A 119,712-nucleotide genomic window follows, 5' to 3' on the forward strand; every position below is an offset into this window, starting at 1 on the left:
TTATTATACCAGCCGTACAATACCCACCATTATCATTTTGATTATACGCTCCTCTCATTTGCACTATTGGAACATTATCTGTGGTACATTCATTATTACTTTATAAGAAACTGAAACTACATCCTTAAGATGAATTGTAAGGAAGGATTTCTATTTCCTCAGATATATACTTCGGCTGAGAACATTAAGTGGCAAACATTATTTGTAAAAGTTTATTTTATTTTATTTACGTAAACTCTAAAAGAAAGAAATAACACAGATATTTCTAACAGACAGCAAAGCCCGCGGCTAGTTGCAACAAATGACTGCAATTTAGAATTCATGTACTATTAAGAAGTTCTGATTAAATTGTACGTTCCTGAGCAGGGAGGAAGTGGGATAAATGAGAGCTCGGCACCAGCCCCGGATGGGCTGCGGGGCGAGGGATCGGTGCCCCAGCTCCTCAGTGCCCTCAGCCCCAGGTCTCTGCAGATCAGCTCCATCAGGAGCACCACGGGAGAGGGCAGGAGGTCAGAAAGATGTTTGTGCTTAAGAGTCTCTGGGCAGCGAACTTTTTGCCTGTGATGAGCTGTGCAGCTGGTGAGGGTCCGTCGCGGTGCGCAGGACGTGCCCGTGGCCCATTGCTGCTACCAAACGAAAGCACCCTGCTTGTGCCCACACACAAATCCTGACCTTATTCAAGGCCTAAACCTTCTGTGGCCGCATGACCAGCAGGCTTTCCAAAGTCCATTGGTTGAGCAGTGCTGAGATCACACAACTGTTGGCCCTGCATGGCCAGCAGGACTCAGCACGTGGGCTCACAGAGCATCCACACAGCTCCAAAGCCCAAGTGTGCTCCATCCGAGGAGCCCGCCTCAGCATGAGACCACTGCTGATTTAAAAGAGATCCTTGATGATATCACTGGAAGAAAACACACTTTGCTGTGCAGCTGAAGGAACATTTTCAGGTTGATTGCAAATCATAAATATTTTATGTACTGTAATTTACTGTTTCTTAGGTATCATTTCCTAAATTATTATTATTATTATTAAATGCATAGAAAGTCGGAATGGAAGGGTGAGTTACTGCAGGAACACTTTGTCATTGAAGATTTGGGCTTGTGGAAGGTCAGGAGTGGAATTGCCTTTTATTTCTTCATACTCCTTGTATCACAGACAAAGCAAAAAAGGGCTCCAGTGCTCAGATGATCCCAAACTTAGCAACTGACAGACATCACGGGCTCTGTGCTATGATATGGGCAGTTCCTGGCTCATATTTTCAGAAAACAAAACTTGCCTGGGCACAAGGGTTTTTTACAATAGCATTAGTCATCAGCTAATAGAAACTAAACTCAAAAGTTCCATAGGCCCATGAGAGAAGGCTGGAAGCCCTGCTGGGATTTTACACTCCCAGCTGTGTCATCATTGAATCTTTGGGCAAAAGGTGCAACCTTTCTCCTTCGCCAGCATCATCAGTTAAATGCACACAGTAGTTCCTATTTTGTAGGGCTGTGATAAGACATAATGCTTGCAAGCCACATTGAGGTCTCTGTCAGAAGGCCTGTGAACCCTATTCATTTCCAAGCTGTAAAAAGAGCAGGACAGGTGCAGTCCAGTGGAGAGAGACAAGATCATAGAGTGATAGAATCACAGCATCACTGAGATTGGGAAAGACCTTTAAGATCACCGAGTCCAGCTGTAAACCCACCCCCACCATATAGTGCCCACTAACAACGTCCCTCAGTGCCACATCAGCCCTTTTTTTGAACACCTCCAGGGATGGTGACTCCACCACTTCCCCCAGCAGCCTGTACCAGTGCACTACCACCCTTCCTGAGAAGAAATTTTTCCTAATATCCAACCTGAAAAATGTCCTGTACCATCTAAAGGTTTCACCAAGTCCTGTGCTCCAGCAAATCCAACGCTGACCCTCTGTAGAACTGCCACAGGACTTTTCCCACGTTATCCCATCCTCACACCAAGCTCTCCCACTCTGCCATGTGGGTCGAGCTGCCTCTGGCGATCCAAGGGTGCATTGGCAGCAGCCTGGCAGAGGAACCCAGCTCCAAGCATTGAGTGGCATTGCTGCAGCAGCCAGGCAGCACCTGGGCATGGCAGAGGTTTTGGTGGCGAGGTGAGCAGATGCAGCCCCACTGTGTGGGCTCCCAGTGCCTTGCTGGTTTCCTCCTGACCCCTAGTGCTATCCACGAGCACCTATCCCACGCCTCAATTATTACTTACAAGTAGGTAAACAGAAGGAAAATATTCCAGCTAATCTGGAATAAGTCAGATATACTTTTTTTTTTCACCTCTGGGGAGATTTTCAACTGTAACAATATAGCTTTGAGCTTCTGACAGATGCTAATGAATTGTTGTTTACATGTTTGATTTACTGCCTAAACAAAGATAAGACATGCTCTTGAAAACACATTGAATGCACAATCCAAACACATCCATTAAATCTGTCACAATAAACATGACAGCTTTCTTCTAACCTAACAACTGGCATGCCTCATTTACATATTAATGAGAAAACTGGGATCAGTCTGCACAAATTGCTTCTATCTTGCAAAGGGGAAGCACTGACTGACAGTGCAGCTCTCCGTGGTGTAAATACAACAAGTAAATACCTCTGCCATCTTAATGGATTTTAGTTTTATTTGCCTATTTGGTTCCGCTGTTATTGATTAGTTGTCTCCCATGAACAGACTTTGCAACTGCGAGGACAGGCATGGAAAGTGTTCCCAGAGCTTCCTGGGCGCCTGAGGATGGGCTGGAGGAAGGCTGGGGCTACCTCAAGCACCTCTGGAGCACCTCTCTGTTCATTATTCTCCTTAAAATACACTGTATTGTCCTTAAGGTGTTTAATAGAATCACGGCGTGGTTTGGGTTGGAAGGAATGTCAAAGATCACCAACATCTAGTCTGTGTTGCTGGAAAATGAGCCGTTCTGCAGCTGGGAAATCCAAATCCACCACTTCTGTCCCAGCCTCTTGGGTTCCTAATTCTGCCATTAGCAGAACAATGACATCTCAGTGGCACTGCAAGCTGAGCTTTGGGCAGAACTAAACAAACGAGGTTTTTTTTTTGCAAACCCTGGAAGCTCTGATGAGAGAGGAGTGAGGAGCTGTGTACCACCCAACATTTATTTTCTACTAACCGCAGAATACTAAAAACTCCCTTCACCCATCTCTGAGGACCCACGAGTACCTGCCCCTAGCTGGCAGCCTGGGCCCCCTCCGCACGGTGCAGGAAGCCCACGCCCTCCAAGAGCACACGGTGCACAGCAGGCTCAGGAACACAGCTCTGCGCCCAGGGAGGAATCCCACGAAGCCTCCTGCCGCTTTTGGACAGCTAAGGGAGATAAGATGAATTGCACCTTAAATGTCACTGACTTTCAATCAGGTTTACACTCTGAAGTGCTTAAATTACCTGCTAGAGTGACACTTAGTTTTCTAAATCACCGAGCTACTTTGGGAAAATCGATGTTGAGGATGTATCAACTCAGCTCTGCTTAGCTGCAGCACGCAGAGCCTTGTGCTGTGCGGATGTGCTCGAGAAGAGACCCGCGTGCAGGTTCTGCAGGGGATGCTCAAAGTAGCACGGGGACCCTAGGGACCACATCATTATTTATTTCCATATTAAGGGATCATACCACTGTCCTATGCTGCAGGGAGCTGAGTTTTCTGCAGAGCCGGAGGCCGTGGAGGCAGGGATGGGGAAGTTGCATGCTCCAGGTCCCAGGGAGCATGTTTGAGATGAAGCAGATGCAGCCCTCAAATCCAGCCAAATCCTCACCAGATCAGAAAGAATGAAACAGATTTAGAATCCATATTTTTTTTTCAATGGAATAAGCTTTCAGGCATCCAAATGCAGCACTTCTGACCATGATGGGTCCATTACGAAGGCACTGGAGAGCCATTTGCAAAATTTTGATCTGCCTCTAGTTGTACATTTAAGACACAGCTTGGGCTTTGGATTCAGGCAAGTTTCCTGTTGTAATAGTTCGCTCTAACAGGCTGTATGAATAACACTAGAAACTACCCAAACCATTCCAGAAGACTCGGGGGAAATTAATGCACTCCTATGCTTTTGTTTTTCTTTATTTTTTTTTTCTGTCTCACAGAACTATTTCTTCCCCACAAAATGATGCACTCTGCTTTATTCTTCCGAGGCCCACACAACCAAAAATTTCAGGAGGCTAATTTTATCCCGAAACGCATGGTCCTATTTCTAGATTGAAAGGGGTGTACTCAGTTACCCTCAGACAGATTTCTCCTCCTCCTCTCCCAGGCTCCTCTCCCTGACTCACATCTCCAGACGTCAGTGCTTTGCCCCTGAAGAAGCCTTTCATCTGCTCGTGGCTGAGCAGTGCACGCTGCTGGGGCATTCGTATTAAATAATTAACATCAAATGAAACAAATTTTGCCATAAATATTATTCCGACCCAGCATTAAAGAACTACGCTCAAATGAATGAGCGCACCCCAAGAAACCCAGGAGATCTCCCCTAAAATGTAAGACCCCCCCCCCCATCCCCTTGACTTCCCTAATGCAGCAATGGCCACCCCAGTGGTGGCAGATCCCCTGCTGATGTGTGCTCTGGGGGAGCTGCTCGGGTGTGTGGTACAATGAGCTCAGCCACGCTCAGCAGAATGAGTTGCGTGCAGCATGCAAGCAATGAACTGATTTAATTTTGCTGTCAATCAACAAGGAAAAAGGGCCAGCATCGTGCAGATAGTAGCTTCCTTCAATCTGAGAAGAGCTTTCGGGGAAATATTGTAAATGTCATAATACAATATGTGAAATATAGTAGTTAAAATACTGTTCTGCAGCCAAATTCACTTCTGAGTCGCACACAGAACTCCCACTGGCAGGAATGGAGATAGTGCAGGGCAGCCCCAAGCATTTTCAGGGGAGGAAAGATGGGTTGGTCAGTGCACCCTCTGCACTGAGTGGCAGGAAGGACTTCAGGACCTCTGCTGCAGAGGCAGTTCCTAAGTGCACACAAATATGGTTTTGTTGGTCGTGGTGGTTCCAGGTGGTGGCTGACTCTCAGTAAATAGGCTTTCTGTGAGGAAGATGAGGATGGTGAGGAAGCACATATCTGATGGTCCTGTGGCACTGGGATAGCCTGGCAGGAGGAGAAGGCTGAAATAAAATGTGACATCAGATGTGTCACCTCCTACACTTGCCATTCATTTCGCCTTCTCTCTGCAAGAAGTTAGACACATCCTACGGACATACTGCAATACATTCTTCATATTTAATCATATTCTTGTAGTGACCAGCAGAAGTTGTATAAAATAGATGAGCAGAACAATTAAAGAACACCAAGTAATCAGCACACGTGTTACCTGCAGCTCAGTGCAGTGTGACCAGATGGAGAAGAACACAACTGGGTTAAGAACCACCAAAAAATTGAGCAAAAAGATGAAGAAAGAGGCAGAATCCATCCTTTGGACCTTTCCTACATAAATTTATGTACTACCTTTCAAATCCATTAATTTCTTTCTAACGTCAGCTCACCTGAGGCAAGTGAGCTCCACAATGCACGTAGGCATTATGCAAACAGAGTGCTTGAAGGTTGGTCCACTTGGCGTTCTCTTAAACTGAGCAACACACAATCATTCCCATTAAACCTCCTCCACACCTCTCTGGTTATGACCCATCTTTATCACGTCCCCCCTCAGCCACGTTGTTTCCTGAGCCTTGGGGGGCAGCAGAGGTTCAAGAGGTGAGCACGCAAGAAGCTATATAGCAGCGTAGTGATGTCGTCTGGTTTAGTAGTATTTTGTGACACGCTAAGGACACCGATGGAACAAAGTTCACAGGCAGACATAATGGCCTTTATTACCAACTGACAGAGCTGGAAGAATTAAATGAGCTTTCAGGAACACATGCCTGTAATATTCCGGTTGCTTTTTTGGCTGCCTATGAGCGTTGACTGATGTTCCTTCAAACTATCAGCAGTGGCTCTCAGATCTCCTTTCTAAGTGGCAACAGGAGAAGAGCTCATCAGCGATACACAGAGTGAAGGCTGCGTTTTTTTTTCCCTGCGAGCACATCAGAACTGGATTTGATCTGAGGTTTCACCACAGAGCTGCTTGGGACCCTCCGCTGAGGGCTTTGCATTTCCCTCCCTTGCATCACTTTGTATCGCCTTTTCATTTTCAATCTGTTTTCATTTGTAAGAAAGAGGTATCGATGGGTTCTGCAGCTCCTCTGAGTGAGCAGAAGGGTTCTTGGGGAGCCATGAGCAGCTCTTTCAGATCACGGCTCCTCCGACCCTCTCTCACGCCGAGCCCCAGTCCTTACAGTTTCCAGCTGAGCTGCCGATGTGAGCTCACCTCGCCTGGAGGATCCCAGCTGGGAAAGCCACATCAAACTCTCCCGATGCAAAGCAATCAAACGCCTTTATTTGTTTGTTTGTCCGCGATGATTTATGCACTTGATATTACATGGGTTAGGGGAAGATGCAAGCCACCTCTTGAAACAATGCCAGCACTAAGTCAATATTTCATTACAACTCATTTACGAGAGCAGCTGAAGTACTCCAGTCACGCTCTGATGGCACGGAGCTGTGTCAAGGGAGGGTCAGGTGGGAATTGGGAAAAGGTTCTTCACCAGAGGGTGGTGGGCATGAAACAGGCTCCCCAGGGCAGCGGGCACAGCACCAGGCCTGCCAGAGTTCAGCAAGCATTCGGACATTGCTCTCAGACGTAGGGTTTGGGTTTTGGGTGGTCCTGTGTGGAGCCAGGGGTTGGACACCGTGACCCTCGTGAGTCCTTTCCAACTTGGGATATTCTGCGGTTCTGTTTGGTTGAGTCACCTTGTTTTTTTAAAAATGCATCTAAAATATATTTGGATATAGGTGTAGCTTTAACTGTTACAATCCCTAGCAAAGGAGGAGTTATAATAATAAATAGATTACGTATCTGGACAGCATTTATCTTACTTCCCTCTAAAAGCACGCATGTGAACATGTGAACACAAAGACATTGCTGTTAGTGTATCTGCATGGATGTACAGACAACACAGGAAAGTTTGGGAAAAAAGCCTGAGCACGACCAGACCAAGGGAGTGCTGTCTGCAGGTTTATTGGCAGTACTTTGGATGTGGATGGATGTCACCTGTCTGTTTCTCCCTATGCTGCACTCATTCAGCCTGTGGCAGGACGAAGAAACAGCAGCTTTCAAAGCAATGGCAGCTGCCAAAAAGGAGATGCAGAAGCAATGGAGAACCAAATGAGAGAGAAGAGCAGGAACATGGGCTCGTTGCAGGAGCAGCATCACAAGTGGGATCTTCTGCAGGAACCCTGATGGGTTTGAGCCTCCACAGGACCCTCCCAGCCTCAACCATGCTGTGATTCTGTGACGTGGTTTATGTTGGAGGGAGCACACTGTCCTGGAGACCCAATGGACAACATGATGATGGCCTGGTGTGGCCACAGAAGTTTGCTGCCAGCCTCGGCACCATGTCCTCTGCTCTGAGGGCTAACTGCAGGGACCAAGAGGTAGGAAATGTCACCCTGACTTAAAACGTCACTACAGAAGTGGTCTGTGGTGATGTGGAGGTCACCAGGCACGTCTGGCATGGTGCTTGTGCATCTGCACATGACTAACCATGGCCATGGTTTGCTATTTCCTGTGCCGGGGGATTACAAAGTCAGGTCAACACACCCGACGAGATGCTGCCAAAATATGTATTTCCTTTCTGAAAACCTTTTTTGAAGAAAAGCCTTATGCTGGAGACTATAATTAATAAAGGAAATATTTATACAGTGTCACAAAATTTACCAGTCCCTTTATAAACACAGATGATCCATGTTCTCTGTCCCAAAGCACTTAGAGTCTAAAAAAGGCAAGAGGCAGAGAGCAGTTTAGATGAGGGAGGGCACAGGGATTATTAATGAGGAGGAAGAGGACGAGGACAGGCTGTAGGGGAGGTGTGGGAAGCATCACAGGGGAAGCCCAGGTTGCTCCAAGGCAAGGATGGAAAATGCTGAAGTTGTTTGAATGATATGAAGTGACCACTGTGGAGGATGGAGAAGGGCTGGAGGAGGGAGAGGGGAGGACCAGGAGTCAGTGAGGAAGGGAAGGCAAGGAGTCCCTGCAGCAGAGGCTGGAGGAGTGTGCAGCTAAGGGGAGTGAGAAGGCAAGGCGTCAGAAGCCAGAGGAAGCTAGATAAGGGAAAGGAAGTTCAGGCAGCAAGAGTTAAGAACTTTGCCATTGATTTGGGAGACAAAGGAGGAAAATAAGTATGATAGAGTGGGATGAAGGGCAAGTGCGTGAAGATAAGCAAGGCAAGAAGGTAGAAAGCAAAGGCAAAGGAGAGTGAGCAACTGGAGACTGGGCAAGAGGAGGGGCTGGTGAAGCAACCAAGGAGCCCCACCTGCTAAATGTAGAGTTCAGGCAATTCAAATATACAGTGCTTTCCAATATTCCCTCAGAAAGATAAGGTCTATGTATGTCTGAGTTTTGAAGTAGTAAAATGACACAGTGTTTTTAGTCTTCTCTTGATCAAAGAAATATGAACCAGATAGAAAAGTAAAAAATTGCCCAGGAGCTGAAATCACTGGTGATGTCTTTCATTGTGCTACCATACAAATAGGAAGGATGTTCTTTTCATCTGATATGATGAAAAATGCATGCCCTTTTCAAACCCACTGGTATTAATTCTGAAGTTAGCCCTCCAGAAAAACCCAAAACATTACCTAGAACTTGATGACTTCTGATTAATTTAATAGGAAAACATCTCTTGGTAGTGAAAACCAGTACTGCAAAGCTGATGGCAAAAGTCCTGCAGAACTGAACAGCTAACGCCAAGCCCTGGGGTGCTTTCATGCTAGTGATGTCTTTCATTTCATTGTGCATGATGCCATTGAGCGTGCATTCCTAGCACTCAGCCTATGCATCTAGCAACAGCCACATCCCTCCTTGCTTTAGTACCTTCCCGGTGCACCTTTACTCTTCAGTACTGAGAAGCACGTGCTTCCACCTGTAGATTTGTAGGGTGAGTTGCTCCTTCCTTTGAGCTCCCGTTTATCATAAGACACAGCAGAAGTCAGGGAACTTTGAGCTGAATCAAGAAGTCAAAAAACAAAACAAAACAACCAAACACCTCAGCTCAAATACACTTCAGAGATATTACTGCATCCACAGGGAATGCTTGAATAAATGAGAACCACGGTTCCTGGGCACTGGGTGGTCTGTGATGGAGGTGCTGCCAGGGGTCCTGGGGAGTTTCCCACTCTTGTTGCTCCTACAGCAGAGAAGTTTGTGCTCGCTGCATTACAGCTCAAGAGATAATGCACTCACAGTGTGCATTTCATAATCGGTTTGGTGGTACACCACACCTTCTTACTTTGGAATGCAGTCATCGTTGGTCAGATATACATGAACCAGGAGCTGAATGCTTTTGCTGCAGTCTATAGGTAATCACATTCATAATTTCATACCCAAGAGAACCATAGTGTAAAAAAACCCCACCAGCTACAGCCTGACCTCTCATGGTTCTGAGATGCATGGGAACAGAGGGAAAGATCATTTGAGGTCTTGTTTTCATCTCAGGTTTGCATCAGGAATCACAATTTGTTTTAGAAGTAGCTTTGGAAGACTTGATATGACACTTCCCATGGTGTGAGGAAATGGCAGGGAGTGTGTAATGGGGAGCCAGTGGCCATTTCACCATGGGTCAGACACACTCAGACACTACAGCAGGGACTTCTGAAAGGGGCTGACCACACAGGAACAGTTAATAGGACTTTTTTTGGTTTGTTCTACAAGTCTAGTTTAAGGAAAGGACATAAAGTAGAATGAACAGTGAGAAGAAAAGAGTTTTGAAAATGTTTTGAAAAGAGTTAGTTAACATGCTGAGCGATAGTTTGTAAACAGGAGGATCTCGCTTGCATGAACTGTGGAAGCACTCAGCTGGCTGCTCCTTTAGAGCAATGCCAGACCAAGAAAGGTGACTGGTTTGAAAGTGGTTTTGTAATCATGAGCCAAAGTGGGCTCTGCTTTGGGCACAGGGAAGGAGGAATTTGTACAGCGGAGACCAATCACAGCATCACACAACTGTAGGGGTTGGAAGGGACCTCCAGAGATCATTGAGTCCAACCCCCTGTCAAAGCAGCTCCCAGCCCAGGTTGCACAGGTAGGAGTCCAGGTGGGTCTGGGACGTCTCCAGAAAAGGAGATCCACCACCTCTGTGTGCAGCCTGTGCCAGTGCTCCACCAAGATGTGCTGGATGAAAGGACACGCTCATTTCTTGCACAAGGGCCTCACAAGCAGAAGGGGTGCTTTTGTTTCAGGCACTTACGTGGTAGGAACCCTATCTTTCAATCAGGAAGATGAAACAAATGATGTCCTCATGTTTGCATTAGGTTTGTCAGATGGGGTACTTACAGCATTTTTCTTCTCTGTGCTCAGCATTGCTAAGAGGCAAAAAGAAGCAGCTAAGAGATGCTCCCAAATCTGGACTTCGAGGTTTTGGAAGTTTTTTTTTGCCTAGTCTTTGAAGTACTGGCCATGTTTTCCTGGCTCTCCTATGGTTGCACTCTCTTCCTGCAGAAGATTAAAATGAAGCTCTCCTTGGTGACGCCCTCTTATCTCCCGACATAGGAAGCAAACAAGGAAGGAGATCTTTCTGTAGGAATTACACTGCATGGACATGCTGACAACCAGCTTTACCAGCACACCATGACTCCCACCAGTCCCTGGGACAGATGTGGGCTATGCCCCCATTCCTACATCCCTGCCCACCACCAAGCTCTGGGCACAATGTCTTCATGCTTCAAAATTTTTCTTTTCCAGCAGTTTGTTGCATAATAACATCCCCCACCACTTCACGTGATACTTGTTGTAAAAGACGTCTGGGATGGATTAAACTCCTTGGCACCTCCTCAGCGATTAATCAATCTCAATAGGCATTTATTGCTTTGTTCACCACAGTGCAGGAGAGATTATCCCTTAAATATACTTGACTCTTTTGGTACCGTTCAATTACACCAAAAAGAGCCCCAACACATACACAGTTATTTTGAACTACTTCTCCAGCGAGGAGCAATTGATCTCTAAGAGTCTCTTCCTCTTCTTGTTATGCTGATTAATAGCCTTGGAGTTAGTCCCTGAGAGGAAAACATTTCCAAAAATAGATGACAGTCTCCGTGTTCATGTTTTAATCCCTCGAGGGCCCTTTACATCCATAACGAAGCCTAGAGGAACATCCTCATTCCTCCCATCGCGTTTAACCTCACCAGAGGTTGGCACAGAGATGGGGATGGGTGCTGCTGCTTGGAGGGAGCTCTCCTCCCCAGAGGGCGGGAGGGTGCCGGCTCCAGCTGGGGCCTGGGGGTCCCTCCCAGACAACTGAAGGAGTTTGTCCCTGCAGGCTTGATTTTTAATGCCACCGAATGGCATTATTTATGTCATTAGGAAAGAAAGGAACGGAGCGGTGTGCAGCAGCTTGCACGGACACGAGCCGTGCAGGTGCTTCAGGGCCCCCTCAGAGCATTGGGTTGGGAAAAACTTGGGTGATTTTGCAAGGCAGGGGGGGACGAGCCTCAGCGCGTGCCAAGGGCTCCGCTTCCTGCTGCACACAGCCCCTTGCAATTTCCTACTTTTAACCACGAGTCTTGTGTCTAATTGTGCATTTTATAGCTGCTCTCCTGGCAAGCAGATGAGTCTGTTATTCATTTTGGAACCACGTCTCGTCGTTACTCTTATCCTACGATATATATATTTTTTTAACGATATCCCATAACATGAAAATGTGCAGCCAGCTGGGTCCCGAGGTGCCCTCTGTCACCACGGGGCCGTGACTGCCACCAGGAACCAGCTCCGAGGATTTGGGTGGTGCCCACGGAGCCCTTTGCTCAAAGCCTGGTGCTGTGCAAGCACGGCACACGTGTTTTGCCTTTAAAGGAAGAGCAGGGTATCAGTTTGCAAACAATAATGATCTTTTGGTACTTTTCAGGAAATGATTTTTAATATTCTTTATTGAAGCGAGGGAAAAACAATTTAATTGTGAGAGCTGCTATGAACCATATTTAACCTCCGAAGTACTAAAAGGAGTGCTTTCGGATAAGTTATGGTTTTTAATCTAAGTTAAGCCATTATGTACATAAACAGTATGTTTTTGCTATTCTAATAACTGCCAGCTTGGACTTATCAATTCTTTTTTTTATCATCTTTTTTTTTTTTTTTGTCTCCCAAGACAGACTGCTCCATTTGAACTTTAAGCAATATTTTATGTTTTATTCTTCTTCATTTCTTTCCTGTAATATGCAGTGCAATACTGAGCATGATTTCCCTCATCTGTAACTTACTGGCTTTTGTAGGAGTTCTGAAATGTCTGGATGAAATCTCTGCTTTAGAGGAGTGCATGCAAAGTGTTTGCAGTTCATCTCTCCTGGATGGCATCCAGTGGGCTGTTACTAGTTCAACACTCTGATTAATATTTTACACATACTTTCCTAGCACTTGAAATGAAGTTTCTTTCCTGCAAAGATTAATTACTGAATGAATGGCATCAAAACCATATTCTTCACACAATTCATTTGTGGAGATAATCATGGTAAAACGTAGCATGCACATGGAGTTAATTAAGTGACAGCAATGGAGATGGTTTGAGATTTACACTCATTTCCCTGCCCCTTAAATAACTGTCCTTAGGCTGCGACAAAACACCACACATTAACAACTTCATGTGCAAGAGAAGCAATGAATATCTACGAGAAGGAAATGTTGACTTTTTACCTTAACCATACATAAGCATTGCATTATTTTGGCTCAAGAGTATTGAGTGGGGTTACTTTCCCCAGAGGTTTTCAAGAAACAGAGATGTGGCACTGAGGGCCATAGTTCAGCAGTCATGGTGGAGATGCGTTGGGGTTGAATTTGATGATTCTGGTGTTATTTTACAGCCTTTATGATTCTCTGATGCTATGACAAGACTAGAGTTGAGCTCGCCCTACAGAGCGGACTGCAAGCAGCTAACCAGAGCAAGAACCATGTTGGAGGGCAGTGCCCATTACACAGCCCTTGTGATGTGGTTCTTCTCTCCTGCCCTGTGTTCCTCTGCTGGCTGTGTGGGGCTGGTACGTGGGGCTCCCATCTCTCATGGCATTCTCAGTCACATACCATTCCCCCCAGGGCATGGCTCTTGGCTTGCATCTCTTCCAGCATTGCCCATCTTTGGATGGAGCAACCTCGCTCCCATCCCTTTGAGTTCCTTCATTCAGTGACAGAGGGACAACCTGCTTCCTTGGGATGATTTCCTTTAGCGCTTTCACCTGTCTCAGTTCTCTCCCAAACACATACAAAGTATTCTTCATCCTCAAGAGCTCAGATTTGGGGTTGAGATCTAACTGGAGAAAAGTTGGCACGGGAAGTCACACGAGCGACTCTGCAAGGTCATCAGCGATGCAGGGCTGGGTCCAGCTTCACACTGAGCACTCTTAGCCCGAGTCGGCCGCGTCCTTAAGCACGTGAGCAGCCCTAATGAAATCAGCAGGATTACTCCTGTGCTTAAAGTTAAATGCACACATAAGTGCTTCGCTGGACCGCAGCCAGGTGCCCTGGCATCTGGGACGAGGTGCTACGCCACTCGCCAGCACCCAATGGGGCTGCTGCCCCCAGCAGCATGGGCACCTCACAGAGGTTGGGGGACCCGTGCCCTGGTTGGAGCCTCCTCCACCACACGGTGCCCCAAGTAGCTGAGTGCTACCCCCAGACCTCAGCGAAGCAAACTCTTTGTGCACGGCCTGTCACTCCCGCTGTCAGACAGGCTCACAGTGCAGTGTGTTCACATTTTTCCCTGCCTGACCCTCAACATCTCAATTTTCTGTCTGCCTTTGAAATCTTGGCTAATTAGGAGGCTACATGTTCCCTGTGAGACTGGCCTTTTGTGCAGAGTTTGTAATTAGAGTGACTGTGCGGTGCTCTATTAATTGCAAGAATTGTGATTTTTAGATTAATGAGTTAATTGCTAATATCTGCATACGACATTCCCTCAAGATGTATTACATTACAGTAAATAAACCTTGTGTCTGGAATGGCAGACATTAAAGGAAACTGCCGTGATTAGTTCGAATACTTTAGATGGCTAAAATAATATTTACTCAAAACACAGTGTGTGTCAAACCGGATTTTAAAGCTGCTTCTTCCCCTCCAGCCCCCCACACTAGATAACACGTGCATTTCTTCCAACGCCATCCGAATCTCATGGAAAGGAGCAGTCACAGAGGGCCTTCCTCCACTGAGGCTGCCTCTCCACTTCCACTTTGTACCCCATTTTCTCTCTATCCCACTCACAGCATCTTCTCTTCTATCCCCATAAGTGATGCCCCGGCCGCCGTCCCCATGGCCATGGCTGTGGGGCTCTGACCCACCGTGCAGCTCCCAGGAGGCTCCTGCTCAGCTGCTGCGGAAAAAAAACATTGGAAGTGGAACAGCCAGAGCTGGCCAAGGCCTTGGTAACAGCTGAGTGATTTTCATCAGACAAGGAGCTGTGCGCTGAAAAGTGTAATTTGGGGACAGCTGAAACTATTTGCAAATTCATCATGATTTCAGGAAGCGGTGTCATTGTAGGAAAAAAAAGATATAAAAGCTCAGAATGAATAAGTTTCACAGGTTTCCACCTTGATATTTTCTAGCTGAAAGGCCTCTTTTTGTTTTGAAAATGAAATTTGATTTAGAGATTTATCTAAATTAAACAAAAACCCACTGAGAATGAACTCGAACGCTGCTTTACACGACTCTAAGCCTTCTGGGCTGGCTCAGAACTGCTCTTTCCTTTTTGTACTTTCTGGGGTTTTATTTAAACAAAACCTAAGCCCTATCTGAAACAATTTCCCTGTATTTTAGTTTAGGCTGTCGCTTGACTTATTCACATCCTCCTAGTCCATAATGCATAGAAATAAAGGGAGGGTGGATTAATTCTGGTAAGAAGTGACTTTCTTTCTGCTCATCCTGCTGTCAATATCCAATATGTGGACACGTAGAGAAAATGTCACTTGGGAGTACGTCCTCATTGCCTTCATGCTTTTTAGAGCTCTTCTTCTAAGGGAAACTCTCACTGAGCTAACACAGCACACAATATGGGCAATCCCTGCTCATTGCAACGTCCTCATGAAACTTCCTAGAGCTTGCAGCAGCAAGCATGAATGGCAGAAAGAAGGAACTGTCCCAGTCATGGAAGGGTCCCAAACCAGTCTATATACATATTCAATATCTATCTCAGCACTACAAACTAAAAAGTCCACTTGGGGTGTCCAGAGTCCCACCCTGCTCTCTATCCCTCACCCACATGGAAGCTGGACTCGGGGTGCTTTGGACTCATCCTTACATTGCAGATGTGGTAGACGATGTGTGAGTCACTCTGATGCTCAGCACATCCTGGATCACATGAAAACATGAAAACCTTGTCGGACAAAGGGACGGAGGATGCATGAATGAGCAGCCAAAGTTTTCTTCTCTTCCCACCTCCTCCAGGTGTCAGAGATGTACATCAGAAGCCATCTTTGGCTCTGGTTCTGCCCACCTGGGATGGGATGCTGGACAGGAGCAGGGGGAGAAGCTTTCTCTGTCTGCATCCCCTCACAACATGTGCTCGCTGAAATCCAGAAGTTCTCCACGCTGAAGTTCCTGGCATTGCTGATAACCTTCTGAAGATACACAAACAGCACCACATGAAAGAACAAAATGGAGAGGAGCGGTGTGAGCTGGGACGGCTGCCCAGGCAGATGTGAGGGCTGTGCTGGCTCCGTGTCCTATCACCGCCGAGAGCACAGTCCTTGTCAAAACAAAGCAGTGAAAAGGGTTGGAAACATTTTGTACTGAGCTTCCCCAAAGCTGGGAGAACAGCAGAGTACTGAAACGCAGGGACCAGCAGGTCGGCTGCACCCCGTACCCTGCAGAGATGCTCAGACAAGCAGGAACGTCCATCCTGCTCCTGCCATCTGAGCACGGGGCATTCTCCCTGACCAGGACGTGTCATGATTTCCTGGGGAAGGCATTCTCTGACTGCCCCTGAGGTCTGACCAGTAGCAGGAGCAGAAGACAGCAAACTTCTCTGCCCCGCATCTTTCTGTCCGATGGACCAGATTCCGACTGCTTATTTGTTGCAGAGTGAAGAGTAAAAGTGCTTACTTGAAAACGAAGGACTGGTCGTCACTAGTGTGCAAAGCACTCCTCTGAGAAGCAGAAATTCTTGAGGGTGCAGTTCAGTTGCTGAAAGAAATGCATGCACTGGTGCAGGCTGTTCCGATTCGGCAAGTAAAATAAGCGAGCTGGTACAGGGCGTGTTTACACCGGTATAATTATATCACAGAGGGACTTCTGTGTGTGACTGTTTCAGTTTAAAAAGAAATCCTATCTGTCACAGCTCTACCAGAAAAAGTAGCTCAGGCAGACTTCAGTGCGTGCAGTCTGGCAGCGAGCAGCGTCAGGAGGGGTTGGCTGAGATGGGGCTGAGGGCTTTGGCTCTCCCCTAGCAGTGACTCCTTGAAAATTAGGAAGAGGGAGGGTGGGTGCAGGTAATGGGGCTGCTGGTGTGTGGTGGGGCCGACGATAGGGCGGCATTTATGGGAGGGGAACTTGGAGGAAGAACAGCAGATAAAGGGGAGGGAGCAGAAGGGCTCTGCGTGTCTTTATCTAACAACCATGTGTCTAGAAACACCCGGCACAGACGTCGCATCAGGGCGTCCAGGTGCCCTTCAAACTTTAAAGCAGATGGATTGATCTGAGAACCTTTCATTAAACATTTCCAGGCAAGATGAAACATCAGCCCCGTGTTCTGACCGTGCACACTGCGATGCCGTCCACATGTGTCACAGGAGGGGCACACAGCCGTGCTGGTGCCCACGATGCTTTTCTCCAGGCCCATCATTCCTTGCTTAAGAACAAAAATGAAATGGAGCAAAGTACCTAACGATTTCACACGTATGCAGGGGAGAAAAGAAAAGAAAAAAAAGCAGATTATCAAAAGAGAAATTGATTGTATGTTTGCAGGGTTTCGCTCATGTTTGCAGAGGGAAATGGATTTGTGAATTTCCCACCAATGCTGAATTCAGCATGGTAGCAGAGCCCCAGCAATGCCATCGCCTCCGTCCAATCACTGATTCAATTCAAGGGTTCTCAGCATGCCACTTCTTTTCTTTCTCAATGGGAATAAATTCACCGAGAAGGGATAACACCAACATGTCATGAAAAGCATCAGCCACCCCCTGCATCTGTGCAACTTGGTAAGAATCAGTCGAAATCTCTATTTAATTTAATATCAGACAAATACAACGCCGAGGCTGTGGTTACTCTAGAAAACAGTGGTTACAGTTGTGACCAACGCACAACCAAGCACTGTACTGTGTCATCTCCTCCTATGTGTTGTGTGGCTCTCTTTTTCCTGCAGCTGATGGCACTGGAGTGCTCCAAGCCCACTTAGTGCACAGCAAGGAAACAACACCCACCCCTGCAGACCCAGCAAGGCACAGGTCATGGCTCTGGTGGAGAAACACATCACTGTGACCCCTTGGCACGCTGCAGCAGCATGGGGAACTGCCAGAACACAGCTGACCTCATGGCTCCTTCCCACCGTGAGCACGTGGCATCGCATAGCCAGACACAGAGCCAGGCTGGGGAACTGATCCAGCTGAAAATCACTTTTTTTTTTTCCTTTTCTTTTTTCTTTTTTTTTTTTCTTCCCTATTTTCTCTTCCTGGGCTCCATGCTCAGCACTTCACCGATGCACTTCACCTTCCAGCTGCACAAGTGCTGCTGCTGGCCCACAGCGGCACTGCTTCCCACGGCTCGTGGGCGCAGGGCTGCACAGCTGCTGTGTGTTAATAGGTTTGGGTTCTGTTTGAAAGAAAGGAAAGGAAAGGAAAAAGGAAAGGAAAAAGGAAAGGAAAGAAAAAGAAATAAAAAAGAAGAGAAAAGAAGAGAAAAAAAAAGAGGAAAAAAAAGAAAACAAGAGAAAAAAGAGAAAAAAAAGAGAAAAAAAGAGAAGATGCTGGTGCCATCTTTTGTACCAGGTGACATCCTCACGGTAAATCACAGATGAAAGGATCCCAATCCATTTCCAAGCTAAACTCGGGTACAAATATGCAAAGGGGAATAAGAAGTAAAATGAGCCAACTCATTTTTGTCAAGGCTCCACATGTACCCACACCATGTTCTTTAAGGTAAATTCCATAGTCCTGCTTATTGTACAGTTACTAAACTATAGGTTTGAGTTTCAAATGAAGAGAACTGGTAGGAAAGCAGTGTTTGCAGCCATGGATCTGCACAAGAAGTGGGCACCTCTTAGGCAGAGCTGATTAGTGCAATGATGACCTGCTGTACACAACCCAGCAAGCAGCTAAATGCCAGCACTGGACCTGATGTGAGCAGTGGTGTTTTGGACAGCAAAGTGAGCCTGGGATAGGCACCCCAGGTAAAGCATAGTCCCACACCACCACCCATGACCCTGACAGTGTATAACCAGCAGAGCCAGGCTGGGTAAAGCTGTGAGAGCAGCAGGCTCGAAACAAATTGAAGGTGCTGAGCACAGCCCCAGCTCCACCTGCAATATCTGACAGCCAGCAATGGTGCTAAGGATGGAAACCTAAGAAATGCTGAGATATCTTAGATAACACAGAGTGGGCAGCTTCATGGAGCTGCTCAGCAGCAGGTGCAAGTGATGGACGTGGTGCAAACACCCAGTGAGGACCTAACACGTGCTTATGAAAACAGAGATCTTTAGGCTCCTCACCATGTAATTTCGCAGACAAAACAGCGAAGCTCGCTTATTAATTTTGATGGACAATTGATCTGGTTCAAGGGGTTTATTTGACTAGAGAAGGAGCGTGCTCTCTCGCAGGCTGATTGAGAAGCACGAACACATCTAAGGCAGAAGGCTCCATGATTAGACAACAAAAAGATCGGATCACCACCTGCCCGCATTCGCGTGATAAGCAGATGAACAATGTCTGTCAAAACATTAATTCCCCAATCTACAGTGGGGGGGGGGGGGGGGGGGGGGATGCGCAGCGCAAACACAGCCCATCGCTGGGGGCACGTGGCCTTTATTCCCCTTCTTTCCCTCCCTCCCTCCCTCCTTCCTTCCCAAACCGCTGGCGCCGCACATGGGGTGACTCCGAAGGCGGCGGGCTCACCCCGCACACGCGGGCAGCATACAAAGAGCGCTGGGGCCGCGTTGGGTGCCCCCCACCCCGGGGCAGCCCCGGGACGGGAGGGGGGGGTGCGCGGAGCTCCCGCGGGCGGCGGAACAAAGGCGGCCGGCACCGGGCGCAACAGGCGCGGAGCTCCGGGGGCGGTGCGGGTCCCCCCCGCTTCCCCAGCCGCTCCCACCCCCCTCTCTCGCTGCGTCTGTTTGTACTTTAGCTGATCCACTAATCCCCCGAGAGAGCCTATTTGTAGTGAAGAGTATCTATAGGGGGCGAGGCCGGTCCATGTGGGTTTGTGTCATTGGTTTGCGAGGAGAGACCCCGCCTATTGCCAAAAAAAAAAAAAAAAAAAAAAAAGGGGAAAAAAAAAGGAATAAATAATAATAATAATAATAAAAAAAAAAAGCAGCGAGAGCCGCTACCTCTGTGTGCCCGCGCGCAGCGCTCCGCCCAGAGCTGCCCGGGCACTTTTTCGCTTAAAAAAAAAAAAATAATAATAATACAGCAAGATAAAAAAAAAAAGGGAAGGAAAAAAGCCGGCGACCCTCCCCCGAGTTGCAATTAGCATCCTCCCGCTGCCGCTGGGCGCCGGGCTCCGCTGCCCCCGTCCGCTCCCGGCGGGCGGAGCGGAGCGGAGCGGCGCGGGGGGGAGGCTTAAGTTTTTGTGCGGGGCTCGCGGGTGGCATTTGAAGGTGGATCTCCGGCGGCGATGCGGCGCTGAGGCGGTGCGGTGCGGTGCGGGGCGGCCGGGCCGAGCCGGGCGGCAGGTAAGGGCTGCGGGCTCCGGCCGCGTCACCCCCCCCTTACCCCCACGCCTCACCCCGCCGCGCCGGGCCGAGCTCGGGGGGTGGGGGCCCGTCCCCGCGGGGCCCGTCCGGCCCGGCCACGGCCCTCGGTTCGTCGGCCCCCGCGGCGGCTCGGGGCGGCCCCGCGAGTTGTGCGGCGGGCGGGCGCGGCGGGGGGAAGCCCGCGTCTTTTGTTGTGCCGGGCCCGCATTGTTTACCGGGGGCCGAGCGGCGCGGAGCGCATCTGCGGCGGCGGACGGAAAGTTTGGGCGCGGGGAGCGGGCGGGGACCCCGCTGCGTGCGGGCCGGCTGCGGGCACGGCTCCGCGCTCCGCTTCGCCCCTTTCGTTGCCGGTGATGACGACGACGATGATGATTATGGAAAGATTCGTTTTCGTTTATTCTCTTTTATTTTTAATTACGTTCCGAGCGACGATTTTTAAATCTCGTGGCTTTTCATCCCTCGCCCTTTCAGTACGCTTGCCGTTTTATTCCTTCAGTCGCTTCATTCTTTTTTATTATTTCATTATTTCCCTTTACCTCTCGGTGCGGGCTTTCCCCCATCGCTCCCATTTTATTTTTTTCCATCTCCCCCCCCACCCCCCCCCGTTTCCCCTCTACCCCCTTCCCCCCCCCCCCCCCCGTATTTCCCGTTGGCAGCGCCGGGCACTGCGGGGCCGCGCCTCTCCGCGCTCCCGTCTCCCATCCCCGGGTGGGAGCGGCACCCCCAGCCGCTGCCCCCCCCCTCCCCCCCTCCAGCGCTGCCGCCCGGGATTAACGCTCCGTGCCGCCGGCTCCGAGCCGCGGCTTGGCACAAAAAACTTCCTGCCGTGGGTGGGGGGGGGGGGGGGGCTCAGCCTTTGTGCGGCCCCGGGGCGAAGCTGTGCTGCGGGGAGCGGGTCCGGAATGCGAGATGGAGAGCTCCGAGTGCGAGTGAGTGATTGCTGCCCTCCCGTCGCTCCCCGTGCTGCTCCGGAGCTCTGCTTGTAGCACCGGAACCGTTTCCACTCGGTACCGTGGGCAGAGGGCGGAAACCCCCACGGCTGCGGTGCGGGGGATGCGTGGCGTGACGCTTTAATCCCGTGCCTTAAAAGCCATGGGAGAAGCAGGAGGAACGCGAGCCGGCGGCGGCCGGGCATAAAGAACTGTTGTTCTGTACAGATGGTGGCTCAGCGCTGCGAGCGGGACCGCGCTGACTGCGGGGATCTCCGCGAGAAGAAAAAGCCGCGTACTTCTGAGTTTGTTTGAGCGGAGCGAGGGGAACGATGACGGACGTGATGCCGGGTGACAAAATGCTTTTGTTCCCTTTTTATTTTCCGGCGGTGCAGCCCTCGGAGGTCCCTCCGGCACGGGAAATTGAAGACGGGCTCGCGATGGGAGCGTGCGTGCGGAACGCTGCGGGGTCGTTGCGGGCTCGGAGGCGTCGCAGGCGTTTCAATTACGCGTCCGGTAGTAAAAATAAATAAATAACGACAATTATGTGCGGCGATGCGCTCCGTGCTTCCCACCAGGAGCGGTTTGTTGTCCTCCTGGAGGGGAGGACGTTGGCCTCGGAGCGCGGTGTCCCAGGGATGGGTTTGGGAGCAGCGGATCCCAAACCCAGCGGATGCTGGCTGCTATCAGACCGAGCTGCTGGAGCTCTGCTGCCTCTGGGATGTGTACACTGAGCAGAAGTTGGGGCTGCGTGTGCCCTGAGTTTTGTGCAGAGTGGGTTGTAATCCCCACTGGAAATGCACAGGTTGTTCACCGAGCGCTGCTGGTGGCCGGGAGGATGGGAGGTGGCTTCGTGTTTGAGCGGAAGGAATGGAAAAGCTCCTCGAAAAACAGCTGTGCTGATGGTCTGCGAGCATTCAGTGAAAATCTGGTGCGTGGTGCTGTTGTACCAAGTCTGATAGGTGTCACACTTACGAGGATTCCCTGGCTCTGTGTTCTGCCTGTGGTTACAGAGGGGGGAGCGGAGCAGAGCTGCAGTGAGGAGCTCCTCAGATCACAGTGGTTGCACCTGCAGTACAGGTTTGGGGGTTTCAGCATACAGAGCCCTCGCCCCAGAGCTGTTGAACCCCCCCCATACTGAACTCCCCTGCAGTGATGCAGTGCTGGGCTGAGGGCTTGCCCCTATGCCCCCTCCTCATGCCCCTCATGCCTTCCCACCATGACATGAAAGACCAGTTGTAGGTGAAAGGATGAAAGACAACGCGTGCATCCTTGGCCTGCTGGGGGTGGGGATGTCAAACTTGGCAGTGCCCCTCTGCTTTTGCTCACCCACCCCAGCGAGCAGCTCCTGCACTTGGACCTCACAGCTCCCACCAGGAAGGCCCCGCTGACATCTGCTCTGACATCAGCAGAACTTTTCGGTGCTGCTGTTAATTCCCGAGCGTGCCCCAGTTTGGACCCTGCACACTGACAGTGTGGAGCTGGGAGTTTCCACAGGATTAACGGTCTGCTCTTTAATTATTTTGGGTTGTTTTTTGGGGTTTTTTTTTTCCTCTCTGGGCTGTTAATCCCGGTGGGATGTCGTGTCTGGGCAGCGGGGTGTTGAGATGGCAAAGGGAGAGCACAGAGCCTTCCCCGGAGCAGTGTATGGACAGTGAGAGGGGATGCAGGGGGAGCTGTGGGAACAGTCACCTCCCCCAGAGGAAGGAGGTTTCCTTTCTGTCCCAGTAAAATATCTCTGGCAGCACGTGGTGATGGCAGAGCCTACGGTTTGGTTGGAGAGGGGCTTTGGGGAGCTCTTCTCGTGCTTTTGTCGTCGTCTGGATGGGTGAGAGCAAGCCCTGCTGTGGGACCTCCCAGCAAACTGCCAGTAAGAGCCCAGCGAACTCAAAGAGATCAGTAGCAGGTTTTAATTATTAATGACTTCTGCTCCTCCAGCTCTATCAGGCAGTAATTTCGCGCGTGCTTTAAGCCACCAGAAGCCAGCAGTCCTACTGCAGGCAGCCGTCCTGCTCGCTGCTGCCGCTTATTCAGCCCACCTTCTTGCAGCACGGATGGGTTCCTGCGCCGCATCCAGAGCAGAGAGAGGTGGGCACGCAAAAACGGGACGCACCCCCACGAGGTTATTGCTCTGACATCAAACAGTGCCCTCTGCAGCGAGCAGGCCCAGCGTGGCAGGTGGCAGTGCTGCCTGCAGAGCTGGGGCTGTGTCTGTTCCTGACCGCCTTCCTGCTGGGAGCCGGGTTCTGCGAGGGAGGAATCAGCGAAGGATGGGAGTGCTGGGAGTTGCACTTCAGAGTTGCAAGGCTCGATGAGCTCTGGGTGAAACTAATCTCAGTGCAAAGTGCGGGGAAGAATTGTTGCCAGCTTTCCTGCTCCGAGGTGGCCTGCAGTCCCGTGGTCCTGCAGCACAAGTGTGCACTGGTTTTCTTCGCCGCGTGTCACGGTTAGCTGTGCTTCTGGTGCAGTGAGAGGCTCAGTGCGGGCTTCAGGCTGACAGGTAAGGGCTCCACGAGGTCTGTAGTGAAGTACCAACGCTGATTTCAGCTCCTCCCCTTGGCAGCAGTGATAACTGGTTTTCTCAGGTGAAATAGGGTTGCGCTGCACGGTGCTCCGCCGTGGTACGGGATGCAGTGATGCAGAGCAGCCTTCTCGGGGCAGTGGGTGGTGGTCTAGGGTTGTGTTCAATGCATTTCTTGGCTTTGTGCTGTCTCAGTATCACTGTCTGTGGGTTCCTGCCCCACTTGGGGGTTGCTGTGGTTGTTCCTGAAGGATTTCAGCGGAAGGGATGGGTGGAGATGGGCAGGAGTCAAAGTGTGGCGAGGGAGGCAAAGGCACGCAGGGGGAAACCGTTGCCAGGAGTGATGAGAACAACAAACAGCTTCTCTAACACACTGGCTGTGAAACTAGGTTAGGGGATGAAGTTAATGGAAAAGACCCAAATATTACCTTTTGTTGGTGGGTGATCTGATATGTGTAACCCTGTTACGCCCCTGATACAAGTGAATGCTGAGCAGCACTGCAGCAGCCACAGCTTATTACGTGGGCTCTGGAAGCTGAGCACAGTGAGGCTGAGTGCCCGCGTTCATCCGAACCAGAGCTCCCAGCAGGATGCAGCAGCACTCAGTGTGAGCAGGGTGTAAGAGGAGTAAGCAGGACAGACTGAGCCATCCCGACCTGTCAGCCCAGATCCTGGCTCAAAGGTCCCATGCGCTCCTAGCTCAGGCTGATGAGTGACTGTGGGATGCAGGAGATGTGGTATCCCAGTCCCCATCCCTGTCCCCATCCTCGGTGTGCTGGGACGTGGTGGCCTTGAAGGCCATCAGAGTGCTGCCAGGTGAGCAGCGAGGAGTCCGGGAGCTCAATCCACTTTGCGTACCCAGAGTGTTGGAAGGTAAATTGATTAAGGCAATTAGCGTTGTCATGGGGAAAATAAATTGAATAAAAAAGACCTCTTGGGTCTAGCAGGTGGAGTTTTAACTAGATCTGATAGCTGGAAGATGGAGAGTGGGGCTGGAATTAAGGTCCACAGCTTGCTCTGAGGGTGACGGATGCTGGAAGAGCCCACTGAAGGTGCTGGTCGTTCCTCTGCCTTTGTAAATGCTGAATTCAGGAGTGCTCGTTTATTGAAGGGAAGGAAGCTCAAGCAGGGATTAATTAGCAAGTTACCATGCAGTGTGTCGAGCAGGGATTAATTTAGGTAAGCTGCCACGCCGTGTGTTGGGCTCGAAAATCTCAGTAGGTTCCTTCGGCCTCAAAATCTGTGCAATCTGTAGAAACCCACCATTTAAATAAGAGTGCCCAGAGGTCTGCAGATCCCAGGGACCAGCGCTGAAGTTTTGCTCTAGGAGTACAGGCTGCAGAGAGGAGACCTCTACCTGAAGGTTCGTTCAGATAGAATTCATTCAACCTCTCCATCTCCTCTGGGCGTCTGCGGCACTTCAGAAGTAAGCCCAGCCCTGGTGGAGCCTTCTGAGTGGGGCAAACAACTGATGGGAGCAGGCCAAAGCCGGGTTTGGCATGCACTGCTCGTGTTGTGTTGGAACGCTCGCCCTTTTGGAGCTGAGCTTTCAGATGTGCCCATCCAGTTCGTGGTGTGTGGTGCTGTGCCTGCGTCCTGCCCGCGCCCGCTGCTCTTCGGCTTTGGATGATGTCGTGTAAGCAAACCAACGGGGCGTTAATCTCATTACTCAAACAAATGAAGTAAACCTTTAAGGCACTTAAAACACGCCCGTGTGTGTCGGCCAGTGAGAGCCGTGGGGCAGTGGCACGGAGGTGGAGGCACTGGAGCAGCCAGAGAGCTTTCTGTTGGCTTCCCGTCTTGTTCGAGCCCTCATTTGGGAGCAGAAAAGACCAAACAATGTCTGTAACAGCGAGAGCACCTGGCTATTTTCACACAGATCTCTTAATAGAGATTAAACACAAAATAAAGCAGGATGCATCAACAGCGATATTCCCATAAGCAATATTGTAACTTGCAGGCAGTGTAATTATATTTTGTACACTTGCCAATTAAGAGGCAGTGCTTTAGAGAAAAATTACTTTCAAGAGATGGAAGGAAAGGATCGCAGTAAATCAAATAAAATATACATGTATTAGAGTGCTTTGGGTATGCAGCTGAAATCCTCACGTTTCCTGCTGTGCTCGAGGAACGCCTCGTTGGCGTGCTGCTGCTGCAGGCCTTGCTGCTTTCTGGGCCTGGAAAGGGGCAGACAGGTGGGAGGGCATCGTGGATAAGCTGCTTGCTGGGATAGCCACGTGGAAGTGAACGCAGAAACAAGGCTGTGCTCAGGTAATTTGGGATCCTTCTGCCCTTTCACCCGGAGGAGCCACGTGCACGTTCCTCTCAGTGCTCAGCACACATCTCAGGGTGAGATACTCGTTGGCCTCACGTGTTCTGCGTGGCACAAAGAGCTTTTAGCCTTTACCAGACGTTATTTGCAGCTGCATTGTTGCTGGCACGTTCTAGGGGATTGCCCCAGGATGATAACCAGGTTTTATTTTTCAGCTCGTGCACTTTGTTGCCTTGAAAACTGTGTCATGAGTTCCACCAACACAGAGCGCATCAGAGCAGGGCATGGGATGGTTTCTTTTCCACTGCCCTGATGTTGGTGTGAGTGCCATCCGTGAGCCCATGGCACACCTCGTGCTCTCAGCCCCTCTCCCTCCCACCAGCCCACGCCTCGGTGGTGCTTTTAATTGGAGAAGAAATAAACCAAGGTATGTTCTGAGTATAAGGAGATGATTATCACAATGGGGTGATTACATTTTGGTACTTGATTTGATTTGTTAGCTGGGAGATTAGTCTAAAAGCAGAAAAGGAAATGAATGCATTGTTGACTGCAGGAAGTTACTTATGAGATTTTTCCTTATGTTTAAAGGAATTCCCCCTGTGACTTAAGTAGCTGTGTGATTTGTGGCCTTTCACGTTGGATGGCTAAATAAACAGAATAAAGACAGAAAGAATGAAAAGAAATGGTGTCAGGTTTGTGGGTGTTAAGTTTCTGTTGTGGAGTGCAGGAAGCAGTGGCTTTCCAAGGCTGGAGCAAACAGATCAACAACAATAAGGCATGCTTTGCACGGGGCAGGGAGCACGGTCCCAGTGTGTTTCACATTAATTACGTTATGGCAGAAGAAGTACAGGCACAGTGCATATGTTTGTGTTGTTTCTGTGCCACCCTCTTCCAAGCATCTTCATGGACAGTTCCTCCCATGGCATCTTCTGCTCGGCCCAAAGTGCCATCTGTTAGCAGCTCCTGTTCAGCTGCCCTCAGCCACGCTCTGTTTTCACCTCGTCCCCATATGGAGGTGTGCAAATGCAGAAGGACAGGCCGCCTGTTCCCGTGGACAGAACATGTGAGAGGTTTGGAAAATAGCAGGGCCTGGCTGAAGTTTCCTTAAGCAAGCACTAATTAAGCTCAGCTCTAGAGCCAGTCGCCTCTGTAGACTGAAGCTGAGATGGTCCCGTCTGTATTTCAGGCACATGGAATGGGAGCGGAGCTGCCCTGCCGCTGCTGGCAGAAAGATGCGTTTGCTTGTGGGACTTGGAAAAACGATTTGGACCCTGAAAGAGATGGAAAAGGAGCTGTGCTGTTGTCAGGTGCTGAGTGCAGTCGCCTTGGAGGACGGTGCTCACCTGCTCTTTCACTCACATTCTGATGCAGTGTCCCAGAGCGCGGCACCGCTGAGTGAGGGATTGGGTTTCCGTGCTCAGCGCCGAATTTATGGAGGGGTGGGTGATGTGGTGGATGTCAGCATCTGCAGCCCCACCCAGTGATGTGAACTGTAGGGGAGAGAGTGATTCTGGGGGAGCGATGGGAGTTCTGATGGGTGCAGGAGTGACTTATTTTGCATCCTTGAGAAACCCATGAAAAGTGATGCGCTCGACTGCGGCTGCATCGAACTTCCTGTGGTTTTATTTAAAGTGCATTCATTACGCCGATCATCAGTGTTGTGTCAGCACAGCGTGCTGGAAGAGCTCGACCCACAGTAGATCCATAAAATGAAGAGTGGCTGTTCACTGAGAGATTACACGTTGATATTTATAGATCCTTCAGACTGAGAGATGATTCTGCCTCCACTCCAGTGCACGCAGAGGTGCTTTGTAAAGCAGCACCGTTCCCAGCGCTCCGCGGTGTCGGAGCCCTGGAATAGTGCTGACTGAGGGGAGCTGCTGCTGCGCCGAGCTGCAGCCATCATTCAGCATCAGGATGGCTGTGTTAAGGCACTGGGGTGGCAGAGCTGTGCTTCAGCAGGGAGGTGTTGGCAGGGGGAAGCTTCCAGAAGTCTCGTGCCCATTGTGGTAGGTGAGGGCTGCCTGGGGAGAGCATCGTTTGGCACCTGCAGTGCTGGGGCGCTGGGATGGCAAGATGCTTGCCGTGCTGCGTCCTTCATTGCGTTGCATTCATTTATGGCCTCATAATCAATGTGTTATATGAGTCCTCCAAAAAATGCTGATGGGCACCCTGGCTATTTTTGGGCAAGCTTCATTTGGACGCCGTTTGCAGCGTGCTCAGCACGGGCCGCTGCCAGCAAGCGGGTTTGTGTCCCCATTGCCTGGCACTGGCGTGCCTTCTGCAGCACTAATGCTCCTGTCTGTAATTTCCTGCTTTTAAATACAGAGCGTGAGCTGTAAGTAAGCTGGTACTGGTAGTGATCGTGATTGATGCTGCGATGGCCATGCTATAATTTGCTGTGTTATGCACCAGAAAGTTGAGAGCATTAGGATAAAGTCTTTCAATAACGTGCTACAAATTCTCATCATCAAGGAGCAGCCGTTGTATACATTCTGTTGAGTAATTATAGAGTACAAAGAAGATTTGATATAGGAGCTGTGGCTTAATCTCCTGCACTTCATTACATTTTCCCGGTGGTGGTAGCGAGGAATGGGAGGTATATTTTATTTTCCAATTTGAGTATGCTTTCTCGGGATGGCCTTGCTCTTAATGTTGCTTCACAGGGGAGAATTTACAGTGGGGGTTTCCATTAACGCTAATGAGAGTTATGCCCATGCAATTCAGTGGCCTGGTGACAGGGGAGGAGGAAGAATAAATAAATTCTCTGCCTCCTGAAGAAATAAGATAACCCTAAAACATCCAGTATGTCAGTGGGAAGTGGCCGACAACACAAGCTGCCATGGCTGCTGCTCTTCAACAGCCACCAGCAGCTGAGAGGGTTTTCCACTGTTCCTCTTCTCTGCTCTTAAAAAGAAGAAGAAAAGGGAAATTATATATATAAATGTATTGTGTGGGAACTGTTGAATCACAGCCTGACGGATCACCTGTGGTGAGTACTGAATCAGCTGTGGGAGCACAGGTGAAGGCAATGCACCTGTGTGACCAGGAGGGGTGGAGTCTGGCTCCACCTCTCCCAGACCCCATTTAAGGGCTGACCACCACTTGTTGAAGATCTCTTCTTTGTGGCTTTTACCCCTGTGGACTTTGATCCTCAGAGATGGGTGAGCATTTCCCTTTATATCGATTGTCTCTTTGCCATCTTGATAATCTTTCTAAGTTACACCATCTATAAAATATCTCGGTTAACAATACCATTTGACGTTATTCATTTTGTTACCTTCACCTCTTACAGTATTTTAATTGGGAAGAATAAGTAACCTCAGGGTAGATGTTTTGATTATAGAACAAAGTGTGCAAGTTGCTAGCATGAAGTTGTCCGAAATGGTTTGCTGTAGGGTTTCCTTTAGGCTTATGATTAACGCACTCTTCCATTTAAAGCCATTAGGTGCAGGGCAGAGCTTGATTTAAAGTAAGTGCAGTTAATATTTTGGGTTATAAATTTCAGGCGTGCTGGTAAGGCATCATCAGAAAGTGCAGTTGGTCGTGCAGGACAAGCATGGGTTCGTGCAGGTTCTTGCCTGCAGCCGTGCTCTGCTGGTTGTGTGTGGTGGAATTGGGGCAAGCGCGGCGTTAACGCGAGCTGCTGTGACACATCTTCTGTACAGGAGCTGCTCGGGAGGGAGCGCGGAGAGGGCTATACTTAATCAGTATAAATGTCAGTAGCATATTTTAATAAATTCTTGATTTTGCTTGGACTGTTTGCAGTTGCATATTTAAAAGGAATCTGCCATCCCCTTTCGAAGGTATGTGACATTTAAAAGATCTGTAAAGAAGATTGGTTTGACAGCTTCAAATTACATTTGAAAGAGTTTTTTCCTTTCAAAACAGAAAATGAATACTTCCTATTCTAAATGTCACTGCGAAGGCATAAACATGTTTAATCAAATTATATATTTAATTTATGTAAAATGTAATTTTTTATTCATGCGAGAGGCTCACTTGTTACGTTTTCGCCGTCTCCAAAGCTTAGCAAAGTTGGTGAACTGCTGAATCTCTTGAATAAATCATTGCATTGGATTCTTTCAGCATTAGCCCTTGGCTCTCCTTGCTGCCCGATCGGGGCGTTTGGGGGCGAGCTGTGGTGGTGCTGAATGGATGCTGGGGAGTTGGGCTGGTGGTGGAGGACCACTGGAGGTTACCACCTGCAGCACTGCTGTGGGGTGGGGAGGCTGCTGACCGTGGCCAGTGTCCTCTCAGGCAGTCACATCACGAGCTCACTGGAGCTGCTGGGCCAAACCCACAAAGCTGTGCTGGTGAGGAGGAAAGCTTCTTGGCTTTGGTTTGTTGCCCTCTGGCTTTCACAGCGTTGCATCAAGAGGAGATGTCTGAAACGCTCCAAAGGGCCGGGAGCTCCCAGCAGGGCTGCCACCATTTCAGTGCTCCACGTGAGAGCTCTGTGGAGTTCCTTCTGCTGCTCATCTCTGCCTCCACATCCAGCCCAGCAGTCACAGTGCAGCTGCCTTCAAGGGCAGGCTGCTTTTCGAGGAAGGACGTTGAGTAGTAGCACTGGGTGAGCCCTGAGAGCAAAAGCCTTCTTGTTGCAGGCATGTGGCATCAGGCAGTGTCACTCGCCTGGGATGGATGGGTGTCTTGGGGCTTGGGCTTTCTTGCTAAGAGAGGAAGCAACAGGAAAGGAATTGATGTCAATAAAGCAAAACCAGGGAATTCAGCTGTTTCACCTTATTTCTGTTTTTATGCCTGTGAGCTTTATGTATTTGCTAAGTAAATACAGATGCAGAACTTGTGCTCGTCCCCAGCAAGACCAGAAGCGTTAGGTCGTATCTGCCCGGGTGTGAACATGGAAGGGCTTGGCAAACCTCTGAGCATGCCCTTTCCTTGGGCATCTGCTTCAGGCTGATTGGGCAGCCTGTGGAACAGCTCTGGCAGATTGCAGGATGTTGTCAAGGCTCTGAGAGCCAAGGAGCAGCAAAGAGCACGGCCGTGTTCCTGCAGGTTCCTGTGACAGAGGGAGGGTAGAGCTGCTCCTGCAGGTCACAGCCTCCTTGGCTCAGACCCAGGCTGACAGTGGGGCATCTCGTGCTGATGCTGATGGAAGAGAACTGCCTTGTTTTCCACAGTGCCTTAACACAGTCCTCTCCTTTTCATGTTTTAACCTCATCAGTGACAGTGATTTGTAATTTTGATTTAAGTGCTCACTTAGCAGGAAGAAGTCGTGGCACCAGGAGTTAAGTGCAGTTTAGGGTGCTCTCGTATGTGCTGACTGGTTAGAGCAGACCCGTGCTGCTGCCCTTACAGAAATCCATCGTCCAAGTGTCAGAAGGCCTTCAGGTGAGGTAGGTCAAGTTCTTTGAGTCTCCCGAAACTTCTTCCTCTCCATGTTCCTGTGAAGTGGGTACGTTTATATCCATGTATTCATGCAGGGGATGGCCAAAGCAATTTGCAAAGACCCTGATGCTGGGGCTGTGCAGAGGCTGCTCCATGTAGGTGTGCTGAACGTGGCACTCTGGCCATCAGGCTCCCTTCAAGAAGAGCTCTCCTTGGGTTTTTCTGGAAGAGTTTGGGTCATTCAGCTGTATGGCAGTGTTCCTGCCTACAGGGAGGTTGAACTGATACTGACAGAGCTGTAATTTAGGCAATTATCCATCCGATGTGTGTACTGAAAAGGACAGAGAATATTTCCTTCCTGGTGTGCAGTTTCCTTAGGGTGGAGAACAAAGACCTGTGGAACTTGGGGTTTGCAGCTAGCTGGAAACATTGTACTGGGTGAACTCATTGCAAGTGTGCACCTTCACAGACTGCAGAAGGTGTCTTTTCAAGCCCTCCTTACTCAGTGTACACCCAGAGTTGGCCTGATGTTGAAATAGTGCAAGAGAAAGGAGAGATGTATTTTCTTACACCCTCTGGTCTTATGTAAGGTCTCCCTTCCTTACCTCGACTTACTCCTGCCCCAGAAAGCACGTCCTGCAGGTTGATGTACCCGTGTGGTGAGGTCCAAAAGTGATGAGAAGAGTTTGTGCTCTTTGTGCCGGGCTCTGGCTGTAGCTGGAACTGGGCAGGTAAGTCTGAGTCAGGGGCACAGCTCAGATTTATGTTTTATTTTTTTCTTAAAAAGGATGGGAAGCCTTGAAAATATTCCCTGCCGTATTTAAGTTCAAGCACAGTAGACTGTGCTTGACTTACACTGAGTTCTGCTGTAGCAGATTGATGTAGAGATTGTGAAAGACAGAAAGTAGTAAACAGTGCAGATTTGCAGTGCATTCCTCCTTTATGGTTTAGGGGATCTGTAGGTTTTTTTTATTACGTATTTCAGTATGAAATACACCACAACATTGTGTATTTCCATTGAAATGCATGGCAGGAATTAAGCTCCAGACAAAAGCTAACTTATTTGATGTCGTGCTGTTAAAATAACACAGTGACTGCCAGGTTGATCAGAGGCCACAAGAGGAAGTGGTGTCAGTGGGCTTTTCCGAGGAACTGTGCTCTACTGAGGGCCAGACAGCACCCATCACCCCAACCTGCAAGAGCAGGGCTGTCCTCAGTTGGTACCATCCTGGGAGCTTTGCTTTCTAGGTAAGGGAACCACCCTGCTCCTCCCGACGGAGAATCTCCCCGCAGTACGTTTTGGTGAAGCATAATGTTGAAGATTTGTTTCCCCCCTGCGTGTGCTCTGCTGCGGAGGGTTTAAATCTAAAATTAGAAGTAAGTGCAGGCAAAGTGCACTTAGTTAGATGAGCTAACGAGATTTCAGGAGATTGCTGCTCCGCGCTGGGCAAGCCCTTCATGTCGGGAGGTGTGGGATGGTCTCAATTGAGTCAGCCAGAATTATTTCAACTGTAATTTAGCCCTATTTGCTGTCTGTTTTTTAAGCTTCTACTGACCCAGTGTCGACTATTGGTGGTCTGTTTCTCTATCAAGATAACCTCCTTCAGTTGCCATACTCAGAACAGCCAGAACACATCTCTCATACTGTAGAGTACAGACTAGCTGAAGGCAATGGAGTCTAACATGAGCAAAAGCAGCACAAGTTTCTCTCAGCAGTTTGATGCATTTCAGTGCTCCGTGGTTCCTGCATGACCTGTACAGAGGCAGAACTTGTTCTGTGAGTCAGCTGGAAGCTGCTGTCACCACCGCTCATGTTGGGTTGGTGGGTGCCCACAAACTGCTGCAGGGGAAGAGGTGCCATCCTGGGAGGATCCTGAGGAGGGGAAGGTGCCCACATGGTGTACTGCTGGAATACTTGGGTTGTATTTGAGCTCCAGCTTGCATGTCACAGCAGGGTCCCAGTGACCCACCCCTGCTCCTGGGCACATCACTGGGAGGCTCATCCCTAACACCCATCGTGCAGAGCACCGTGCTGGAGCTACGAGCTGTTACTGAAAGATGCTGGAGATAGCAGTTGTAGTGATCTGACAGAATGGAATGAGTTGACAGCAAATTACATTTTTAGTCAAACAGAAAAATGGTTCATTTTTCCATCGTAGCTGACAAATGTGGCTGTTGTTTTTTCTTTTGGTGCGGTGTTATTTCCTCCGTTTTCACGCTCATATTTTACTTGCTATTTATAGCTTCACGTGTGTGCAACTTGAAACCAGCCAGTCCAAAATGTTTTAATCTCAGATTTTCCATAAACATTCCTTCCCGTAGCGAGACCCCTGCACACCGAGTTTATGAAAACAGTCCCCTCTGGGCAAAGATATTTTTAATTCCCCGAATATGAGGGGGAGAAGTTTATAATGAAGTGCTGGGAGGACCTTCAGCGTTAGTGTTGGGAGTTTGGCTATCTGCAGACATGGCAGGAATTAGTTCTTGAGCATTTTGCACAGAATTGGGAGTAGCTTTACGTTTGTATTTACTGTTTCTGTAGCTTATTTTCGAAGAAAACCTGCTTTTGAATATTCAGATAGCTCTGCTGTGATAACGTACGCTTTCCTGTTTTAAAACGCCTCTTCCAGTGTGAGGAATTACTGCAAAATAATCGATTCTGCTCGGATGTCTTCTATTAACCAGCTTTAATGTTTGCTGTAAGAGGCCTTACGGAGTGATATTTCAGATGCACACGCAATAATGTGAAGCTATTAGGCATTTCCCCCATATGTTAATACTTAAAGGGTAGCCTGACAGGCATTAATGTTATTAAGGGGTTTGCAGGGGTGAGCACTGCATTAGTGCTGGATGTTGCTGCAATTGCAGCACTAGTTGAGTCTGGGGGCTGAGCAGCATGCTGTCCATGCACTGCTGCAGGGCTGATGTGGGTTTGTGCTGCCTGTTGGGTGGGTGCAGTTTGGGAAACTCTGCACCCAGCGGTGCTCCTGGTACTTCCCTCCTCATCCTGGTGGGATGCAGAGGGCTGGGAAGTGCCAGCCACCTGTCTCTGAGCACACTTTGGGTCAGCTGTGATAGCTGTGGGGAAGGCCATGTAGGCAGACATCCCAAACCCACCTGAAGCATGGTCTTGATGCCTGATCCCTCAAGTTAACTTCTGAGGGCTCTGGTGCAGCTGTTGGGACAGGAGCACGGCTCACTCAGCCCAGTCCCACATCTCTTCAGCCTGCTTTCAGCAGCATTTTAGAAACGTTAATTGAAAACAGTGTAAGTGTGCATCTCATCCCAGGCTCTGCTTCTGTTCTCCCCGTGTCCTCTGAATTACCACTCCTGGTGGGATGGGGATGCTGGACGAGGGAGTTCCCAGGGGGCTTTCCTGTACTACACCTTCATAGCACTGCACGTGGGGTGTGCTGGGACCTCTGGCTGAGTTGCACAGCATCGTGCTCCCGGCCTTGCTTTCACTGTTACCTTTTAGCTGCTACTTTCAGGGTCACCCATCGCTCTGGGTGATATTCTGATGCTTTTGTCTCTAAACTGATCTTCAGCTGAAAATTACTTTCATGGCTTTACCTGTTTAGAAAGCATCTCCTTTGTCTAAGACAGCTTTTAAAAGGTATTTCTCTCACAACTACGTGGCTGGCCAAGGGGCTGCACTCTCCAGGGTTCTGGCAGCGAGCATTCATCATTCATCTCTTCCATGCTGCTGCATCCTCCTGGCCTCACTGCCTGGCACAAAGCGAGCTGCAGGCTGGAGGTGCAGCCCACCACCTCATGGTCGGATGCAGAACACGAGCTTCCAGTATGGGAAGTATCCGTGGTAAAGGACCCCCCTGGATGGAAGGGTTTGCAGCAGGAGCTCGGGGAGATCTGTAGCTACGGTGCTGCTGTAATGCTGTGTGAAGTACTGTACCCTCCGATTATGTTTTGAGGAACAAAGCGTTGCAGCAAGCTGACACTTCCCCCTTGGTGTTTGCTCGTCCCTCCTGCACAGGGTGGACCATGGTTAGTGATGCGGTGGAAAGAGGGGTAGGGAAATTATAGGAGTGGACGTTTAGGGATTGGGAGAGGGAGAGAAGTGCAGGCTGGCACTGAGGGGATGGATGAGCTGTTTGTAGGGTGGCATCAGTGGAAAGGAGAATGTGGTGCCCACGTGCTGCCCAGTGTGGGCCCATCCCATGCCTTCCCTGGTGCTCCCCCTCTCCACGTCCTTTCTGGCCACGCTGCTCAGCTGTTAGAATGGGGTCTTGTAGGGCAGCTCAGTGTATTGCACAGGGCTGTGAGGGTCGTGGTCCCATGATTCCAGGATTGCAGAGGAGCTGGGCAGCACATCACACCCCATGTAATGTATGGGAGCACCACTAAACGCGTCACCTCGTTTCATATTGCATTTGCTGAGAAAGTGCAGTTTTATTGAACATTAGGATTGAATTCTTAACTGACAAATCAATTTTAGTAGTAAGTTAAAATGCCTGGTATTAATGAACAAATGCAACCATTAATCAGGGTTACAGTAGATTAACAGTTGTCAGCATTTATGCTAATAGTACTTACATACCCTGGGCTCTCCGACTGCACTTCCCACTGCCATATTTTCCTAAGCACATGCAATACTTGTGCTTTGCACTTGTTTTCTCCATTTCTGAGCTTGTACTTGGAGGCACGGGCCTGGCCAGTGTGTGCAGCAGTGACCTAGTGTTGCATACAGCTTTTTTGCTCACTCGGTTTCATTTCAGAAGAGATGGAATGGGTTCGTTTTTTCTCCTGCTTGGCTGTTTAATTTGAGCTGGTATGCAATGAATCCAGGACAAATGGAGGGCTCTCAGTGAAACTATTGAACAATCTCTGGAAGCTTCAGAAATCGGAAAGCAATAGAGAACTACAAATAAAGGAGTTTGGGAGGATGTCAGTAAGGAACTCCCTTCAGGATTCCCTTATCGAATTCATTTTGCTTTCGGTTTTTTATCCCAATAAGTGGTTTTAAGCTGGTGTAGCAAAACTGCTGTTCAAAACCAGGCAGAATGGAGAAAGTCCTTAAACCTTCACGGGTCTTCGGAACGTTTTCCTTCATCCGTTTTGTTGGGATGTGTTTCAGTTTGAAGCTGGGATTTGCTGAAATCTTTTTAGCACACAGTCTTCAATTAGCTGATTACTGTAGATTAGGGGCGTACTTTGGATACCTCATCAAGCTGTCTAATAGCTGGATCATATTGATTGTCCTTCAATTAATCATGTCTCGTATTTTCATTTATCAAAACCAAAATACATGTAATTAACTCTGAAGTGATGTAGCTCACCATAAAGTGCTTTTGCTGCTGCTACAGAGATAGCTCAGTAAATGATACTGGCTGGATTTACAATTAATGGTATCGTGTCCATTGCAGAATAATAGTTAAAAACCTAAAAGTGAACGATGGTGGAGGGGCATCCTTTGCCAGGGTGGGTGCTGACATTGGTGTGTGGCTTCTTCTTTCCATCCTGGAGACCTCCATTCTCGTTCTGGACAGTCGCCATTCAGTCTCTTTGGGAAGATGCAAGAAGTGCTCCCAGCTTCTTGCGGGTGGGGGAGGAGCATCAGGAGGGCACGAGATGGGGAGCAGGGATTTATTTATTTTTATACCAGTGTGCGAGTTTATCAACAGACTGTGCTGAGTGACATTGTTTTGCTTTTAGAGCAACTTATTAATTCGAATGTAATCTCTCCTTCCCCTGACGTTTGTATTGAAATTGGCTCAATGCACTTAATTCCGTGACAGACTGGATTGGGATAAATAATATACAATATCCCTGAACCAGCTTGCTTCAATTGGCGTGATATTTTTGAGCAGTGAGTTTCTGAATTGCTCATCGTGGCTGAGACTTTAAGCTGCAATTTTGTTCATAAACAGAACTGCATGTAAACAAGGGGAGCAGGGAGTATTTGTGTACGGGACCATTCATCATTCCTGCTAAGATGGGCATATTCTGTAAATGTAGGTTGGTACTTTTTTAGTGCATTGAGTGTTATTAATGAGGAACTCAAAGTGTTTCCCACTGAACCCTATGGTGAGGAATGTGTTTGTTTCTGGAGCAGAGGAGTTACCTGGGTGATCTCAGGACCTGTTACTGATCCTTTCATAACTTTCAGGGCCCAGTGAGGTGCTTGAATTATGTCCTCTTATTTTTTTTGTCAGCCAGGATAAACAGAAATCTGGAGTTTCCAACATGATTCATTCAAATTGCCACCTTCCACTGTAGATCAAAAAAAAAAAAACCCAACTCTTTTCTTCGAGTTGGTTTGTTTGATCCCCTCTGAGTGCAGCTCTGCTTTGTCAGTAGTGCTGTTTCACCACCACTTCAGGTTCCCTGCCTTTGGCACTTTATCAGACATTAATATCTGCAACAGCAACCAATTATCTTCTAATTTTAACAAAGGCATCAGAAAAGAGAAAGTGCTCGTTGGTGAGATGGTCATAAATACACGGATCACAAGGAAGAGCATTTACTTTTATTATGCAAAATAATGACTATGTAACTGTTAATGGAATTTTCTTCATACGATGACAGTTTATACTTGTGCATGTCTATGGGAGAGCTTTCCCACCAGGCTGTTTTGACAGTGCTCTGTAATCATAGAGGAGAATGATGTGTCTAATGAAGTCTCCGAGAAAAATACCTGGTTTGCATTTCAGGACTTGTCACTCAGTGTGCTTTGTGGTAGGAGATAGCATGGGCTGATGCCTTCCTTTCCTCTCGGTCTGCCTTGGCAGCCCCTAAAGAAGGCTCTGTGGGACAGTGGTCCTGCTGGCACAGTGCTCCCAGTGAGCGAGGTCACTGCACTGGTGTGAACATTCGTTTGCCAAGGTCAGTGCTGGGTTGGTCCAGGACCACAGGATATATGGGAGCACATCACTGCATTCCCTGCTTCCAGTAATAAAGTCATTCCTGCAGGCCTGACTGGATCAAATGCCAGCTGTGAGCTCCGTGCTGGCCCTGTGGACTGTGGGGGCTTTGAGCTGTGGTTTCTTTTTCTTTGAGGGGAAGGGAACATCTGCAGAGCCAATTCAGCAGCTGTGCACGGGCAGGAGATGGTGAGATCTCAATTGGTTGTGTATCAGTAAGGTTGATGGTTGGATGATAGAATGTAAAAGAAGTGATCCGTATATATGTAAAATTATGATGCTTGGATAAACCTCAGTATGTGAGATGTAGTTGGTTTGGACTTCTGTGTGAAAGCAACAACAGTCAGAAGCAGAGAAGCATGTTGGGTTCCTGATGGAGGCAGCTGATGATGGTTCACTGGTACCCACAGCCAAGGTCCTCCATCCATCTCGAATGCTGAGGTGGTGCAAGCTGCCAGCTGTGCATGGTGACCTCCTGCAGGCACTGGTGGGGCACACAGCCCTCGTGCAGCTCACCTCAGGATGCTAGAGTACTCTCAGGCATTTGGCTGCATGTTAATTAGTGCCATTAGCTCCCAGGCCTGATTACAGGAGTTGTTTATGGGGAGATGAGTCCTGCAGAGTTAAAGCGTGCTGCTGGCTCCCCTGCCCTGATGGAGCATGTCAGGTGCTGGCTGGCATCTGCTTGGTGGGGGCACCTTCATTTGGGCAGTAATCTATTAGTAATTAATTAATTAACAGCTCTAGATGCTGTGATGGGCACTGGAGCAGGAGCCCTTCTGCACCTTCCTGGCACAAAATTCACCCTGGTACCTATGGGCATCTGACTGCATCTTTGTATTGGGCTCACGGAGCTGTGGAGTTTAAGTGTGAGGTTTCTCCTTGTTGTTGTTGTTTGTCTCCTCCTTTTTCTAAGCAGGCTTTTCTTCTCGGCTAATCCTCAGAAGCAGCCCAAGCAATGACATTTATGCATATTTCATAATGTGATTTCTGTAGGCATACGGAGCAAACAAATCAATTTCTCAGCAGCACGCTGTTTAAAAGAAACAGCAACAACCTGTGGGATAAGTTGCAGAAGCTGTTAAAATTAATTATAAATGGCAGAAGATATAACATTTTGGGGGAAAAGTGCTAATGTGTGAAGAATAATAAACACTCAGTAGATGAAAAGGAACTCTCTGTCATCTGATTATTTAAACTTCATATATTTATAAATATCGTAGCGCGTTAAAACAATGTACTGCTCGCTACCAACAGCACATTACCATTTTATTCTGGAACTGCAAACAGCCTCGTCTGCCTCTCATGTTGGCTTGCTCCTTGCTGTGCTGTAGGTTTGTTATGACTCACTGAGCACTTTCAGGAGCATTCTCTTTTCTGCTCTGGAGTATTCCCGATGCTCAGACCTTAGGAAGCCATGACCTTTCCTTTGTGGCCATTCTAAAGCATCTTAACTTCATCCTTTAGAAGTGGTCAGAAGGAAATCCTGACTCCGTTGTTCCCATTGCATCTCAAGTCCACAGTCGTGTGTGTTACTCTGGATTTCTGACCAGCCAGCGCTGGATCCTGTGGTGGTGGCAATGGTTGTTGCCTCCTGTGTTGCAGGGACTGTTATCCGATGGTGGCTGTTCTGGTGGTTGCTCAACCCATGAAAATGGAAGATCTGCTGAAGCGAGAGTTGAGTAAGCTATGCCAAATCTCTCAGAACTGTTGTAGGTACGTGAGTGTTTGCTGAGGTGCACTTAATTTCCCTTCTACCTTTTTACATCAGCATAAATGCTGCAGTAGATATGGTCAGGCTTAATTTTGTTGGGAAACTGGTAGAGATCTACCCAACAAAATCTTTTTTTAATGCTAGAGAACGAACTTTCCTCAAACTGCCTCTCCAATGGAGATGTCAGATCATCAGCCAAAGAAATATTCTCTAAAGAAAAAAAATAGTTAATTTTCAGCCCGCTTTGCCCAAATGAAGGGCAGACACAGCAGTGAGGCAGCTCCTCCTTGGGATGTCTCATCCTTGTTGGCTTGGAAACCTGGAAGTGCCCTGGGACTGCAGCTTGGTTTGCTCCATGGTTCGATTTGAGTGGGCTTGGGTTGTGCAGTTGGCTGTGATGGCAGCAGGCAGGATCCCCACCATGCCCATCAGCCTCCCTGCAGCTTCACAGCTTCTCCATGCAACCCTTCCACAACCGAGCCTTATTTTCCATTTTTCCCTTCTCCCGAAGGTGCTGACCTGATAACACAGCGTCAAAACCGCTTTGTCCCCATCACCCCACTGCCCATCCAATGCAATGTGACACCATGTCACTAACATATGTCATGCTGCACTGCTGCCTTCTCACTTCCCAAGCTTGCCGGAGGCCGCGTTGCCTCATGGGGAGCGAGGAGCTCCCGTCTGTGGATCTCCACCACGTCACCAGGCCATTCCCAGGGGCCACCGTGAAGCTTAGCGTGTCCCTAGAGGAACATGGGAGTGGAGGCCGGAGCATGCTACGGGCAGCCTGACCCCCGTGGAGTTGGCAGGGCCAGGCATCCTCTGTGACCCAGTCAGGGCAGTGAGGCTTTATCCCGCTCCGAAATGATGCAGGGTAAGGGAGTGGGGCCATTTGGGCTGAAAGGCAGTTAGATCCAGGTCACTGAGTTTGGGCCGGCCGTGTTTTCTGACAAAGTCTAAAAATGCAGATTCGCAGCAAGCTATGTTAATGGATTCCGACTGCTTCAGTTTCACGCTGAATAATGGCCAGAATTATCAGCGATGGTGACTTATGAGATGTGATCGACTATCATCCTTTTCCTCGAAATTAAATTGATAAAATGATGTAATATCACGGTATTTTTATTAGCACGCTTGGGTACAAAATCCTCCGTGGAGCCGAAGGTTTTCTTACAATAAAACAAAAGTACTTCGATGATGAGAACACACTATAAATTTTAAAAATGCGGTATCACATCTTAAATGCAATTTCGTGCATATGGTGAGTGAATGCAATACCTCTTTACCCTCAGGCCGCCCACTTTCATACATTAAAATATTCTATTTAAATGCAGATTTTGATTTGCTGTCTGGCATGGCGTTCAAGTAGAGTAGACAGGAGAAAAGGAAGATTGTCCACGTAACTTAATTCAATTACGTGTTTCTTTTGGCGTGCGGAGGTGCCAGCAGGAGTAGTTAGGTATAAAGGCACGTGTGTTTAATAATAAAAAAAGTGTGAGATCAGTTTTCTAAAAGACATAAAAGTAAATGCTGGAAAGAAAGGCCTTTGTCGTCTTAGAGATGTGAACGCGGTCGGGGTGGTACGGAGGTGGGCTTTCTGCCATAGCCTGCTTGGGCCAAGAAGGTTGTTCTTGGCCAGGGTCTGCCCAGTTCTGTGATCTGTGTGTGGATCTGCCTGCTGTGGTGCTGGGAGGGCTGCAGGGGGCTCACGTTGAGGATGGAGGGGCTCTCTTGGTGCTGTCTGGGTAGATGAGCTATGGATTTTTGACGTGGTAACAAAAATGGTTTGTTTATGCCCGCCTCAGAGATCAACTTCAAGGGGTAGATGTGACAACAGCAAAATGCTTTGAGTGCCACTGGAGTGCTTTTGCTGTTTGATTTTCTAAAAATCAGGGAAGTTGTTTGATTTTGGCACTCCTTATCTTTGTTTGTGTGTCATCCTAGTTAAAGCCTATTTCCAGAACTCAAAGAATATTTGAATTTCAGTGCCCTGGAGCAAATAGGTTGAGTGGTATCAGAGATTATCAGATTTAATTCATTTATTTTAAATGTAAATTGGTTTGAAGCCACTGGGAGCTGTGAAATTGTGCGTCATTTGGCCTCGGTGCTTTGCAGCACGTTATCTCTCCTAGTGTCCACCTCCATTGGCCTCATCCTTGGCCACACTTGCTCCCACCATGGATCTGTGCTCAGGACTCTGCTCGTCTCTGTGCTGTGCCACCCATCACTTTGGTGCAAAATACACATTTTCAGGGGCTGCTTGATTCACCATCAACAATTTACAGCTTCCTGTAAATAGAACTTCAGGACTGTGCCAAATAATGCCAAACGCATATATTTAAGCCTATGTATAAAATTACTTGATCTCTGGGAGCATCGTGTTTGCCAATTTTTCTCTCAGGCAGATAGTTTAAAATCGTATTATGCACAGTATGCAGTAGTAAAATTGAAGTCACAATGGAAAGCAATATTATAATTTTTTTTCTTTAATTTTAGTCTCAAAGAATGCATCCTTCTGAAGAGAAGGTTGTTTGTCTAATATGCCGGAGAACAGTTTGCAGAATTAGATAAGAGTTATCCCCATAAAATGTGGTGAAAGAGAAAGAAAAGCCACAGAAATATTGGGGCTTGGAACTTGTCTTGGTTTCCCACCCAAATTGAAGCTCCTAATTTCTCAGCATGAGGACAGCTGATGGGATGTATTACAAGGCGACTGGGTGTGCAAGTACCGCTCCTGCATTTTGAAGCCCCATGGAGGATGCTTGAGAGATTATCCATCTCTTCCTTATGCTCACCAATGGGAAGCTGCATGGATAAGCAACAGCCCTGGAACCACGGTTAGCCCACATGCAGATGGTGGTGATGGAAGTGGGCTGGGCCACATGGATGCGTGTCATGTGCAGGGTAAAAACATAAAATCTATTTAATAGGGAATTTGGCATTCAAAAATAAAAGCATTTAGAAATGGCCCTACCATTAAAATAAATATTAACAGGTAACTAATAAACAGCTGATATAAAACATCCAGGAGAGTGTTCATGACATCATCTTGAGTGTTTAGCTTGGGACTCCTCAATTTCAGACTGATCTGTTTGGCTCTTTTCTTTTTTTTTCCCCAAAAGATGGAAGGTGGAGGAAGAAAATCAGTGGAATTGGTTTACATATTCCTTTAACTACTCTCACAATAGTGAAAAGCTCTCATCAAGTATGTATCAGATTATTTTATTATGCCAACATTAATATTGGAAGCACACACGTAATCTGGAGTCAGCAGGTTCATACACTACTATCTCATTAAATTTTCAGGCAAAAGCTGCAAAAATTAATTGGAGGCGTGTAATAGTTTAGAATGTGAGCTGGCTTATGGTAATATAAATTACATGAGGAGAAGACAGTTTTATATACTGAGAGAGGGAAAACTGGTTTACTTTAATGAGAAGAGATAGAAATGTGGAGCTATTTTTTCATTACAGATGCACTCTAAACTGTTTGGACTTACTTGATGAATAGAGTTAATTCTCTGCTACAGTTCCAATAATTCATGTTGCACAGTTTAATGACTTCTAGATAAAAACAGGATTGAAATGTTAATTTCTGTGAAGAAATTGGAGCACTCTCATACATCAAGCTTTTTTTCTATTAAACTACTAGTTAATTTCACTAAACAAGTCTCTTAGAGATATTTCATGCTACATAGATTTTGGTGTTTCTCACCTGCCTTATTTTACTTCATTACCCATGAGCATTGGCCACTACCGTGAAGTGCCGCTGAGATGTAGAAAAATTTCTGTTGTACTCAGTCTACCGTTATAATAATTATTTTTTCATGCAATACACACAGTAGTGGTTGGACCTTCTGCAGTATCTGTGAGTTGATACTGGTGAACGTTTCTGTTTTGATTTCATTTTTGCTGTTTGTAGGGACTACAGCACCCTTCCCTGGCCACGTGTTTGTCACCATACCGTTCACTGCTGCTTGGGTTGGCAGTACCAGGGATTGCATGGGTGCCTTGTTTCATAAAACTGCATTTCATATTTGAAGACACGTATATTTGTGGTTTTATATTTGTGATATTCTGCAGCATATTTGTGTGGGGATGGCTGGGTCAGCATTGTACTTGGCATAAACCAGCTTGGTCTTGCCTACTACATCTTGTTTGATAGGACAAGAGGGAACGGCCTCAAGTTGCTCCACGGGAGGCTCAGATTGGGTATTAGGGAAAACTTCTCTGAAAGAGTGATGAGGCACTGGCACGGGCTGCCCAGGGAGGAGTAACTGTCCCTGGAGGTGTTCAAGAACCACAGAGATGTGGCACTGTGGAACATGGTTTAGTGGGAAATGTTGGTGGGTGGTTGGACTTGATGGTCTTAGAACTCTTTCCAACCATAATGATTCTGTGGGATCACAGGGCTAATGTTGTTTGAGGTACCCCAACACCTCCCACGAGATCGGATTGCCCAGAATCCTATCCATGGCCTTGGCCACCTCCAGGGATGGGGCACCTGCAGCTCTCTGGGCAGCAGTGCCAGGGCCTCACCACCCTTAGCACGAGGAGTTTCTCCTGAACATCTGATCTGAATCAATTCTCTTTTGGACTAAATCCATTACTCCTTGTCCTATCACTCCCCATCATTCCTGTAGGCCCATTTAGGTGCTGGAAGGCTGCAACGTGGCTTCTCCAGGCCCTTATCTTCTCCAAGCCCCGTGTGTGTGGCTTTTCTTTTTTCCACAATATCCTCCCATATGGTCGATGATGGGAAATGGGGAGTGCTGGAGCTTTTGACAGTTTTGCCTGAAGGCAGAGTAATTTTCTGCCCAGTGACGTGGGCTCAGCAAACTCAGGGCCTGGAAGCCAAGGCGGCTGCTCTCGGGTGTCTGGGTGGGTGTTGGGGCCAGGCATGCTGGCCTGGCTTTCTCCTACAGTGCCTCGAGTTGTTTGTCCTGTAAGGCACTTTTGTAAATGGACATTGTGCCGTATTGTGTGGCTTTGGTATTTGACATTGGATTAAACAAAGTGTCGCGCGTGCGAGGTGTACGGTACGATTATTTTAACCCATTTTCCTTTCTGGTGTGGAAAATCTGCTTGAAATAGGACTTGCTAAAGTCATTGTACCATATACAAAGGGGTTATTAAAATGCACTCTAGAAATAGAAAATAGGATTAGAAGAGACACTTTGGCTTTGAGGCCTTCTCCAGCCGAAAGAAGGCCTCATGGCCAAAATGTCTCCTTTAATCTCATTTTCTGTTTTCTGGTAGGAATTTTACTAACTCTCCTCCCCCCTCGTGCCCCCTGTCTTGCTGCCTGCTTGCTTCTAGCACACCAGTTGTCTTCCATCTCCCAACTGGAGGTCTGGGAACAGGGAAGAATGTTTTTCCCTCGTGGTAGGGGCAGTGCCTTTTATTTTAGTCCAAAAACCCCCACACTGAGACAGTTTCAAGCAGTGACTTGTGGCTATTTGCAGTATTTTCCATTCTCTCAGGATGTCCCACTTTTTTTTTCCTGGTGAAGAGTCACTGTTCTCACGCTTTCATTTTTATATTAACACCAGGAAATCCTAATTATTTCAAATCCTAATTGTTTCATGTGAGATGCTACGTTCTGTATCTGCAGGTAATTTGCTAGTGGGCACCTGTAATGTGCATGTCTCTGTACATCCATACTGCTGTTTATTAGTCAGAAATGCAAAAACTGTGCGATGTTCTGAAAACTTAATGTGCAGAATGTTTCCTATAACTGATAATTGAAATTTCCTGGTTAATATGCTAATATTAAACGGGTGTCTAATTGCTTTACAGCCACCTTCTGCCTTGTTGGTTCCTCGACAAAGCTTGACATGTTAAAATTTGTGCCCTGGATTAGGAAAAAGGACCTAAATCTTGTTGTAATTCTTAATTACAGTTAATTACTGTATTTCTTGATTAGAGTCTTAATTTTCAGCAGTTTAGCAAAACAAACTAGATAGTCCTGAGACAGCCTATCTACAAGAAGCAGTCGTGCTGCTTTTCATATTTCTGTATTTTGAGGGAATCCTGAACGCGTTCGATTTAATTTCTGCCCTTCCCAATTACGGAAAACTTTGGCCACGATTGCAGTGGGAAAATCCTAGGGAAAAAAATAATCATCTGTTTCACAAGTGGAAAGGATCTGCATGGGGTTTGCAGGCTGGCGGAGGAGGAGAGGCTCCGAGAGCCGACGAGCAGGGGAGCGTTTGCAGATGGTGAACCTGCGACATCTCCTGTAGGTTACTCACCAGGTTGAGTAATGACATTTTGTAACTGGAAAACTTGCCAGCGACCGGATTTTACATGTGAAAACCGTTAGTCTTTACAGTGGGAGCCTCAAAATCGTTTCCATCCAGACCAATCGCCTCACTAGCACCTGAGTGCTGACGTGGGCATCCAGCAGTGGCATTTGGGCTTCCTCGTCAGATGTGTGCTCAGAAATGTCATTCAGATGTCAGTAAGTCACACAGCCCCTCTTCCCCGGGCTGCGGGGACTCAACGCTGACCCCAGTGATTCACTCCAGAAGGTTTTGGTTTTTTTTTCCTAACAATCAGAAGTCAACCTTCAAAAAACATCCCGAGATGCTGGCTCAGAACACCGTGCTCAGAAAGGACGCGAGCAGTCGGCCTGCAGCCCTGCAGCAAAAGGTTAATTTTTCTCCCCTGACGTATTGCTGACTAAGTCAAACCCCGACCGCGAGTCCGTTTGCTGCTCCGTGCGTTTCCAGCGACTGCTTCAGACATCCGTGATATCAGTTTTGTGTCTCTTGGCAACAGATTGGTTCTGGCACCCCGAGGACAGGGTGAGCTGGCATTCTTGAACTGCCAAGAGACACAAAGCAGATACGCGGGCTGCTCGGTGCCCTTCTGAACATGCCTTAAAAAAAAACACATTTTGGTGCGATACCGTGTCTGAAGAACGACCCTGTGTGGATGTGTGCGTGGTTTTGCTGTTGCTGAGGCCATCCCCCCCGTGCCCACTCCTCGCTTTGTTTGCAGCACGGTTGCCCCTGCTGCCCTTTGCGGATGGCCGCGTCCTGCTGGCCTGCTGCTCCCCCAGGGGCTGCGCTTCCTCGCGGAGCCGCGTGCGTTCCCTTTTCCCTCTGTGCAGACAGGGAGAGCTGCTGGCAGCACGAGATGAAAGCGTTTCTTTCTTCTGCATCCACCTGAGAAAGAGGTGGCAGTCCAGTGCTTTGTTGATGTGTTTTCCTCTGAAAAGAAATATATATATATATGTATGAGATGCCTTTTTTTTTAATCCTAGGGCTGATGCCTATTAGATGATCTTGGCCAAGTCCTAAGTGCCTTATGTGCATAGTCAGAACAAGCGATGAAGCTGTTTACAATAATTTATAATGCACAGCCCAGCCAAGAATCTGTTGTCATTCAATCACTGAGTTAGAATAAGTGTCATCCTACCTAGCTCAGAAATCCCCGCTGTTTTCTTATCCAAAGTCATAGAATCATCAAGGCTGGAAAAGATCTCTAAGATCCCCAGCCCACCCCACCATGCCCACTGCCCGTGTCCCTCAGTGCCACATCCGTGTGGGTCCTGAACACTTCCAGGGATGGAGACCCCACCGCCTCCCTAGGCAGCTGTGTCAAAGTGATGATACGGTTCAATTGTCCAGACTTGTAGTGCTGGTGTTTGACAGATAAGTAAGTAGTGGTCCCATCTTCTTTTTCTCCATAACATTGATGCTTTTACTATTGGAACTTTTGCAGAGACAGAAAAAACATAGTGGGAAACTACAGAAAAGAAATCCTGCTTGTCAAGCTCAGATGTACTGAAAGATACACTGCAACCTGCCTGAGATGAAAGGGGCACAGGGGAGAGAGGGCACCTTAAAGGCAAAAAAAAAAGAAAGTGAAACCCTAATCCATGTACTCCTGTAGACTGGGCAGCAGAGTTGAGCTAGCAGCAAGGCAGAGGCTGCGGTGGTATGCTGGTGGGCAGCTCTGCTTGGAGGGCCTTTCTCCAACCCTCTCTAGTCCCAACACATTGGGGCTTTAGCAGTATCTCTATTCCCCTGTGTTAACTTGCAGGTTGAGTACCTTGAATATGGAGTTAGACTGCATTTTGCACTTTTTGTTTCGTTTACAAAACCCGATGCTTGATGGTCATCCTCCAGGTGTGTGTTCCATTGACAGCTTGTGGGAGGAGCTCAGCAAGCAACTTGCTCTCTCTGCATCTTGAGCTGCTGACCACTGGATGCCCTTGTGCTTTATTCCTCTCCATTAAATTACATGCTGAAGACTATTTATTTAAGCGTGTACGTAGCCAGTGGTAATTTCAAGGAGCCAGATTTTTAAAAATACATACACTTAAATGGTGATGGAACCCATAAAAAAAATCTATTTAAAATCAATTGTATGTGCGAAGAAGTCGACAAACAAAAGGGCAGAGACAAGCATATCAGCTTTAATTCAGTACTGGATTTCCTTTGACAGGAGCCATTTAGATAGAGGGCGAAAAATTATCTCACTGAAAAAGGCAATGATTGATCACATGTTGGTAAGTGAATCAAGTCTGCAAAAAAGAGAGGCGATTAAGGGACAAAGAGGAATTATCATATTACAGTGTTGCTGCCTGTCAGGGCTCCGCTGTGTTGTGCATTCATGTGGCACGTTGTGACATTCGATCAGCCCTTAACTCCCCGGGACAAAGGGATGGCAGCTAAAAATCTTGGAGTGCTGCTCGGAATTCTGGAAGTGTAAATCCGTGGTCTGACCGCTGCTGGGGATCTCTGTGCCCACGAGGAGAGGCCGCAGGGCCTGGCGGGCAGCTCGGCGAGCAGACCTCACGGCGGTGTGGTTCTGGCAGCTGCTCGTTGTTGCTTTCCTGGCCAATGCCGGGCTGCTCCGAAGGCAGAAGGCACCCGTAGACCTTCTGCATTGAGCTCGCTGAAAAATGGGCGGTGTTGTTAATGTATAAGCGGTAAGTGGTGACCAGGTGGCCTTTAAAGGGCCCTTCCAACTCAAACTGTTCAGTGTTTCTATGACTCCGTGCTCAGTTTTGGTGTGTTCGGCTGCAGGAGCGGCTGCCTGTGGGCCCATCCGTCCCCAGCACGCGGCCACTGCTCCGTGTGGCACAAATCTGTGCTTTTTTCAGTCATACGTCAGCAGACTAAAGCAACCTGGCTGCGTGGAGGCAGGTGGGGGCTCAGGGAGAGCTGAACTTGAGCAGATGAAGACCACCGGGGCAGATGAAAGTCAGCACTGACAAATGCAAGGTTACGTGCATGGGAAGGAGCGGTCTGGGCTCCCCGTGCGCACTGCTGGCTTTTCAACGGACTGAAACCACTCAGGAGAATGACCCGAGGGTCAGTGTGGACAGCTCAATGAAGACATCTGCTCAGTGTGCAGACACAGTCACAGAAGATCAAACAAGATGTTTGGCCACGTGAAGAATGGGCGAGAAACAGCGTCCTGATGTGGACAGCGCGCCGAGTCGAGCACGGGAATCCCCCTGAGCTTTGAGGGGCAGGAGGCTGAAACCGCAAAGGAATAGAGTATAACTTGTGTGTAAGGAGAATTGAGAAGATTGGGAGCATTTAGAAAGATCATGTGAGTAAGAGGATTCATCCGAGAGGTTTTATAAACTAATGCTTGACGTATTTAACCTTTCCCAAAATGCGAGAGTAAAGGAAAATCCAATAAAAGCAGAAGCGTGCATTTAGCAAGGTCATGTTTTCAGTGCAGCACTTGCAGAAGTGCCTGAGCTGTGCTGGCCCTGCTGTGGTGACCCCACTGATGCCATCAGGTGTGGCTTTTGGATATCCCGCTGCCAACAGTCTGTTTGTCACCTTCTGACAGTGAGTACTGAAAGTGCTTTTTATTTCATTTCAGAAAGACCCTCCATCACGTATTCCCCCTGATGCCGCTGTCTGGCTGAGAAACTGAAGCATCTTTAAGTCAGGTTCAGTTTGTCTCGCTTCTTCTGAAGCACAGGACTTCACTCAGTCATGTTTTCACCACGTCACCTGGAGAAATGCTTGGCACTGCCCAGCCTTGATGCAGGTGGTGGGAATCCTCATGTGGTCAGTGGGTTAGGGTTGGGATTGGTGTTGGGGTTAGCGTTGGGGTTGGGTTAGGGTTAGTGCTGGGTGCTGAGGTTGAAGTTAGGTTTAACATTGGGTTGTTGGGGTTGGAGTTAGCCAATGTGTTGCTGAAGGCAGTACGGGGTGTTTTTTTCCACCCTTAGTGGAGGAAGCACATCATGCACACATCCCTCATCCTCACACTTGTTCCCTTTCACTCACAAGGAGTTCTTGGACCAGGGAGATGATTAATGCATTGAGACTGAAAAGTGTTGTTGGCTTTTTAAAATTTCAGTTCCTCGGAAACATGGGCTGGCTGCCATGAGAGAGGGTACTGTGGGAGTTTATCGGAATACAGAATGCTGGAAAGAGTCAGATTTTACATTTTAATTTGTCCAGTGTTTTTCAAATAAGGGTACTAAATGGATATATTTAAAACAGCGTTACCTCGGGAAAAATATTTATTTGACAAGGTCACTGTGAGTTCACTAGCACAACTCTGGGACAGCATAATATTGTCTAAAGTGACGATGGAGGGAACACCTGCTGGGTTTAAAGCCCTGTAAAGCATTTCCAAATCCAAATGTGGCCGCTGCAGTCCTATGCAGCTGCAGCCTGAGGTGGCTTTCTCTGCAGACACACCTTTGGTAGCTGCTTTTTGCTGATGCATTTTAGGAATATCTTTTTTCTGCAGTGTTTTTCAGTAGTTGTAAAGATGTAACAGGACGTGCAGCAGCGTGCTGCCCCAGCAGAGTGCTCGTGCTGCTCTTCTGATGTGACCCCAGTGTGTCAGCACAGTGAGATGCAGACTGGGAGTCATTGAGGAGTGGGCAGGTGCTGATGCACTGTCTGTATAATCACATCAGAGACTTAATCAGTAGAAGATTAATTAATACCATCTAATACATGCAAAACCTGTAGAAGCAGGGCTCTGTGATACTGGAGAGTTTCATTTGGGGGACTGATGGTGGAGTATGGGCTGGGGCTGGGAGTTATCTTAGGTGGCTCATGCCACGTGGCCCAGGTACTCGTGTTCATGCCTCACCACAGTGTGATCTGATGAGTGTGTGCCTGGCCAGAAGGGTCCCATCCCATTAGGTGCTAATTGCATGCTTGTTAGCTTTTACCACCACCCCATTCTTGGGGCACAGCAGTGAAACCGTGCTGCTTGCACAGCTCCTCCTTGGGCACACTGTAGTTAATATTAACCCCATATTACTGCACAATTCACACTGTATTTTTCAAAGCTTATGCAGTAAGTGTGCTTCTTTGCCAAGGATTGAGAGTGCAGAACGTAATGCTTGGCCAGCAGCGACAGGTTTGCTTGGAGTCAAACAGCCCCCGGTACCCTGCAGCTGATGGCTTTGTGTGCTGCTCCTTCCAGAGTGCTTCTTATCCTTGGGAACAGGCTGGCAGTGCAGGGAGCCAAGGAGCAGAGCCCAGGCTGGATTTCAGTGCCAAGCCTGAGGCTTTGTGCCTGGGAGCTGGATGCTGCCGGCTCGGTAAGCAGGTTAATACTTGCTGGAGTCCTGTGTGTAAACGGCTTGGTCATTCAAAGCAAACAAAATTCCAGCTTGCTGTCCCCAAATGATGTGTCTTCCTGTTTTCCTCCTGGAGCTTTGGGTGCACGTCCTCTGCGTCAGGTGTCACTGCTGGCTGGAGCTGTGTGCTTGCAAAGTGAGAGAGCTCCAGGTGACGAGGCAAATCTGTTGAGGCATTTAGCACGGGGGGGATCACACGTTGGATGTCCTCTGGATAAAGGTTTGTTGGATGCTTCATCTTTGTCCAGGATTTTTCTTACAGAAATCTCTGAAGCTTTCTAACCGCTCTGTCCCTTCGTTCTCAAGTCGCTGTGTTTTATCATGAGAGCTCTGGTGTGTGGATAACTATTGGGGAAGCTCCCCAAGGCTGCTGAGCAGGAATCTGCTTTAATGGCAGAGATGCATCCAATTTTTTAAGCAAAACAGCCTGTAATCCGTGCCATCAGCTAACAAGTATGGGATCCCTGCTGCGTCCTGTGTGGGATTCTGTAGTATTTTTATTTCCAGGGTGATACCCTCCTGGTAGCATGTGGAGCTACAGCTGGGCCGCCAAGGAGCATCCTGCTTTGGGAAGACGAACAGAGAATATGTTCCTCAGGATTGCCGTGCCTAATTAGCCTTGAGTTCTGGTATTAGGAGATGTTAATGAGCTGGAGCATATAAACTAACCACGGGGAAAAAAACAAAAAAAAAAAAAAAAAAAAGAGCCCTTTTAATGGCTGCACGGGGGTGGAGGAGGTATAGCATCTTTTGTTAGAAGCAGGTGAGAAAGTTGCACTTCCATCCTCTGTCCTTTCTGCACACCTCTGTTGTGACACTGCTCTTTCATACCAACTGGTGCATTCATTAGTTCAGCAAAGTGCTTTGTTGGTGGCTATCTGAGGTGCTGCAGTGTAAGATTTTGGTCTTCATCCTGGAAAAAAAGAAAAAAAAAATTGCTTCTTCTTGCCACTTTGAAACTGCTTAAAACAGACGTGGGAAACAAACAAACAGCAACAACAAAACAGCTTGCCAGGCTCTACAGTGAATTGGTTGTACTGAAGAGGGAAGTCGGAGAGGGGCCAGCATGGAACCCCTGGGTATGCAAGGGAAGGGCTAATGTAGAATCACAGAATCATTTCAGTTGGAAGAGACCTTTAAAGGCCATCTGGTCCAGCACAGGGACACCCACAGCTCCATCAGTGCTCAGAGCCCATCCCCTGACCTTGGGAGTCTGCAGTGATGGGGCACCACCACCTCTCTGGGCAGCCTGTGCTGTGCCTCATCACTCTTCTTCCAGTCAGCTTTTTCCTTCTAGTCCAACCTAAATCTCTCTTCTCTTAGTGGCAAGAAACAACTGGGCTGGGAAGAATCATTGAGGTGTGGATGTAAATGGGGGGTGTTTGCTACAAGGCCAGGGAGGGTTGGTGCTGTAGCCACGATGGCACAGGAACTATGAGTTTGCCATCCAAAAGTGAATCTGTGCTGAAGTAGGACAGCTGTCTCGACTAGACACTTATATTGGAAGAGTGGTCACTGTCCCTGGAGATGTTTCGGAGCCATGGGGATGTGGTGGCATGGTGGGTGGGGATGGGTTGGGGCTGGGCTTGGAGATCACTGAGGTCTTTTCCAATCGTAACGATTCTGTGATAATGTTGGTGTATGGAAAAATTGAGACCAATGTAAGTATGGGCTGGAATTTGAAAGAAAGCCTGTATTCAGCAGAGAAGGGATGTTCTGTGAATGAAATGGACAGCACATGGAGCAGCTCAGCGAGGTCCCTCTGGCCTCTGCTCCTGCCCAGTGCTCACCTCGGGGGCTGTGACCTTCATAAGATTTCCACCATGCTCTTGGTGTCCTTTGCTGAAGGTCTGGATTACTCCCTTGGATGCCATGGAGCACACCTGGGCACGTTGTGGGAGCACACCCATAGCCATGCAGCTATTGTCTGTGTCCCTGCCTGCCAGCGAGGGTGAAAACATCATGGTACGTTCATTCTTTTGTCTGGCATCTTTCTGAGATGCTTGGGGATGAAGGACCCACTGCACTGCTCTGATTACAAAGTACTGCAGAGCCCACATGGAGGAGTCAAAAGCACCACTCATTTTCTGACATCCCATTATCTTGAGCTCTGTAAGCATAATATCAGCTGTTCCCCAGCCTATGTATTGCAACCAGCTTTTTAAGTAATGGGCCAAATAATGATTGCAGATGTTATAATCAACATTTTTGTTAATGATTTACAGTTCCATTTGTGAAATAATTAGTTCTGCAGAGCTCTGTGGTACAATGCAACAGGAACTCACTTTGCATAGCCACAAGTGAATGGAAACTTTGGAGCCCAGGGAGTGCAGGGGAAGCCCAGGGGTCTGAGCTGTGGGATTCCTATAACCCGATGGGCATGAGAGGAGCTGAAACGTCAGCATGGGCTCACACTATGACACAGGAGTGCTTGGAGAAGCCTGCTTGGTTCCCTGTGGTGCCTTAGGGTGGTTGGTGTGGTGCAGCATCTCAGTAGGAGCACAGAAGAGCTGCTCCCAGAAATGGCAACAGGAGGACAAGGAAGGAGGGCCTCCCTTTGATGAAGGGGAGTGGGTTTTGTGCTCCTTTCCATGCAGGGATGGGGACCGCAGGGGAAGCCATTCAGGCTTCTTCCAGCAGCAAAGCAGAGCAGGGTCCTCACAATCCCAGACACCTGGTCTGTCCTCACAGAGGGACACGTGTGTCCTGAGAGCTTTTGAAAACCTCTTGGAGCAGTATGCTTCTGCCATGGAGAGAACAGCGGTGCCCACGTGGTCAGAATGGGGCTGGGCGCAAGCAGGCTTATTTCCTTGTTGCTCCTGGCATGCTGGGCTGGGGTAGGTTCCTTGCTCTGCTCTGCCCTTTGTTTCTGTAGGTTTTCAGCTCAGAATTTGGCACAACATGGCTCCGATCTCGGCAGCAGGTGCCAGATGCTGCCAGAACACAAAGAGCTGATGGAAGTAACCTGAAATGTGTGAGTCAGTGATTGGTGTGGTGGGGGTGCCTCCTTCCATTCTGCATCCACTCTGCTTCCAGCTTCTTCTTTCTCCCCCTCTGTTCTTCCTCCAGCTGCAGTCCCTTTGTCTTTTTTTTTTGCCTCCTGCCACCTTCCTGCCAGGAACCGTGCCCACGTGGTGGGAGAACATGGTAGAGGAACCGTACTGCTCTGGTAACCTGTGGTCTCTTTCCGTTCTGCTTCTGCACAGAAGTTCCCTGGTCCCCTTGGCACCATTAGTGCCCTCCTGGCAGCTTACATTTCTTTCAGGGAAATTCGGAGCCATTCTTCTTTCTGTCTCTAAACACAAAGCCGAGCGCCGGTGTCACTGCAGAAGTGCTAACCGCAGTCAGTGCCTCTTTGAGGAATGCTGAATTGCTTCAGTTCGATATTGTGAGGGACTAATTTTATTTCCTCCTACCACTACGTACAGTTTCTATAGTTGTGGAGGTCACTGGAGCTTTGTAAGTGCAGCCAAAAGTGTTTTAAATAGTGGTTCCACAGCGCAGCAACGCCGTCCATCTCCCAGGCCATTATTCTATCTGGAAAGTTGGGTTTGATGCCCCATGATACCCATACTTAAAGCAAAATAATTGGCAGGCCACCACACCCCATAAGGCACAGAGAGAGGCAACTTCCCCAAGGTTATGTGAGTGTAATGGCGTTATTGGTTTGGGATATTTTCTGTGAACCAAGTGCTGCTGGCAGCCAAATCGTTTCTGGAGAGGGTCTTTCATCCTTAACTGGTATTATTTTATTGTTTCATTTCCAAGGCTGCTCTGTCATCGAGCTCTAATAACGATTAGATCTTTTTAATTGGAGTCTCACAAGCTTCAATTACCAGCTTGCCAGAAATACTTGGCTTTTTGGCTTATATATATAAATATATGTATACATGTATATAGGGGAACTAAAAAAACCATGGAAAATAATAGTGGAATGTAAGTCTGCAGCATATTGAATTAATTTCCTGTTCCACTCCTGCATCAGCTAACCAGACAAATAACCAATTTGTTAAGGGCTCTGCTACTTCCTCCCATCACTCGCTCACAATGCACTCCTTACATTTTATTTCCTGGTTTTTCCATTTCAGTTCCTTGAGTCCCCACGGGCCCCTGGTGCGGGTGCCAGCGCTGCGGGGCTGCCATCCCTGCTCACCCCACCACCAGCAAGGATGCTGCTGTGCCTCGTTAGTGCCTGCTCTGTCCTCACTGGTGGCTGCTCCAAGCGGGTTGCCCGTGTATTAAGTTGTTTTGGTCACATCTGGGAGCACAGAGCTGGGAATATTGCTGTGGTGTGGAGGAGGATGGGGCAATCCTAGCAGACAGCTTTTAGTGATTCCCACTCCCGTCGCACGATGAGTTGTTGAGGGCTGGTGCAGCACCACGTAGCTCAGTGCGAGACAGCTTTCTGTGCCATTCAGGGCATTTTGTGGGTTTATGTTTGAGTTTAGGAAATCGATTCTGAAGGAGGAAAGCAGTTTGTTGGATGCTGTGCTGGGGACGTCTTTCTCCCATCTCCTGTTCCTCCAGAAAAAACACCCAACAGCTCTGCATTTGTAGGCACGCTGCCTCAGCTGCCCAACTGTCCCTTGCAAATGCACAGACCTGTAGGAAAATCTGTAAGGAAAATAGAGATGTGTAATTGGAGACTTCTCGAGTTGAAGTTACAGAGGGCTTTCTGAGAGCCCTGATGGGTAGGGAAGGAAGTGCATCAATTCAATTGCAGTATTGTATAGCACGTGATAAATATTTGATGAGTACAGCCCATCATTTAGTTAATACACAGCACGGGGCAGATTCTGCTCTCGGATGCAGTGTGCAGGTTTATGGCTGTGCCTATTGCAGGGGGACAGCATTTGGTCCAAGTGCTGCATGTAAAACATTCAAGCATCACATGAGGAGACTGCCCAGGGAGTGGTGGAGTCAGCCACCCTGGAGATGTTCAGGAAGCATTTGGATGTTGTACTGAGGGGCACGGTGTAGTGTCCCCACTACACCGATGTTTTGGTGGTGTGTGCACAGTTGGACTGGATGATCTTGGAGGTCTTTTCTGTCTGAGATTACTGCATTTGCAGAGCTAAATTTGGGTGACTCTTTGTGTCCCTTCATGCACTTTCCCCTCCGGGATGTTTTTGGGATGATGTCTGACACAGAACTGCTGGGTTTTGTGGCTTGTGGGACAATTGTTCCCTGTCAGGTGCTGTGAGAATGGAGCTTGCTTTACAAGAACTTTGTCTGATGGAAGTAGGGCCCCTAGTTCAAATTCAAACGTGTTTTAAGAGTCACAGACATGCGTACAGTCAAATCCATGGAGAACAATTTGCATGGAAAACCCAGAAAAGAGCTGGGCATGCAGGCAGCTGAGATTTTAGGGGTGGTTTTGGGGGAGAATAGGGGCAGAGGTAAGCAATAGAATTTTAAATGCAGACTTCTGTGGAGGAATCTGTTTAATATTAGGTATGTGGGAATAATTTGTCAAAACACAGCTGTGCGGTCACTCCTGAGACCAGGTAATTTTACCTAACATTAATACTGGAGTGGTTGTTCTTTGTAATTAGCAGCTGACAGTAATGGTGAGAGACACTTACTTGCCTTACAATAAATGGATATATTCATTCTTACTTCAAATTCTTTCCCATACAAAATTCAGCATGGTCAATGCCAATAAAACCATTTTGAAAGCAGATCTGATTAAAAATCGGATCCCTTGTGGAGGTTCCCGTTGGCATGTGAGACCTTCCTTCTCACACAAGATTGCTTGCCCTCTCGCTGGCCACTTTGTCCTTAAACCTTGGACAGATGTGGCTGGCCAAGCCGTGCTCAGGCAGTGCACTGACCTTGTGGAGACTGGTGACTAACACCAGGGATGGAAAAAGGACCTCAGAGGCATTTTTCTGCATGAGCATGATTGTGTTTTTGCTCCACGTGGCATTACTGGCAACTCGGGGCTTTCCTAGAGGGAGGTGAGGACTGCTTGTGAGGGAAGGCTCTGTGAGCATAAGGTGAACCATTCCCAAACCCAACCAGTTGGGTTCTGCACTGGCAGCATCTCCAGATGGGCTTTGTTGGCTTTACATAGAATAAAATCCCTCCCGTGTTCGTGTATGTGCTGCACTTAGTACTGCAGCGTACTGAGCACGTGGATCAGTCCCAGGGCTTCAACCTGCTCAGCTCCGAGGACACCACGATTCCAGATGGTTTTGGGTGCTGATATGGTGGTGAAGGCATATTGGGCTATTTGGCATTTCTTGAATCCCTTTTAGCAAATAATTCAGTGCAGAGTGTCTGGAGAAAATAGGCGAGGCTTCCCTCTGAAAATGTTGCTGTGCCTCCCATTGTTACCCCCTTTGTTGTTTTTATTTAAAAGAAGAATCACTCTTTATAGATTTATTGCCCCAGCCTGGCTTAAAAGAGAAGGGGACAGGACAATCAGCAGTGATTTATTTCTTTAATGCATTTTAAATAAGTAGACCCCCAAGAACGAAGCAGTGGTGCATAATTACACTGCGCCGGTCACAAAACTCAGGCTCTGTTTGCCCTCAGCTCTTTATTTAACACCTGGTGAGCCCAAGTGAGCATGCTGCTGGGACCAGGCGAGCACCTCACTCTGAGTTGTGCAAAGTCTGTTCTCTGGTGGCAATTTCTCTCCCTCTGAGCAGGGTCAGCTCATCTCAGTGTTCCTGCCTTGGCACTGTGCTTCTGGAGCACCCAGAGCTCCCATGTCTGCCCGCTGCCCCCACCCTGTGCTCAGCCCCACATTGCTGTCTCCTCAATTAAAGCAAGCAAAATCAATTTAAATATTGCACTTCCCCTGCACAGACCTCCTGCTAATTTCTGTGTTTTTTTACATATGCATTTTCCTGTTTTTGTTTAGTTTGTTCAGCTTTATCACTTCCCCACTGCTGACTAAAGGAGCTGCACAACAGGGGAAGGTGTGACTAACTCGCTGCCTGCACGGGGGAATGAGTGAGACAGGCCCTGCACATGCTGCTGATAAATGCATGGAGTAAACAGGATGGAAAAGTGGAGAAAAACAGCTTTTTTTTTTTTTCCTATGTTCTTTTATTTTTTTTTAAAGCAACAGTAGTCGCTTCTTCCAGCAAACACAGGTTAACACAGCTTCCATCACAATACGGTTTCTTGCACCTGTAGGTGCAGTGATGCCACTTCCCCCCCATGTCCTGGGGCCACATCATCCCTTCATAGAGTGCCCCTGCAGAGCTGCTCTCGTATTTTTTCCTGCGAGCATCCCAGCGTGGCTCTGGGAGGAAGGGGAGATGTATCTGCGTGTAAACACGGCGCCGCGATGTTTATTGAGTGTCTTTGTTTACTTTGAAAGTTAGTCCCATGCTAATGAATTTATAAAACCTACATTATCCATAAAACTGTCACTGGCACAAAATTTAGTAATAACTCAGGTAATGTATTTAAACCACCAGTGAGTTTGCTCTATCCTTGAGTTGATAAATCGTACGGCTTCATTTGCTAGGAATCAGCAATTTTATGTGGCAATTAATTTTAATGGCAATAGGGAGCCAAAGGACTACGTTTATTTTTCTTTCTTTACCCTTGCTTTTCTGCACGTTGATGGGAATATCCTCGTGGTTAACATTCAGACTGTGGAACCAGGAAGCAATGCGTGCGCAGTGCTTGCTCTGCACGGTGCTGGCTGAGCCCCGCTGCGGGTGCCTGGGCACAGGGCATGTCCGAGCAGCAGCCCTGATGGTTTTGTTCCCTGGATGTGTGTGCAGGAACTTGCTGCTAAAAGCCATGAACTCAGGGCAGGCGCTGGGAGCTGAGCACTGCTGAAGCGCTTTGGGGCCGATTTTGCCCTCCTGGTGCCTCATACCCACCGTGGAACGGTCCCGATGGACGCTGGGCTGCAGGCCTGTGGTTGTGTGGGATCCCACCTGGGGAGCTCCTGCTGCCCTGTCTGCATCTCACCATTCCCATCAGTGGCCCCCATGGGTTCCCAGTAGGGTACAGAGCCCAGCGTAGTTCCCCTAACACTGAGGTATGTCTTGTAGCAATAAAAGCCAACAAAGGTGGTGACGTAAAGGGGATTTATTTACGATGTGGTCAAGTAACTTCCATATCTTGGTTTTTGCCCTTAGTGAAAAGCAAGCAGAGCTGTGGGGAGGATGTAGGCATCGGTGACCTTAGAGCTGCCATCAGTGTGCTTTGGACATCATCTGTGTTAAAACTTTGTCAGTTCCCAGAGAGGATGATGGCCCCAAAATGAGGTTGGTTGAAGTTATGAGCAAGGTCGTGAACCTGGCGGAAATTTCATTTTGTCCGATATTTATTCTGCTGTTTGGGGTTGCACGGAGTTACCGGTCTGTAAAATGAGGTCGCAGCCAGAAAAGAAAGTTTGGGAGCTGCTGTTTCAGAGCCTGGGTTGAAATTAATTATTTGTATACCTTGGAGGGTTGCGCTGGTTTTTAAACAAGACAGCTGGGTTAGAAAAACAGTCTGAATTCACGGTGAAATATGTTGTGTGATGGCCAGCTTTTGAACCTTGCACTCCCTCGGTGCTCTACCAACCAGAAACTCCAAATTGGCTGCTTAAAATTGGCCGTGTAGTCACCCAGATATTTCAGAGTGCTATTGCAGCAATGCCAGCAGCTCCAGATGCCGCGGGGCCGGGGAGCAGCTCGGTGTAGCCACGCTTGGAAAAGCTGCTCTGGTTTTGTACGCAGGCAGAAGAAGTGCTGGTGTAGAAAGGAGGACGGGGCTGGCAGTTTGAGGGCATTTAAGTGAAGGAAATAACGGTATCACCAATGTTGGAAAAGACCTCCAAGATCATCCAGTCCAACTGTCCATCTACCACCAATATTTCCCCACTAAACCGTGTCCCTTAAAAGCCCAGGGAGCATGGATTTGGATGTGAAAATTGCAGTGCAAAGCATCAGCTTTGTGGCTTCGACCGAGAATATTCTCTTAATTTCTCTTAAGGTCAGAATATCACTCTTGAAAACTAAAAAGTATCTTCCTCAAACAGAGGGTTGGGACGTGTGGTCTTCGAGCTCCCTTCCAGCGTAAGCCATTCTGCAATTCCATGAAACACAGATTCAAAACACCCAATTTACAGAACATAAAAAGTCTACAGCAACATAGGTGTTTTCATGGACAGAAACGAGTGACCGGACTTACGGACTGCAGTGTAATTGCTGATGAAGCAGCAGTGCCAGGTGCCAGCTCATGCCTCTCCTGGGCATCTCTGGGCAGGGCCTCCTTACCGGCTGCCTCTTCCCCCTGCTGATAAACCCTGGTCTCCCACCAACCTCTTTGCTGTTCTGGTTTGCTGTCTGTGGAGGATCCCTTCTGAAGGGTATGTTTATGCTCATAAAAACAAATCCTTTATGTATGCTGTTGAGTTGGGAAGTGCTGACTCTGGATGTTAGTTTTTTTTAGCTTGTTTTGTTTCCAAACAGCCCCGGATGAAGGTGCTCTGCTTAGGCTTGAATTGCTCGGCGACTCTGCCTCGCTTTTCCTTCTTTGTTCATGGAGTCATGAAGAAGGAAGCCCCCGGAAAATTTTCCCTTTCTATTGGGAGACACTTAAGTTACTGGGGCCCTGTGGCTGCCTCAGCTGAGGTGTGTGTGAGCATCGGGGCATTCACAGAGGACCTGCTCCTGGTTCTAGTGGCCGCCTGCATTCTGCCTCAGACCACAGCTGTGCCTGCCTCTTGTAACACCACGTTCTGCTTTAGATGTACCCAAAGCCCTACAGCATTGCCTTGCCTGTGTCACATGGCTTCAGTGGTTGCCAACACTGGATGCCGTGGTGTTCAGGTGAGAGTGCTCTCCATCGCACCCAGCCTGCAGCATGTGATGGTGTTCATGAGTGCTGCCTCTTTCCTTGGTTCAGTGCTGAAGCTTCCTCGCTGCTCGCTCCATCTCTCAGTAGTTCCCCCTCTCAGCATATGAGCTTCACATCTTTAGGGAACTGAGGCCATCTCTCATCACCCTGATTCCTCTCAGGAAGCAAAGACCAGGGCTGCACAATGTTATATTCAGAAGGTGCAGAGCTGCATGCTGGCCACAGCTCTGCACTCATAACATTATAAGACCCACAGCCCACGAGACCATTCCTCCCTGCTGGTGCTCGAGATGGTGTCTTGGAGTGTTGGCAGACACGGCACCGGCCCTGCTGCTGCTGCCCCAGAGCACTGATGCTGTTTGCATGCTCCCTAGCAACTTTGTGTGTTGGTTCAATTACAAAGGGCTCAAAAAAAACCAACATGCTCCATCTGGTTTTCCAACCCCAGATGCGACCACCCCAAAGAGTGATCTAATTCTTCTGTATTTAGAGTTGAAAACTTCTCACCAGTTGGTGGTGCGGGAAATCAAATGAGAGTCCTTAGGAGCAATAAGATCCACATGCTGCCCTAATTGCACATGGAGCTACACCGCTGCTCTTGCTCGAGCATATTTGCAGTGCTGCTCTCAAAGGCGTATTGTTAGGCATCCTCCGATGATTGCAAGCCCTGGTTGCGTGCTGCTGGTGGTTTCCAGTGGAGGTTTCCTGTGGGAGCCCTGCACACCTCACAGGAAGCGTGTTGGGGTTGGCGGCCACGGGCCGTCCCCTGCTCTCACCTCCACGGGCGGTGATGTGCAGATGGGGAGGGTGGCTGTCCTCAGCCTGCTCCCAAGGTACGTGTGGCTGTGTGCAGCAGCCCGGCCCCGGGAGACACGGGTTGTGTCAGCGAGCCCAGTAGGCACTATTTTAAGCAGCTATGTACCTAACACTTCCTGTTTTTCGGGAGAAACTTCTTGTTTTCTTGCTTTTATGTTTTTATTTTAACGGCTTGTTCCTGAAGAAGGGCGTGGGGTTTCTTTTCCCCAGCCCTCCTGATGTGTGCAGGCTGGAGCTCGTGGGGCTGCCTGGGCGGTGGGCTGCCCCGCACTCAGCGTGGGCATGGGGCTGGCCGGGGTCCTGGGGCAGTGAGGGGTCCCGGGGTCCCGCTGCAGGTAGGCAGCCACGCCAAAGCACGCTGTGAGGGCTCTGAACTTTGGTTCGTGCTAAGTTAAGCCATGTGTGGTTCTCTTTCGAGGAGTGTTGGCCTAACCAGTAAGGACAAAGTAAATAGCATTCATTTCCTGCCGACCTTTTAACACTGACAGATGTTTTCTCTTACAAGTACCATAGGCCACTTCAGTCACTGACCTCATCAAGTGAGCTGCTGCCATTTTCTTACTCTGCCGTCTCTAACGCTGCTTTTTTAACCCATTTTGCCGAGTCCTGCCTGCAGAAATGGGTCTTCACCTTGGTCATTTAATATTTTTGACGTTTTTTTTTTCTTCTCTGGACGAACCAACCACTTCCTCCTTATTTCTGTCCTCAGTGGAGGATGGCAGATGTTTCCTCCGATGGGCTCCATCAGGCTGCCTGAGGGAAATGAGTTTCCCTTAGTGCTCTTTTCCCTAGCTGTCCTCTCACAGGTTGGACTTGCAGCCCCAGGCCTGGAGCAGTAAGTCCATCACCCTACTGCACGTTTGCGGTTGTTGAGGAGAATGAACGGGGTCCTGGATCACCTTCAGGCTCAAGAAATGAACAGGTTGCCATGCTGGCTTCCACCAGTAACGATCCCATCTGTGCTTACTGCATGGAACCAACCTGGCACCTGCTGTTGCCTGCTCCTGTGGGGCCCCGTGGATCTTTGTCTTGCCCAAGGAGCCAGGAAGATCTTAGTCCCATTCCCAGGCTGCTCTGCTGGGACATCACCTCAGTGTTGCTTTTTTGCCATGCAATCTTCTCTCCTGCATCTCTAGATCTGCTGCTGCAGATGGTGCTGAGTGGGAATTTGTGCAGGAGCTGATGCTGTTGGGGAAGCAAGTGTGGTAGTAGTGAGCGGTAAAGCTTGCTCATTCCTGCTGCCTTTTAATTTGCTTTTGGCCAAGGGATGTTCAAGTCTGAGCATGACTTGTGTGTCTAAGACTGTCAGAGATGCTGAGTTCATCCAGGAGACAGCTGAGGGAAGTTTCTGTGCTGTTGATCCCGGACAGGGCCTGCCACAGTCCTTCGTGGAGAGTGTGGGAAAAAGCTCTGGAGTGAGGTAATGGAGGAGAGAGATGTGGTGGTAGCAAATGCATGGCATGCATTTGTTTGAGACCTTCACGTGTTGGTGAGGAGCATCTTCCCAGAGCTGGCTTTGTCTTGTCTGGTGGGATGGAACAGGGCAGGGTGTCTCCATGCCTGGGATGAAATAAAGCACAGCTCTGATAACTGAACACCAGTTCATTGGCATTGCTGGTTGTTCCTGAGTTAGTGGGGGGCATCCGAGAGGGGAAAATATGGTGTGATGATCAGCTATTGAGTTATCCCATCTGGAAAGGGGTGTATGTTAATTTCAGGTTTATGGAATTATCCTCATACACTTTTCTTAATACCGTGTTGAATTTGGGTTGATGGAGATCCCCAGGTTGCCTCTGGGGTTTTTCTGTCCTTCCCTTGGAGCATTTTGTTTGTTTTGCGTTCTGTCTTCATTTTAGTGGTCTCTATAGATATTTAGCTCAGAAGTTCTACTTTGTGAGTTGTGATTTCTATCCCGAGTGGTGAGTTTTTGCAGGAGAAATAAGGAGGAAAGAAAAACTGTGCCTCAGATTCCACTTTTCCTATTTAATTAAAAAGAGAAGTATGCAAAATCTTAGAAATTCCTGAGTATTACGCAAACATTACCATCATCATAGTTTCAGGTTTCAAGAAAAATGACTCACAGGCATTTTTAATACAGGATTGCTCAAAGCAGAGTCGCGTATGATTCACGTTAGCAAATTAAGACATCAGAGGCAAACAAAAAGCCTTTAACGTGGCATTTGCCCTTCCTGATGGGTATATTATAGGAGGGATGACTGAGCTTCCCCTCCTGCTGATGGTGTCCAGCGGTGCAGGGAGCAGCACACAGGACAGGGAGCACTGTCAGCCCCAGCTCGGTCTGTCTGGCAGGTGGATGAAAGGATGACGTCTCTGAATGGTGGGAATCCTGCCTACCTCGTGTATTGGTTCTTATCGGTCAGTATCACTAGGCTATGCTTAATTGTTGTAGGCAATCGTGAAGATTGGAGAATTTGAATTGAATCGTGAACTTTGAAGTAGAGGAAAGTGAAGTCTGCAGTTGGGTGCCTTTTGCAAAGCCACCAGCCTTTTGTTGACCAGCATTCAGACTTGAGCTTGCTTCCAGCACTGGGCTGGTCTGAATTTTGAGGTCAGTGTCGCAAGAGAGACGTCCCATCTACAGCAGGGTGCTGCCTGGATGGACTCTAATATAAAGAGGGGCCAGCTCCTTTGGCTCTGCCTGAAAGCGAGGAGCGTTCACAAAGCATGCTTGTAATACAACCCCTGTGAGAAGAACTGTTTAACAAACAGCCAGATAATCTAGTTTGCCTTTTCTGCAGTGTTTTAGTTTGCCCTGCGCTGGCAGTCAGCCTTTCCCAGGTTTAACCTTGCACAGAAGATTTTATCTCCTGAGCCGGCGGAGACGGCTGCTGATTGTGGAAAGCATCGCCAACTTAGCAAGTGGATTACTGAGCAAAATCGATTTTATTTGGCACATTTCTAGGCTGAAAGGCAACACAATAGTGTCTGCTTTGCTTCCACACCAGTGAGGAGGGAGCGCCCCAACCCGTGCTGGAGCTGCTGTGTGTGCCTGAGAGGCACCCACACGTTTTGGACCACGTTCATCGCCGACGTAATTGCGATGGCACCGTTCTGGCTGACTGAGCAGGACCTGCTCAAACACCTTAGGTATACGTGCTGGTGTCTGCTTTGTGGCTGTTTTTACTCAGTGTGTTAAAGATCCTGCATGAGCGATGGGAGCGGAGACCTTCCCTGAGCTCCTCGCTGCTCCTTGGATTGATGTATGGTGCTTTCCCTCCTTTTTGTCAAAGTATCCTCTGCTCCAGAGATAACGCAATTGCTATGCAGTGCCGTGCAAATACTCTTCTGTATTTGTATCTCTTTTCTATTTAATTATACTGTATAAATGTCCTCGGTAAATTTGATAAGTTGGGTGAAGGATATTGATTTTTGAGTCTCTCTCGTGCAGGGCTCCGTGCAGCAGCAGCTGTTCCCCAGGCCTATTTCCTGAGTGAAGGTTTAGCATTTAAGTATTTTCAGGATAACAAAGGAATTTTTCTTCCCTCCTGGCTGATAGTGGGAAGTGAAAGCACTTGTGTTGGGTGGTGTTTTTTTTTAAGCCCTAGACTCATGTCTTCTGTAAATGCAGGTGGGAAGGGAGATGGAGGTGCAGAACAGACCTGGTGCCTCTGTTGCTGCAGATGAAGCCTGCTGCTAGCTCTGGGGAGAAATGAGAGAGGGATGCTCCGGGGCTGGGCAAGGCCTGGGGGCAGCAGTGGGGTCCCCACTCCCCCTGCATCACCCCTGGTGCAGTGCAGGGGCGTGGGGAGGCAGAGCAGGCGAGCACAAGGCGGGAGGAAAAGGAAGAGGGCATTTAGAGGGTTAAAGCAGGAGGACCAACAGCCTATTTTTAACGGCAGTTTTGAATGTGAAGTGTCACCGATGTTAAAAAAAGCTCCTGGTGAATAGTGGGGAAGATGCGTGCAGTAGTGGAAAGCCAGCTGCAGCTCTTTGAGCCTGCCGCTGCTGTTCGGGGGAGGCTGCGAACACTTGGGTAGTGTTAGTGTTTGAATTTTTCTTTTCTCAGCCTGGGGTCTCCCTGCGCAAGGGAATTCCTTTAAACCATGCTTAGCTTTCAGCCTCTTAAGATATTTTTGTTCTTCAAGAGGAAAGGAAGGGAGAAACGTAGATATTTGTGCACTTTCCTATCGTGCTCACTCACTTTTCGTTCTCTTGGAACATAAAATGTTTTCCTTTCCCTTTTTTTTTTTCCCCTGAAAATTAGACCCTGTTTTTTGTTGTTGTTGTTGTTGGTTTTTTTGTGGCTAATTTCCATGTATTCCTCATACAGGATTTCAGCCTTGATCTGCAATGCAAGCCTGTGGCTGTTCTTCCTAAAAGTTCAGTCCCACCGGGGCGTTCGTTATAAATCCTTATTTTCAGTAGCAGCTTGTCTTGTGCAGACATCCCCTCTCTGAGCCAGCTGGGTCGGATGCAGCATCACCCCATGTCCCACCCCAGGACAGGGACGTGGGGCTGCCACGTGTTCTCTGCTCGCTGCACGGACGCGGTCAGCAGAGCAGTGTGTCCCCAAGCAGTGGCTGTGTCTGCCCATTGTGTCACCGATCTGCCCATTAAAGGGACCCCGAGTAGGTGTTGCAACAATAAACCATAGCAGCTCTATAGGAGCTGTCACAGTTCATTGCATCAATAATCTGTGCATTAAGGAGTCCCGAGCAGGCCCTGGCACACAATGGGCCGTCACGGCTCCAGATGAGGCTGTGCAGATTTAGGTCAATAACCCAAGTGTTGTTAAGTCCCAAAATAGCTGTGATACAGCAAACTGGCTCCTAAGAAAGATGTGTAGATTATGCAAACCTGTGCTGGTGGCAGAGGATGCTCTGACTTACTGCTAAAGGTTAGCGGCGGGAGAATTATTTCATTTTATTTATGGCTGTTATCTAAACCTCTCTCCGCTCACTTCGCTCCCTCCTTCTCTCTCCTTTCACCCCTCTGGAAATTAAACCTCCGGGAGCAACAGAGGTGAGGGGCGAGGGAGAGAGGGGAGGATGGCTGGGGAGTCTGAGCCCTTCCTTCTCCCAAAGCCATCTGCATCCCCCTCCCCGATGCTGGGCTGTGCTCCGTACCACTGGCAGCTCCCATTGCTGCCCACCACTTCCCCAGCCGAGCCCCTTTTGTGCACAGCAATGGGGAGAGCAGTGCCTCCAGCACAGGAAGCAGGGCCGGCTCGCACTGTGGGAGCATGCCTGAATGGAGACGTGGCCTTGAACTCTTGAACTCTTTTTTTTTCTTTTCTTTTTTTTTCCTGTAGAGTACAACAACTGTGTACCTGGAAACACACACGGGACTTACCCATATGGAAAGGGGTTGTGTAGTGGGAACGGATCTCGCAGCACAAGAAACGAGGTTTTCCATGTTTGCTTTTAAGATTCCTCTAGCAGTCAGGCAGCAAAAGATGAATTAGCCGAGCTGCTGAAGGTATTACACGTGTTTCCCCCTTCAGAGACTTGTTAGAGCACATTTTCTTCACTGATAGTAGTAAGTGTTACAAACAAAACACAGTTTTCCCCTTTGAATATTTCTTTACGCAGAGCATCATCTACATTAAAAAAAAAAAAGAGTATGTTAAGCAACACGAATAGCTTCGGGCTATTTTGTTTCATGTTGCTAAATAAGTCAATGCAGATGAGGGTTTTTTTATGTAAGAGTGACTTGTAAATATAAGCATTCAGATAAGCAAATTACAATTCTGAAAATCTCCAGGAGACAGCAGAGTGTTGCTGCTCCTCCTGCTGCTCCCAGGCCAGGCAGAGCTCCGAGGGCAGGCTGTGTTGGAAAAGAGCTTGGGCTGCACTGAGAAACACAGGGTGTTGGTCCCATGTGGGGCAGCTGGGCACTGCTGGTGCCTGCAGGCCTGTGGGGTGCCTGCGAGGCATCGCCTGCTGAGCCAGGTCCTGTGCGAGCAGCTGGGGCATGGCATCACCATGAGATTGGCCCAGGGAAGGCCTGTGTCACTGCTCGGCTTCACGTAGGCTGTGGATGAACTGATCTGTGGGAGAGCTGGAACGCTGTGAGTAAAGGGCAGTATTGTGGACTTGGAGACACTTTGGTTGTGTGTCGTTACGTCTGGAAGACGGCCGTGCTGCCAGGGGTGCGGGTGCTGTTGTGTTGGTGTCTGCCATCAACCCAGTGCTGTAGCAGCCTTCTTTTCCATGATTGTATGCTGCCAGTATTTAATCAAGTTCTCCACTCCGGGGCACAGTGCTCTGGAACCCCAAAATGCACAGCCACCACCCTCCCAGCCCTGCCTGCTTCTGCCCAGGGAGCACGGAGCACTCTGGGCTATGAGGACCGGCAGCACAGCGTGGTGATGGGGAATCAGGCAGCTCCACGGGGGGTGTGTGTGTGTGCAGGAGAGGCTGGAAGGATGTGGCTCTTGGCCACATGAAGATTTTGGTATGCAGCTCATGCTCAGGAAGTTTGGCCACCCTGATTACAAACATACGTGTGTTTGGAGATGGATGCCGAGATATCTGTCTCTTTCCTAATTCGATTTGTATTTGGATGGAGGGAAGAAAAACACCAGAGTGGGGAAGTGGGTGGCTTCATGTGGTTTCCTAGCCAGCAGAAGCTGAAAACGGCTTAAAGCTCTCATTTAGGAGCACGGTGGGATCCAGAAGGAGGCATCGGAAGGTAAGTGGCCTCTCCCTGCCCCTTGGCAGCGGGGAAGTTGCGTTTGCCTTTGTTCAGCAGTGCAGAGGGAAGAGCTCTCCGCTCCTGCTCCAGAGGTGGATCACGGTGCTGAGACACAGCCTGCAATTTTTACCCGTTAATCATTTAAAAAGCATCAGAAAACATAAACTGCTGCTCCTGAGAGCAAGAAGGGTGAGATCGGCTGTGCAGGAATTAGGGAGGGGAGCGAAGCAAACTGAACAAAACCAAACCTTGGAGGCAGCAATAGCTGCGCACCAAAGTGTTTATATAGCCAGGACTTCTTATCGTAGCTATTTCTTATTTTGCTCTTGTCCTTGCTCTTGCTTGCTCATCTACATACAGCATATGGGGAGGTTGAAAAGTGGCAATTACCAAACGAGAACAGACAGAAACGGTTCTCCAGCAGCTCCAGATGGGGGTTAGCAGTGCTGTTCCTAAGCCGTGTGCTTCACTCCGCAGTATGAGATGCCCTCTAACGGCCAAATAAGCACATAACTTATCCGGTATTGGGCAAGCAGGCGTTTGTCTGCGGGCTTCCAGTCTGGCTGTGCTGGTTTTGGTGCGGTACTGCTTGAGTAGAGGAGAGCTTTTGGTTGTCGAGATGTAGAACAGATGAAGGCTTGCCTCTGTCCAGCTTTAGATGTGCAAAGTACGAGCAGTCCGAGAAGGCTGGCAGGATGCAGAGCGAGGTTTTGCTTTTCAGTGTGGCAGGGACCTTTGGAGACAGTTGGAGACGGACACAATTATTTCTATGCCTTTTTCTAACTTAAAAAGTTGAAGGTGGTTTCCCAGGCCATTATTACGTGCTGTAATATCGGAGTGTGCATGCGTTATGCTTAGAAAAACAAGACAGGAGTGGCTGAAGGAGGCCCGTTGTTAATTAGCAGATTGTTGGGGTTCAGCTCCTGGCTGTTGCTTTGCCCAGTGCCAGTGTGGCCGTTGTGGCACTTGGGTGCTGTCCTTTCTTCATGGCATCCTCCTGGCTGCAGGAACCCAATCTGGGTTTGTAACCTGCACTGCAATTCTTAAAGAAATTTGGGGGAAAAAGGAATGAAAACCAGCCCAGATCCAACTGAAAACTGAACTTATGGTTTATGCATCATTAAGGTGGACAGAGAGTGCTACAAACCTCTATGTTTGTTTGTTTTACATTTACATACATATCTGTAATTCTCCTTCTACCTTCAACAGGCAGCTTTGATGGCACAGCACAGGGCTCCTCCCCGTGACTTAAGGGCACAGAGGAATGCGGGGTCAGGCCCCCTGTGTCATCTTTGAGGCCTTATTATTTTAGCCCAGTCTGTATCTTGTTGCATAGTGTTTTAAGATGTGGTCTCCATCTTTACGCGGCGTGTTTAATTTAGCAGCAGATGTGCAGGCTCATATGCTGTTATGGTACATTTTGTTCACTCATATAATAGTGAGTTTCTTAAAATTGTTACCAGCTCCTCAGCACTCCTACGGCGTGATATTCTGCTCTCTGTATGGTGAAGAGCAGAAGAGCTCTTTATTTCTCCATCTGCAGGTGCTGACGTGGGAGTGCGGGCTCGTTGCGGAGCACACCTGACCTGCTGCATTGCTTTTTTGGGGGGAAGAGGCAGCAAGCAGTCAGAGGAGGACAAGACTTGGCTCCTTAGGTTTCTGGGCTCTAAACAAGCCAGACACCTAGGCAGAAATTGCTTCTCACCACCCACGGAGCCATGCAGGCATTCCCACGGAGAGGCCTTAATGCAAACCATCGCTGAACGCTTTGCGGCAGCAGAATCATACTAATAACTAATAAAGGCACTCAAGCTAATTAGCAATGTTTTTGCAGCAAGAGGCCTGCCCTGGCTGTTCTGAGGGTGCTGAGGGCTCATGGGGGGGGGTACTGCCTTGTACCGTGGGTTGCTTCACAGCTGAGATTGTTTTCCCACAAACTGGGAAGAATCCTTTTTCGTGGTGTCCTGGTTCCCACATGTTGGCTGAGGGCATCGAATGGGGCGGGAGAAGCCCAGCCACGCAGGAACTGTGTGATTCCTCTTCCCACGTGCATAGGGTGACATCCCTCAGGCATTAAGTAGTAATAATTATTATAACCTGGTTTTTTTTATCCTTCCTAATGAAAATCTATGTTCTCGTCACCCGTATAAATGTTTAATCTGCTTTTTGTTCCCACTGAGCTGTTGTGCTTAACGGAATCTTGACGCTGTGAGCTCCAAGCATTGTTTTGCCATCGCTTTTCCAAAGGAGGCATCTGAAAGGAGGATCTGGGCAGGGATCGAGTGGTTGCTGTCTGTCTTTCCTGGTGCCCCGCTCCTCCCTGCAGCACCCCCCTCAAGGATGTGCTGCTGGAGGAAGGATGACTCAAAGTGTCCCTGCTGCACTGTGCCGCCTGCTTTGTCTGCTCCCCACCCCTGCCATTATCTCTGTGTGTCTCCTTTCTTTTCTTCGCATTTTGAGCCAGGCTGCCCTGCTGACATCTGAAGCCTCGGGCATGACCTCACTGCAGTCACAGCCACAGATGGAAGCCTAGGCACTTCACAGCCCCGAGTGCTGCTCCTGTGCTCAAACCATAGCACGAATGACATCCAGCTTTGGGAAATTGGATCTTAATATAAAGGTGACAGGGAGAGCTCACTGTGGCTCATTTCAGTGTTACAGAACGTTTGGTAATCACAGAACCCATCACATAGGTTGGAAGGGACCTTCAAGCCCCTCCAGTTCCAGTGCATCACCTCACACTGTGCCCTGTTGAACCTCATTAGATTCACGTGGGCCCTCTTTTCGAGCCTGTCAGTGCCCTTTGGATGCCATCCCTTCCTTCTGCTGTGTCAGCTGCACCACTCAGCTTGGTGTCACCAGCAAACTTGTGGAGAGTGCACTTGATCCCACTCTCTGTGTCGGTGTTGAAGGAGCACCAAGGCGGATCCCTTGGAGGAGGTGCTTCCAGCTCCAGGAATTTCTCCTTTCCCAAGAGCACAGGAAAGGGTCTGTGGTATCATCAGATTGTTTGGGATGGGATTTCTGTTTCTGTTTACCCAGGGTAGACACGTGGAAGGATGTTTTGCTGTTAGCACATGGGAGATTTTGTAGGTTACGGGGCCATGAGTTTTTTCCGGGGGGGGGGGGAATCTCCATTTTGTTGATGCTATAATTTGCAGAGGATAAAAAGCATGGATGGAAATGGTGAGCAGCAGGTTTCTGGCTCCAGCAAGGGCCTGGGAGCGTGTGCATGCAGTTACAAATACACTCGTATTTGAAGTTAAAGAGGAGTCCCACACCAGAGCAGATGCTGCCCGTGTCTGTGCTGTGTACCCCTGACGTTAAAGCGGGGCTCAGAGAGAGGGCCTTGGGAGAGGAAAGTTGCCTCTCTTAATCCTTCTGTCCAACAGAGCGTTTTATTTTGGAAAATCACCTTTTCTTTCTTTTCATTTCCCATTGAAAGCAGAAAAAATAAGCCCTGGTACAGCTCTTCTCTCATTTTCTGGCTCATGGACTGTGGTATTGGACAGGTGGTATTAAGAAGCTATCTCAGTGTGTTACTTCGGGATGACTTTTTTTCTCCTGAAACATTGCATTTAAGTGCAGTCCTTCTTTAAATAACTAACTAACTGCTGGCTATCATCATGTCCAAGGGTTTTCGGGAAAATTTCCATTTTGAAAGACACCGTTGGAGGCTAACACGGACATGCAATTATTGTATGTAAATCACTTCACTTGTTTCCTAATCTCGCTGAAGATGAAGTACAGTTTTTTTGTGCCTGCCTCCCTCTCTCGCATTCCCTCGTACAATGAGGTTTTCTTGTCTTTTAATTGCTGGCCGTGATTTCTGCCCTGCCTTGCCTGATTGTGTTTATTTGATTTTGGAGGACGTTGAGCCCAGCAGCGGGTCCCGAGTTGGGTTGGATGGAGGAATCGCCCGGGGGAGATGGAAGTTGGGAGCACAGCTGGTTCCATCCTTCCTGCTGCAAAATGCAAGAGCTCTTCTTCCTCAGCTCCATACAGAGGCTGGGGAGCACCACGCTCTGTTTCACCCAGCCCTGCCAAGGCCTGCTCACAAGCTCCTGCTGCAGGTTTAATGAGGCTTCGGAGCTATGCTTTTCATGCTGGTCTGTGTCATCGTAGGCACCCATCGCATGACGATGGAGTGGTTGGAGTCATTAGGAAGGAGCCCATTCATGGCCACTGTCACACAGTCACAGAACTGCAGGGGTTGGAAGGGACCTCCAGAGATCATCGAGTCCAAACCCATCCATGCCAAAGCAGCCTGGGTTGCACAGGGTGTGTTAAGCTGTGTGGGATTCTGCTGATAGGAGCAGCAGGAAGTTTTCCCTCAGGGAGAAATGGAGATGGCAGGAAGAAAACTTCAGTGGAAGCGTTTGTCCATCAGGAGATGCACTCTGTCAAAACTAAAGATGCTTTGCGTATCCATTTTGTTTGGGGGGGGGAAAAAAGAGTGGCAGATACAGCATAGTGAACCTTCTGAGCGTTTTCAGAACGGAACGGTAACTTCTTTCTTCCAAAGGGACTGTTTTATAACCCACTGGTAGGGGTGGGATTTCCATCCCACCAAAGTTGTACTGGGGTTTAATAGACTAGAGGAGCCACGTGTCTCCATCTGTTCATGGACATGCTGCCCTTGCGTTAGCTGCGCTGGCAGTGTAATTCCTGTTGGACAAAATGCTTTGACTGTTGCAAGCTTCTGCCTCTGGAATGGAAGTTTTCTGCTTCTTTTAAAGGGTGGCATTAATAATTAATGGAAGTGGGAATCATGCTCTTTAGCATCCCTATGTTTAAAAAAAAAATCAATTAATTATTGCTATAAATCTCAGAGATTACGCTGCAGTTGTGCTGCTGGGAAATTGGCCATTAACTACCAGGAAATCGCCCATCTTCCCTGAGTCAGAATTCAGTTGTACCAACACAACCGTTTTCCTTTTATAAATTAACTATCAACGTGATGCATAATTGATAACCATTTATAATAATAACAGTAATCTCCATGAAATTGTCGTCTCGCTCTGCAGCGGCTTTGTTAGAGCCCTCACCCCGGCGTGCACAGCCCAGCCCGTGGGTTTGTTAACCCAGAGGGATAAAGCCACCGAGGGGACTGCGTGGCTGTGCTGTCAGGATGAGTGAAGTGCTCCTGGTTGTGCTGCGTGGAGTGGGGAGCTGAGGTTTCCAATGAGGACATCACTTGTCTTAGCTGCAGGCAGAGCGGCCGAGGCTTGCAGCTGGGTGCAGATGGCCACTTGGGAGAGGATTTCTCGCTCCTCGTGCCCGTCTTCCCCTTCTGTCTGGGTAAGGCCTTTGTTTCCACTAGTTCTGCTCTTTTGGCAACGTGAAATGGACTTAAAAGGGTGGTGCTGGGGGCAGGATGAATCCCTGGAGGGCTTGGAGCTCGTATCTGTGCGCATGTCTTCTTAAAGCATCCAAGAGGATCGCTTAATATTGAGTTGCTGGCTGTATAATGCAAGTAGGTTAAAAATCGGTGTGTGTGCCACGTTGGGCTGTTAGAATTCAGCTGTCAGTCTGAACTATCTCCTCGTGTCTTCATTCATTGACACGACTGTAGAAGCTGTGTGAAAGGCTCAGCCCTGAGCCCTGCAATGCCACTGCTGGGGCACACGCTGTGCTGACCTGAGCCCGGCTCAGAACCTTCTGTAGAGATCGGAGCGACCCATCTGAGAGAGGAGGTTCAGGTTCTTCGTCCGTGTCACCACAAAGCAGAAGACCCTGCAGCTGCTGTCCCTTTGCAAATGTCAGGATGTATGGATTGCATTATTTCATGGCGTTTTAAATGCGTGTACAGTAGGAAGCATGGAGGGTCGGGGCCACGGTGGCAGCTGGAACATGCATCAAGGTCTGGTTGTAAAGTCAGGGGCCATTGATGCCTTTTGCTGGGCCAGGCTTAAAGAAGATGTGAAAAGTGGCTGTGTGTATGTCTGTGTGTGTGAAAGTACCAGCAAAGCAAAAGCTGCTTTCCCTTTTTTACGTACTCTCTAATAATCTTTCAGTATCTGTGAGCCTACAAAATAGCTTAATGGATTTTGTCTGCTAGGAATAGATGTTTAAGACAGAAATAAAACTCGGAAGGCCAGGCAGCGCTTTGGCGGTTCTCGTTGTACGATGCTGGGTTTTCTGATCCCAGGGAAGATAAAGGGGCTGCACGCTTGGTTGGCAGTGTAGGATCTGGAGGGATGCAGGGCTGGAAGTGCTAAACCCACAGCCTTGGCTGCAGAAAGCCTGCTGAGCTGGGTGGGTCGGAAATCCTATTGACCAGCTCCTCTCCTCTCGACAGGATCGATACTGGCGGTATGCATGCCGACTCCTGTGAGTTTTCCTGAGTTCCTGGGGGACTGCTTTGCTTTTTGAATCAGAAAGTTGGAAACTACCATCAAGAATGGCACTTGTAGATAAACACAAAGTCAAGCGGCAGCGACTGGACAGAATTTGTGAAGGTAAGAGGATATTCCAGCGTTTCTATGAAAGCTGACAGACCGTTAAGGTACAATGACCTCACTTGTCCTTGTTTTTTACAGCACTCAGTAACAGTGAGATCCAGGTCCATGGCTGGATCTCCCATCTTCTGGGTTGACACAAACTGCAGTCGTATTGGTGTTGAAATACTGGCAAGGGACACCTGGTTCCACTCATTCCTCCCCACAGTCGTGTTCACACACTGGGTGTTGTGTCCCACACTGCTGGCACGAGCCCTGCCCTGCTACCTTGGGGAGTTCGAGTAAAGCTCAGAGTCCTCCACTCTCTCACAGCCATCGCTTTCCTTCATTAATAGTCGTTGAAGTATATTGGAGTTGGAGCTTGATGGCCCTCGAGGTCCCTTCCAACCCAAGCCATCCTGTGATATTTCCTATGCTTTGGAGCAGATGGTTAAAATGGCTTTTGTTTTGTTGGTGTGTGATGATAAGACAGATTTGCTGTAAATTGTTCTTTATTAATTGTATGTTACAGTGGCACAGCTGACTCTTTCCTTCTATTTATTCCATTTTCCAGCAGAAGTCTGTAGCTAACCTTTTCCTATTGTAGCTCACATGAAGTTACTTACAATGGGAGTCAAGTGATGGCAAACAGCCTCTGACTTTCAGGTGTACGCTGTGATACTTCTTTAATGAAAACTGGCGCTCGTGGAAGTTTTACTGTCAATAGCAAAAGCAGAATATTGTTTTAGGAAGCACTGTAAGTCAAGTCTCTTAAGGAGCTCCAGTTTGTATCTGCTCTGAAGTTGAACAGGCCTGCAGGGTAACAATTTGCTGTATTTCTTGAATGCCAACAGAGTGAGATAGATTTTACTCCTGGATGAAAGCGCAGAGCTCACGTGGGAGTTGTACTGCGTCCATTTCAGCGAAGTGTGTGGGGTTTGTGGAGCTGCCAGGGAGCATAAAATGCTGAGCAGTGGAACAGGGTGGGTTTGGGATGGATATTAGTGTTAGCTATTGCATGCTGCAGCATGGCCGAGCTGTTGCTCTTCACTTGTCCTGAGTTGTTGAGCTTTAGATCACGGTGAGCCTCGTGCCCTCCTGCACACGCAGAGCCCCATGAATGCACTGAGCACTGCCCAGAAAGCAGCAGCACTGATGGGGAGCTGAATGCTAGAGCTCAGAGAACAGCTGATGGGACCAGAAAATCAGGTCTTCGTTTAATCGTGTCATACAAAAAGATGGAGAAGCAGCCCTGCCTCTCTGTTTAATTAACCCATCCCCTACAGGATTTGTGTGCACGCAGCACTGTGTCCCTGGGCAGGATATGAAACCCTGCAGACTTTGGAGGGGGGAAGCAAAGCAGAAAAAAGTGAGGAGCCAGGAAGGGGTATCCAGAGTGTGCTGCAGTGAGGAGCTGCATATTTCTCCTTTTGAATGTCATAAACACTCAGGTGTAGTACAGTATCTCATCTTCAAAATTGACTTTGAACTCGACTTAAAAGAGTTGTGTCAGCTGAGCCCGGCTGTTCAAAAGCTGCCTTCCTGGTTTGATGTTTACTATCAGATCGAGTTGCTGAGTGTACAAGAAATTCAAAAGGATTGTATGACAAACCTGCTAACAGAGCCTCAGATGTGATTGAAGTTTAGATTATTTTCCTCTGATATATGAGCTTTTTTCTTCTTTCTTGGTCAGAAGATGTTCTTTCTTAATCTGTAAACGTGCAGAAGACATAACTATTTAAAGTATACTTTGTCATTTGCCAGAAGTGCTGTGATTTGATTTTAGGGGTGGGCTTCATGTTGTAAGACACTTGTATTTATGAGCATCAGATCATGACTGTACGCTGTAAGCAGCATTATAAAAGCTACCTTGAAAAATGCAAAGGGCGTGGGATTTCACAAAGTGCTGAGCCTTACGGACATCTCTGGTGGCTATTTCTTATTACAGACATCTGGGATTATAGTGTAGGAAAGCCCTGAGGGGCAGATGTTCCAGCTGCTTGAAAACACACCTTGAAACCAACGGGCTTTTCTCTTGGTGTTGTCTTGAAAGGCGCACAGAGCACGTGGTGGAGTGCAATGAGAAATTAGGCAGCTACTGCAGCAGGCTGCTGGGAGGAGCATGCTGCTCACTGAGAATTCCCAGCACTCCATCAAGCCAAGGGCAGCATAGTCCAGAAAAGTCACTTGAAAGTTTCCTATTGGGTCGATGGTTGGATTTGATGGTCTTAGAGGTCTTTTCCAACCTCAGTAATTCTGGGAGTCTTTGCTCAGTGGAAGCACTCGTGCAGCTTTTCTCTTTAAACAAACGCATGGAATGCAAAACTGTGTTGAACTGATGGGAAGTACACAGGGGATTTCTGTGCTTGTTACGAGGTCAATGTGCTGTACCATCCCTTTTACGGTACGCACAGGAAAGGATGTCAATCAGAGCACCTCTGATGAGCCGTCCTCGGGCTCCCTGCTGTAAGCTCTGTCTGAAGAGTGCTACTTAGTGCCCCAGGTCTGCGTCGTGCTGCACAAACTGCCACTGAGCAGCAGTTCCTAACAGGGGGCTGCTGGAAACGTAACAGGCACATGTTGAGGGAAGCAGCTTACAGACTGCTGCAGTGCTGAAGGAGCCATTTAAGAAGCTGCAGCGTTTCTGTGTGTCTGTTAAACGTGCATCTGGCATGGAGAAAGTAATTCAAGCTGTCCAAAGGGTGGTGGTATCTTTGAAAATGCCTTTATGTGCGGGTTTATGAGTCCTCCAGGAGGAAAAGGAGTTTGGTCTCATTGTATTACACAGTGCCTCCGTGCTTTTTTTATATATAGTTGTGAGGTCTTTATGTGACAGAGCTCCTTTTTGTGCTAAGCAAGCTATTTCCAGGGGGTGAGCTGTGCGCCAGGTAACAGGCTTGGCTCTGTAGAAAGCTACAAGTGAGATAATGGTGCATACTTAAGGGGATAAATAAATACTAGGGCAACAGCCCACAGTAATGCCATTTGGAGCAGCCTGCTAAGAATTAGTCTGTGGTGCCCATCGGAACGAAACGAAGCCTTAGCTCACCCCCTTCTTTCTTTTCTGGTTGTCCCAGAGAGTTTGGGTGCCGATGGTGTAATTGGATCCATGTGGGAGGAAAGATGGATCCAGTGAAGGGCTGGGGCTTTGGAAAATAATGTGCAGAGTGGTTTGCAGAGTTCCTGTTTGTGGCATTGTGGCTAATTACGTAGCAAGTCCAAATATGCCTTAGAGGTGGAGCTGCTGGTGCTGTGTCTACTTAGAGCTGTCCTGCACCCCTTAGTTCAGTTCTCTTCCCATTCACTTGTAATTTTGCCACTTTTTACATTTGTTTGAGCTGAAATTTTTCCATTTCATGATGAGTTTTTACCTCGGGGTAGATTTAGGGAAAAAAAACCCACAAGTTCCAGCAAAAACTGTTGAGCCGCATCGAAGCGGGAGATGCTGAGGAATGTTGGTTTTGCTGTGTTGGAAACAAAGCAGAGCCCCCAGCGTGCAGCGTGGAAGCCACAGCGTCCTCCTGCTCTGCTTGGGAAAAAAGGGTCTAAATTGTGCAGCATGGTGGCTGTGGTGCCAGGAGCGTGCCTGAATTGTTCCCAAATTTGGGGCCGTTTCTTGGCCTTCAAACACAGTGCAGCTCATGCAGCTCACACGCGTCCCCATTGGACACTGGTGGACATTTGAGCGTGCTGTCACTTTAGGGGACCCCTCTGCATCCCCCTTGAGTTGCAGGGGATACTCAGCAGGGGTGAGGCAGTAGTGGTGGCACAGCCAGGATGCTGGTGGCAGTGTCTTGCCTCCATGTAAAGCTCAGGTTTCCCACCCCCACTGAGTTCCCCTCCAGTGATCCCTGGTGCTTCCTCTGCCCCGTAGCCCTGCTGTCTGCAGCTCCAGTGCCATGAAATTTTAATGCTTGGCTTTATAGGTTAAAGTTTGCACTGACATTTATGAGTCAGATAAGCTTTCAACACACACCCAGAAAGTGGCAGCCTTGAGATGAAGCGAAGAGGAAAAATAATGGCAAGGCCAAGTGAGCCCAGGCATTTCCTGATGGAGTTCTCACTTTGGGATTTGTCATTATCTCATGGGGAAGCGTGTCCTTACACATCACTATGTGCCACCTGGGCTGTCAGTGCCTTGTACTACTGCACAACCACTGGAAGTGCCACACAAGCTCTGCATGTTTGCTTTTAGGGCCTTTGTGGCTGATAAGTGCCTACGCAGAAACGTCGTGCTTCCAGTGCTCAGTGCACAGGGTCTCTTGGCTTTTGGAGCTACAGGCATCTATTCCCCCCAGCTGTTTGCCTTCCAGATGCTATAGTTTCAAGACGGGATGGAGCACTCTCTCCTTTCTCATGTTTCCCCATCAGTTCTGTGCCTGTTCAAAGGAAGAGGAGCAGGAGAGAAGAAGAATCATGCAAAATCAGGACAGATTGTGCAGTGCTTTGTTCCTGGCCAGGCCAACATCACGTTGTTTCTTTGGTTGCAGTGGTGGTGCTGATTGTGGATTTTGACCGTGGCCTCACTAAGGAGGGTTTCTGCAGAGGACACCTGGGAGCAATGGTGGGAGCCCCTCTGTGAAATGCAGGAGGGAATGTGGGGAAGGAAGGGGTGGTTTTGTCATCGGTGAGTTTATCTTGGTTGTGGCCGTGTGGGGATGGTTGAGTCATTTCAAGGTGGGCAGGAGTGCCACGTTTCTGTCTGTGATGGAAGTCAGTGCAAAGCATATACAGTAATACTTGAATAAATGCACGATGTAATGCCAGGTATGCTGGTAAATAAAGCCCTGGAATTTTGTCAGGGTGCCCTTTATTTCAGTTTCTCATCCTTAAAAGTGTTCTTAATATTCCCACAGTCAATTATTGCTCGTGATGCACTTCCTTATGCCCTTGACAGCTGAGCCCCTGAAGAACTGTCGTGGTTCTGGCTTTTCAGCAGTATTTGTACAGTGTGTCCCGGAGATCTGGGCTCGCACACCCATAACAACAAAAACCAGAACAGGTTCTCATTCAGAAGGTGCAATCTATTTGGGCTGAAAAATAGAGGAGCTTCACCTGTGGAAGCACTGTTTGGAAAACCAGGAGGTCAGAATGAAAGTTGTGCCAGGGAACCAAATTCTTAGTCTGTTGTTTCCCACCTTAGTGTTTTGTTGGCATGATACTGTGCAGGAAATAGCCAGTTATTAAGCACTGTGATACATGTAATGCCATAAAATCAAACTGCTTTCAGTGCTTGGCATCCCTGTTCAGGAGTGCTGCCTGTCTGCAGGTCTGGGCAGTGACTGGGCAGCACTGGAAAGCTGCTTGCTCCTTTGGATAACGTAGCTGTGGCCAAAATTAGTATGTTTGATATTTGGGTGGAGGGATTTTCTTCCATTCTTGGAAATTTGAATGTCAAGTAGCATCTGATAGTACTTATTTTTACGGCTTAGAAATAGAATCCTATTATCTCAGGAAATTGTTATCACCACTCGTCATTTGATGAGAAACAATGAGTTAAAGATGATATCAAACGTGGAAGAAACTGCTTGTCCTGAGTAAAACTGACTTATTTAGAACAAATGTAGACCTTTATTTTTGTCTGATGCGTTTGACTTTGTTCCTTGATTATAAAACACAGTACCAGGATTTCCCCCTGATGTAAAACTTCTTATATATTTTTGTTTTTAAGTTTCCACCTCAGCACCTAAAGCATCAGGGTTGTAAGGAAGGGTTGCTTGCCACATTTTGCCTAGAGAGTAGGCAGTTTGTTTGTCAGATGCTCTTCCATTGTGCCCTGTGCTGATTTGGTCTCCGAAGTTCTGCTTGGCTGCTCTCAGCTCCCCACCAAGGCTTCAGATGAAGTCCATCAGCCTCTATGGAGGTTTCAGAGATCACTTTAAGTTCAGACAAAAGCTAGGCTACGGCTCGTACCAATTTAGGCACTGGGAAGTGTGCCATTCAACATTGTTCTTAGCTACCCATTTGTTAATAGTACTTGTAACAGTGTTAAGATTTTTTTTTTCTGGCTAATCAGACAGAATCCTGTGGATGAAGAGAATTCTGGCAACCTCAGTGGATTCACAGATGTTGTCCAAACTTAGTGACTTTCTTCCATTCTTTGCTGAGCTGCATCGACACTTTGTGCTGCGTGCGAGTGGACGTTTTCTGCCTTGTGGCAGTGCTGCTGTGTACCTCCTGTTTCCCAGCAGGCTGTTGTCCTTACAGCAGTGAGGTGTGGGCTCCTCGAGTAGTTTTCCAGCTTTGCATAGACCTTTTCTATAAGCATTCACTCCTGTGCAGTCTACCTCCAGTGACATGCCACAGGGGGATATGCACAACAAAGATGTAGGACTTGAGCCAGATAGGAAGCCAGCCTGACAAAGTCCCCGGGCAACCGGTAAAGGGTACGACACATTTAGATAAGGTTACAGGAAGAAAAAAATCACGAGTTTGGTATGCACCCTCTTTGTAATAGATATGTGACTCAAGCTATTGCAAGATGTGGAGCTCCTCTCTCCTGTGGCTTGAGTGGTGTGTGCACATAGGTAGGAAAAGATGCTTCCGTTGTGTTGTCCTTGCATTTAAGCCCACGTTGATGACAACTTAATATGCATACAACATCTTAAGTCCACCTTGTATTTTTCCATTTTCTCCAGCCTTAAGACATATTTCCAGATATGTGATGGAAAAGGATCGGTCCTCAAGGGCAGATGAGAATGGGATGGATTTTCCTCCCAAACACTAGGAAAAACTCATGTCTGTCTCCTAAGGATTGACGATGTCTGGATCCAGACCAAATGTTTAGGTTTGATACTGACTCAGCTGACTATTTACCAGTAAATATTTTGACAGGAGTGGGACATCTGGCTCTATAGTAAAATAAAGCTACAGAGAAATGCATTACCCAACTTTTCTTTTATATTTTTTGGTATCCACGAGCAGATGTAGTGGATCTCTGCCAAAACAGTGAAGGTTTTCATTATGTGTGTTATATCTGAGGGCTTTCTTGAGAGGGCAAGTGTTCTAGAGTTGGTTGTTCATTTTTGTTGCCTGAAGCTTAAATGGCGTTGATAATTTCTCACCGACACTTTCACGTAGCCCACTGGCTTAACTCTATTAACTTCTGTTGTCTTTTTACGCTCTCTACTGCCACCTAGCACCTCAAAACTCACTAGTAAATAGTTGTGCTGAACAAAATAGCTGATAGTTATCAGTTTTAGGAGAAAGTAGTGTCACTGCCAGATGGTGTTAACAGCTTTTTGACTGAATCAGCCAATCAGACAAAATAAGGGGCACGGGGCTGCCAGCTTCAGCCTTGGGGTCATCCCTGCCATGCAGGAGCTGTCCCCATGGAGTCTTGGGGGGTGTGGTAAGATGTGCCTGCAAGGATGATCACTCCACAGTGGGAATCTTTCATTATTGCAGTGTGATCATAAAATATGTCAATCTTAAAAATATATACATATTTTTTAGCCAAAATAATGTATATATGTCACAGAACTGTAGGGGTTGGAAGGGATCTCCAGAGATCATCGAGTCCAGTCCCCTGCCAAGCAGCTCCCAGCCCACGTTGCACAGGTTGGTGTCCAGGTGGGTCTGGGATGTCTCCAGAGGAGATCCACCACCTCTCTAAGCAGCCTTTTCCAGAGCCATATATTTGTGTGGAGTCTGAAAGAAAAGTGCATGTTTCAAGCACTGGGCATCATCAGGGAAAGTAAAGCAAGGAGACAGCCTGCACTTCAGCCTGTTTATCTCCTCAGGACCGTGTTACAACCTAATAATTAATTATTTTTTTGCAAAGCCCAGACATGCATGGCAGAGTTCAGAATTACAATATATGTTCATTTAACAATGGATTTCTGTGCTGCTATCTGGGACAGATATAATTCCCATGCTTTTCATTACACGTGCTATTTAAATCTTGATTCCGAACTCTTATTAAAAATGATGAATTTTGACCTAGAGGTCTAATACCTAGTTTTGGAGACAAGGTGCTTGACGTGATTTCCAGAGGATTATTTTTAAGAGCATCCCTAGATGAGATCTTGGCAAATTGTTGAGTGATGCGCCCAATGAACCTTGTCTGCTGGATTTCAACTGCTGTTCAGCATCCAGAATGATTTTAGTCTTGCAGTCCTTGGCAGGGTGCAGTTGCATGGTATTAGGGATACAGCTGATATATTTATTATCCCTCTGTTGAACCAGGGATGTCGCAATACTTTTTTACGCTAACTAACTTGTACTGAACTCTCCCAATACTCGAAGGCAAAATTGTTTCCTGTTAAAGATTCAAGAGCCTGTAAGGGTTGATTCTGACAGCTCAAAGCATGCTTTGCAGCTGGACTTCTTGTTTTGAAACACGAATGCCTTTTGGAAGCTCAGGAGCATCTCACATTCTTCTCACCATACTGACTGGTGGCAGCTGCCCATTTTTAAAAGCTGATCCCAGTTCCAGATCCCAGTTGGGCGCAGTATGACCGCATCGCTGGGCTCGTGGTGCATGCCAGCCAGTGGTTCCATCCACCCATCCTTGGTTGGGTTACACGTGGACGTCAGCTTTTGTTTTGTGCTCTCAAGTCATCAAAATGCAGAGTTACAGAGGCAGTGATTGCTTGATGATCAGCTGATCTTCAGACAGTTCTGCTGTAATGCACCGAGTTGGTGTTTGAGGGGGGTTTTGTTGAACTTAAAGAGCATCTCTGCTTCTGGGTTGGAAATAGGTAAAAGCACGTGGCATGGGTTCAAGCACTGAGTGCTTTAGATGCTGTTCTGTTCCTTTGATTATTGAAAATGATTCTTGCACAATCCCGCTAATTTTCTCTTTGTACGTCTCTAATTTCGGGAGACCATTAGGAAGTCCATCTACTCAGAGTGCTTATTGCTGCTGCGAGAGAGATGTCTGCAGAGCCAGATTCTCACAAGCGCGCTCATTTCCGAGGATTTGGAACATTTTCTTCCCGCGTTTCTTCCCCCAGTTTTTTTATTCTTTAAGATTTATGCACGTGTGTACATCTCCTTTTCCTCTCCAAGCCCCCGGGCACTGTCACATGCAGTCCAAGTGCAGGCACTGAGGGCAGAGCCACTTATCCCCCCGTTAGCTCTCTGCTGCTTTGTACCTTGTCACCTGAAACGTATTACAAACACAGATTAATCTTAACACTATCTGAACGTGATAGGGCTGTATTATTATACCCCCCCTGATGGAAGGGGAACCTGTGACTAAGAAATTAAGCAATTTGCTTGCTGACAGTGGCAGAGCGAAGTATAAAGCCTGGGTTTTCAGATAACCTGCTCTGTCCCTTAACACGAGATGTGGTTATTCTCTGGAGGATTCCTCACTACCACAGGTGGGGTTTCTGTGGCTCAGTGGGGGAAACAGTCTTCTCAGTACCGATCTACCTTAGTTTTAGCCACAGACCTGGCAAGCTGACACTTGGTAAATGTTGGTTCAGTTCTACAGTCTGCCATACGAAAATAATTTGGGAGAAAACATCAGGACTTTACCGTGTTTAAAAAAAAGATCACGTTTCCAGCAGAAACAACATTTAAACTTGTACTTGAAGAGTATTTTAACATCATAAAAAGCAAAATGAAGAGAAAGTGTACTATTTTGTTACCCAGGGTAATCTTTCCAGCAGCTTGCTCTCGGAATTCGAAATGAAATGTTTTATATCATTGTGAATTACATTTCACATCCATTCTCCCCCAAGTCAGCGCTGCAGACACCAAAAGATGTTGTTTACAAATCTGTGTTACAGATTTAGCATCCTGATTTCTCATTACAGTTTTTACGTGTGTAACAGGCTTCCTCCTTGCTGGAAGAAAGCTGAGCTCTTTGCCACTGTGGAGGTTGCTTGTTCCAGGCCCACTGGGAGTGATTTCCAGAAGCAGATCTCATTCTGTCCATTCTGACCATGGTGTTTGAGTGGTGGGCCCACCTTCCTTCTCATCCTTTTTTTCTTTCAGAGGAGACTTCTGTAGTTGTTAGCAAAATGTACTATAATACCAATGCCAAACTGAAGCCCAGCATACCGAGTCACAGCTGTGCATTTTTCACGTGGTCTGAAATACCAGAGCATTTAATCTCTTGATCAGCTTTTTTTTTTTTTTCTTTTTCTTTTTTCCTTTTGAAGACGGAGTCTTTCACCTGGAGGGACTGATGCTGTGGGTGTGCGAGCTGCCCCAGGGCTGGGGGGATCCTGGAGATGGATTTTCAGCTCCTGCTGAACCCACACTGGAACAGGGCACAGTGGCCTTCCTTGGTCTGTTGGGTTGGGTGAAGTTTCTTCATGTGCCCATCTTGCGACCCAAGGGCTTATTGAAGCCATTGTTTTTTTCGGAGGCAGTAAATGCTCAGAGCTCCCTTCTGGCTTCCCTTGCAGTTGTTCAAGATCAACACGTAGAGAATTTAATTTCTCTGTGACATGTTTTTTTCCCATTGCCAACAAGGGCTTAGCGTGGTGGCTAAGTTCATTACCAATTTATTTGAAAACAATGATGGAAGATGCCCTTGATCTATAGACGAGTACTTTATGATTCTTACATATACATTTTTAGGACTTTTCTTCTGCTGCTTCAGAGCAAACAAATGGAACAGATCCCTCCATATCCAGTGGGGAATACATTTTATTCTTTGCCAAAATGTTGTTGTAATAAAATGTTTTTGTTTGTTAGAATGTTCTCTGCTTTATTTGTAAGCCACAAATGTGTCTTCCCATTTTGATTCTCACAAAAGAAGAAATTTTCCAATGTGCCTTAAGTTCGTTAGTTAATTCAATATGATGCCAATCAGATACTCTCTGCGAATTGCATAAATAATCTTTTGGGGCCCATGTTTTGCATGTCTGTGTAATATCCAACATAATTTTAAAGGCTGTGGTTCTTGGAGACAGAATTGGAGGAGAGAATGTTTGAAGAGGATTTGTAATATTTACTGCAATAAAGAAATTTAGGGATTACTCAAAGATCCTGTCAGTATTTGGGTCAGAAATATAGCCCAGAGGCATTAGTATGATAGGCAAGTAGAAGCTTTAGACTGTATTAGTGATTTAGCTATCATAATAGCACAATGGTCTATCATGTGATGGCTAGTGCACTAAATATTTATTGAGGATTAGCAGTGAAAACGCACAAGCTGTCTTGCAAGCAGACAAAAGGTGGCTGTTCCCCCTTTGCTGCGTCCGTCCTGGAAGGGGCGTGTTTGAGGTGAAGAAATTGGTGACTGCAGCAGAGAGGGATGGAATTGTTTCCTTCTAAGTGTTTTAATTGGAAAAGGAGAATGTTGCTCCACTCACAGTGATTTGCTGCATGAGTACTGGATGACCCGTTCTTCTAGGAAAAGGAGTATGTGAGCAAAAGCAGCACATGAGAACTTAGATCTGTGTTTTGGAGAACCATTTTAATAGCTCCTCTGAAAATGGTAACTGTATATGGTAATTTTTATTACATTTCCAAATAGTTTTCCTTTGGTGTGATTCCATCTAAATCCTTCTGACTGTAAAAGAAGATCCTTAATCCATATGAATACTGAGATACAAATTGAGTGTTGTCTGATGTCTCTGAGTGTTTTTCCGTCTCATAAACATGTATTTTTGCTTCTGAAGGAAGCGGGAGATAATAGGCAGAAGTCTCTTACTCCTTCTTGCTTGGCAGGGCCGGGGTTTAGATCCTTTGATCCTTCCCTCCTTGTCTTGTGACCTCTGGTAGGGTCTTAAAATCATACATTCCAGATTACACCTCCACAATTTTCTGTCCTGGGATGATGAAAGGATTTGCGTATTATGATAATAATGTAAGGAATCCTTATGGTGCCTAGTTAGTATAGCTAATTGGAAACTACAACAAAAAATGTAATTTCCAAAGCAAATTACAGTATCCATAAAGTGTTAAACAGATACCTAACTAATTTCGAATCGCTCTTGTATTCCTGAGTATCCAGCACTGGTCTTTTTATAGGCCTGCCTGCTTGCTCCCATTTAATTTGTCCTTAGCTGTGTGCAGTGGATTAGCATTTCATCAGAGCGGATTAAGATGGAGCTGACATTGGAGCTTTCCTTTTTATTCTGGTACGTGTGCGTGGGGCCGCGCGGATGCACGCGCGTTGTTGTTCTCTCACCGCCCATTCCCCGCGGGTGCGGACAGGAGCGGTGAATTTACGAGACAAGTGAAACAGGTGACAAACATGTCAAAAGCGACATGCAAAACGACACCAAACAAAATCCCCGTGGGCAGGAATTGCACTGAGATTGCTGGCCGGGTTGGTGCAGGAGATTTCATCGGGCTAAAATGATGTCACATGGAGCAAAGGCTTTAGTGGTTTTATTTATAGCCCCTAATCCCCGCGCTGCTCGGCCAGTTGTCCATGTGAGCGCACTGTCCCGAGCGGCAGAGGATAAAGCATCAGAGCTGAGCACAGCGGCCCTCTTCTGCGGCCGTGCTGCCTGGGAAGGTCCTTCCCCCACTGCTGTGTGGCCAGGCCGGGTTACATGCTTCGCCTCCTAAAGTTTCGAAGGATTAATAATTCAGGCAACACTTGGAAAGATAAAGCCGCCGTTCGGTTTGTGAAGGGAGGGCTCGGGCCGGGCACGGTCTGTCGTTGATGCTGGCCGGGGAAGCGGTGAGAAGGAAGGAAGGTGCCTCCATTTCTCCGTCCCAGCAGGAGCAAGAGGTGCGGCGGTGATGCCCATCCCCAGCAAGCACCCCAACATCGGCCGCTCGCAGAGCTGGGATGCCGCCGGCTGGTACGAGGGCGCCTGGGAGGGCGAGAATGCTTTCGAGTACCAGAGGCCGCCGGGCCGGAGGAGCTCCCTGACCTACGGCGGCGAGGGCGGCTGGTATGAGCCGCCGGGCCTCCGTGCCAACGATATCATCTTGCAGGGCGGTGCGGAGCTGAAGCAAGAGGCGTACCCCTACCAGGATGCTGCCTTCACCTCGGGGCCCCTCAGGAAGGGCTCTGTCCCCGACTTCACCTACTGTGACCGGCAGGCAGTCATGGCGGGACGGGGCACGCAGGATTACTACAGCGACCCGTCCTTGGCCGCTAGGTCACCCAAGGACCCTCGTTGCTACCAGGCAGTGAGCCGGCCGCCAGCAGGCTACGGGGTGCCAGGCAGCCGGCTGTCCTGGGACCAGGCCCCAGGTCGCCCACCTGCACCCCCAGAGGCTGCCCGCCTCTACAGGGACCCCAAAATGGCCATGGATGGACAACGGCTGCGCAACAGGGACGTCTCGCCAGTGCGGTACAGCACGGAGCCCCCTGGCCTGCGGTATGGAGCGGAGCCACCAAACTTCCCCGGCCGTCCAGCCTACGGTGATGGGGCTGAGCGGCCTCCCGAGGCAGCGGGCAGCAGGCAGGCTGTCCCCACATGCCTAGTGGTGGATCCCACTGGTGGCTACGGGCCAGGCCGGGAGGGCACCAACACCAAGGGCCCCTACGACAACTATGAGGCGATGGCAGTGGCGCCGACCCACCCGCCAGTGCCCACAGCCTTCCCCGGGCAGGAGGGGAAGAGGAGCTTCGACCCCGAGTTCGTGGCATTGCTGCGTGCCGAGGGCGTCTCGGAGAGCACCTTCGCCGCGCTGCTGCAGCAGGGCTTCGACTCGCCCAACCTGCTGGCCATGATGGAGGAGAACGACATCAAGTCGGTGGCTCCCAACTTGGGACAGGCGCGCGTGCTGTCACGCATCGCCCACAACTACAAGACCGAAATGCAGCTGCAGCGGCAGGAGCGGAGGAGCGCATCGCTGCGCCCCAGGACCCGCTCCAACAGCTTCAGCCACCGCAGCGAGCTGCCGGGCGACTACGGGGTGAGCGTGGGCTCGGGACCGGCCGCCGATGGCCTCACTGCCCCACAGCCTCCGTTGCAGCCGCCCTCCCCGAGGGGTGGGGAGATGCACCGGCGGCCATCCAGCGCCCCGACCCAGCACCTCTTGGAGACCACTTACCCCGCCAGCACTCCGCAGGGGCCGCAATTCCTCTCCAATTCTGGATACAACACGCCCCTGCCTTGCAACGTGCACCCACGGCCGGCCTCCACCTATGCCGCTCCTGCTGGCACCCCCATGACCACGGCCAACCCGCATGCCAGCCCCAAAACGGCGTACCCGACCACCTACACCGTGCCCATGGAGCTGATGAAGAGAGAGCGGACGGCGGCATCGCCAGCCCCCAGCCCACATGGCAGCCCACAGCTCCTCCGCCGGCCGGGTGCACCCGGGGACGGCAGCCTGGCCCCCTCCGGCCCCGCGTTCCCCGCACAGCTCTCCCCATACCCGAAGCTCAGCAGGCGGACGGGGCCTCCTGTCATTGTGTCCACGATGGCATCACCCGAACCAAGTAATTTCCTAAGGATCTTTGTCTGTGTGGTAGTTTAGAATCATTTTGTTGTCGCTTATGTGGGCAAGTGTAGTTGGGTTTTGTTCCAAAACATTGGGTGCCTCTCCTATTTGGAAAAGAGCTTCCTCATAAGGCTACGGAGATCTAGAGATGCTGGTTCTCCCTGCGTGGTTAAATTCTAAATATTTTATTTGCTCTGCTAACTTCAGCTGTGGGTAAGCTTTCCATCCTGTTGTTTGTGGAGAATGGGAGATTAGATACTGCGCTCGCTGAGCGATTAGGACCACGGGGTTTGCTGCAGATCGACTTCTTGCCGCTGTCGTCAGGCACAAATGGGTTCCTCAAGGAAACAGTTAGCATGGTTTTGACTGAATTCATCAGGTAGCTAATGGCATTACTCAGGAATCGACTTACCTTTGGCCATTACCTAAGTCTTTTCTTCTTATTATTAATTTGCTGTGTTATCAGGCATATAAAATAACCCCTCTGATTCCCTTCTGGAGATGCCTATATGGGAAGTGATATAGCTGTTAAAGTAATAGGGCTGTGCTTAAAACTAAAAGCCTGTCGTTAAGCTCTAGAACAATAAAAATGAGTGGTGGCTCCTCTTCTCCTTTCCCATTCCGGAAGCTGAGATACACAGCTCAGTGGTTAGGGCAGGCTTGGGCTGATACTAGCCCCCAAAATATGCCACCAAGTAAAGGGAATTTTAGAAAATGTGTTCATCTGTGGCTTGACTTGTTTGAAAAATGCCCAGAAAAACCCTGGAAGTCTTTTTTTCCTGGTAGTTAGTCTGCAGGCAGGGAATTTTCTATCTGAGTAGTTTAGCCGAGCTGCCATACAAACAAGCCTCAAACAATGTACCCTGCAAGCACACGCACACAAAGCCTTAATAAAAGTCTGCCATTTATAGGCGTGGAAACGGTGCCAAAGCGGTGATGGCATTCCCCAGGAATCTAAATAAAGGAGGATTTTGTGAGTGGAAGTGATAAAGTTGTCAAAATGCCGCCGGTTGGCGCACCCCTTCCCGTGGCTTACTGTAATTACACAGCTCGAGAGGGGATGCCCTTTCTTCCATGCTCACACATCCTAGATACAGCTGGTGTAAGGTCCTGATTTATAGCGACACTTAAGCGTTAGGCAGCGCGCTTTGTGTTGACGCGGATCAGAGGCAGGAGCAGTGCACCCAGGCAGTACTTTTAAATCACTGATTTCCCAGAGCCCAAAAGGACAGGCTGGCACAGTGTGCAGAGCACAGGAGCGTATTTGCAGCAACAGTGCGAGGGACCGCAGAGCGCACGCGTTGGAGCAGCCTCCTCTGGATCGAGCAGCCCCCCCTCCTGCCTCTCATCTCATGTATAAACCACAAACCTTATGCTCTGAAAATCTATATATTATCTATTTTCTTTAAAAGAATTACCGGTGTGCAGCAAGAGGAAGCAGGCAGCGCCTCAGAGCTGCTGTGCTCTTTCACTACTCAAACCTCTTTTTTTTTTTCCCCCCTACAACCAACTCATTTGCATGAGGATGACATTTGTTGCTCCAGTAATTTCATCTGATAATGGCCAGCTTGCAAAGCGGATCTGAAAACATATTCCTTAATTATGTGTTGCTAAGCAACCAGAGGGTTTGGACATAATCACAGAAAGATTATCTTCTCATTGAAGTCCCTGAAAGGTTTAGCAGAAGTAGGACCTGTAAAATTGTCTTCATCTTTATTTATTTCCCCTTTTTATTTTCCAAATAGCCGGAGAGGTTTTCTTCCCGTTAAGCTGTATTTTAGAAGTGGAAGCCCAGGTAAGAGCTGCTGCAGAGGGAAGGCCGTGGCACGGCGGTTCGACGTCCTCGAGTGGTGTTGAGGGATTACTGTTTAAGGACCACCACTGCTAAGGAGCATTCACACTCGGTGAGGTGAAAAACGAGCACTGCAGGTCCATTAGTGTTTGTACGCCATCGGGGGGGGGTGACAGAAACTTGACTAAACCCAGGAACATCGTATGCACCGGCAGGAAGAGAAGGGATGCATGTCTGGGAGCCGTGGCTCTCCCTGGCTGTAGCTTTTGCTGTGGTTCGTGAGTCACGAGGTGAAAGCAAGTTCAGTGTTCAGCTCTCCCTGAATGGCTGCAGGTATTTTCTGTCAGTGTAGGTTAATGTCGGCTTGGTCAGCAGAGAGCTGTAAAATGTCTGTGCAGTCCACAGACGTGTTGAAGGTTGGTAAATGATCAGAGGTTTAAAACAGATCGTTTTGCTGTTGTGTTTTTTTTAAAGTCTTGCTGGGCTGTGTCTTTTAAACTGAGTTTGTTTCCACGCGCCCAGTTGGTGTTTTTGTGCCAAGCTTTGATGCTCTGCGTTGCATTCTGTGGTAGGAGCAGAGGGATTTTTTGCCACAGCTTTTGGGGTTTGATTAAGTATTCAGGAAAAGATGGATTGTCCCTCCTGCTCTAAGCAGAGAAAGAGCCTACAACTTGTATGGGAGGTGTTGCACAAAAGGAGAAGTGAGGCCACTTGGCATCCAACCCAAGTAGGAGCTGGTTAAAACTCCGACCTCCTACGCAGGGAAAGCCAGGCTGAGGATGGCTGCCTTCCCTGGGCAAGTAAAGCTGTGCAGTGTGAAAGGGACTCATCTTCTGGTTTATCAGCTTAGAGCCCAGCTCAAAATGCCTTTCGCCACAATTAGCTTAGCTCTGCTGATACCATTTAACACCTGATGGGGATTCTTTTTATTGTCATTTTCCACCCCGTGACAGACAAAACTAGTGATAACCATGCACTGGTTGCAGGCTGAGGGGACATGGTCAGGGGCAGGAGCTTTGACAGTTGTTCAGGGATGGCTGAAAGAGCTAAATTTACCCATTCTTTTAAGAGTGATGCGTTGAAATTGCAGTCGCTTTTTATGGGCAGAGAGAGTGTAGCAGTGATATTTCATGCACAGTATAAATTGCATGAGCATTTGTTGATGTTGGTTTGTTCTCTGCCCAACGTACCGTGTAGCAAACAGTTCAGAAATCAGCTGCAGGTTTTCTTCACTACATTTTCTGTACAGATTGTGCCGTGTAATCACAATGTATACATGTAAAGCAGCTCAATTAACAATCCGGACTGAAGCGGCACCGCAGCAAGCTCCATGCACTGAATAAATCTGATTTAATTTGCACATTGACCTGACAGACCATAGCAAGTCCTTGGAGCCATTCCCAAGGAGCGTGTTCCTCCAGGTGAGGTACGTCTGCACGGCATTCACCAGCAAAACCATGGGCTCATTATTTTCACTGGGATTGTAACTTCCACACAGAAACATCTGATTGAAATCAGCAGATGAATCTTGCTGGTGCCTGCTGTCGTGGTGGCCATGGTTTGTGGTGTGGTATGGGGACAAAGTGGGAATAAAAGTCGCACTGAGTTTGGGCAGCAGGCTCACAAAGACCTGGCTTAGCATCATTTGCACGTGCAAACTCCCACCAACCTGACTGCAGCAGATGAGTGTGCAGATGTGCGTTGCGTGTGGGACTTGAAACTGGTGTTACTCGAGCTGCTGTCATTAACAGAGTGCGTAGCTGGAGCAGAGCATGCAGGAGAGGAGCTGCAGTCTGACTTGACAAAACACTATCTCAGCCAATATGAACACGGGATTCACTGAGGGCAGAGAATGCGCTTCTAAAATACTTAAAAGTTGAAATGTGCTTTTTGTAATGGCTTTATCAAAAGCAGTATAAAGTGTCAGACTCATTCCAGGTGCAATTCATTGACTTCGGTGCCATCGCAAGAAAGATGAGTTTGGCCTGTCAGAGGAGAACATGTTGTCGATGCACAAGTGTTGTCATCTTCAATTTACACTTTCCTCTTATCCTGTAGATCTCTATCATTGTTAGGACTTCCACATAGCCAGAGAGTCCTTTGGCTCTATTTGCTGACAATTTTTTTTTAGCTTCCTCATAAGTCGTTTCCATAGCTACAAACCTAGCGTTCATAGAGGGGAAAAAATGTTAAAGGTTTCTGATGATTATTATATTACACGTTTTTAGATTCCTTCTTGTCTCTCGCATGGCATCGCGCCGCAGACCACGTTCATGAAAATGCTGCACGACTGAATTGTCATTTCAAAAAGTGGAGCGGGTGCTGAGGTGAATCCTTAAAAAGCAGAAGAGCGGAGTTATTAAGCCACTGATTTAGAATAAATGCTGCAGACACGGGATAAATATTAGTAATGTTTAAATATAGCATCTTGCAGATGAGCCTTTGACTTCTGCATACATAAAACCTGACATTAACAGCATTCCGCTGGCTTTTGGTGGAGAAAACCTAATTCACAACCTCTTCTGCCTTCTGTTTCTAGTGCTTTGTTACAGATGAAATGTTGATGTTTTTATTCACGTGCTCTTTTCCAATGCAGTGGTGCTCTCTCCTTCCCAGTGAAGGTCCATGGCAGGACCCTCGCCCCATGCACAGCTTGGTGCAGTACAGCAGCAGGTCTGGGAGCATCCCAGGGCCTTGCCTTCCACACTCACAATCCAATTAGCTGCTGCAGAGCAGATGGAGAGGATTAGTGCCTGGCTTGCCTTCCTCCACCCTCTACCCCAATGCGAAGGGTGTCAAGGCCAGCAATCGGCTTATGTGTGGGTCCCGTGGCACATTGAGATGTGCTTCCTGCCCTGCCTGCTTGCCTGGGGTCACCCTGTGCCCAGTAGGCTGGGTCCAGGTCTCAGGTTGCTGGGGAAGTCTTGACCTAACCTAGGAGATTGAGAGGCCAATAGCAAATAGAGGCAGCCAAGGAGGGGCTGGGAGAATGGGCAGAGAGTGATAGGCCAAGGCTTTGAGGGAGATTTAGGTTGGATGTCAGAAGAGAATAACTTAGTCAGAGGATGATGAGGCCCTGGCACAGGTTGCCCAGAGAAGCTGTGGTGTCACTGGACGTCCCTGGAGGTCTGCAGGGCCAGGCTGGATGGGGCCCTGGGCAGCCTGAGCTGCTGGGTGGCAACCAGCCCACAGCATGAGGTGGAACTGGATGGGCTTTAAGGTCTCTTCCAAAGCAAACCCTTCTGTGAGACCAGTAGGGCTTGAATGGCTGCACCTGATGAGGGCCTGAAGCAGTGATGGAGCACCTGGTGGGAAGGCAGGGCCAACCCAGATGCATACAGTGGACCTGAGTGACCAGAAGGGCTGGAGCCAGGATCCACCCCTTCCCAACCCTCATTTAAGGGTTGGCAGCAGAGGCAAGGGGATCTCACGGGAAATCCCTGCCTATCTGGGGCCTTCTGAAGGTAAGCAGCTTCTTTTCTTTGTTTCTGCATCTGTGGCTGCTGTATTTGGGTTTGTCCTCACTTGCTGCTGCTGCTGCTGCTGAAGGCTTTGCCGCCCTGCTGTTATCACTGTACTTTCCATCACATTATGGTATTACAGGGTCCTTGGTAAGTACTGATTGGTACAGCCAAGATAGGCAGTCTGATGTTTTATTTATAGATGTGGATGTATACGTACATGAAAGTGGGAAGAGCAGCTCTCAAAAATATAATTGGTGCATTAGTCCTTATCCATTTGGATCAGCGCTTCTGCACAGTCAGAAGCGTTTGCCAGGAGTGATTTGGTTTGGTTCTCAAGCAGTTTGTTGCTTCGTGGTTTGTTGTATGGACCTGGTGAGTGAATAAACAGAAGGGGCTCTGCTTAGACAGCAAGCACAACGGTAGGAAGTAATCTAGGATATTCTTTCAACAGGAAAAAAAATAACTCAAAAAAGAATATCAAAAGAGGTCCTGTTGAGGCGTTCAGGATGTGTGCTCTTGGAGGTTAAGGTGGTACTGTGAGCCCCAAGGAGCTGTATGGGATTGCAGGTCCAAGGTGCAACAATCTGGTGATGCAGCCTTGACACCTTTGCTGGTCTTACCCCCCAGCACATGTCCTGACACTTGTTCTAATACTGAAAATCCCTGCCTGATTTCAAGCTGCCTCCTACGCACTCCTCTGCTGACTGTGGGGATTATCATCGGCCTTTTCTTATGGCAGCTCTTGCTGGAGCCTCTCACCCTAGCCACAGAGTGAAAAAAGAGCAGGGATGGAAATGTCACACGCAATCATCTGTAATGTTCCCTGCCTTCCTCTGAATGCTTTATAATAAAGTTTAAAATGAATATTCAGAAAGTACAGTAGTTCATGTGAGCACATGTGTTTTGCTTTGTTGATGAAAGGAGTCTTGATTAGTATGTATTATGAAAGATAAAAGGGGGTATTCAGTGTGGGTAGCAGAGAGCTTATCTGCATCTACGCCGTCCCATTGGGACAAAGAAGTAATTGGGAGAACCTAACCATGGCATTTATTGTCCCACCTATTGACCTCTAACTTGTTCTGTCATTGAATTCTTGGTCACGTTGGGTGGACCTGAGTAAGAGTGGAAGCTGTCAGCTTAAGCACTGAAAGATTTGGTTTAAGGATCTTAAGCTCCATGCCTTACTTGTTTTAGATAGCTGCGGTGCTGTTTCATCAGCAGTCTGGGCTGAGAGGTCCCAGCTGTGCCATTGCTGCAGTAGTACCAGTGGGTCGTGGTGGTGCTGAGCAACCTGTCATGCTTATCCAGCAGGGAGAGCTTTTCTGTACTTGCTCTTCTCCCTTAGATATGCGTGCCTTCTGCATTAGCAGCCCCACGTGCTGCATTTTATCTCCTTTTTTTAATCCAGGTTCCTGGTTTTGAACCTTGTGTGAGAAGAGCCAAAGAAATGAGTATTTCTGATTTTTGAGAATTCCTTTCTGGAAAAGCACTCTCAAAAGAGAGCAGTGAGTGAAGCTGTACTTCCATCTGAATAAATGGTGGCTTTGCCATTTGTTGCAGTAGGAGAGCTTTTTTTTTTTTGCCCTCTCCTGCAGAAGCAATCAGCTCCACATAACTTACTTTTATTGCATTTCTTAAAATGAGATCTACAAAACCAATGGTTTCTTTAAGCAAGAGGAGCTGTAAATTTCATGCATTGAATGCCTGTGCATTATTAAAAATAATAGGTTATATTTGTCAAATGGATAACGAGTAGGTTTCTTTCTCTGTTTTTCAGTATCCTAATGAGTACAGGAAATGCTTGCTATTTATTTGCTTTCAGATTTTTTACCAAGGAGCTCTGGAGATAATTGTCAAATTTCCAAATGCGTATCAATATTTCATGAAGCACTGTTTTTCCTCTGTACATTAAGGAGTTGGCTGTTAGCACTGGAGCTGTTCCTGCCGTGCCTGGGCTGTGCAGGTCGGGGTGTGCCTTACGGACACTGGATCCATCCAGGTCATGCTATGGAAAGAAGAATTCCACCTTTCTTACCAGCAGCCAATTAAATGCTGTTGAATTATTAAAGCTCGGATTGCTATTGAGTTTGGTGGTGTTGTGCATGGGTGTTGGCTGTCCACCTTTTGGTTGGCTCTTTGTGGTCAGCTTGACTGGGATGTGTGGTGCTGGCTGTGTCAGCAGCTATTGTTCTGGTTTGGGTGCTTGCCATTGAAAAGCAGTTTAGTTGTGTACACAGTAGAGTGCTTCCTTCTTTGCTTTGGATATTTCAGTTCTTCATGAGATTCCTGCTCCTGCTGTGAGGCTACGTACTGTGTTTCTGGTTCACACCCCCTAAAACTCAGATGTGTCAGACTCTGCTCCTATCAATGAGTGATAATCCTGCCGTGCTCACTGCAATGCCCTCAAGAAAGGAAACGTAACTCAGAAGGTGAAAATGATTCATAGATACGAGCCCTCTGTGTGCTGCTCTATGGAGTGCTGTACAGAAATAATTGATCAACTGTGGTGTTTTTTTAAGTGTTAGGAATGGCTGGGTCACCATACATGCTTCACTCCTCACAGCGGAGAGGTGGCTGTGCTGAGAGCAGAAGTGCAGACCTGAAGCAGTTGAGCCCGGTGTGGAGCATCAGCACGAAAACCTAAAAGGTACAGAGAGCTGGAAATTGCACCCAGGTCTCCAGGCTGGATATTAGGAGACTTTTTTTTTTCCTCTCAGAAAGAGTGATGATGCATCACTGCCCGGGGAGTGATGGGGTCACCGTCCCTGGAAGTGTTCAGAGCTGTAAGGATGTGGCACTGAGGGATGTGGAGCGGGCTGGACTTGGACTTGGGCTTCTTGGAGGTATTTTCCAGCCTTAATGACTATGATTTTATGACAGTTGGGACATGCTGTGACAGCAGCAGATTTGCAGGACCTGAGGGTCAGGAGACCCAGGAGGACCTTGCTTGGCTGCTCTGTGGAAAGAGCTGTGGCTGTTGCCTGAGGAAGGAGGGGTGAGTCCTGGGGAAGGGCAGAGCTGGCTGTGTGACAGAGGGCTTGGAAGAAGATGCATAGAAGCAGCCAAAGACATCAGAACTGGAGCATCTGCCTGGCTGTGTTCTGGGTTAATTTGAAGATGAATGACAACGTGTCACTGTCCATGGAGGTGTTTAAGAAACGTGTGGATGTGGCACTTAGAGATGTAGTTCAGTGGGCAGTATTGGTGCCAGATGAACAGTTGGACTGGATGGTCTTTTCCAACTTCAGTGGTTCTGTTCTACGTTTCTCTGGGCCGCAGTCAACCAGAGCAGGCTGGCAACACGAACTGTGGCATCAGCTGAGAAGGAGAAAGAGCAAAGGAGAAGGGCAGTGACACCGTATTGGCACGAAGAGTGTGTCCACAATAATTTCTTGTGGCTCAGTATCATCATGTTCCAGAGTGTAATCGGATGTTTGTCAGGAAAGGTGGTGCTCAGGGTCTCAGGCAGGTGCCTTGTGAAGAAAAAGCATCTTCTATAGGATGTGCAGCTATAAAGGAGATGAATCCAGAGCAGATCCATTGGGCTGTTGTGCTTTTTCTCTCTTGGCAGTTGTTCCATGTCAGTAGATGAGCTTTGTCGTGGTGAATGCAAAGGGAAGTCCCCTCCTGTCCTGGTGCAGAGTGAATTGGTGTACTTAGGAGCAGCGGTGCCGGGCAAAGCCAGCCTGACCAGTTGGGTCCACATGTCAGCATGTGGCTGAGCAGGGCAGGATCAGCAGGGAGGGGGCCTGAGCTCTGGCAGCTGCCGGGAAGGCGAGCGGATCAGCGGAGCCATATGGAGGGCAGATCTCCCAGAAGGATCGGAGGGACAGCATGGGCTCCTGCAAGGCTCGATGCTTGGGAGGTTGTGGGGCAGCACAGCTCTGTGTTGTACAACCAGTCCCAGTTCGGGAAGAGCACTTCAGTGAGAGCTGGAGGGATGCTCCACGGCAGTTTCCCTGGGGACAGCAGGCAGCTTTTGCTGCGGGAAGGAAGAGGCATCGGGTGCCAGTAAGGAAGAGCACTGCTGTAACTCCTTCCAAAAAGCCTCTCCTGCTCCTCCCAGAGGCCTCAGGCTCTGGAGCAGCAGCTGGCCTGCAGGAGATAAGCAGTTTGCAATGCAATCTCTGCCTTGCTTGCAGTCATTTGTGGTTCAGCTGTGGGTTGCCTGCACCAGATGCCAGGAGTGCTTAATTCCCCTCTGTGATGCCCCTCTAGTGGGTGGGATTTGGCCGTCCGCTGCACTCCGGGACACTTTCCTGGGGAATCTCCAATTTCCTTTACTCCCACTCTGGGAAAATATTAGGCTCACGGTGTAAATATGCCTCTTGCCTATTTGTTTGTTTAATCTGTTCATACGGCATGTAGCCAAGGCACTGACCAATGAGTACCTGCCAAGTGGTGCTGGGCAGCTGGCTGCGAGCACAGCAAGGCTGGTGGAAGGTAGGAGTGCAGAAGAAAGGGGCAAGTACTGGAATTAGCAGCAGGAGGCCAAGCAAAATACTGCAGCTGGACAGGCAGTACCCTAAAGGTAGACAGTTTCTAAGAAACTATTCCATGCTTGCAAACAGCACTGCTGGTAACATTCACAAAATGTTTGTGATTCAAATGTTTTGCAGGCTCCTCCTCCCAAATTCATGTAGTTACGTGCTTTGTTTGCTTGCTTTCAGCTTCTAGCCTTAATGGTTTCTCAAGTCCATCCAAAGCCTCTGCACAGCAGCGGTGGTGTTTGGTGAGTTGTGCAGCTTCGAGCTCTGAGCGAGGTTCTTCAGGTGGAACTTGGAAAAACTGTAACTAGAAAGTAGATCTCATTGGTCCCTGGCTCTGGGATTTTGATTTTGCATCATAGAGTGTGTAACCTGTGCTTTGCTCCTGCTCCCTTCAACGCAAATGATTCTATCAGGACAAGGGAAAATAGTTTAAAACTTGAGGGAAGATTTAGATGGGGTATAGGGGGAAAGAAGTGTGTACAATAAGGGCAGTGAGGCGCTGGCACAGGCTGCCTGGGGAGGTCTCTGTAGACACCCAAGGTCAGGGGATGGGCTCTGAGCACTGATAGTGCTGTGGGTGTCTGTGTGCATTGCAGGACAGTTGGTCTGGATGGACTTTAGAGATCCCTTCCAACTCAGATGGTTCTGTGAATCTATCCAAGCTAGGTTTTGAGGTCTGTGGGTCTGATGGCCATGCTCCTGTTGCAGAGGTGTTTGGGACCCTGGATCTCCTTGGGTCAGAGACCCTCCATGGGTACTCAGCCCGTTTAGGTGATCCTTTCTTGTCTTGAGAATCCAGGAGGTTGTCCTTCGGAATGGTTTTCTTGGAGCTGCTCTCAGCAAGCCCAGCTTGCCCTGCCACCATCTCCCTGCTCTCACCAGCCTGCAGACAGCAGCTGTGCCCACAGCCACCTGTGTTCCTGTTCCTCCTGGCAGCTGCTGTGGAGCAAAACCCCTTGCTCAGCTGCACAGGGCAGCAGCCCATCCCAGCAAGGAGCCTGCACGGCCCCCAGAGGCTGCAGCCTCATGTTCAATTACTGTAAGAGTGTCTCAATTCCACCCCTGGAAGCGGTCCATGGCCGATGTTTCTCCTTGGCCAGAGCCTTGCACTGAGGGGAGGGATCAATGTGCTGCAGCCAAGGAGCTCTCTGCACAGGTTGCATGTTCCCCCGTTGTTCCCAGAGCTGGTGGCACAGCTCTGCACCTGTGGCAGTGCACCAGCTGTGAACTGTGTTCTTAGAGGGCAGTGGGGCTGTCTGAGCCATTTCTGTTTCCTCCATAGCCTCGTGTGCTGCTGCTTTTACTTGCTCTCTGCCTTGATTTTGGTGGCATTGTTTTCCTCCTCCTTATGAACGCAGCCAACTTTCTAATTAACCAAAGCACTGCACAGCCATTGTGGCTGTTCTGCGGAGCTCTTTGTCCATACCAATGCCTCCCACTCCCTGTAAGATTTTGTTCAAGTCCCTGCAGCTGAGGGAAGGTTGGAAGCTGGGCTCACTTCATAAGAGCTCCAAATCCGATACCTCTGGCTATGACAAATACTGCTGGGGTTGTTTTTCTGTTGCATTCTTACATGAGAAAATTAGTTATGAGAAATAAACATAACTTTGCTGGGCCTTACTGCTTACTGGGCCTCGAGCCTGGAAGGATTTAAAAGTCATCATGCTTTAAGGGAAAGTTGCGTCGAGTGAGAGGAGGAGGAGGGCTGCTGCTGCCAGCTGTTGTGATCTGGGAAACACTTATCCTGATCAATGGAGGGGAGATGGGGAGGCAGCCAGTGCTGAGCAGTGACACTCAGCGTGACAGGGCAGCAGAGAGCCCTGTGTTCATCACTGCCTTGGTATTATGGTGCTGTACATGAAACCTGTTTTTAATCTTATCTTGTGTTGCTGGGCATTGCCTTCAGCTCATAGCAGTGTGAACAGGATGGGAGGTGTCTTCTTGGCATTACTGGCTCCCTGTCCCTGTAAGTCCTCTTTCCATCTCACATCTGTCCCGTATGGAAAGCAGCACTCTGCTGTGAAGACTTGGAGCAATCTGCTGGGGCCAGTACAGGACAGTATCTTGTCCTTTAGAAGCAGAAAGAAGTACCACTGGGGATAGAAGATAGGAAATACGTTTGCAAGGCATCTGAGGCCAACGCAAGACATTCTTTCAGTACTGATGTTGCCAATAGCTTCTCTTGTGCTCAGACCAAAACTATTCTGGGTGGAACATTTGCTCCCTACTTTCTAGCAAGCCTGGTTGCAGGAATGAAGGATGGATTCTTTTCAGTCACCAAAGCTGGTTTGAATGATTTCCACACTGAAGCCATTGACTCCAGGCACTTCTCATGTGAATCACAAAGAAGTCGTGGCTGGATTTTTGTTCATGTACCTGACAGGGGTAGGAGCAGCAGAGTGGTCTGGAGCTGGCTGGGTACCTGCATACAAGTGCATGGCAGGGAGGAGTCCAGGTGGGTTTGGGCTCCACCCAGCAGTAAGGAGGCAGGGGAGGCTGAAATGTGCTGCAGAGCACAGTAGCATGACAGCCTTGGGTGCAGAAGGTCCATTGTGTTCACTTAATGGAGCTTGGAGGGGACTCCTTCAAGAGCTGTGACTCTTGTGTTTCAAGTAGTGCAAAAAAAAAAATTGCTTTGAAAGCCATCAGTGTCAGTTGGGTGGACCTTGAATGAGTACTTCAATTTCAATGCATCACTTTCAAGGTCTGCTTCTCTGAAGGAGCAGCGAAGCCCTGTGTTCAGAGCCCTCAGGAAATGACTGCAGATCCCGTGGCAGGTCTGTGTGCTCTTCTTGTAGGTGAGCTCTCTGCTGTGAGCAACTCAAGTGAGAGGGCAGATCACAGAGTGCAATTTGTACCAGCCTTCTGCAGAAGAATCCCCTTCCTTTTCCCTTCTGAAGGAGCCCTGTCAGGATGATGGGTGGGCATGTGGAAGATGACCCATTCATTGGTTGTTTTTTGTTGTTTTTTTTAACCAGAGAGAGGTTCAGTAGAACTTGCTGGAAGTAACTGTAGAAAAAGGGGTATGGAGGTAAACACCTCTGCCATGCAGTGTGCTCCTTCTGCTAACCCTCAGTGGGGACGTGCTGTGTTGAGGCATGTTAGTGTAAGAGGCTTTAGGACCCAGAGGGCACAAGCACCATGTAAGACCATTGTTGAGGCAGTTCATTTAGAATCATAGGATCATTAAGGTTGGAAAAGACCTCTGAGATCATCTGGTCCAGCTGCTGACTAATCTGTCTGATGGAATGAGAACAAGTATATGGTTAACAGAATGAATAATGCCAAGTAGTATTGTAGCTGAGATATTTTGCAGATATAGTATAGTTAGAAAGATTATTGTGATGGAAAGAGACAATCAGAATAAAGAAAAATGCTCACCCATGTCCTAGGTTCACAGTAGGAAACTCCAAAGCAGCAATTTCCAGAAAAGAGATCCTTCCCAGTGGTGGTCAGCCCTTAAATGGGATCTGGGAGAGGGGGAGTCAGACTGCACCCCTTCTGGTCACACAGGTGCATTGCCTTCACCTGTGTTCTTGTGCTGACTCAGTGCTCACCTCAGGTGATCCATCAGTGATTCTGGCTGTGATTCAACGGTTCCCATACAACAAGCATTTGTTTTCCCCCTCCCCTACCTCACTCCTATGGAGGAAGTGAGACCTGCTTGGCTTATTTTGCTGTACCTCATTTTTCTGGTGGGTTTGTGTCACAATTTTGCAATGAAAAATCATCTAGGTTGTGTTTTAATTGAAAGTAACCGTAGGGTATGTAGCTACAGCTCTTGGGTGGTTAGGTGATGGGTTTTATTGAAGCAGTAAAGTATAGAAAGCTGTTAAAAGAAAATGGCTTGTGACAGTGATACTGTTCAGTGTGATTTATAGCTTTATAACTGCAGGCAAATTTGAAGTATTTTCACCATCCTCAGTATACGTTATTAGATAAATATAGCACCTGTGCTTACTTACATCAGTGTTGACTTTCTTTCCTGTGGTGCTGGAAAGACATAAAAACGTAGACGTTTTCAACCCATTACAGCTTAACACTGTTTGGAAAGCAGACAGTTTTGGTACAGCTTTGGGTTTTCTCCTTCCTTCGGAGGATGCCTGTCAGAAATGCCTCCTGGCAGCCATGGGAGTTGCAGTGCAGCGATCCTCTGCGTGCACAACAGAATGAGACACCATAAACATGAAGGTTATTGTCCAGAAGTTCAGCTCATTTCAAACAGAGAAAATACAAATCCTAGTGTGGCTGCTTTGCTCCGTTGTCCCCATCCCCTCCTCTGGTTTCTGTGGCCCTACTGAAGTTCTTGGTGTTGGTGAGGGAAGGGCTGGGTTCTCCCTCCCAGAAACCTCCGTGATGAAGGGGAGAGGTGGGCAGTGACCTGCGGGAGCAGCTCCTTGCTCTTGGAGTTGGAAAATAAGGCATTGCCAGTGTGTTATCTGGATTAATGAAGATGAAATGTGCTGTATAAATGCAGCATGATCGTGCACTTGTCCTTCAAGCAGCTCTCACTCACAAGGAGGAAAGGTCGTATTTGTGGATGGCTTTGCTCACTCTGCCAGTGTTCCTTTTTGGTTTATGACAAAAGACAGGAAGCGTGTGTTGTTCTGCTCAGAGATGCAGCAGATTAGCAAAGATTCTCGATTATCCTACTTTAAATAACTCTCCTTTAAGATAATGTTTTCATCTATCCTGAAATGCTGTCATTAAATAAGGATGGCTGCAAGCTCTGTTATTTGGACAATGAATAAGGTTTCCAGAAACTCAGAGGCTGGAGATGGTGCAGATACGATGGGGGACTTGTGAAGCATGAGAGTGTCATCCAGCCTTGGCCAAGAGCACACTGAGCAAGTGCTGGAGCTGCTTCTCCTGGAGGAGCCCTTTGGTTGCTCGTGCAGTGAAGCCATTGGAAAGCATTAGTGTGTCTCAGGATGAAGAGCTGCTTCTGGTGTCAAAGGCAGTGATGGTGTGTAACGGGTTTGTCTCGGAAAAGTTAAACGCACAGCCTTGGATGAGAACTAATCAGAACTTCCTTTGGAAAAGCTTTGGGTCTCAGGGCTGCTGGGACAGTGATGGCTGACATCCCACTGCATGCAGCCCCCAGACCATACTGGATTTCAACCTGGAAGGATGAAGCTAGGCAGGGTTTGCAGGGAGAGATATCTTTCACGAGAGCAATTCGTACAGTAAGGAAAAACATTCGTGCTGATGGGACCATATGCTTTTCTTCAGATCTCCGTGATTGTGCATTACATAAAAAATAAAACTGGTTTAAGTTTAGAGAGGTTTAATGGGTATTTGAGGGGCAGGATGCGTGCCTGGTTGTTTTCAGTGCGACTACACTGAAATCCTAAGGAACACTTGTAAAGCAGTAGTTGTAAAAGCATTGACTTTAATAGCACGTGGGTTGTAGTTCAGTTCTTTCCAGCGTTGGTATTTAGGTTTTTTCCTCATTTAGCTGTGATCCCGTGCTGTGAGGAAGTGAGTGTGTTTATCTTAGGGAAATTGGTGGGATTTGCAGGCGTTCACCACCTCCCACAGTTATTCCCCTCTTTGTGCATTTGCATTTTGCCATCGTTTTACACCGAGTTGTGCCCAAATTCTTCAGAGGGCAATGGGGGAGTATGGGTGGGGCACAAAGCAAAGCAAGGAGACAGGAAAAACCAGGAGCTGTGCGTAGGGCCAGTGTGCTGCAGCAATGATGGAAGCACGCTGCTGGCTCACCCTGTGCCCAACGAGGGATTCTGCAGGTTGATCTTTGCTGTAGAGGTTGGGATCTGAGTGTGGGGATGGGTCCGGGGAGCTGTTGGTAGGGAGGAAGCGGCACATGTTGGGAATGCAAGCCACAGAGCTAAGCAGCATACAGAAACCTCTGTGTAGATCTCCATTAAAGGATCCATAACGCGTTCTGTCCAGCCTAATTAAAAGGCCCAATGCCAGCATGGTTTAATTCCCACAACTGCATCACAGCGTGGTGTTTTGTGCTCTGGATCCCTCATGAGCAGTGTGCAGCTTGGGTTGGGAAGGTGCACACGGTCAGCTGGAGCCCCACGGCTGAGGCCAGGGGCTGCATGTGATGGATGGTGTTCCTTTAGTTGGAGGGATCTCTGGTCCTGGACATGCTGCTTGTCACTTCCCTCTCTGCATAGCACCGACTTGGCATCCTGCTGCTGTCACACCGTGTGAATGGAAGCCCGGAGATGTTCTCTCTCCCTCCTTCCCCGTGATGATATAATTGGAACGGCTGTCTTTTCCCAGAATGGCCAGGCTGTGCTATTTTCTGTACCATGCTGCTTGCTGAAGAGGCAGTCCTCGTTTCAGGAGGAGGACACCCAGTCTTGCTGCAGGCAGATAGACTTCCCCCAGAGTTTTGGGGGGATTTGCACGTGGAGTTGTTCCACACACTGCTCCCTTTCCCTGCTCAAAAACGCAGAGGAGCAGTAAGACATGGGGCCAGGCAGCTGGCAGTGCTGGGTGTCCATGCACTGGGGCTGCTGCTGCCCTGGGCCAGGCTGATCTCAGCCTTTGTTTTCTCATCTTCCAGAGCATCTTTAAAGCCCCTACATCCCTCGGGGTGCTTGAGAGTCTCATCCAGATGGCCGATCTTGGGGCTGTCCCAGCATCTTGAAGGGCTGCGGTGAGAGAGCAGAAGGCATTGCTGTGTGACTATGTGTGACTGCTTGGGGTGCTCCCAGCTGAGGTTCTGTTTGCTCCAGGCTGTTCACAGAAGAGGTGATTTCATGGAAGAAAGCTCCTGGGTAGGGCTGTTGCTTGTCCTCCTCCCTGCAGCCCCAGCCTCTGAGTTGGGGCTCACCTTGGCCATGGAGCTGCGTGTCGTGGAGGGTGATGCCTTTCAAACCAGTGGGAGCGTTTCCATGGATTTCAATGTTAAAACACCCATGCACTCTTTTAGGACAGAAGATGATGGCCACGAGTTGCACCAGGGGAAGTTCTGGTTGGATCTTAGGAGGAGCTTCTCAGAGCAGTGATGCAGTGGCACAGCTGCCCAGGGAGCAGTGGGGTCACCATCCCTGGAGGCGTTCAGGGCCGTGGGGATGTGGCACTGAGGGATGTGGGCAGGGGTTGGACTTGTTGATCCTAGAGGTCTTTTCTAACCTTAGTGGTTCTATGTTGTGTGATTGTAATGTCCTGTGTGTTTGGCCCAGGTGAAGCTATTAGCCAGTGCCACCAGTGCACTGCCATCTGCTTTCCTGTTGGCTCCTGTGTCCACAGATCGCTTTGCAGGACCCAAGGGAGCGTGCACAGGGGCCCCTTGGATCCCTGTGGATGTGACCTCTCCCTGCTTGTGGCCCTGGGAAGGATGGCTGGCAAGATGCAGTCTAGTGCTAGCCCAGGAGTTAGATGCAGGTCTTTTCTGTTTCTCGGACAAGAGCAGCTCCCAGCTGAGCAGTGGCAATGGCAAATGGGAGGAGAACACCCAACTGGTCCAGGTGGGCAGCCCTGGGGCAGGGCACAGGTACGAGTGAGGGGTGTGGGCTGCAACAGTGATGCTGTGGGGCTGCTTCCACATCCTCCCCGCTCCCAGCACGTGGGGCAGGAGATGGGCACCTCAGGGAGGCTGTGTGGGGTGAGCCCTGCCAGCAGTGGGCTGCCAGTTGGTTGGGCACGTGCAGAATTTGTCCCTTGGTTTGTTGGGTGCTGGATCCGATGGCCATGGCCTTGCCTTCCCCAGTGCTTTGTGCTGCTTTCCTCACTGCTGTGAAAGGCTGTTAGTTTGTTCCTGGAGCCGTGCTCCATGTGGATAGGCATGTTTCATTTTTAAGCTTTAAAAAAAAAAAAGAAAAAGAAAACAAAACAAACAGAAAACGCAGCGTGGCACAGATTAAATCCATTTGAGACAACTGGAGGAAAAAAAAAGACATATGTGCAAGTCAAGTCAATAGGAGGAGGGGAGTGGAAGGGGGAAAAAGAAACTGTGACATATACAAACCCTTTAGTGTGCATAGCATAAGATTTTTTGGCTGGCACTCACATGATTTTATTCAAGGGCTGGGAAGGAACCACGATTAGTTAAAAGCTTCGGCAAAGTCTGGAGGGAGCGCTCTGAAGAGTTGGGAGCCGCGCAGAGGTGCCCGTAACTCCTCTGGCAATTGCACACCATTCTTCCGAGGCTCGGGGACAAAAGCCTTTTCTTTTCCCTCCGTGTTCAAAGAGACATTTGTGTTGAGATGGTGCAGCTGTGGCCCGCGGGACCGCCCGTTTGAAGATACCCCCTCGTAGACGAAAGGAGAGTCAGCGCTCTGCAAAGTGGTAGTATTCTCTCGTGTGTGGGTCCCCCCCTTCCTCCTCCCTCCCTCCTCCTCCACTGCCATGTGTGGTTTTTAATAAGAAGAAGAATGTGGAGGCAACATTTTCCAGGCAAGGGGAAATTTCCTGTTTCTTTTCTGTTTGTTGAATAAAGTGTGTAGCTGGCTGTAAAACTGTAGCTGCTCCGTCGCGAGGAACGCGGCCGATAGTCGGGCTCGCTGTGATGCGCTCTGATGTACTGCAAGTGAAATTTAATGCTTGCTTTTTTTTTTTTCCTTCTGTTTATTACTATTTTTTTTTTGTAAGGTTGCGTGGCGTAGGGAACTGAGATTAATAAGAATTAGGCAAATGGCTCCAGCTTTTGTTTCTGCGAGATAGCACCCGCCGTCTGGCGGCCGCACAAAGGCTGCCATTGAGCCCAGCACTCCCTAATTCTCCTGGCAGGGGTGCCATTGGGATCGGGTACAAGTGGGTGGCAGAGGGGAGGGGCAGTGCAGAGGACAAGCAGGCTTTGTGCCTTCAGAATGAAACAAAAGCACTTTATGCGCCGGGCTGCGTGCAACAAGCGAGCCGGGTGGACCTGGGGCTCTCATCGTGGCTGCAAAACCTTGCTGCTGCTGCTGCTCCTTGTCTGCAAAGCCTCTCTCTGTTCCTTGGTAGAGCCAAGTGATGTTGGACCCCAGGGGAAGGCGCGTTGTTGGCGGTGGTGGGGGCAGCAGTTGGGCACAGGGTGCACGTGGGGGGGGGCTGGGGGTGAACTGAGGGGTCATGGCTTCATGTGATGGTTTGGGAGGCACCTAAAGGCTCACCTGGTTCCGGCCCCCCGTGGTGGGCAGGGCTGCCAAGCACGGATGGCCCAGCTGCCTGGTGATGGGTGCTGCACCCTGGAGCAGCTTCTTAACGAGGTGGGTGTGCACAGAGCTGCGCGAGCTGGAGCCCAGGGAGGGTGTGTGAAGCCGGGCTCGGTGCTGCTGGTTTGTGCGTGGGGAAATGGAGATGGGAGATGGAAATGGGCAGCATGAGCCACGCTGCTGCAGAGCACTCTGCTGCGTGGTTGCACTGCGCTGTGCGTTTCATCCCTTATCGGTCTGCTTCAAACTTTCCCTATCAAAGTGGAGCAAACTCTGGGAGCTGTGCAGCTGGGATGCCCGTGCTGTGCTGCAGCCTCATCCCCAGCAGGCACACGGTGTTTCATTTAGCTTTCAGAGGAGCTTACAGAGCGGCCACAGTGCCCACGCGTCGCTGGGAGGTGATGCTCCTCGTCTCGGAGATGCCGTTCTGCACTGTGTGTTAATTCAGTGTTGTAATTCACTCACTCGTTAAACATGGAAAGCAATCTAGCTGGATATGGTGCTTCCCCGAAGGGTTGTGTAAGCCTTCTGCGATCTGCACGTGTTTTTATCCTTACTTATCTGCTTATGGCAAGCTCCTTCTGGTTATCCACATCATCGTGGCCCCGTCCCCCGCCTGCTGACACAGGCACACTTCAGCTGGGGGATGTGAGTGCCAGCAGTGCACGTTCCTCCTGCTGTGTTGTGTGCTGATGGAGAGCTCGCTGCGAGGGTGGGGGGGCCCCAAGACCTCGTGTGTAACATCGTGCTGGATGTTGTCCGTCAGCTCTCCGTGTTATTTGGTCCCAGGGAAAGGGAATGTGCTGCTGCTATGGCATCGCTGTGGCCCCTGGTGTCCCGGGCTCACATCCTGCTCGATGAGGATCTGGATAAACAGATGCATTGCTTTTTTTAAAGGGGAAAAAAGAAAAGCACTGTGTTGCTCTTCTTCGTGAGTTTCCTCCCCCCATTGTCATTTTCCTGGCAGGAGGGTTGGGCGATTCGCAGCCCCCACTCCCGGCTCACAATAGCATTTGTTCTGAGGAGAAACCCCAGCCCCAGACCAAACCTTCACCCCTCTGTAGCTAATTACAGCCCTCCAGCTTCTAGAGGAGCAGCTACGAGATGTGACTGTCGATAGGGAAAGCACTGCACTGAATTCCCCCAGCAGAGCAGCCCGCTGCTCAACGAACCGTCAGCACTGTCCAAAAATGAACCGGTTAATCCCGAGCTGAGCAGCTAATAGGATAGGAGCACGGGGCTTCCTGCAGCCCTCACTGCTTAGCACTCATCTCCTAACCTCACCTTGGAGAGCCTGTGGGTGGAAAATGAGCCTGGAGCAGCACACAGCTGGACGGGGCCGTGCCTGAGGATAGAGAGAGATGGGCACAAGGGTGGCACCGCCGTGTGTGCCCCCGCGGAACGGGGTCTGCGTTGGTTTTGTGTCCTTGGTGCAGGGATGCTCAAGCAGAGCTGTTCCCACTGCTGTGGGTGTAAAGGTTTGTGCTCCTTCTGCTCGCAGGTATCCGTCCTCAGATCATGAACGGCCCCATGCACCCCCGGCCCCTGGTGGCACTGCTGGATGGCAGGGACTGCACGGTGGAGATGCCCATTTTGAAGGACTTGGCGACCGTGGCGTTCTGTGATGCACAGTCAACTCAGGAGATCCACGAGAAGGTAACAGGGGCAGCTGTGGGGCACCTGGAGTGGGGCAGGGATGCTCTCCTTCCTCCACAGTCCTCAGGGGGATTTGCTCAGAGCTCCACTGTGGGCTGGGCCCTGATAGCATCAGCACCAAGTTGTTGCTGATGAAAATTCAGCGAGGCTGTTTCAAAAGCCAGAACAAAAAGTGCCCTTATCTCTGAGCATCAGCTTTTTGACATCACTATTATTAAGGTTCCTCCCTTCCATTGAGCCTGCAGTGACACTCCATGCCCAGAGCTCAGCACCAGCAGCTCACTGCCACCAGCACAGAGCCGGGCAGCTGTGGGCAGACATCAGAAATCATGTCCAGGGTGTGGGAAAGAGAACTGCAAAGAACCTGAAATGTTCAAATATGAAGTGCGGGAGAAGAGCTCTTTTGTGAGATGTCTGGTGATTAACAAGCAAGTCTTGTACAGTTCAGGGCTTGGGTTCCCAGAGCACTAGGGTAGCTTAAGGGGAGCACCAGTGAGGGTTTGAATCTCCATTGAAGGATGGAGTGCAGCTTCACGTGGACGTAGAGCCTCACACAGATCTTTCAAGGTGCCCCTGGAGGTGTGAGCAGCGTGACAGGTACTGTCCATCCTACACATAAAAGCTCATGGAGTTACGAGTGACATGCTGTTGTCTTCAGAACCAGCAGATGCAGCTGTAGAATCAGATTGCTCCTTAATAGCAGAATTACCATGCTTGAAAGGGGAGGAGCTGATAGATTTATGAGTGTCCATCGAGCTCTGCCCCAGGCATGGCTGTGGTCTCAGTGGGGTTGATGGCACCGTGGCAGGTCCACCGTGGTTGGTGTAAAACTGGGTGACTGCTCGTGTCCTTGTCCCCATCCCAGAGGTCAGTGGCTTTCAGGAGCTGCAGGTGTGTTCCCTCTGAGTGTCCTGGCAGCTCCTGAGATCCCTGTGCCCTGTTGCAGGTATTAAACGAAGCCGTTGGGGCGATGATGTACCACACCATCACACTGACTCGAGAAGACCTGGAGAAGTTCAAGGCCTTACGGGTCATCGTTCGAATAGGCAGCGGCTACGACAACATCGACATCAAAGCAGCAGGGGAGCTGGGTAGGTCACAGTCCTGCACCTCAGTTCCCTCCCGTGTCCCTCTTGAGTCTTCAAAATCAGCACGAGGGACCTCAGCTCCCTATGGGAGCGTGTGAACCGAAGGGCGTTGCAGGCAGTGCCTCCCAGAGGGGCTTGGTTCAGCTCCTGCATGCCTGGCTGCACTGCTGGGCCTCCCCAAGTCGCTCTGCTGAGCTGCACAGCCCGGCCTGGGAGCGTGCCATGGTGTCAGTGATCTCAGCAGCTGTGAGAGCCACTGTGGGCCACCTGACCGAGGGCTCGGGCTCTCACTGGGCCCTGCGTTGGCATTTAGGGCCATCTCTGGGGAAGTTAGGGATGACAGCTGCTCCACGTGAGCCATTGCACAAGGATAATTGCAGTAAGACTTTCAAATAGGTGTTCCTAAAAAGCAATTCTCAGTGTAGTGAATTATTTTTTTTTTCTAGAGGAGAACAGCACATTCTCAGTTTAATGGTTTCTTTGTGTTTTTAACTCTTATTGTTATTATCCATTATAACAACGTTCTGAGGCTCTGAACATCAAGAAATGAAGAACATAACAAATAAAATAATGGCATACTGCAGCATAATCCTTCTTTTTATACGTAGCAAATTGGGTGGCCAAATGATGTGGTTTAGAGTAGGAAATGTAATGACTACCCACAAATGTAGCGTAAAGTTTAATTGGTATTGCTCTCCATAAGGTAGCTCTCAAAGCGTGCAGGCCGTACAGCCACCAGTGTCTGCATACAGCACTGATGGGGTGGGAAAACCCCATCAGAAGGTGCCAGGAGCTTGGGCTGGGGTGGCTCCTTCCCCTGGAGGGCTGGTCAGGTTTCTCCAGGTCAGTGCAGGGCTTGCGGACAGGGAGGAAGAAAGGTCTTACAGCAGAAGCGTGTGCTCCTGGAGGCAGGGAGGTTGGCAGAGGGGGCAGGAGGCATCTGTGGCACCCGAAATATTCTCATTTCTTAGCTGAGTCAGTGGCCCTGACTTCCACATTAGTGGAAGGGCATTTTCAGAATGTTATTCTCTCTATCTCCTACTTTTTTTTTTTTTCATGGTTTCTACTCCAAGGCCCCTGTACAGGAAAGCATTTAGATACACGTTCATCTCAAATTGTATGTTTAAATGGTGTTGAAGCTGGTGGGATGGAAGCATGTGCTTAACTGCTTTGCTGAGCAGACCTGAAATCAAGCACCCTCTTACATGCTTTGCTGGATCAGGGCTGTAACAGGGTAACGGCCAGGGAGACATTTTCAGTTAACTTAATACCCTCAGCTCTGAGCAGAGAGGCACAGTTTCAAATGACCCTTTTGTGACAAAGGAACAAAAGCTCCGTTATGGGGATCTGCGATGCTGGGTGGGGAGAGCTGTGCCAGCACGGCTGGGCCCCAAAAGCAGCACCCAAATAAGCCTCAGCACGACGGGGCCACGCTTTGGGGTGGGTGTGATGGTCACCCCGAGCACCCCACTGCACAAACTCACGTGTAGCCTTGGGAACTAGTTGGGATGACCCCAAGCACTACGTGTCACGGTGGCTTTGCACATGTGGAGTTTGGGAGCAGCAGACTCGCATCTCTTTGTGACGCTTTGCTCCTCCTGCCCTCACCAAACCACTGCGACTGATTGGGAGTGGTGCACGGGGGCCCAGGGCAGCACACGTCGTGCAGGGAGCTTCTTTTCAACACACCCCTCTGCGTGCTCACTGTGGGCACGCCGTGCTTCCAGAGGGCCTCGATGGCAGAGCTGAGCATCTCCCGGCACAGCACTCCGCCCCAATCCCGCTCTGCGGGGGCTGTGCGTGTCCCTCCCCCCCCCTGAGCCGTGTCCTCCCGCAGGGATCGCCGTCTGCAATATCCCTTCAGCTGCCGTGGAGGAGACGGCCGACTCCACCGTGTGCCACGTCCTCAACCTGTACCGGCGGAACACGTGGCTGTACCAGGCGCTGCGGGAGGGCACGCGGGTGCAGAGCGTGGAGCAGATCCGGGAGGTGGCGTCCGGGGCCGCGCGCATCCGGGGAGAGACGCTGGGACTCATCGGCTTCGGTGCGTGGGCAGAGGAGGAGGAGGGAGGCAGTGCTGCAGAGCAGAGCTGAAAGGAGAGGTTTCGATAACTGGAACCACTGGGGTGGGGAGGGGGTTATGCGATCGGATATTTTCCGTCGCAGAGCGGTTGGGTTGCAGGGGGCCTTAAAGCCCATCCCGTCCCGAGCCCTGCTGTGGGCAGGGATACTTCCCACTGGGTCAGGCTGTGTGGGTCCCCACCCATCCCGGCCTTTGGCACCTCCAGGGATGGGGCACCCACAGCTCTGGGCAGCAGTGCTGCAGCATCACCACCCCCTCAGTACAGCATTTCCCTTCTTTTACTTTAAAGCCATTCCCCCTTGCCCTGTGTCTGTCTCCCCATCTAAACTGTCTTGACACACAGCTGCCTCACCTCCCCCTTTCTGACCTCTCTGCCCGGTGTAAAAGCGTTTGTCTTCAGTTCACCCATGGCAATGGTTTTGATGTCAGAAGTAGCTCCACTTGTCTTCTGATCGCAGAATGGTTTGTGTTAGAGAGGGGATCTTAAATCCCACGTAACTGCAGTCTCCTGCTGTGGGCAGGGCTGCCAACCACCAGTCCAGCTTCTAGGCCAATTCTGGGAGCAAAGCTTTACCCACTCAGTGTTGAGAGTTGCATCCAGGCAGCAGAACGGAGGGCAGTGCCCTGGGCAGAGATGAGGCGAGGAGCTGTTGGGGTGGGGGGCGGTTCAGGTGGGGACACGGAAACCGTGTGCCTCCAGCATCCAGAGCTCGGACACCCGCTCGCTGAGAGGGATGCTGGTGCACAGAGTGCACAGCTGGGGCTGGTAGCATGAATCTCCTCCCCTGTCACGCAGGTCGCACGGCGCAGGCGGTGGCAGTCCGAGCCAAAGCGTTCGGCTTCAACGTGATCTTTTACGACCCGTACCTGCAGGACGGGATAGAGCGGTCCCTGGGAGTGCAGCGGGTGTACACCCTCCAGGACCTGCTCTATCAGAGCGACTGTGTCTCGTTGCACTGTAACCTTAACGAACACAACCACCACCTCATCAACGACTTCACGATTAAGCAGGTAATGGCCTCGAGAGCAGCTGAGGAGGGCACCCTCTGCTCAGCACCAGACCCCGAGTCGTGCTCTGTGCTCACGCCCAGTGCCTATGGGCTCCAGAACAGCTTCTTACACCGTGTGCCCCTTTATTTACTGGATACGTTCCCCTGTGAGGGGTGCAGAGGTGGGTGGGGGTTTGCCAGTGGCAGCCACTGTGCCTATGGGGTCCCCTGACGGCTGTGAGGGCTCTGCTGTAGGGCAGCGTGTTGGGGTCAGGGCGCAGACTCTCACACTGGGCTCTCTGCTCTCTCCCCGCTGCCCCCAGATGAGGCAGGGAGCGTTCCTGGTGAACACAGCACGCGGAGGGCTGGTGGATGAGAAGGCCTTAACTCAAGCCCTGAAGGAGGGACGGATACGAGGGGCTGCGCTCGACGTGCACGAGTCAGAGCCCTTCAGGTAAAGCTGCGTGCCCTGTCCCGAGGGCAGCCCAGGAGCTCTTTGCCACTCTTAACACCTTTTACTCCTTTCTGAACGCCAGCTAACTTATTTATTTTCCCCTCCCCTGCCCCCAGTTTTGCTCAAGGCCCATTGAAAGACGCTCCTAATTTAATCTGCACCCCGCACACGGCCTGGTACAGCGAGCAGGCGTCGCTGGAGATGAGAGAAGCTGCTGCCACCGAAATCCGGCGTGCGATCACAGGTACTGCCCTCCTGTGGGGCCCTGAGCCACAGGGAGCAGCTGCTCTGAAGGCAGCACAGGAGAGGTCTCCGCCTTTGGGACGCTCAGTTGTTTTTTGGGGCCCTCATATCTCCCCGTTTCCATTAAGAAATAAAAGGGAAAAAAGGAATGATTGTAGCTTTATGATAGGGTAATAAAGCACCGGGGTGCCTGATGCATTGTGCTTAATACCGACTGCAGGGCGCATCCCAGAGAGCCTAAGGAACTGCGTGAACAAGGAATTCTTTGTCACAACAGCTCCGTGGTCAGTAATAGATCAGCAGGCGATCCATCCGGAGCTCAATGGTGCCACATACAGGTAAGCCCGAGAAAAGGACGGTCACACACGGGGTTGCCCTGCACGGTGCGTGAGGCAGGCAGGACCTCGAGGAGCGTGTGTGCCCTCTGAGCAGCACTAAAATGAGGCCAATCCACCCGCAGTTGGTGGGAGTATCGTGTTTAACCCGTGCCCCAGCGAGGTGCTCAGTCATGCTGGGCCAGAGCGTCTCCTCCTGGCTTCTCCTTTCTCCAAGTCAGTGTCCTCTGCTGAAATGCTGTAAGGGAGCTGGACTCATCCAGCCCTGGTTTTCAAGTGCCTTCTCTGCTTATATGAGTAAGAAAGGACGGACCATTTAGCTGCATGGGCCAAAGTGGTTTCAAATTAAGAGGGAAGGAAAAAGGGGTTTTGTTACCCCATCCCTGCAGAGCCCCACGGTCATGGGGATGGGCTGTGAGCACCTGATGGGTGTCCCTGTGCACCGTGGGGGTCGGGTGGGATGGATATTAATAGAGGTCCTCTCCACCTCAAGTGATTCTGTGAGGATTTGGGGCTGGAGCAGGGAGAAAACTTCCCAACAGCGTGTGGAGGGCTGCAAAGGCATTCACGTGCACGGCTGAGTCAGAACGTGGGATATCAGAGCACGCGGGACGATTGCTTACCAAACTCTTCAAGAAATTGGTCTTCACAAAACAGGAGGGCTTTTCCTCGTGCCACGGAGGCGTACCCAGGAGCTGCAGGCAGTCCCACCCTGCAGAGCTGTGTCGGACAGAATGACCCAGCAAAGGGTGGGGTAGAGCTCCATGGAGGAACTGCAGCTAAAGGGCCTGTCCCGAAAAGGAGCAGGGAAATAAACAGAGAAGCAGTGTTGCTGTGTGAAAAGGGAGCGTGCAGGGGGCCCTGACGCGTGTTTATCACACCTGGTGTTCTCTGCTCCTCCAGCTGCCGAGCAGCAGTTTGTGTCCTCGGGCAGTTAAACACACAGGTAGAGTCACATCCAGGACCAGAGTACAGTGCAGGTGTAGAACAGTATGACTTCGCCTAGAACGCCTCGGGAAGCGATGGCAGCAGTGAGAGTACTGTCAGCTTCCTCGCACTGGCTGCTTGAGGACTTTCACAGCTCAGAACACACTCCCTGCTCCCACCCCCCCGCTCTCCCTTGTCATTTAGGAGGACAGCTGTGGAGGAAGGGGACTCCTCGCTCCCCTTTCCCCCCGCTGGGTTCCCAGCTGAGTGCTGCCTCTCTCCCCCGTGCCAGGTACCCCCCCGGGATGGTCAGCGTGGCCCCAGGAGGAATCCCAGCAGCCATGGAGGGGATGATGCCCGGGGGCATCCCTGTGACTCACAACCTTCCCACGGTGGCACACCCTTCCCAAGCGCCGTCTCCGAACCAGCCCACGAAACACGGGGACAACAGGGAGCACCCCAACGAGCAATAGCAGAGGAGGATTAAAAACCAAGGTCGTTCAATAAACTCGGGACCAAGAGACATTGGAGAAGAAGTTGTACACAAACTGAATACGGATTTGATACGGAATTTGTACCGGTGATTTTGGGCAGATGCGTCAGCGATGGTGCAGTGTTACTGACAAAGTGAGAGCAGCCACGAAGGGGGAGAAGCCCTGAGGAAGGCGCCTGCTCACTGAGAAGTAGGATGTGAGACTAAGGATCGAAGTGATCGACTTCTGTTATTGTGTGTTAAGTTTCCTTCATCTGTGCATCAATCACCTGAATAAAAATGATTTCCCCCCCCCCCCCCACTCAGTTCCTTGGGAAGAACAGGGTGTCTGCACCCAATAACAATTGCACGAAGCAATCCTTACCGAGTTCACACAACTGGAAGAGGAAACCACGCTGTGGCCTCAGCCCTTTCCTTACTCCTGCTCCTGGTGACCTCTTGCAGCAGGAGGCTCTGCAGGTAGCACTGCCCTGCTGTGTGCAGCCTCCCGGGGCCGGTAAGTGTGCAGGATGCAGGCAGAGGAGCAAAGCAGCAGCTCCTCCCTGCCCGTGCTGCGCCCTGCCATGGTGCGAGGGGAAAAAAAAGAAAAAGGAAAAAAGAAAAAGAAAAAAAAAGAGAAGAAAGTATTACGTTTCACACACTATTTGTACTCAGATATATTTTCTCAGTTTTAAATCTGCAGCTATTTTATCAAGCAGAGAAGTCTTGAGCTGGAAAGGGTTCAAGAGTAATGTTGCATTTCCTTATGTCTCAGGAAACACTTTTTATGGTAACTTGTCGGACTGTCTCTGAACAAAACCCACTTTTTTAGACATGGATAAAAGTCTTCTTTTCTTCACGTGCTATTTTATACAAGAACACTTCAAGACGTGTTATTAGATGTGACTGATTTTAACAGATCCTCTTAGATTTGTATCCACTAGTTACATGTTATATTCATAGTCTTTTGTGAACCATCTCCTTTTTGTTTGTGAAACGGTGGCCGATTCTGAGCCTTTGTATGGGTACATTGTTTCTGTGACAAAGAAATCTGAAGCTGTCCCCAAACAGAAAAGAAAACCACGGCCTGCTGGCTGCCAGCAGTGTTTTGTTTTAGCTGTTCCTGTATTCGTTTCTTGTAAAGGTGGACATTTAGCGTTCAGTGCCGTTTGCAATAAAAAAAGTGATAAAATTTCTACAATTCCTGCAAGGTGAAGAGCTCAGTGCAGCACGCACCCGCAGGCAGCAGGGGCACGTGGGGAGGACACGGCGTGCTTGGTGTGGAGGGGTAGAGCTGTGTGGCTTGAAGTCAGCGGGGGCATGGGGAGGGGGGGAGGGCCTCTCCTGGCAGCAGGATCACACCGCAGCTCCCTGAGCCACCTCCCTCACCAACAGGAGCAGGTGGCAGCAGCAGAAGGGATGCAGCTGAAAGACAAAAGGAGGCATCCCGGGGTTGAGCATTACCTCTGGGCTCTGAGCAGCACACCGTGCAACGACGACGAGAAAGGGAAGAGCGGCACCACGGCTGGGATGCGCACAGGGAAGGTGCAGCTCTCAGCTGAGGGATGGCAGAGCAGCTCACTGCAGGCAGCCTGGAGGTGGCAAACACTCTAAATAAGGCCATCACAAAGGGGCAGCAATGAGAGCCAAGGTCTGTGCCAGGAAAGCGTTTGCTACTGTGAGCACCAGTGAGGAAAACGACACTGAGAAGCAGGAGCTGATGTGCTTGGCTGAAGGAGCTAACTCCTCTCAGTATTTGTCAGCTTTCAGGGACACCCACGAACGTACACTGACTGCAGTGCTGGCACCAAGCAGGGTTTGCATCTCTTTAATCTACACGTACATGAGGTTCAGATCGCTTTGATTCTGAATGATACTTCCCCAGTTCCCAACAGCCCTGGGAAGCTCATTAACCTGAACAAACCATCGTACAGCACATGGGAACAAAACAATAGTGATTAAAGAAAGCCAGGAGCTCTGAAGTAGCAGCACTGCTCTCCCACCAGAGCTGGCTGCACACAGGAGGGCACGGGGCGTGCCTGAAGTGCTCGGGGGTAGGTCTCACATCAGGTCTTCTCCCCACGTTACAAGGAAGCTTCACTTCCTTCAACAGAATGTTCCTGTGAAAATTAAGGGGCAAAGGGCCCGGGGAAGGGCACGAGAGGACTCTGCACAGCCCTGCACGTAGCTCACTGAAGGCAGGAGCTTCTCGTGCGGTGCTGTGCTCAGGGCAGGACTGCAGCACCTGCAGCAGCGATGCTCACAGCACGAGCTCTCATCTCCAGCTCCCTGCCAGCCCAGCGTCAGCTACCAGCAACACAGGGTGGAAAAGAACAGAAATGATACCAACTGAGAAAGGAAACTCGGAAGGGGGCCCTACGCTCATCAAAAACCCTCTTTGGGTTCAGCAGCCTGCCTGCTCAGTTTGGGTAAGTCACACGTGCACTGCAGCCAAGCACGCACTCCTTTACCTGACGCTTTGCACATGCACCAATCAGAGGAGTGAGAACGGTCCCAAAATCATCTCGAGACGATTCCTAATAACCCCCACGGGATCTGTGATGGGAGAGCTGCTCAGTCACCACAGTACTTCATTCTTTCCACACTTCTGGTGCCATCACCGAGTTAATGGAGGAGCTGGGCACATTCCAACACCATCTAAGCAGCATTTGGAAGAAAAAAAAGAAGAAAGCAGCAAGTTCCTCATGGTTTTCACAGCTCTGTGCTCCATACAAACGTGAGCTATGGGGCTCCTTCCCAGATCCTCAGTGACACAATTTCACCTACTGCAAAGCTCCTTCCAGAACCACCACAGCAGCAGGAGTGCTTTTCAAGAAAACCTGAATTGCACTGCAGCTGTAAAAACTGGCATTCACCTTTAGTGTTTACGTGAGCTTTTTTAGGTAAACTTCATCCATTACAGGTTACATGGCTAAACTTATCAAATATAATAAAATTTCTACTGGAGAATATACTCTGAACTTACAATCTCAGGAACTTACATAAGTTTAAGTATGGCCACATCAATCGACATGCAAGAAATTCCCAGGGTTACATACTGAGAAATATATAACAGTGCTTTGAAAAACAACCTCAGCACAGATTCTGCTTTTTTTAATTGGTGGGTTCTCACCAGATTGAACGCCCAAGGAGCAACCCTTTGAAAAGGGGTCTTTTTCCATTTGCAGCAACGTTTTAAGTTGATGAAAGAACAAAAGATGGACGATATATAGTTCGTATCACAGCAAGAACAGAGCTCTGACAATGTCAAACTCTCAATCACATCTCGAGTCCTCATAATTCCATTTAGTCTATACGTACTGAAACCAAATCCCTGTACTCCAGGTCACTTCTCTGAATAAATATC

At 49.0% G+C, this 119,712-nt stretch overlaps 1 protein-coding gene across 3 annotated transcripts; it reads left to right on the forward strand.

Annotated features, from left to right (window-relative positions):
* The first annotated feature begins 19,829 nt into the window (after positions 1-19,829).
* CTBP2 (C-terminal binding protein 2) lies at positions 19,830-116,406 on the forward strand. 3 transcript variants are annotated; one of them, XM_065746970.1, is made up of 10 exons: positions 19,830-19,909; positions 74,776-74,935; positions 109,600-109,754; positions 110,701-110,845; positions 112,680-112,886; positions 113,722-113,936; positions 114,238-114,368; positions 114,485-114,612; positions 114,832-114,949; positions 116,166-116,406. In XM_065746970.1, the coding sequence occupies exons 2-10, from the start codon at positions 74,878-74,880 to the stop codon at positions 116,344-116,346; spliced, it is 1,338 nt and encodes a 445-aa protein (XP_065603042.1). In that variant the 5' UTR covers positions 19,830-19,909; positions 74,776-74,877; the 3' UTR covers positions 116,347-116,406. The 3 variants fall into 3 exon arrangements, with proteins under 3 accessions (XP_065603042.1, XP_065603043.1, XP_065603041.1); XM_065746971.1 differs by lacking the exon at positions 19,830-19,909 and adding an exon at positions 20,764-20,859; XM_065746969.1 differs by lacking the exons at positions 19,830-19,909; positions 74,776-74,935 and adding an exon at positions 87,575-89,231.
* Positions 116,407-119,712: the final 3,306 nt, after the last annotated feature.

This window comes from Cyrtonyx montezumae, unplaced genomic scaffold (genome assembly GCF_038088225.1).
Source record: "Cyrtonyx montezumae isolate F1298 unplaced genomic scaffold, pur_monq_1.0 scaffold_4, whole genome shotgun sequence".
NCBI lineage: Eukaryota > Metazoa > Chordata > Aves > Galliformes > Odontophoridae > Cyrtonyx > Cyrtonyx montezumae.

Bases quoted from the DNA above. Each gene is read 5' to 3' on its own strand.
- CTBP2 (XM_065746969.1), top strand. From the start codon at position 87,575: ATGCCCATCCCCAGCAAGCACCCCAACATCGGCCGCTCGCAGAGCTGG. The intron at 109,755-110,700 runs GTAACAGGGGCA...GCCCTGTTGCAG, and splicing joins CTCAGGAGATCCACGAGAAG to GTATTAAACGAAGCCGTTGG. The intron at 114,950-116,165 runs GTAAGCCCGAGA...CCCCCGTGCCAG, and splicing joins CTCAATGGTGCCACATACAG to GTACCCCCCCGGGATGGTCA.